This window comes from Ammodytes marinus (genome assembly GCF_949987685.1).
Source record: "Ammodytes marinus genome assembly, chromosome: 5".
NCBI classification, from domain to species: Eukaryota; Metazoa; Chordata; class Actinopteri; order Uranoscopiformes; family Ammodytidae; genus Ammodytes; species Ammodytes marinus.
Window position 1 is genome coordinate 14,657,525 of NC_137234.1, and position 121,896 is coordinate 14,779,420.

A 121,896-nucleotide genomic window follows, 5' to 3' on the forward strand; every position below is an offset into this window, starting at 1 on the left:
GGATTTTTCGAATTTCCACTGAGCTTGAGTCACTGGTCTCAGTTGAGGGGGTTACACATACGTGAAATGTATGAGGAGGATACATGTTTTTTCCACCTGCAGTATCAAGAAACTGCATACAAAAAACACAGTTGTGAAAATCAAATGAGTTCGAACTTGTATCAGGGTGTTTAAATGGGCATAGTTCTGCCATGTTCCACAAATTGACCATACAAAATCTCTTCAGGACCAAAATATGACCAGGCTTGGATCTGAATGTACTGGAAAAGTGCAGCAGTAGTGTTCAGATGGATCTTCATATTAAAGTTGCCTTTAATTTGCTGTTGTAGTATAGCCCATTTAGGATAACATAGGCTGTTTAAACAAGGATGGAGATGTCAGGCTGCATTAACATCCAGACAGACTAAGCACTCAGAGGAATCAGCAGTGCCGGGAAAATCAGTCATTAAATTTGCAGGCGCTCTGCAGAGCTCCACCGTCTGCTTATGGGATGAGGGACAGCGTTTTATGGCTGCAGGATGCATTTACCACAGCACTGGTTCATATTTCTGATTCAACCCAAAGATAAGGAGTAGCCTATAACATGTCACACAAAGGTCTAGGATGCTTTTCCTTACGTTTATAGTACACAACAAGCAGCTTTAGATTATTATTTCTGGATTTCGAAAGAGATAGCGAGCCGTTGTCGTACAGTTGGGTCTTGAAAGGGCCCATTCAATATTTAAAGAATACTAAGAACACACCAGCTACTTAAAGGGGCTGTGCTAAAAATACACATTCGTCTGTAGTAAGTCCTTTCTTGTGTTTGTTTTTGCTTGGGGGAGGAAGGGGGAGGCATCATTTATGATTTAGCCTATTGTATTTTTGTATTAATTATAGCAACATTTGATTATGTGCAATGTAATACTACATTTAAAAAAGCTGTTCAGTGTTCATACTATAAACACCATTAAAAATAAGATGACTGCAATTATTGAATCTTTTCAAGTTTATGGTTGTGGCAGCAGTTCTAAGAGATTTTCAGTTGATGCCATTATCTTTTCGATTGCTGTTGTGATATCTGCCACTCTGCTGGCATTTTTTTTGCTTTGAAGACTAAATATCGACTTTGTTTAGTGCTCTTTGTTCATCTAATGTAAACAAAAGGACTTTTGTTGTTTTTTTCATTTGGAGTGCCCTCCCCCTCGTCTACCTTTTGTCTCTGGAAACCCTGGTTTGTTGTTAGAAGCCTTCAATTGGAGCCCGGCTGGCCTGCCCCCTCTCCCGCCTCAAAGCTGGTTGCAGATGAAATATGTATGACTGTATGCCTTGAAAACCTCACATTCCATTTGAAGTGCTGCTGTTCCTCTGATGCTGCCTCCACTGATGGCGACTGCGTCTGCCGTCTTCACTCGTCCAGCTCTTTTCCTCACAGTGGGAGTGCAAATCAGGGAGAGAGGCTGGGACGGGGTCCATGGCTTTAAACTCCTTACTGGTATTCACTAATTAACAATTTTTTTTTTGCCCATGTGCAATAATAAGGCATTGATTAGCAGCCTTTAGACTTGCCCCCACACAGTCTCTCACAGTAAGCAGCAGAGTGTCCCCGTCGAGGTCTATATGTTGGGCTTGTTTTAACATAATGTCGTAAAAGATAAATGGTTCATTACTATTGTCTTAAAGACAATTAATGGTCTCAGTGCAACATCAGAGGTGTTGCACTGAGACCATTTATTTTCTCCTTTTCCACATGCTTGGTTGAATGTGCTCATTGAGTTAAGTGCCTGCATGTTTATAAGCAGTGAATTCACATCATTACAGAATGGCTATTTTAGAATGAACAGATTATATTTTTTTGCATGTGGAAGCCCACTCATTATTGAAGGAAGGGTGTACTCTAATTAGGTAAATCCGAATTTTTTCCCCAAAAATAAATCTTCAAATATATTTATTGTTTGACGCTTGAGACAGGGCACACATGGACAGCTGGATGGCTCAGTGGGTATGTAACTACACTGACTTTGGTACAGGAGACCAGGGTTTGATTTGGTCCAGTGTGGGCCCTTAGGCAAGACCCTTAATGCTATCTGCCTATAGCTCAGGTAAAATTGTCAGCTAAATGAAATGTAATGTAACACTCACACAGTTGTGAACCACATCTTTCATTCAGCAGGGGGTGATTTAATCACCATAGTGACAATGACCACCCCGTTCCAGAGCGGAAAATGTGGGCGTTGTTTCCCAACGCCTCTCCATCTCCAAGTAAGCGGAAAAAATATGTTTTCACACATCTTTGTTGACGGTTGTAAAATGTGCAAATGTAGGAAATAATTAAAACAATATGCTAAGGAGTGAATGAGTAACACTAACACCTATCATGCTGATTATGACATTATCACTCAGTCACAACCATGTTCATATGTGCAAAACAAAAGAGTTGAATTGCACAAAGGCAGTCTCAGAATTTAGACATCATTGTTAGTTAGCTTCTTTTTTTTTTATTCAAGCCACATAGTAACACATACAGTAAAAAGAGAATAGCAGTCATTTTGATTTTACCTAACAGGAGATTTTGAAATAATTCTTGTGTTCAGAGACCTTGACAAAGCCTACTCTCACGCATCAAGTCACACCGGTTCCTAAGCAACAGGTAATTTCACAACACATTCTGCTGTACGTGCAGCAGCAGCTTTTCATTGCGGGGGTTTGAAGCCAATCTAAAGTCACATCATATGGAAACCTTGAGCCACTCAATACTGTTCAAACCTCTGTTCAAAGCTAGGGGTGATGTCACACTTGTCACTGGAATAATTAGTTCAGGACAATGGAGCAGCATTCATCTTTAGCAGCAAGGTCTCCTCCAGAGCCACATGCTTCAACATTCCCCCGCACAACCTGCGGTCTCCAGGCACAAGCTCAGCTTGCCGAGTTGAAACAGTTATGATGAAAACAAATCCATCACAAGATCACATTAGAAAAAACATTATCAAAGTATTAAGGCTCAGGTCTGTATGATTCAGCATGTGCCTGTGACAACATTGTGCCGCTTGTGTAACTTGATAGTTCAAGAGGTTTTTCAATATAATTAAAACTCTAGAGTCAACTGGGGAACCAATAATGTAATTTTTCAATACATATGCAATAATTATGAACTAGCCATTACGTTTTGAATGTGTACACTGTCTACATTGATTGCAAATACAGCCAGACATACTTTAAAAAAAAAGCAGTTTACATCAAATGCACAAGTTAACTGTTTGAAAAACATTTGCTTAAAACTGCAGTCTAGTTGTTTTAAGAAAATGACTGAGCCCTTACAAAAAAAGAAAAAAAAGAAAACTACATTTTTGACCCACTTTGACAAGCTCGTTTGTGTTAAATAGGGACAAATGGGCAGACAGGGAAGGGAAGATGGAAATGACGAGAGATAGACTATAACCCATTGTTCTTGTTCATCTTTTCATGGCATTTTCATGAGAAAGAAAACATCCCAGCCTTGTTGCTTAAGTGTTTTCTAGACTAATCAGTGTGGAAGGCAGATAGTGTGTCTTATTTCTCAGTATTTTATCCACAGACCTTACTGATACTCTGAAAGAATCTATTCCCTGCATTGGATTGACTTTGACAAATTTTTAGACACAAACAATTCAATCAATACATGCAAGAATCAGACAAAAATGACTCAATTTAGCAAAGCTTTCAGTAAATGTTGAAAACTTAAGGAAAAAGAGATTTGTAATGTTATTTGTAAAGAGATACATAAATCATTTTATGGGTGCATTTCACATGTGTGCAGCACATAGGTTTCATTCCCATAAAGCAGTTCAATTTACACACTAAAAATGCATTTATTCATACACTATTTACTGCATGTCAGTGCAGTATGTGGCTGTTATTACGCGGTGAAATGCTATCCTTAGCCTCACCTCAGACTCTGAGCATGATAAAGCCCACCATGTTTCTATTTTGATTTTAGGATTCAACAACAACAACAAAAAATGCTGTGCGCTGCAGCTGATAGACAACTACACACCGTTAGCTCAGTCTCACGGGACTCCAGACTAGTCAATAATTCAGAGCAGGCGAAGAAAGGTATAAGTAGCAGAAAGATAGTGGACAGTGAAAAAAAAACATTGAGGAAGAGTAGATACGGGGGAAGTAGGTAGGCTTACTCCTGTTTGCCAGTTTCTGACCCAGAGCAATAAGATGTAAGCAGAGGCTTTCAGGGATTCCAGCTGTCAATCAACATGATACTCAGGGCAATACAGTACAGGGCAATGGTCAATATGGAGCTTATAACCAATTTTTCCTCCATTTTCTGTACCTATACATGTTGTAGGAGGGAATATTTGAGGGAATCAGGTGCACTAGGCAAAACGAGATAATAGACGAGCATTGATCAGCGTCAGCAGAGCAAATGCAAATCACTGCAGAGAACATTTGCATGAGTTGGGTTGAGTAAGCACCTTAATAACAGTGTGAGTGATGGTGGGAGTTATTAAACTGGCCCTGTAGCATGTGAACAACTGACAACCAGCATGACAAATGATACAGATAATGAAGAAGATGACACAAGTTACGGATAAATGTTTTGGTATAACAGATGATTTGCCTTATGGAGGGCGAAAACCTAATGAAACTGAAATATTGAACAATAACAAAGTAAATCCTCAGGAGAAGAGAAATGGGTTCTGGTAAACTAAGGATAAAAAAAACGTTTTTAATTATATTTATTGCAGGCAGTAAAATAACATTTATTGAACCACAGGTGGAACCAACCTAGTCAAAAGATCCCTCAAAGCTGGTGTTTGTTTGTTTTTTCCAGCTTGAAGTCAAAGCCTACATGTAAGGAGAAATACTTTTACCGTGTGTTCAGTCTCAATGATTCAATATTCAGTGGAAACATGAAAATAATTTGAAATTCCCATCCCGATACCACAGAAGAGGTGTTATATAAATGTTAGAACAAAGCTTTTTCAGACAAAGCTTTTTTGCTTTAAAGCAAAGAGCCCAAAGGCATGCACCGTCTGAGTGTGGCTGCCTATACTAAATAAAAGGAGGACTCTCACAGTGTTGCACGGCTCTGTTCTCCAGAGGCAGAAATTCCCAGCAGGGGTGAGGCGGATCTTTTGTCAGGATCAGGGTACGCTTAGAAAAATAATGACGCTTTGTAGAGTTTCTGTGTCTGTTTCTCAAACGACACAGGCTGGTCGCGACCAGGGCGAGGAAGACTATCTCTAATCAAATACGAAGATTTGGTCTGAGAATTGGTCATAAAATATAGATTGTCTCTCGAATTTAGTCTACAATTAACCATAATGAAGTCGGTTTTTCTGCCAAATTTGACACAAATGATGTCCAACACAACTAAACCAAGTACTGTCAACACACTACACTATTATAATCAGCTCCTACAACAACACTTCTGAATTGACGGCACCTTTGGGGTCTGTTAAGCAAACTGGCCCTGAAGTGCTACTATCCTTTCCCCATATGCACGCCACCTCCCATCTACTCACTGGGGCACGTACATGCAAATGACAATCTGTTGCCTGACTAATTAAGGGCTGGGTCACGTGAAAGAGAGCTGTGTGTGGCTCCTCCAGCTCAAAGAGGCATATGTATGATCCCATCACACTGTGAACGGCCTATTGAGAAATGATGTTATGAAAAGGTTGTCAGAAATTATCTTTGAAGTAGCATTTCAGAACCTTGCATACAAAGACAAGGGAACAATGAAATAAGAGGCAGCATGATGTATTCTTCCCTGCCCATGCCATGATGCCCACAGGGGGTTTTCCTTACTGGCTTATCGTCAAACCTCTCCGGGAAACATGACTCAGTTCTCCATGGCATTCATCTGGGGAATCAATACCATGATGTCACTGTGGAAGCAGGTGGATATCAAAACCAATACTGATAATACATCAGGGAAACCGTTATCACAAATGCAGAAACATAATACTGCACAGATGTTCCCCAATAAAAGTGGATTAAAAAGAAAACGTGTTTCTTTCTTCCATGTGGATAATTGAACAGTGCACTCAGGGTTGAGCTGCAGAAATGACATCATAGTCTGTGACACAAAAACACACGGTAGGTTTTCCTTGAAAAGCAGCACAAGCAATCTGTAACTACAAACAGCAGCAGGCGATCTGACCATCGACTCATGTCTTCTATAATAAACGCTTTCTTTAATCATCTGATCCAAACTCTGAGACACATTCTCATTCCAATTCACTTTAGATCTGTTTCAATTCAATCCAGTATTACAGCGAATACTCCGTCCGGTTCAAACTACATGTGGCTCAAACTACACACCTTTGCGTTTTATAAATGACTATTCTAGTGTCAGACTGTGTTTACCAAAACCATTATTTATGACTGCTGGCATTCCTCCACCAGTGCGATGTGAATTCCCGTGTCTTTGTTCAGGCGGTGACATGTGGAAAGCAGCCTTTTGCTAATGGACTCTGGCATGAGTGATCTTTGCAGGAGACCTACGGGGTGTGACAGCACCTCTGTCTCAATGGGATTTACCGTCAGCTTCAAAGAACACCCAGATTCCCAGGTCCTCTGGCCATTTGTACTGAATTGACTTTTACAAATCATCATGCTGACCACTTCCCCGTCTTCAAAGCAGTAACTCCAATCCATTATCGATGGCGGGCTGTGATTGACCAAACGCCAAATGATCTTCACTGTGCAGATAAATGTATAATCTGTACCTTTATTTATTATATAGCTACTGTATTTAGAAAGGATACAAGGATGCCACCTCGTAAATCACACCGGCGTCCACTTATCTCTTTTAAGTCATAATTTTTCCTACTTGTTCAGAAGTAGCCGAGCGTTTATCTCAGCTTCAGTAAAAACACGCTGAAATAGGATTGTTTTGAAATAGGAATCCTTCCGCTGACAGAAGGCCAAACTAATACCAAGGAAGGAAAATCGTCTCTCCTATTCTACAATATTTTTTTTTGTTAAGAAAGGAAAACAGATCTAATTGCTTTTGCGCCCAAAGGATGCAATGGGATCCTTGATATTGACCCAGTTCAGTTCAGCTACAATGCAGTAGTCTCAGACCGTTGTAGAAATAAGGACACGTACTGTGAATACAAAAGCTCTGAAGTCAAGGGGATGCATAGAATGTCATCATTGCACATCAACTTATAGCCTGAGTAAGGAATAATATTACGATTAATACTGTAACTAATACTCATGATATTTTTGTTCTCAGAATTAAGACCCATGCATATCCACTAGTATATTTCATTGCATTGTATGATACACATGACTAATTTTAGTCAATCCCCTTAAATGTCATTCTACTCACCACGTCAAAGCGAATTCATGTTATATTTTTAATAGAAAGAAAAAAAGGCTTATCAGCCCAGAGTTACACCTCGTGTGTGGCCATACGTGGGCATTCAAGCAATCATTATAACAGAGCCTGATGGAGCCTTAGAAACATCCTAACATCACAGAAATGTTCTTTTTCTGCCTTTATTTCCTTGCAGGATATTCCCCACAGCTGTTAATAACTGAAACCAGCTCTTGATTTAGCCTCATTCCAGCAGAGACATGTGAAAGTCAAGCATCTCTGAACACACAGTGAGACACGTCTGCAGCCTCAGACTATGAATACATTATTCATCAGATAAAAATCTAGGTATCCTCTCTTATGAAAAACTGGTCAAACGTAGGCCCTGTGGCGTAGGCCCTGTGGCGCAAATGATGCTGTGGATATTCTGTCTGGCAAAATAACCAGACCTTGGGTTTACAAACTCCAATGTATAAGTCACTTAATGATTCTAGGAATGTTAAATACACAAAACCTTTAATACTTTGCATTTTCTTATCAAACATTAAGGGTTATAACATATGAATGATCAGATCAACCAGGATGCTGGGGTTGGATGGTTTCCAATATATACTGCACACATTTAGTCGGACATAAAGTACACAAAGTCACACACAAAATACAAATCGTGTGTGCTTAGAGAAACAAAGCTCAAACATTAATCAGTATTTCTCTACCCTCAATTAGCTCTTATGGGACGATTTGGCAAATCTCTCATTTGAGATGCAATTATGTTAGGCCTGCTGGAGTGAAATTTCATTTCATAATGAACAACTTCGAGATGCGAAAAATGCAAATCCACCATCAGCCCAAGAAAGGACATGTTGCTATGACGGGATAAATCCATATTCATAGCACATTTTCTGGGATGTGTGGGCATACCTTTTGTGCAAACTGATGACAGTGCTTTTCATTTGTTCTTTTTGATATAGGTGTAGTCAATAAGCCTTTTCCTAACACCTAAGTGGAGAAAAATAATTCCAGCAAAACAACAAAGCACACCATGAAAAATAAACAAACCCAGTCCTGATGAAGGTCATGAGAACCTATCAACATGATTGAACTCTTTTCTATCCTCCAGTTTTACAGGAAATAAGATAAGACGGCCACATCCAAATTTCCACCACAAACCAATCATCACAACGCACGCATGACCCACATCCCCAGAGCTTTTCAATATATGCTCACACAGACCACCCAAACACACACACACACTCACACAGAATGACAAAATAGAGGCCAGGGCAAGGACATCATCTATCACGCTGACATGTACAACAACCAATCAGACATCAACACACACATACACCATCTGAAAGAGCAATAAAAGCCCCTTAGCAATAAGAGAGAGACTACTCCCGCTGTTTGCTTTACAAAATCTAAATTCTTAAGATTGAGATTAAGACTAAATTCTGTGTTTCACTTCTTTATCTCACTGGGTCAGCGCACTACAACACAACATGGAGTAAAACAACAGTGTATTAGATACTCTTCTACAATATAATCCAATGAGCCATCCTACCTTTGTGAGTTTAGGGGTTAAACTACCAGAGAAATATTGGTTATTTAAAAGCTTTGTTGCAGTATATTATATCATATGGTAATATTTTGTCCCCTGTTTATGCGAATGAGGTGGACATAAGTTTGTAAAGGCTTACCTAAACTGGTTAGTCAGTTCAACTATTTCTATATAGGCCTATATCATATAGGCCTATACTATACATATTTTTTTTTTTCTTCAGTAAAACGTTAAGCGTAAACGGTCTTTTAAGATAAACACATCATGAAGATCTAATTAAATTCTTGAGAGTGTGTGGTGTGTTTGCCAAGGTGTTCTCCAAACGGTTATATAAAGAGGATTATTACACAGCAACTCAGACACGACCCTGCCACACGGCCATAAATTCAATGCGCTTGTCAAGCCATCGCAGCAGGAACGTGACACACTGAGCGCTGCACACCGACGTGTCTGCAGAACAGTGATCATGTGCACTTTGATAACTATCAGGAAGATTTGTACTTGTCACAGGCTCCTTAGATAAAACATCCCAACCTCAGCGCTCATAAGCAGATAAATATATATTTCACTCCATGCCCTACCACAATAGCAGCAATATATCAAAACATAAACGACCAGCAGGACTGAAATTGATTTTTTTTTCACAGGCCGTTTAGGTTCAATCAACTGAAGATGTCCTAGTACAATATAAAAGACAAAATCAGTAGGCCCATAAACTGCTATTATTATTATTATTAGGTTATTATTATTATTATTATTATTATTATTATTATTATTATTATTATTATTATTATTATTATTATTAGGTTATTATTATTAGGTTATTATTATTATTATTATTATTATTATTATTATTATTATTATTATTATTACTTGTGTACCTATTTTGCCAAACTTGTTATTATTAACAAACAGCCACAATTTAAACGATTTGTATGTTCATGCCATGACAGCTCCTCATACATAGATGTTCTCCATGGATTGTGAATATTTGGTTCAAACTGAGATGTTGGTATAGGCATCTCTTGATTGGTTTACAGGTGACAGGGCTGCCAATTGCTATGAGTTTCAACAGTCTGGTTATTTGCCATCACCTTCACTGAACCCAAAAAGACAAACAGCTAATCGTAAGTAGCTAACTAACTCATGAAGGTGTTGAAATATCATGGACATCAATGCAACATCTGGTGGAGATTGGCAAGATTGGCTAACCAGCTTCAAACTTTCTAAGTGGATTGGAGAACTTCAACGCAAAACAAAAAGGCCCAAATGTTGTCTGCTGAAATTAACAATTGAAGACGTTTTGAATCTGTATCAATGAATTATGCGAGTGCTAAGTGAGTTTAAAGGGGGACAAATGTCTTGTACAAATGTTTAGTCTATTCAGTCATCAGCGCACCACAGAAGTTGACAGCGTGTCACCTAGCAACTAGCTGGCACTCGGATGTCAATCAATGGCTGACATAGAAACGTTCACCTAAAGGTTTGACGCTTAGACCCTACTGCGAAAAACATGTCCAAAACAAACTGCTTTATTCTCTTTTGTAAAATAACGCCGACATAGTTTTTGTCTCCCAACACAAAATGTTAGAATTCAAATTTCACAGCACAATTAGGTGTAATTTACACCTAATTGTGCAAACCAATTATCTTATTTTTCTCACATTATTTAATCTCAACCAGACTACAGTACACAAAAATGTGAACAGTACATATGGACATATTATATTTAGCTAGAGCTACAAGCCCGAGGGTAAAGTATTAATTAAACATTAAAATGTAAATCCAAGCTGTTTTTAAGCCAGCCAAATGTGAGGCACCTGGGTGTGGAGTGGAGGGGGGGGGGGGGGGGTGGAGGGGGGGGGGTGTCATCTGTTGGAATGTGTTTACACTGACTGAATTTTTCTGAAATTTACAATTGGCCGACCCAATTCAACTTCATTGCAGCTGTCAACAGAGATAAGCAGTTCTTTCATGTCCGCTCAAATGTGCATGTTTTTCCACCTCGAACACACACAAATCCAATTATGTTCTAATTGACTATTACAAGGCTCATTGATTATGACAGAAGCAGTGCAACGGACTGCGCCGGAGAAAAATATCCCCAGTAATTAGCCCTCCTACACCTAAGAGGCATGATTTAATATCCAGGCAATATATATCTCAGCATTACTCAATTTCAATCGACTTTGCCAACTATGAAATGTTAATATTTATGGAGCACAACATACAGTATAAAAGAATAACCAATTTCGATATTTCAAGGCAGTTAAATTGGATTTGATTTATTAATTTTGTTAACTCAAAATTAGATGGGCTGAGAAAAACTGTTACAATCTCAAAAGTATTGTGCTAGCTCAAACTTAATGACTGATACGAATAATGTCTATTGCCAAAATGATTCTCAGTAAGGACAGCTGTGTAAACAGATTGCAAACTGCTGCATGTTTTTCAGAGGAAAAGCTGGAGTCAGCTAGTTAATAATAATCATGGTGTTTTCCTTAATGGTGCGATTGCTTTCCTCAAGAGTTATGTCAAGACAATGTTACAATTTAAACAAATGACTCTGAATTTCTTGGAGGGGGTGGGGTGGCAGTCAGGGGAGGGTGTACTTACTTATGTTTATGGAAAGGTCAGAAGAAGGTCGTAGTTGCCTGGTGTATGAAGGAACAGGTCTTGATGGATAAAAAGAACTCACTTGAGATTTCCACTTCAATGTCCGTGCCAGGAAGCTAGTCAAGAGGAGAATAGGGAAAATGTTCTTGAATTCAAAGTAAAGGACATGTATTTGCCTACTGCTGTGGGCCTTAGAGGCAAAATCCCAAAATACAAATGAATGAATGTTGTTCCTCAGGTCACTATAAAAAGGACAGAATCTTATTAATGCACTACAGTCACTAATGAATCAGTTGACAGTGCACTGAAAGACAGTGGCGTCTTGTGCCTAAAATGCTTTTTTGTAAGTGGCACACTATCCTGATATAACCATGCCAAAAAGTACGAGAAGTTATCATTTAGATAGTGACATTGTGTATAGCAACTGCTACAGCAATATGTCCAGCTAGATTTGAGATTCCTTAGTTTGGTCAACTGCAGAAAAACCAGATGCGTAGATGCATGTCTTACTTCCTCTCCTTCAGGACTTACTGAGCACTCTGCACCATAAAGAGGAATTACGGTAATGATGTTATTCGCTAAGGGACACAGTGACCAACAGCCACCCTCACTGCATCGACATAGAGTCGCAGCAAGGACATAATGTCATTGTGTTGATAGAAATCTTCTCCTACTCAACAAAGTAGAAAGTATAAGACACTCACCAGCTTCGACCTCTGGCCTCTGTGTTCAGGTGAACATCATGGTTTTTGTTCTACTCACTGCATTGTTACTGCTGTAAAATCAGATATGTGTCAAACTATACAGTATGTGAATGCAACTATCTCCACTTTGGCCTGACATATCAACAGAGATTAAATAATTCCAGCAGGTTGTCACAAAGGGCGTTGAGTTTACATAACTTGAACAACTATAACAAGACAGTTATAACACAAACCTTGTGACAAAGGCTTTAGCATTGTTTTTTTTTTGCTATATTTATCAATGCATATATTGCAAAATATCCACAATCTCAGTCTGGACTTTAAGTTGACCTATGTTTCACAACAACTTTACCTCTGTCTGCATGTAGCTGCACTTTTATGATGTTCTCATAACAACAAGATAGAGTTAGGTCAAAGTCCCAAACAAGACACTGCATGTGAGGTTTCCATAAAACATGAATAAGTTGCTCTCGAGATTGTTGTTTTGTTTATGATAGTATTGATCCAAGGCGGGTGTAAGTGAGGAAAGTGATGAAAAGACAGACATTTGAAGTTCTCCAAACCAAGAGAGACATTGACAAGGTAAGATCCTTATTTTGAAATTTGGTATTTTGTTAGGTAGGCTGCACCTTGTAGGCTACGTTTGGGGAAATAAATCAAAGTGCCAAATGAATGATGGCACTTTAATAGATTAATAACAACATTAATGATTACTAAACAAAAGCAGGCTGATTAAATATGCATTTTGTGGCATTGACACCGGTCCACCGTCCACGCCTGCAGGCGGTCGGTGAGTAGCCTGGCATCACAAAGCTTAGAAAACTGATTAGTCAGTTTAGCAGTGTAGCGTAGCGACAATAGGAATCATAACAAAATAATCTTGTGTTACGAAAATCTGCCAGTCAGTGACTCTTGAGTACTTGTTTCCCCCTTGAAGCGCACGTGGGTCGAGTAACGCACGCGCATAAAATAAACATTTAATTCCTCGCGCCGCAGCCTCGCCTACATGAGGTGCTGAGGCGACGGTGACTAAAGTTACCTGTTGCGGCTTCTAGGCTGAAAGTATCTTTTGTTGTCAGGAGATCAAACTCAACTTCAAAGGCATGAAATGTGTCCACGATATCTGTGAGAAACCGAATCCAGAGAGGGCCTGGCTGCGGCTGCCCCTCCTCAGAAAACGAGACAAGCGTCCGTAGCACGTCTATAGTGCTCAGCTGTGGGAACGCAGGACATCAATGATCTGCCTGCTTCGTTGCTGAGATTTCTTTCACACTTGTGCTTAAAACAATAATAAAGTGTCATTTAATCAGATCGTTAAACTCGGGAAATGAATCTCTCCTGTGTTGTTTAATCTGCTTTATGGTTACACACTGGATACATTTGGGGTATCAGAGTGCCTGAGTGATGATATAGGCCTATTGCATTTAAAAGTCAACTTATTTTTTTATATTCAAGCATTATTTTTGTTGTCTTGTTTAGGATTTTCTAAAACACTTTGGTTAAGCACTGGAGGTATTTCTTAACTCTGAGCCCATATCACATTGAATTAGTTTGTGGATGCTTGACTTGCCACCATTGATGATGCATGTTTAGATTGGCGAAAATGGATTAGCAAATCAGTAATTCTCCCTGTTTATACAAGGCTTATGCTTAATATAAATATTTCCTATCAAAGGGCTTTTGAGACGGCGTCCTAAATCTGATACAAGTGAACTGTCTGGCTCAATAATACTACCTCTCTGTGATGTAATTATAACTGTTCAAAGCATTCTTTGTTCAGTGACCCCTTTATTTTCTTGCCTGCTTTTTCTTCGGTAGCCCATCTGATGTGATGGCTCAAGGTGCTTGAGAAAGCCTGTTTTCTCAGGAGTGTTAGGGGGGAAATGTGTCGCTTTTAGAGAAGTGTGACTGTAATTCCGGCATAATGAGTGTATGCTGACATGGAGGCAGTGTCGCAAAACGGGCTTAATCTCCGCCAGCTGCAGCTGAATGTAGGAATGCTTATATGTTGCTCAAGATAAGACCATTTTGTTTACATAGTGGTGCACATACGTGTAAAAAACGTGAGCGATTTTGCTGCTGGTTTATTAAAGTTGATGCAGAAAGAAGGTAATTAGCGCTAAGGTGTTGGCTTGACCCTTGACCTTAGCCTGTCTTTGCAGCACTCACATGCCCTTGCTTTACTTACGTTAGAGGCTCTGAGTGATCAATTTGCCTCTTTATACAATGTTGCTGCTGTTGTTCATTGATGCTCTGTCAACTAAGAAATAATAAGTCCTGTTTTGAGTTCTCCTTACTCTTTCCAGCAGAAATAAACAGCAACCAAAAACACAAAGGCTTAAAAGAAGAGGAGAAGCAGGATATAGTCAAATTTAATGTAGCAGAAATTATCCCGAAGATGTGTCTGATGGATACATTTTTTGTAAGCCACCTGTGCAGTTAGATTTTTCATTATGGAGTAAAGACCCACCCTGGTGTCATGACATGAGCCAGGTCACACAGCCATATGAAATATAAGACCTTATAAACATATTTAATGTTTATCATTTTTACAGACAACAATTATTGTAATCAACGATTAATCTGTACATTTCTTTAAATTAATCGATCAACTGTTCTATAAAATTGCATAAAACAGTGCAAATTGCCCATTTTGCTCAGTAAATTATATTAAATGTACTGTTGCTGAAACAAAACATTTGTTCATTCATCAACTGTGCAAATAGATTTTCTTTTTCTTTTAGATAGCTGTGATAACTTTAACAAATAGGCAGTGGTAAATATTCTCTAAGGCAAATTTCCGATATGCTGAAATCTGCTTTCCTTTGTAACTCCACACAATGGACAGGTGTCCATGTTTCTTGTTGGATATTATGCGTGCCTCATTAGATGCTAAACTATATTATTGTTAAATAAAAGCGTTGATGAAATTCCCTTCCTCCAGGCATTGTGGCTGTACTGTTACGTCCATCTCATTCACATATACATTTTGGAAACATAAGATTTACCCTTCTCTCATTACATAAGTAAGATCTTTATCTGTTGTTTACGGAATTACTTTTGTTATCTGTTGGAAATTACCTATTTTCGCATTTCCAGTAAATCAAGTTTTCTTAAGAATTTCTTTTAAACAATATATTGAAATAACTTGATACCATTAAGCCTGGTTTAGAACACTATTTCCACACAAATTTGCCCTTGAACATCTTTATTGTAATTTAGTAATTTATCTGCCGAAGACCAAGTACTGGGTTGAACAAACCCTTCCTTGATCCTTATCAGGCGGGGGGGTGAAGAGTTTTGCAGTGTGGTGTGTAGTCCGACTGTCTGTCTTGAATACATGCAATTTCCTCCATCCTGCTCTATCTGGTTCCATGCGTTCTTAGTGGTGACTTGTGGATTTCATTTTGGTAACCTTTCACGTATGTAACTGAACCATTGACATGAGAATTTCCCTGTTATCAAAGAGGAACTCCACTGTCATAGGAAAGGCTCGTCACTCCCAGCTACCCACACACAGTCCTAGCTAGAGTTTTATAACTCGCCACACACCTGACCCTTTCCAACATCGGCAACAGGTCCAATAACACAACCCCAAAAGTAGATGTAATCCCAGTAAGCCGCAGGTGGCCTTCCAGATTGGCTGCCGACATCTCCACATTTTTCCCTCCTTTCACACACTGCCCCCTCTCACTCTCTCCCCAGGCTCCCAGTGTGTTGGTAACCCTCAGCTGAAATAGGGCCTTTGCAGGGTGGAGGCAGCACGCTGCAGCCAGGACCTGTCACATTACTCTCAGCTCCACAGTGGTACGAGGGCACCTGAATACAGCCTGTGAGGGAGAGTAACAGAGTGCCAGCGAGACTAGACCAAACACAGGGGAACCGGGACGCCTCTGCAGCAGCGAACAGAGTCAGAAAAGTTGGGTCTTTGGAAGAAAACTTTTCCCTATCGAGTAAAGGGGATCGCAGCCGTTTGTCGCCAGACAGTGTGGTTCAAAGTGCTCCAGAACCTTTTTGTTAGACTTTGGATCTTTTGGAAAAAGAGACAGCACAATGGATAAGGATGCTCTACTGGACTATGAGTACCCAGACCTGGATCCTCTGCCAACCCTAAATGAAGCAGAGTGAGTACATTTCCATCATCTTGCTGAGAACTTTTAAGATTAGTGATTTTAGGCTTAAATGTAATCCAATAATTTAATTTTTGTGTGCTGTTATTGTTTGTTTAAAGAAAAGAAATCACGCCATAAAGAAATATCCATCTGTAGACTTTTTCATGTGTTTTAGTAGTTCTCCAAACTTTTTTAAGTCTGAACAATTTTGCAGTTAGATACTGCTCTCATTGAGATATTAGGTTACTCTTGGCACACTGACACATTTGTCATGTTTCGGTAGAGGCTCATTTTCATGCCCTGAGGATGCAGGGTGTGTAGAAAGCTGGTAGGTTCTACCCATCAACGTTGTCAGAAAAGGTATGAAATAATGAACAAAAAATAAGTGCGTTCGACCTAAAATACCCCATTGTGTAAACAATTTACTGTGAATTTTCTTCAGCCACAAAAGTTGAAGATGTAGCACATGGTACCACGCCAAGTTGGGCGTGACATCCGACACTGATACTGACAGTCCTGTAACACCATTCTATGCTCCCACAATGCAACAGAGGTTCAAATGCAGGATTTCAATAATAATCATAATAATAAGATGAATTTCAACATTGCCTTCCATTTACAAAATGGTCTGCTCTCTTAGTGTACCACATTACGGTAATGCACATGTTCTCTATGCTCACCAGCCATAAAGTATACACAGTATTTAGTACTTTCCTAAATACAGTTAAGTCTCCCAACCTTAGACTAGTCCATGTCGAAGGCCTTCTTTGCATAACACAGGTCTAATTACCAACCCATGACCAGGCGTTCCTGCCCTTACAGTGTACAGGAACGTGAACATAGGCATTTGTTGTTTTCCTGTGTCACGCTGATACCAATCCGGTTTAATGCAAATCTCTGCCCTGGGATTTCAGCTGCAAAGTTTCCAGCCACAAGTGGTCCTGACAGTGACGTGTGAAAGGTTTAGTGGGGTGTCGCCCTGCTCAGTGACTCAAAATCCCACAGTCTTAACTTTTAAGTTTGATTGTTTTTACTCATGTGAATGTTTTGTTCCTTTTTTCTTCATTTTTAGAATAATCCCTCCATGTGACCCTACTGCTGACGACAGGCTCTACCACATATGCATCACTGCAATATCTGTGAGTCTGCTTTCCTGATGGAGTTAAAGTGACACAACATTACACTGTCCTGTAATCACACTGGATGTGTAATCTAACACCTCGTTTTCAGACAAAAATCATGCGTATAATGGTTTTCTTAACCACGATAAAGTCATATAAGGTTTGACTGTCAAAGTCAACCCTGTCCGATGTTTTCTTAGTCTGTTAGCAAACAGGATATCTTAAAAAAGTTAATTTGATTTGAGGGAATTTTGCCCTATAGATAAATCTTGTCAATCAACTGATATGAGAGCAATGTTTACTATCATTACCGTTCTTCTGATTATTGCACATAGTATTGTTATATGTCCTGCCATGTTAACATAATGATGTAGCTTGGTTTTCACTCTCCCTTCTTTTCTTTTAATGTCTTTAAAGCTTGTTTTGTTAGTTGGCACAGGCTGGCCTAATTCAAAAGCAAGGCAGTTTGGTCCCAGCCTTGTGTTTCCTAAAAGTGTCACAGGTCATGACAGGTCATTGAACTCTCATTGGTCAGTGATCCTGACTGATGACAATTCATTCAGACCACATCCATGGGGAGCACTAATGAGACACCACATTTTGGCCTTTTGTGGCATCAACTCTAAAGCTGCGTGAGGCCTGAGCCCCGGGGAATCCACAGCTGCACATTGCTCTACAGATGAAGCTGACTGATGTTTATTCTCTTTCCTAGCTGGTCGTCATGCTGATCCTAGCAATCTTAGCCAGGCGCATGAAGGTGGGCGACAGACAGAAAGGACTCCCAGGTTTACTAAGGTGAGGCTGTAGACTAAATATTGATTTTGATCATTCATTTTTGAAATTACATAAACATCATGGTTAATTGTGACATCAAATTGCTGCTAGGACCACACTGGTGGTTTTGCATGCTCTAGAGTATAGACCATTGAATTGCATGTAGTTCACAAGGTTCATTTTCCCAATGCATGCAGCACATTTATAAGTTGACTTTCTATTAACCCGGAATCTATTGGCTTCCATTTATTTCAGTGTGGTGTGTTCTATAATGATGTAATCATTTTGGTTGAGAAAATCTGTTACATCAACATTAAGCAAAAGTGATGAATGCAGGAAGCCATTGCATATACATGTTCCGTTTTCATAACATAAACAATGTATACACATTAATGTACCGATAAGGACCTTGTCTATGTGGTAGTTTTTAGTTTTTCAAAGGCAACTTTAAGCTACTTTTCTAAAATCAGCAAGCAATTGCACATAGGGAAAGGTATTTTTGAAAGCAGTGCTTATACTTGAAACTTGATAACAATACCAGAAATGTCACCTGGATTCATTTAATGTTTTGACTTGCTGACGAACCCTTGAGCAATAAACCCCACACATCTCCTCCAGAGGAGCTGCTCAGTGGCCAACAGATACAGTGTAGTCATACGGGGTACCGTCTAGGTGTGAATGTATGCGTTTCTGGAACTGCTCAGGGAACCTTCCCTAGATTAATATAGGTTGAAAAATTGAGATGGACTCTCAATATTTTTATACAACCGTCATGAATGGAAGCCAAGTGCAGCCAAGAAAAAAAGTGAAAAAAATGTCTGCCATACTTAGATAGTGAACATTTTTTTTTAGTTTTTGGGCAGAACGTTTGAATTGTGTCATTTCCGCTCAATAACTGTTTCATCCAAATGTGAGGCTGATAACATGTGGGCTCTAAATACCAACTGCTTGATTTCACAGTCCGGTCAACTTCCTGGACCATACACAGCACAAGGGCCTTGCAGTGGCCGTGTTTGGAGTGCTCTTATGCAAACTGTGGGGCATGCTCATCTCGCCAAACCCCCTCCCCTTCACAACAGACACAGAGAATAAACGTGAGGAATTCTGCTTGGTTCTTCCTGTACTCACATCATCTGCATTCCTCTTTTTAGCACACATTGTATCTCTTCTTTAGCATTTTCAATCTTGAGTAGTTAAGATGAGTTACTGTTCCTCTCTCTGTTGATAAGACAGCATCAATTGGATATACATGTCTCCGTCATTATTATTTCTTTGCTAAATATCTGTTATGTAATTGGATTATTTTGTTTCCAAGTGTTATTTTCCACTTAGGAATTCGATGGTAAGCTTTACGGGAAGCTTTTTACCCCTGAAATTAAATCACATCGAATTGACTGTAAGGAGTCGGTTCCCTGCTATTTTTACAAAATCCCCAAACAGTACAAGGTTCAGCAGAGTGGACAAATATAGTGTTTGATCTTAAATCTCTTATAGTTTCCACACATGTTGGGGGATTAAAAGTGTACTAGAGATGCAACATTAGATGTCAATGTTACAATCCTGTATCACATGGTTCAGTCAGTCACGAATCAGTGTATTTCCCTTTTGACGCTCTGGGTCTTCACACACTTTTGTTGTATTTGCAGAGAACTGGGTGATTCTGGGAGTCTTCTACTACCCCGCACTATACTACCCTCTCCTGGCATGTGGCACTTTACATAATAAAGTTGGCTATGTACTTGGTAGCCTCTTGTCATGGACTCACTTCAGTGTTCTGGTCTGGCAGAAGGCTGATTGTCCCAAAACACCTCTGGTAAGCAAAATGTGTGTTTTTATACCACTGTGAGTTCCAGTGCAATCTATTACATGCTTCTATGAGACAGCAATTCATGCATAGATATAACATATATAGATATATTTTCTAGATTGTCACAGGATTAATCGTCACTCTCTTTGTATCCCGTGTCATCTGTCTGAGTTGAAGGCATTGAAGACAAAGATGATTTGTTCCGGTCTGAAAATCCATTGATTAATCAACAAAGCTGTTATTTGTTAGAGACGTGATTTGAAAAGATAAATATTGGGCTTTTCAGGCTGGTTTCACAGACACTCTGTAGGAGCTTGAAAACGTCCCCAATCTCACATTTTGTGCCATCTCCATGTTGTTTGGGCTTTCTGTGCATGATGAATGGCTACAACTCAAAACAATTAGTTCCCCTGTCTGTTGGTCTTAATCAAGAGGCTTTGTCACAGTTAATCAGTTTAGTGTGTGTGAAAGAAACATCCAAGCTTTGGATGGTTTGTGGTCTTTTCTAAAAATAGGGGCTTTCCTTTTTTTTATTATCCCACCATGAATGCACACGCAACACTGCAGGGAGCATTTGAGCTGATCTGAAAGACTGTGCTTAATCAAATAACGACAATAGCATACATTTAATCAAATATTATATATAGTATTTCTTAATACTAAAATAACTATTTAGACCCTGTGTTGTATGTATACCTTGAGCAGAACAACTTAAAAAATGTTAACATTTACTTTGGTACTAAATCATAAAACTTGGAGGTCTAAATATGTTTGGGTTGTGTTTGGGATCCCATTTTAGCCAAATATGCAGACTGCCACCACATCACACAAAGCCATGTGTGTCCCCTTTCTGTGTCAATCCAATGAAGTCTGAACATGTGTTTCTTGTGTTACTTCAAAACTCCCGAAAACAAGTTGTTTTGTGATTTAAAGTCTTCTTTTTTCCTTTGCAGATACACAAACACTACTCCCTGTTCTCCAGCCTGCCACAGATAGCTTGCTTGGCATTCCTTAGTTTCCAGTATCCCCTTCTTCTGTTCAAGGGTTTACAAGACACTGAAAATAACAATGCTACAGAGGTAAGTGTTGATTTGAGCACAGTTCCCCTTTTGCAGATCTTGCCGCTGATGGGATGTTTCTACACCCTTATACACAACCGAGTTTGACCTTCTTACGTAACAAACTGGATAACAGTCCCTATGTTGCTTAATAGTCTATGTTCACGTAGGTCTGAGCTATTAAAAAATCTAAATCTCACTAAGAAGCACATTTCTTCAGAGTCGGAGCACGTGAGGAACATTTATAATCCACCTGCTAAGCAAGTGGCTTATTGTGCTCATACAGTCCAGGCTGAGGGGAAAATGTGAAGTCCAACGAAGCTTGCCCGTTGCCTAATCATTTTAAGTAGATTTGACGCAATTGGTTTACATTGTCAATCTTGATCAGATTATGAAAAGGTTGCCTTGTTTCTTTCACGGAGACACACGGAAACACAATGCTGTGTTTATTTGATGCTAATCTCGGCATGGGTGTTACACAGCGTGGTTGAGGCGATTGCAACCCCCACCCTATTTCACCATAATTCTGCACAGATACAGAAACTTAACATAATAAACTGAAGCATTTATGACCCCCCCCCCCCAAATCTATAAATGAATTCAGCATTGGCTGTTCACAATCTATTGTTATCAATTTATTCCTCACGTGTTTCCTTTCCATTTTTTGTCTTATCAGGATCTCACTAGCAGCTACTATAAAGACTATGTGAAGAAAATTCTCAAGCAGAAAAAGTCCACAAAAATCAGGTGAGAGCTGTTGTCTGTTATGAGTAAAACATCTGGTTTGCTGCATTTATACACGTCATGTTTTTCTTTTGTTTTCTCTTCAGACAAAATGTATTGCAACGTTGAAAAATGACACAACTGGAGCCTTGTTTAAAAGTGTTGTGCAATTCCGTTGTGCAAACACAGCTCAAGGGGGAGCTCTCATCCCAATATAAAATACTTGATTTACTTAAGTTCCTTTAGGTTGGATGTTTTCATATTATGAGGAATCTTTTGGGCATTTTGTTTATTAGACTGTAGCTAGCTGACGGGAAACGAGGGAGTGCAAGATACAAGGAAGGCTCACACTCAAATGGACTTTGCCATTCATGTTCAGTGCCCTTACAGTACCACCGGATGTTGTACTTTTGAGCCCAAACTGACATACGGGAAGAGGATGTTTTGTGAGCATCAGTGAGGGTAGGAAATTCCCAGCATGGAATACAACTACCTCTGATGACAGATACATTATATTCAAATGATTATTCGTAACAGTATATGATAAAACTGCGAGTATAAATCCTTAATTCATGTCAGAATATTATGCCAAATTGTTGTGTGTTCTTTGGGCATCATTTACACCGGCCCTCAAAGCAGTTTTTGACATGATTTTACATTATTTAGGCTCTGCCACTTATGTAAAATAGGGCTGGCTGCTAAGATAACATCTGTTACTGTTGGCCCAAACTCTGCTATAGTAAGCCCTGGTAGCATGAGAGATTGATGCCCCAAAGAGACACACTTGTGGAGAATCTGGTAGAGTTTGTTTCAGTCACTCTTTCAGTTTGTGTGAAATAATAAAAGGAAAATTTCAACGGTATTACAGTTGAAAGGGTCCTTTACACTAAGTAATATTTAAAGAGGAACCCCTCTGGTCAAACAATTGTAAATATTTCCTCAATGCAAATGACCAACATGTCATACTGAGGTTTTTTTTCATCGTGGCCAATGAGCACTAGGAAATATGCATAATCATTCTTTCCATTTGTAACGAAAACATAACACATTTTCTTTGATGTGATGTATACAAGGATGATGGCAAAAGTTTCACATTCACAAATGTGGACAAATTTCGTGAATTCATTGTCGTATAAAATGCAGTGCTAAACATGTGTCCCTCTGCTTACCTTTCACCCCAGCACATCGAGCACAGAGACGCCAAAGCTCCCTCAAAGAATCATTGACGCTGTGAAGTCGTACATTTATACGCCAGAGGAAGGTAAATATGTCATCTTGGTCTTACGTAAAGTACGATACGATATACTTTATTGTCCTGTTAGGGACATTTGTCTTGGACTCGAAAGCTGCATTCACAATTAAATGCCTTAACAGTTAAAATAATTAAAACAAAAACATATGGAAAACAATACATCAGAAACTGTACCAATCACAACAATAAATAGGCTAGCACATGAAGTATTGCACACATCCAGTGGCAAAAACATATTGCACGTTACGCATATTCCCACACCCCACAGTAGAACACCAAGATCTCTACAGCCTTAATGTTTTGACAGAGAAATATGAAAGATTTTAAAACGGTTGAGTTTACAATGATGGACTCTGTATCGTCTGCCAGAGGGTTGCATATTCAGTGTGGAGGATATGTGATGGGTCAGTCACTATCATCATCTGAGCTTGCCTAAGAACAGACTTCATAAATGGACTGGGGGGGCTGGTATTCACTCTTTTCCATTACCTTCATGGCGGTGTGCACCAGACGAGCAAGTTTAGTTTTAACACTGAGGTTGCCGTAACATGCTGACATCCCGGATCTGATCAAGCTTTCAAGTACTGCCTGATAAAATAAAAACATGATCATCTTGTCTACACCGTACACTACACTGGACTACAATCTTTGTACAGTAGGCAGAGGATGGCGGTGTCAGCAGAAATTTTTAAAACAAAATTCCCGGGGTGGCTGTTTTTACATTCATTTGTGTACAGTGTAAAAATGACTGGGGAGCTGACACAACCCTGCGGGCCACTGGGGCGGATGCATCTGCATTCTGAAAGTTTGCTATTGACTCTACGTGCTGACTTTGATTGGTTAAAAAGGAAAAATACCATTTAATTGATTAGGGTCCAGCTGCAGCCCCGGAGACAATTACCCTGGCGTGACAACAACACCCAGGCGTGACGGAAGTAACTGTGGTGTGACGGACGTGATATTTGACTATTTAGCTTCCATGACATGTCTGCTATGTCACTCATTTGCCCTAAGCCTAACCACCCAGCTATGATGCCTGAACCTAATCCTCAAAACAATATAGGCCTAAATAACCGAAATTTTGTAGCCTATCGGTCTGCGGTCTTTTTTATTGTTTGACGTGACGTAGGCTACTCAAGATGGCCGTCGCCGTATTCCGTCAATGTTCTATCTATATTCTAACCTCTCCCTGTCCCCTTGCCCTAACCCTAACCACCCAACTGTGATGCCTGAACCTAATCGCCAAAACAATATAAATAACACAAACTTAGTATCGGTCTGCTGTCTTGTTATTGTTTGACGTTGTTTACAATTTAGAAGCAGGTAACGTCCGTCACACCACAGTTACTTCCGTCACGCCTGGGTGTCGTTGTCACGCCAGGGTGCTTGTCTCCGGGGCTGCAGCTGGATACTATTGATTTAATTAGAAAAGGGTTGACACACATCTGCTTCAGTTTTGAGATAAGTTTTGAGAAGCGCAGAAATGCCATCAGGGCCAGAGGATTTGTTTGTGCATATAGGCTATGTTTAAAAATGGACTGAATCCTATGCGGGTCAACTACAATAATGCAACTTCTGTCAGTTAAAATTGAAATGTTTAAAATTTTTCAAGTTTTATTTCCTGTTTCCATAACACTTTCCTTTTTCTTTTCTTTTTCTTCCCAAACAGTTTTCCGTTTTCCACTAAAGTTGGCCATCTCTGGTGTTGTGTCATTTATAACCCTGTATCAGGTAATTATCATATATGCTATTCAACTTTATAATCTGTATAACAAGGTGATAATCCCATCTGATTTGATTTAGATACAATTTAAAATGTGTAGTGGGAAATTAGAATGCATCTTATTATCCTGACCTTTTTGTGACTTTTGTAATTTTGCAAGTCGTTCACTTCCTGTGTCTAACCGCAGAACTGGTTGGAACTAGCTCAACTCAGACATGTTCCAATTTAGTAGAGATCCATTAACCACAACTTCTCAGTTATGTGCTAGAGACTCTCTGTTCCAAACTGTCTTTTTCACAATCATACAGACGGCTTGACATGCACTCTGTTTGATTGTCACCATTCTTTGCAAAGAATAAACTGCAGAACGACAATTTGCTTCTAAGTTCTTATTTCGGATTCCATCGATTGAAAATTCCACAACAATTGCAAAGCACAGTATCATAACTCAACTGTCTATAATAGATTATTTATTTAGCCTTTACTGACTAGTTACAATCTTGATCCTGTTTTGTAGTCCAGACTCTAAACATTTGTAAAATACAGTAATGAATTAATTTCCTGTTTTTTATTTGATCTTTTTTATTTATTTTTTTATTATTATTCTTCCGGACAATTACACATAATACATAATTTTCTCATTGCATATTCATACATATTACTTTGTGTTATCTTAAGGTGGGTCTTCTACTGATCTTAGCAGTAGTACCGACCCTCCAGACTGCTCGTATGGGAGTGGATGAAGACATTGCCAACCTTTTAGCTGGCTTCAAGATTATGCTGTCCCCAGACAAACATGAAGTGGTCCGAATAGTGGTTCACTACATGTGGTGCGTAGAAGGTGAGTGAAACCAGTAAGCAGAAGCAGCCAGCGAATCAGATCCTCTTGCGGTTAATAAACCTGAATGTGCTGTCCTCTTTATGTCCTGCAGTGTGCTATATCTCTGCGATGACTCTGTCTGGCTTGGTCAACCTGGCTATGCTCATGCGGTCCATGGTTCTTCACCGGTAGGTGTGAGAAAAAGAACGGTGTAATTGCTTTTAGTTGTTATTTTTTTATTCTCTTCCCAAAGTCTACGAGAATGAAGAGTGTGTCTTGAATTCTGCTTCCTTCATTATTGTAACATAATGGAGTACTAATCACCCACACAGAAAGAGAAGCATTCACTCAGCGTTAAACTGCTGCTGGAATTGAAAACGGCTATTAAGATAAGAAATTAAATACTGTGCCATTACCATAAATTACGTAGTATTAAAAGAAATGGGTTTCTGTGTCGATTATTGAATTGCATATCTTGGTCATCCGCATGCGCAATTAGCTCCTCAATTTACTATGCAATTTGTGCATTTGCTGGTGATTCGGTTCGTGGATTGCATAGTGCTGCGTTGTCTTGATTGTGTTCTTTGCTTCTGTAGGTCAAACCTGAAGGGGCTCTACAGAGGAGATATCTATAATGTTTACAATTGCCAGAGAAGTATCAGGGCTTCCCGGCCAGCGCTGGTCTGCTGGATGGGCTACACCGGCTTCACGGCTGCTCACATCTGCATCGGTACAGCTATGTCATTATTGCTAAAGGGGGAAAAATATAGATATATCCTGATTTCTTTTAAACCATCTAGTATGCTTACCTTATTAGAGCTGCTTTGTTTTTTGTTTTGTTTATTTATCCCATAATAAATTCTGCTATATGGTGCTATACTTCAAAGTAGAGGGATATACATGCTCATCAGATAGTAGCAGATTAAAAAAGAACCTCACTGAGGCCAAATATCCTCAGACAACCCTTCCATTTTAACATTTCAAGCCATATTAATAGTATTCTGTCTGGTCACACTCCTTCTATGTGTGGGTGGTGTACATTTGTTGAATGCTGGACCAGTTATAAACTGTGAGTCCCTGACCCTCTGATCTCTCCCCCTGCAGGCATGTTGGTCCAGACTATGGTGTTCTTCCTCTGCCTTCTGGTCGCTGTCTTCCTCATCCTCATGCCTGTCCTGCACGGAGAGAATCTCATCCTCTTTCAGATCCTGTTGAGCATGTGGTGAGGCCGGTCGTCACATCTTTCATTAATTAAAAACCTTTGCAGTTTGCATGACTAAGGCATAATTCCCTGCTGTACCATCAGTGTTGGCAAATGGGAAAACCTTTGTTGTGTTTCAATGTTTTGACTTTGAAAACATCTTTTAAAAATAACACTAGGTTTTGATCGATGTCAAAATTGAGGCGTCTTTGTTGTTGTTGTTGTTCCTGAAAAATTGACACCGGGAAACATTTTTTAATCAACAGCTACAACATGGTCTATGTCAGTTGTCTGGTGATTGCTACAAGGTTATATATTCTTCTGTCAGTTACACAATGTCTTTCTATGGAGATGTTTGATTGTTGAGCTTTGTCCTTTCAGGCCCTTCTGGCTGATGATTGTGTTGGCCGTGGTAATTCAACACATCACTGGCAGGTTCTGCTTCATCAAAAAAACAGCAGGCACTCGAGACCTCGACAACAGGTTAGTCAATGTACTGTATGTGTTGCACTGTATTGTCTCTTATGTTCAATAATTTTTTTGTCAGATATCTGCAGCATCATCCCGTACATTTGATGCATTCCATCCTCTCTTTTTACAGGGGTAATCTGTTCCTGCTGACGTACCTGCTGTTCCCGGTCAATGTTCTGATCGGGGTGCTGCTGGCAGTGTGGCGCATGATCATCACGGCCCTGTTCAACATTGTCCACATGGGACGCATGGATATCAGTCTGCTTAATCGCAATGTGGAGGCGTTTGACCCAGGTGAGCCAGATGTTCTGATCAAGACAGCCATATTGTCAATATCTGGTAAGCTGACAGGGCCAAAGCTGCATTAGGTCAAGTTCAATGCCATCTGCATTAAAAACAAACAATATTAAACATATCTTCATATGATAGGATAGGATAGCATGTAGCTAGGCTGCCTCACCTGCAAAATTAGTTCCGGGTCCATTATATCATTATGAATGTTTTCAATTATCTAACAACAACAAGGCATAACTATCAGTGCCATAGACTGCATTGCTCATGAAGGTGGTGATTATATTTTACATTTGATACAGTTTTTTATATACTGTACTCTCATAACACAATGTTAACATTTTCATTGTTTTCAACATGCTTTTACCTTTGTAGATGCTAGTGTGTGCCCCCCCCCCCCCCCACACACACACACACACACACACACACTCACTGTAGAGGCCATTTTCTATGAGCAAACGCACTTAAACTGATCCCACTTAAAGGACAGAAATGCGTACATCCTACATCCTGCTGATGGCAGCTCGCATGATATCTGTATTCTTTGCAGGGCGCGAGGACTGTAATTGCACACGATATATGAAAGGGCTGCAGATTTAAGACATCTGTTGTCAGGAAAAGCAGGTGGTTTAAAAAAAAAAGAAAAAAAAAAGGGTAAAAAAAAAAGAAGTGTGATTGTAAGGCCATTATGTGTGATTGCCTCAAAAGCCAATATGGGGTGTAGTCCTATGTGTTTATTGCTTTTGCCCAGTCAGAGTGATCCCCCCTCCGTGTTTCTGTCTGCAGCCTACCGCTGCTATGCTCATTATCTGAAGATTGAGGTGAGCCAATCTCACCCCGTGATGAAGGCCTTCTGCGGGATACTGCTGCAGTCTGTGGGCCAGGAGACCAATGCTTCACAGAGGTCAAAGGATGCTGAAGAGGGTCTGTATCTAAAAAAAACTCATATCCTAGTCTACATAATTAATTGGTTCTCTTCCATTCATACTTTTAAAGACATGTCTTTTCATGTTGTCAAAGAAAAGACAGAGTCAAACAATATCTTCTCCTTTTCCTAACACTTCCTGACTACCCTGTCTGTGGCGCCTTTATTCCCACTGAAACAGAAAACTTTTAGCAACACAGGTCAGAAATGTATGTTTTATTTATTAGGAGTCAACAGTCGGTTCGTTGGGATCTGTAGTTTTTAGCAAATGGCACTCAAAAATAAGTTAATTGAGAACAATTCATAACGCAGATAAATACACATTTTGTGCTCCACTGATGTGGTTTGATTGAAAACTAACCAGTGCCCATGTTATGGTAATGAAAAAGCATGTCATTCAGTGCAACAGGCTCGTTAGTTTTGATAATAATCTGACAACAATGGAGTTCTATGGCAAAGATAAATATATTAGGCTTACACCTATACTTATTAGTAGGATGAATTGATTGTTGGTGTTGGTCTTTTCTTAGCAATAAGACAGATATAGAATATAGCCTCGTCCTTTAATATAAACAGTAGATTCATATCCACATTAAAGTGTGACATCTTTAATTTCTCCAGAGAGGTTTCAAATTCAGTAGCGGGTCACTGTAACACATAATCAGATCATAACACTGCCTTGCACGCTCCGGAGAAATGAAAGTGTAGCAGTTCTGATTTAATATGTCGAGAACAAATTGAGTCACACAGTGGAATAATTTACAGTCCTGCTGCTGGTCTCAATCATATAAACTAATCAGCTGTCCTTATGGCTCGCCCACACTCGCCTGAGCCGTCAGCCTCTGTCACCAAGAGACAATGTTTTTCTATAGGTTGACATTTTTCTCATAATTTAACTAATACAAATTAAACCAATGTATCATTTATGTCAGAAAAAGCCAATATGAACAGCAATTTTAAGGCTAGTTGCTAATCTGCAGGCGAGTGACAGTTGCCTACACGTTCGGTGACAAGAGGACATACATTATAGTGAGGAATTAGCAGGAATATGTATCATGCTTCATCGGTTGTTGTGGAATCTCTCTCTGTGTCGGTATCTTGTCACAGCTTAGTCCAATTACAAATGTGCAGTGGAGATGTTGCTGGTTTGCATCTAGAGAACAATGCATCATCAGGAATAGTCTAGTATTGTCTAACAAAGATTAGTGCTCGAGTAGCTGATTACACAGATGAGCTATTGACTAATTGCCTGTTTCATATTCATGTTGCCCAAGGGGCTAAAGCTTTCAGTGCATTAATGGCAACCCCAATATGCTCCTACCACGCTCAGAGGATTAAAATATGATTGCTTTCTATTATTACTCTCTGTAGTATCTAGCTGGTCCAGGGTGGCCTTCAAGAGAGCTGTTTCCCCTTCCAGTTAAGATGAATAAAAGAAGTTTATCTATTCATGTGACGATAGGGAGTTGTGTATACTTGACATACCGTGGGTGCTATCATGATGTTCTGAATGTCCTCAGGGATCCAGCTGGTCCATCAGGAGAAGAAACAGCACAAAGTGTCCAGTGCCAAGAGGGCCCGCAGGCACTGGCAGCTCCTGTACACCCTGGTCAACAACCCCTCTCTGGTGGGCACCAGGAAGCACTTCAAGCGTCAGGCCACAGAGAGCTTTCGGAATGGCAGCATCAAGGGGGGCAGCAAAAAAGAGGCAGCAGCCAAGGTGACAGAGGCGGCCGCAGCCAGCAACTGAACTTGAATGTGACCCTCGTTAAGGATTGGCTGCAGATTCTCTTTTGGTTTTGTGAAAAGTCACGTTAAAGTCATATAATGTGTCCGTGCCTTCACTGTAAATGTTTGTCTGCATCTGGTGAAACAATTGCACTTATAGATCAGTGCCTCGTGTACATATCCTCACTAAGCCTTTCCTAACCGCAGACTGTGTCCACTTTGTACTTTCTCTCTTGTGTTCTGCTTGTTGCTCATATGTGTGAGCCGCAGTATCCAGTCTGATGGGAAAGCTTGTGTGGAACTGATCTTCCAACAATACACATGTGTAATGTGTAATTTTCAACAAGTTGTGCTTATTTTGGGATAGCACTAATTTGCTTTATGTTTTAATTTTATAGGTTGATCGCATATGTTTTCCAATATGTTGTTGTTATCACATAGGACATATAAAGCACATTAGTAGTTACCCAAACTAAACACTTGGATGTGCAATCCACTGAAACATCCTTTTAAAGAGGCTATTATTATGTAGATCACTCACTATTTATGAATTTACAGAATAATAATACATTTCTTTTTTTCAAATGTACACATTCCGTGTAATTAATAATATAACCTGTGGAATATAGGAAGTACCAGACGAATGAAAGTGTTTGTATTTTCTGTTGTATTTGTAGATCTTTAGGTCCAAAACCACTTGCTGCTACCAGCGTTTACTTATCGTTGTCAAAACTCTTTTCTGGTTTCTGATGTTCACCAACATTACATTGTTTTTCTCCACATTTGCATTTAAAATACAGACTTTCAAGTGAAATACATGAAAACCCAAATTTTCTTTGTGATTGTTGTGAAAATAAAACTGAAACAAACGTTTTCTATTTTTTTCTTCTTCAATTATTTAGATTATTATCGGAATTTAAGATTTTTAGAATAAACTATGTTGATTTTAAGCATCATTGTGTTATGCTGCTGTGTTGAGGGAAATTAACTAAACTGGACCAAAACAATAAGAAAAATGAAAATTAAGACAAAGGGACGCTTCGTGTTGATCAGCGCCTTCAAACGCAACAGTTTTTTCTTCTGCATACACACACTTTTCCCCGAAATCCCATCGTCCGTCGGTTTTATCCCAATTTGAAAGAAAATATGACAAGAACATCGGACCAAGCAAACAAGTAAAAGGCATTAACAGAAGATAAATGTCACATAAATAAGTGGCTGATATTTTTAAATCCCGCCCTGAAACGATTTGAGTGTACCAAAGTTTACCAATCTAATTACAAATAGGCCTATGTTTTGTTAACATTTCAGATACATTTATAAAATAATTAGGCTATTTTTATCCCCCTGGAACGTCTGAATCGACAAGCTCAATGACAAATCCAGAAAATCGTCTTTATGGTTTCATGTTTTATTAATTCCACTTACATAAAATGATATCAAAAAATCTCGAAAGGTCAATGGTTTTTCGTTTCGTTTTACAACAGTTCACAAAAAAACTCACTATACGCATCAAAATACAGGACAGTGAAGCAGCCGGACACTCACATGCGCCCTTTGTGTTGATGCCTCATGAATTTACTTACCATCGTAAAAAAAAGAGAATCATTTAAAATTCACATGGCTTTACAACAATGTTGACAGTAACATCTAAAGTCATCTAGACTACACTAATACAAACCACACAAGGAAATACGTGTGACATGCGATGGACACGATCATTGTAAAAAGCGAGAGTAAAGCAAGCACCCGTTGATAAAGAGGTTAAAGTCGCATGTTTTTAAAGCCTTAACATTACGTCAAACACCATGTTTGTTGGTAAAAGCAGAACACAGTTCGAAGTGACATGTCGCCTTGTTTTTTGGACACACAGGACAGAGGAAAGGTCAGGCGCAAAAACTCCTAAAGTAAATATGTGCATCTTGTAATATTTCATCCGTGGACGAGTCGAGTGGAGGCGCAGTGCCGACACCTTAGAAGATGGGCTTGGACTCATCCACGGACACAAAAAGCGTAAAAAGGCCAATTGGTCCCTGATGAACACAGCACCATTTTATTGTTTTTTTCCTTTTCGTTTTTGTTGTGCTCTCCAAAATGGTTAAAAATGTTGACAAATTTTGTTTTTGTCCCCCCCCCTTCAATTACGAAAAAAAAACTCGCGCTTCGCTTTGCACAATTTACGCACATGCCTATCCGTGCCTGTCCTACAGAAAGGGATTTATTGTTTGCTGTTTTTCCTGTCACTTTGTGATATCGTACAAACTGTAGAAAGCTGTGCTTGCATTGTAAACGCATGTTACTTATCTTAACCTTACAGTAGCCTATACGACAAATGTCACACGAATCAAGTCACAACCTCAAGTGATTGACGGAGTACTTTTTGAGGTAAGAAAATTAATAGATCCACCTTTTTTTGACCATCGTTCTTCACGTGTATAGCAGACAGTGTTGGGTGAGTTACCTGCTTGAATGTCGGCTACCTAAAAGTAAAAAAATTTACAGTAGATATAGGCCTACTCGCAGACGTCCGCGGAGCTCAGCGGCTTGGCTGCTTGTAGTTGCCGTTGATCTCCTCCGAGATGTTGACTGCCTCGGCTCCCAGCGGTAACCTGTCACTGTACTCTGAGCCCACTTCAAACTCCTCAGGGTTGGTTTTGGATGAGGATCCCGGGATGGACTCAGTCACCACGCTCCCCTCGGCCTCCCCCTCCCCCTCCTCTCCCTCTCCCTCCCCCTCTCCTAACTCGCTGGGGTTAAAGGTTTTCTCTGACTCCACAAACGACGCCCTGCGATCAAAATCTCCTGGCATTTGCTTCTCCATCTGATCAGGGTTCTGAGCCTTCATGATCAGTCTGTAGGTCTTCCCTTGGTACTTGTACAGCAAGTGGCAGCAGGTGGCGCCCAGTAAGGGAACAGTGGCCAGACCCAGTAGGAAAATGCTGACAACCACGATGATAAGCAGGGAGGGGATCTTCTTCCTAGTCGTGAAGACCACTTGGACTTGGCAGTCCTGCCCCCCATAGGTGAGACATAGAGTGTAATTGGTGCCAGGCTGTAAACCATGAAAGCGGTAGGCATTAACCCCTTCCTCTATTTTGGACCACTGGACCATGGAGTGTCCACTACCTGTATTAATGCAGAGGTAGAGCATGTCCAGGGTGTTTTTACCGGGTGATGACTGGTACAGGAGCTCTTTGTTCACCGTTTCCTGGTTTCCAGTTTGACTGAGATGAAGGTTTGATTTGCCACTAGGGAGGTTCAGTGGATTCAGCTGCACTTTGGCCTCCGTCTCTGACACTTCTAACGCAATGACACCGAAATCAAAAGTGTACTGCTTCAGGTCATCCAAGCTCAGGTTGAAGGCGTGGTTGGAGATGTATTCGCTGCCATCTCTCACGCCACACTTGCTTGCAAACGTTGGGTCCTTTGAAACGCCACCAGCATGCCCGGTGCCGTCACTTTTGTCCGATGAACTCTCTGAACCGCCTTTAGTTTTCTCGTTCCAGGTGATCTCGTTGTTTTTGGAGATCTTGGTGTCTATAGGCTTTTTATTAGAGGGGCGGATCTTGTCCACTGTATCAGTCATTGAGTCGGTGCCATGTTTCTGGGTGCTTGTCATAGCCACTCTGACGCTGCTCTGTGCCCTACCTAAATCATTCACCGCAGAGCAGCTGTAATTTCCATCTTCCTTTTTACTCATAAGAGGGATGATGAGAGTGCCGTTCCTAAAGACGAGGAATCGATTGTTGGTGGTTTTATCATTAATTGGCACATCATTTATTTCTCCAGCCGAGGGCAAGGGGAACAGGTAATTTTGATTTCCTGCAATCACCTCCCAGCTGACCTGTGGTTGGGGGCTCCCAGTTGCCTCACAGTTTAAGATGACCATGGTGCCCTCATAGACCTCCATGTTCTCAATGTTGGGCTGGTAGGTTATTGTGACGGCAGGGGCCTTGCAGTCCAGTTTGGGAATCTTTGAAACCATGGTGCCCTTCAGGTGTTCGGGGGCCTCACATAGAATTGTATTTGGCTCGGGGACAGAAATCTTAGTTGTTTCGATCCAATCCCTTAGCCATTCCAGGCTGCAGGAGCATGTGAAGGGGTTGTTAAAAATCTGAAGGTGGGACATGGCGGAGAGAGCAGTGAAGGTACCTTGCACAATGACAGTGAACTTGTTGTTGTTGATGCGCAGCGACCTCAGGTCTTTGAGAGTGGAGAAGGCATCCTTCGGGAGGTTCACCATTTCATTGTTGTTCATTTTCAGGAGCTGCAGGGCCGTGAGGTTGTGCAGATCCTCCCACGGAAAGTTCACAATTTTGTTGTGGCTGATGTCCAGGTTGCGGAGCTGAATAAGGGGGGCCAAGGTGTCCGTCTCTATGGTAACTATCTCATTGTGGGCCAGCCAGAGAGAGGTGACCTGAGTGATGTTGATGAAGCTTTTGCTTTTCAAAAATTGTATCTTATTGGCAGAAAGGCTCACTGTGGTAACATTGGACGGGAGACCCAAAGGTACCGCCAGGAGTTCTTTGTAAGCACAGTCGGCAAACTGGTGGGCAAATTTATCCGTGCAGCTGCAGAGCTCTGGACAGCACTGCACAATGCCAATCACAGTAGTCCACAGGCAAAGGAGCTGCAGGAGCCGTCCCGCCATTTTCTGCACCTGCAAGAATCAACAAGCAGACATTAACAAAGGGAATCTTGTATTACTTTTTTTTATCAGACAGTCACTTAACATCCATTATGCTCATTACACCAGCAGAAATGTGCAGTGAGAGCTTTTACATCCCTTATCAATTCAAACAGGGTTTAACTAAGTGGGTTCTGCTTTCTAAATTGGGCATCTAAGCTCTTAATCACAAATCATAATTGCATTTCAAGCTCATAAAAACAAAGACACTGAAAACAAAAACAACATTCAGTGAATACTGCTGCTGTCACTCATACAATCTAGATTAAATCACTATAGTCAAAGTTGCCTATTATAATGTGTTTTGAACGGGACTATTGCACTACACAAAATAAAAGATGTATTTCTCCAGGAGTTTTGGACGCCCGTGCACTTTACTAAAGCACGCTGTGTATTTCAGCAGCAGTTTCAGGTTCACTTGGTCTCTCCTGCTCTGAGCGCGTCTCCACAATCCCGTGCGGACAAACAAACGCTGTCTATATTTATTTAACCTTCGAGTTTGGAAGTACAACAAAAGCATTTGACATTCAGGCAGAGATAAATTGCAATATTCCCATTACCAGTTTACACAAAGGTAGGCTATTGTTTTTGCAATTATGAACATATGCCCTTGAGATTCATCAGAGTTGAAATTGACCTATGGCGATGCTTTCCGCCTAAACTCTGATCTGGATTCTGCTCAATGTCTGTTTTTTTTTAATTTCTAACTTACAATAACTGCCTCATTGACTACTAAATTGTCTTACCTGTCAAATTGTTAACTTCAATCCCTGGCTCCTGTTATTCACCTTCGGAGTTTACAATCCTCTGAAACAAGTTTAATACTCGAAAAAACTCGAGTCCTCGTCCGTTGTGAATCCCTTCATGTGACTTTTGCAAACATCGACGGCGTTGATGAAGGGCGGTGGATGGATCATTTTCTTCTCAGGCGAGGCGCTCGAACAGTCCGACGGCGCTTTTTTCCTCTCCAGCGAGTGTGGGCTCCAGTGCGCGTTCCCGCTGCTGCGGAGCGAGAGAGGGGAACTGTGAACGCGCAGCCTCTCCCATCTCTCTCATCACCATTAAAGATACAGAAGCTCCGGGTCCTCCAGCCTCAAAGAAAATTCATAATTTAGGATCCGATGTTTTATTTATTATCCCGACCCGAGCATAATCTTTGACCTCATTCGGTTTGGGCTGCAGCCTATTGTTTTTAATTAAAGGACTCAGCCGAGAGTTTCAAAACGCACAGACAGATTTTAAGTTTAGATGTGTTGCCAGTAGCCTAACAGGGTGTAGATACTATTTCCAGCACTTTTGCATTATATGAATTACTCTTTAATAATTAAAAAAACGACATAGAAAATAAAATACACAGAGAAGAAAGACACAGACTGACTGACAAGAGGAGTCCACTCAGAGAAAATACCCTAAAATCAGATGCAGATCATTTTGATGACATTTCACTGCAACAGCGTTATGTGACGTCTGAACTGGTTTAGAGGTTTTATTGAACATGTTCTAATCGGATGTGGCATATGAAGCTAATAGAAACCCCCTTAAAGTAAATGAGAAATGTGTTATTCCTATAAACATTTCAGCCAGAAATATTCTCAATCGCTCATGTTATGTATGCACGTTTTTTTGGGTAAGTATTCCACCTTTTTTAAATGTATTTGATCACCTATAAATCTAACCTATCAACAATTTTAGTCATTATAGTTCCCTAAACAATTAAATTGTATGCTTCTGTGTTATTATTGTGGGGATTCTGTTCCCTGCTCAAATACTGCCACCTTCTGGTGTAGCCTGTGGTACACCAGAAGGTGTACCACAGGCCATACAACAAGGTTATACGTACAAGCCGTTACAGTGCATACAAATGCAAAGTAGGCCTACACTATGAAATTGGTAGAACTCACTTTTCAAAGTAGGTAGTTTTATTTTCCCTACCTGTCCTGTGCCTTTAAATCACCCACAGTCCTCGTCCTTGAAAAGGCAATCTGAAAATGTAGTCAAATATTAACTTGGCTTCTCCAGACTCTGCTTCTTCAGAAAATCAAGTTGTTATCTGCCTAAGAGTTTTGGACAGATTTTACCCTTTGTATTACTGTTCCGCCACCACAGCTCAGCATGGATGCACCATTTAAGGAAACACAAAGAGGAAATTTGAGTACAAAATGCAGCATAATTAGTTGAGAAAGTAGCAGCCTTCCTCAAGTACACTGTAGTTCATTGGACAGTACGAGCATGGCAGGAGCCAAACAACTCCTTTAAGTGGTAAATTGTGTGTTTACTCTGACTTTTATAGTGCACTTTGGAAAGTTGCTTAGATGCTTAGGATATAAAGTTGGCCGTCTGGCTGTATCAAGGTTATGTGTATCAATGAGGTCTGCTTTATGCTGTGCCTCACTTAGGATATGTAACTGTTCTTTGTGTTGATACGTATATCTTTTACAAAACTATATTTGGTATAATATATAATATATAATTGAGCTGCTATTTATCAAAGTTAAAACACATGAGTTGTGTGAATTGTAACTGGCCTTTAATATATATTTTTTGGTCAGTTAGTTTGGTTATTTGATACAGTTTTTGAATCTAATGAGTTAACTACAAGCAACAAATAGCTTTCTAATGTCAAAGTTTGGCTGCTCACTTGAAATGTATTCTATTGGTATATGATGTTGTACTGACACCCTGTGGACAAGTGTTTTAGGACTTGCAGTCAGTTTTAATTGAATGTGTATTGAGTGTTGTATTTTAGTTTATTACTGTGATATTATTTTCTCACTTGATTTGATCAACTCGGACTGCTGAAGCCTCAAATTGACTTGATAAACGTGGGGATTTATTTTGCACTGAACCCTAATGTGGGTCTTGCCCCCATTCACTTACATTTGAGGCATGTTGGGAATGCATCTTTACAGCAAGTAAAAAACAATTTTGATGTTGAAAGGGCATGTGAGTGATATAAGACAGACTTAAAAAAATTGATCCTATCCTTTAAGACTTTTAGGTTTCAAAGTTAGACTTAAAGGGTAAGTCAGCAATTCTGGAAAATGCTTGTTGTCAAAATCACTTTTTGTCAAAATCAGTGATTATCTTTCACAAACTGCTACCAGTAGGTACTATGTGTGTGCTAAAAAAAATCCCAGTGTTAGCCTGTAGGCACTGCAAACGGGCATGTAGCTATTGTTGGCCCTCTTTTTTTTACATACCAGTTTAAAGAGCCTAGGCTTTGTATTATTGTATTTTTACAGTGCACACACAGTACATACAGGTAGCAGATCACAGTGATTTTGATAACAAGTATTCTATAGAATTGCTGACTCCACCTTTAAGTTTAGGGGAAGTATTGGGGGTTGTGAACATGTAAAACAGGACTGACAAACAGTGACCTCTGCTGTCAAAATACTTGTATTACAGAGATCATCTGTATAATTTTTATCTTAATAACAAATCTGTTGGTATACAATAAGTTATACAGGGTTTTCATATAAATATTAAACATATTTTGGATAAGGTTTATTTTTGTTTTCTAGCTGTTTTTTTTAATCCAAAGGGTGGTGTTCCAGCCACACCCAATGCATTTGGTTTCCTTTCTTAGGAAAAAAAGTGTTTATTTTTGTTTGTTTTTGTTCCAGGAATTCCTGCAGCCTACTCTGGCTTGCTTCCAGGAGACTTTCCTGTTTAAGAGGCTCAACAGGAAAACGGGGAACTGTAAATTGTGTTCCAAGTCCTCTGGGGATCAAGGTCTACTTGCGCTCATATCAGAGCACAGAGGAACTCATAGTGACCGTCATCTGGACTCTGTGCAGCCAATAGTAAAGAGATAGGGATACTCAAAGTGCTTCTCAGAGTATAGTCCAACAACAATTCCTATCAGAGATGCATAGTTATAAAGCATGAAGCCAAATACAACAACATAGCCTTCACATTTTTGTATCTTATCCTACAGCTTTGGCAAAAGAGGGTCTGGGTTTAATTAAACAGGGTGTCTCCGGCAATGACTCATATAAGCACCACAGACAGCTCATGTTAACCACAAATGCATGAAAACACATTTTACCGCTTCATCTATAAGCAATGAAAAACCTTCAAAGAAGATAACAGTTTGCAGGCCTGGTGGAAACTTAACTGCACAAGGCACTTAGCAGCCAGGGTCAGGTCATCTACAGCTTAATCCGGAGAATCCATGATCTTCATTAAAGTGCCCTGACAACATGACACACGTACAGTCGTTGGCTCATGCTAAGCCCTACACTGCATAGAAAACAAAACAAAACAAAACATTTAAACAACATAGAGTCCACCCTTCCTCATCCGTCAAAAAGTCTGTATTGTAACCTAGGAAGAAAACAACGGACACAACATGACGCGTCAGATATACCACTTGAAATCATTGGTTTGTTGAGAAGGAAAATATTGTCCTAAACCGAGGATGACATGCACGCCACACCAACCAACATAGTAACAGCAGGGTTTGGTCACAAACAGAACAAGATGACTGTGCTCCCTTCATATTTTACCCTGTGCACAAGAACAATCACAGAACTTTATATTTTTGTCAGATGGAAGAGTTTAGAAGTATTGAATATATGAAAATGGTGGAAGTCCGATTTGACTGCTCAGCACAAATCAGTGCTCTAGATATTAATCTTGGAGATCAGAGGAGGAACATAAACAGCAGAGAAAGTGAGAGAGAGAAAGAGAAAGAGAGAGCAATCACAGAAAAGACAGAGTTGTAACTTCTTGGCAACAATAACTTGATCTGAAAAGAAATCTGATGAGAATCTAGGATTACCATCTGGGTGGCGATTTCCTTGTGTGAACAAGATGTACTCACTTGGCCTACCTTAGAAGGATTGAGACTTTAGATCCAGGAATAAAACAGATTAAACCAAAGATCCTTACTGTGTTGCCTGGGCTCTGGTCAGACTACACACAGTTTACTGAAAGCCATGACTGCTAAAGGCAAGACCTATTGAGAGAGGAATTAAAGAGACGTATGACCATGACTTCGTGTGAACACTGTTACTGAACTGTTACTGTTCAGCTTCAGTTACAATTCAAATGTAATTTAATAGAAGATCAAATATTGTACACTTACAGTCTTCATGTTTTAATATCTAATCCTACATCCAAGCAATCATTTAAATATACATATTTATATACACGCAGAAATATATACATTTTGAAATTACTCTCCAGTATGAAAGGCTAAATATTTAGCAATAAAATAAATGTTTCTTGTACCAAAATAAAATTTACATAATAAATATATTAAGCTTTATTAGTAATCTCATAAGAAATAAAACTCAAGGCTTCAGTACAACATTTCTTGGTCTGATATGTGCTTTTGGAAGCTTTGGTTGCTAAATGTAAGCAACGTTTGGCCATATATTTATCTATTATGGACATGACTCACATTATCGTTAGCACTAAGACAACTGCGGTTACCATTCAACAGCATTACTAGTCTCCCTTTAAAATACAGAACTGGCTAGTAGCTCATAGAACATTACATCTTAAACAGGTTCACACTGTGAAGATGCAATCCCAACCATCACCTCCAACAACCATCTCAAATCAGTTCTATGCTAAGTTTAATGTTGGACTTACAGTAGGCTATATCCATTGCTCCCTGCAGCTATGAGTGATACATGTTTCTGTTTGTATATGCAGTATACAAAGAAATGTATTACCTTTTTTTGGTCAAAATATATGTATAAATTAAATAAGGTGCTTGTTATTTTACGTCAGTAGTTGCTCTTTGACTGTTAGGAAAGTTAGCGAAAGTTGAACAAAACAGGAAAATTCGATGAGGGTCCCTGCCCTGGCCAACTCCACCCTTCCTCAATGCTCTTGATAGAAATTATCTGTCATCAGCGCTCTGTGGACACAGAGGAAATTCAACACAAGAACATTACATTTGCCTGACCTCTAATGGGCCTCAACATGTAGACGCCCTACTACTACACCACTGCGACTACACCACACATACTTACTGTGCACTGTGCTGTCTGTGGCTCTCTGACCAGAAGCGTTTTCACTCACACCTTAAATTTTTCTACCCTTGTCTTCAACAGAAGAGAAGTGCTCACCCAATGCAACATTGTAGCAATTCCTGCAGGATGCTGAATTCATTGACTGCTGTTGCTGATCCAAAAAAACAGCATTAGGCACCCCCACTGCTGACAGATTGTTATGCTTTCTTTCTTCCTTCCTCCCTCCCTCCATCCAACCAACTTCTTCTTGTCCTTCTGGAAACTTGAAAACCTGACTTTTCTGCCAAACACAACCAAGTGACCACTCGCACAAATACCGTTTTATGTTCGCGGTGGGAGAGTTCTTGCTTGGACTGTTGAGTTGCCAGCTTCATTTGTGTTACAATGGACTTCCTTTAATGCGGCCCACTTTCTAGCCAGATTAACAATGGCACAATCAAACACGAGTTATGGACCAACAGAACAACGTTTTCAAAGAGTAGGGAATGTGATGTTAAAAAAGCAATGGTCAATAAACAAGTAAAGATTATTTGTCCATGGATTAGGACCAATTAGAACATCCTTAACGCTGCTACAGCCTGTCCAATGGTGATCCATACTATCGGTGGCACAATTGTTGATGCATCATTTTTTCTGGAACGGGTCTTGTCCCTCTCAGTTGGTGTCTTTGGAGCTGGGATATTGTGTTCTGTACGCTGATGATGCTCTGTAAGTTGATAATTTATCACCCTTTTGGTGTAGCCTTTCTCTTTGGAAAGACACTCGTAGCTGCCATAGTTCTCTTGCGCCATGGCAGGGATGAGGTGCAGGCAGTTTGATTGCATTTGCAGGCAAGGGCTGCTCAGGCTTCCATGCTCCCAGGTGTAGACAGCGTGGTAAGAGTCTATAGGACAGGACAGGTAGAAAGGGACGCCCTGGGGAACAGTGTGAACTGTCCTAGAATCCACTGGTAATGATGACAGTGACTCTCGTTTGGTCCGGTTGACTGGATTTTGGTCTAAAACAAAAGTGTATTTGAACATTATTTATTTTGAGAACTTATCAAGTTTGTGGTATGTATAACAGTCTCATCATTAGCTACCTCTTAATAATGAAGGGCACATGCTTATATTCCCATCCATCAGATTTTGAATTCCTCCGCTGTGAACAGAAATGTTGGGATGAAGTTAGTTTTGTTAGAGTGACCTCGATGTTGCCTTCAAAATCTACAGTATTTTCATTGCGGAATACATTTCTGAAAATACTTTTAAATCTTTTGCATCAACATTGAACTCCTTCTTCAGCAGGAATGTGATATTCCAAAGAGCAAGCAGAGAGCAGCTGTCTAAACATTTTTGAACAAAAAATGCTGTTCCTTCCTGAAGCCACACCCTCACAGTCAGAATTCAATAATACCTTCAGGCTTTCCCTCTAGACTTCCTCATTCTCCTGCTCACCTGTTTCCATTCACCACACACATACTCTACCAGCCCTGCTCCTCTGTCAGTTCCTTGTGTGGGTTTAATGTGTAGTTGTGTAGTGTTATAATTCCAAGTGTTTTCCAAGATATTTTTTTTTCCAAACTTCTGTCTACCTGCCTGCCGTACCCACCTTCCAATACCTTCCTGTAAGCGGTTATCTTCGTAACATTTTAAACACTTTCTCTGTCTGCCTGTTGTGTCTGCACTCAGTTAATTCTCCTGCTGCCTGAACTTCAGATAACAGCAAAAAAGGCTTTGTGCAGCAGATCAAAATTCTGCAAAAGAGTCTCGGTATGAACCCTGTCCACACTTACAGGTCAGTCGGACGGCATCCAGAATTCATCCAGGCACAGTACGGGTCCCGGGCCAGAACACAGTCTTCACAGGAGTGGTACATCTGACACTTCTGGAGATCCATGGTGGATATTTTCTCAGAAAAGCCCACCACTAACTTTTTCTAAGGAAAGGGACACAGACACATAGTCTCACTTTACACATGCATAATGGATTTTTTGGTTCCAGTGCAACAAGCTGTAAACACAACACTGTCCACAGCATTTGGAGTCTCGTTTCTGGCCCTGTGATGTATCTAAGCCCCATATCCCATTGATCCAGTTCAAATGGAAAATATTGATTAGTGAAGCTTAACAATATAAAATTACATGTGAAAAATTATTTTCCAGCTAAGAGCAAAGGTTGACCAGAACACTGCAATGCAAAATGTACGACATCTGAAATGGAATCCAAAGTGAGCTTTACCCTTTTGGAGTCAAGCTTCATTGATTGTATGAATGAGTGGCTGACGAGTTGTGTTTCAGAGATGATGAAAGGTTCTGACCCAGCCTCTAACACTTTATGGATCTTACCGGAATCTGTTTGGAACAGAAAACAAACAGCGATTTGAAACAATGTTATATGATACTGTAGGCTGTATTTTTAGCTCATTGTTTCAGGCAGAGTTTATAGACAATGCATGAATGAACAAGCCACAAGCAACAACAGGGGAACACACATCCTACAACGTACTGAAGACCGTCTATGTGAAACAATGTTATTTTTTCCGCAAACAGAACTTACCAGTGGCTAGAAACAGAATGTTGTATGTGTGCTGGTCAGCTGCCTTGACCTGGTCAACAGCTATTTTGGTGTAGTTGTAGCTGCTTACATAAAATGGAGCTGTATTATGCACGGAGTGAACCCAGTCGCTCATTTCTGGGTAATATTTCACCATATTGACAGTGGCCAATGGCAGGCTCCTGCTGTTTTTTACACACTGGAAAGCACAGGGGGCACAAAGTGTACAATAAGTCAGTACAATGCAGTGCATACTGTAGGAAATTGGAATATAAACAAAGCAATTAATACGTCATCAGGTATACAAAACGTAAAGCATCTGAAGTTGTTTAAAAATATCTAAGAGACAAACATTTACTCAAGCTAAATAGATGAAGGCAGGGGATGGATTTCTTTACAGGACGTAGCAACAAGACCACTTCCTTCAAATGAAAACAATCATTTCTCCCTGGGTCAATAAACTGTTAAATACAACGGCATGTTATCTAAATGGGTGGAGACGTGGAAAATGTGTGTCTGCATTACTTATCCCCGGAATTAGTTATATTATTATTATTATATATTTTTTTTTACATGAGGTCTGTTTGAGTTCTACCCTGTAGATGAGGAACTAAAGGGGACCACAAACGTAGATCTGCACAATTTGTTCCTGTTTCTTATTTTATACTTCCATTCCAGCTCAGGGACATGTGATAGACAGGAGATCAGCCACAATCAATGCATAATAGTGTTGGAAACCAAAATAAAACCACGGGAGGAAGTATTGTGTCTCTGAATAGCAACATAACTAAACAAGTCCTTACCATTCCTGGCCTTGGTATGGGAATTTCTTTGTCATAGCCCTTGAAAGTTGAGTTCTCGAATATTTCTTCTATCATTCCTATTGAATAGATGCACACTGCTGTGGCGTTCCTAGGACAAAAGATAAGTGAAGTTAGCATAGCATTTTTTATATATACTCAACCTTGATAGTGATTATGACTTTGTCCAACTGTGTCACTCTTGTTTATCAGATATGACAGCAGAATATCTTGAAAGTAATGATTGGATATTCACAAAACTTCTTTGCATAGCGGACCAGAGATTCGAGTAACTTGTAACAGATTGGCCATATGGGGTGCGGTAAATGACACATTTGCGTGACCTACGCCTAGCCTAACACTTATTTATTTGCACACTCTGTTTTGTCACATACCAACTCTCCCTGTCATTATGGATCCAGACACTTCCTCTGGACCCCTCCCTGCCATTCCCTTCACCTGACGACCTCCACCCACTAACTCACCTGCTTTCCATTTCCCTGATCAGTTTAGCAGTAAAAATGTATATACCAGTCCATCTCCACTCGCTCTCTCTCTATGTCAGATTGTGTAGTGTGTCTCTGTCAAGTTCTCCAGTCTTCATTCTATGAACCTGCCCCTTAGGTCAATGATTCTCGGCCTATCCTTTTATTGGATTTGTCCGCCTGATCCGTGTACCTGGTTTTCATCCTTGCCTTCCTCCATACAAAGATAAGCTTTGACTTTATTTCCGAGCTGTTACAGTTAAATGGCAAACTCATCACTTACACTTAAGACAATTCAATTTCCACCTGAGACATAATAGCCCATAGCAATTTCACAGAGGCCCGGTGGAGTGGTAGAAGGGCATTGGCCGACCCATTCACCATGGAGTGTGTTATTTGTAAATAAAATCCTATTCTGCAACATATTATGATAGGTCAAAACCAAAACCTACAGGCCAGGGTTAATTGTGTCTCCATGGGGCAAGAGACACTTCAGAATGCTGAGCTAAGCGATTGCTATTCTTTGTCACCCTGTCAGCGTGTTACTCTTCTTGTTGCTTAGTTGCTGATAATAAAGGAAGGGAAAGTGTCTCCTACCAGCTGCTAGTGAAGAGGGCATAGACTCTGGTGTCCTGCCACTTCTCAGCGTGCATCACGTAAATATCTTGGAGGCGGCTGAAATAAAGCGATTCCTCTGGAAACCCGCAGACAAGCCGGGCCTTGAGGAAGGACGTCCACATGTTCTGGAAGAAACTCTTTGATCCGCCACCATCCACCTGCAAAATGACACCAGGGAGAGGCTTCTTTCACTTTTCTTGCAAGCTTAAATTAATCCACTAAGGGTTATTTTATAGCTTTGTCATTACATGGACCATGATGAATGAAACAACACACCAAACCGCTTTTGGGGCAAGTCTTGTTTTGTACAGAAGTCAAATAACAAGGTGTCAAAAAGACTATCGTTTAGCGGCACTGCAGCAGATGGTTGCACAACTACATTAATCTGGATAAATACTTCTATCTGTGTGCCGTGGACAAAGCATGGCATTTTATCCACAATTGCATTTGAATAATTCATTTCCTGTATGAGATTATCATATCACCCATGACAACAGCCTGAGCACGAGAACTGTAAATAGAGGGTGACTGTAGGCATTTTTCCAGGATGAAAAACAATATTAAAGTCAACATCAAACAAAGCAGGCTAGACCGGTGGTGGCGTTTCATCTCATTTGTCTGTCAAGTACAGGTGGAGACACAGCAGACGCGCTCTCACAGAACAGTAACATTAAACTCTGCGGAGGTGTCCCACAATCTGTTTATTGTAATACAAACTAGAAGAAGAAGAAAGTAATTATGTGAGCATTATGTAGTATATTCTATTAATTTATATACTACATTATAAATACAATTAAAGTGTGCATTATATACTTTGGTCTGAGATGGTTGATCATTCTCCATCTTGCTTAACTGGTATACTGCTGTCTTTCAGAATTATTATATTGTTTTCTCAGTTGTAAAGCCCAGCTAGCCCCCCCATATAAGCTATATAGCTATCCCTGTCATCCTGCCAGACCAAAGTATATTGGTATATTGATTGGTTTATACATAATATTGATACTATCAACAGTAAGTTTTGTTTTCAGTAATAAGACTAGCAGAAAGGGCTGACTCCAACAAATGAATGTGTCTCACATTAGATGAGCACTGTTTGCGAATGCACTCTGCTTCTCTGCTTAGTTGTGTTCAGACACACACACATGTGCAGCAAGATCTTGTAATTGCAGAGAGATGTAAAAATGTCTTTCTACGAATAAGAAACCATATTCAGAACGTATTAACAAGTCCTTCACACATAACTCTCCCTACATTTTATACTTGGCGTAGTATTAGTTCATATCGGATCACATCCAAATTGTGTTCCATAGCCCACCCTAAGTGATTCACATAGGTGACTCATACTGTCAAACTGGCCTCTCCCTCTAAACGCTGAGATGTGTATTTTAAAACAATATGACATCATACTTTAAAATGACTGAAAAATATATTTTTTCAAATAATTTACCTACTACAGTCAATAAGATTGGATCAGTCCATGTTATCTTAACAAGATTTGGAAGGCCATTAGTTGGATTACTGAAGCTGAGCTGAAGAGGTTTGGAGGAATTCACGGTAACAGCAAAGTAAGTTGAGAATTTACTGATGCATGCCAAAGTCTACTCCAGTGTCCAGCGTACCTTACAGACTCGTGCAACCCTAGATATCCAGGGATCGGCCTCTGGACTGTGATCAGTGTTCTTTTCCCGGAAAAATATGTAAATTTTCTCGTTGTCTGGGTCTTCCTTCTGCTTCACCCAGGATGCAGCGATGAACGTTGGCTCTGTAAGAGGAGGACATGTTTACTAAGCTCTTTCACTGTTTTCTAGAACAGTGCAGTGTCAGCACAGACCAAAGAGACCTTGGCAAAACAAAATGTGGACAGCACAATGTGAGATGAGGGTTAACGATGACATGACAGACAGCCCGTTCTCAGGTAAAAGGATGCAAAACCGGTGCATCACCTTTATGCAGGATGAACAGTTAAATACATGATCTTTTTATATTTAATCGCATTACAACACTAATGGACTTACAGTGTCATTTGTAATCCTACATTCTACATTGACTTCATTCATTTACCCACCTGAGACCCAGTTGTCATACATCCAGACATTAGTTCTGCCGCCAGCTTTCCTTCTAAATTGTAATGAACTTCCTTTAGCATCCAAAGGTGCTGCTGAATATAGATCCCCCTCTTAAAATAGCACAGAGACGTCACATGAAAAAAAGATGGGGATAAAAAGATGGTCAATTATTGAGAATACTAATGGGAGAAAATGCACTGGCTTGTCAACTCTGCTATCACAAATGACTTGATGCGGTTATATAACTCTGCAGCCCTGACGCACATTTTTAGACTTGCAAAAGGGTACTTTGTTGTTATACTAGAAGCTGTACTTAACATACCTACTGTAAGAGACACAGAGTTCTGGGTGTAGACGAACGGAGATATGCCAGTCCCCTCATAACTCTCCACTATCTCATGAGACTGATTGTTCACTGAAGAAAACTGTAAAAAAAAACAGAAGGTCAATGGGACGTTGCGATTGCTCCTAGAAGATTGTAATGGAAGAATACCAACACCGAAAACCACATCCACCACCCTACTGAAATGACAGACATCGTTCTAATCAAACTTTAATGTGAGCTAAAGCCACTTCACAAAAGAGCTGCGTGCTTTAATCAGCTTTGCCCTGTTGTTTGCCAGTCCAATTAACTATAGCCACGAACACATATGCAGTAATGTATGCAAACACTCACAAGTTTCCAACACTGCGGTTTGTGTCCATTTGTTCCACAGACAAACAGGCTGTCCTGAAACTTCTCCATGACAGTAGTGACATATTCACAGGGGCCCTGCAACAAAGAGGCTGTTATTAAGAAGCTGTCACAGAACCAATTCTATATTTCAATCTTACTTGTTGCGCAATTATTTCTAATCAAATAAAAGCTCAATTCTCTAGTCACTGACCTCTTTGCACTGTTGCTGTCCTCTTGCTTTCAGAGGGAATTTCTGCAGGGGGAATCAATTGGTAGACAAATTAACAAAGTTTTCACTTGAGGATGGTTTTAAATGAGACATTATATATCAAAAAAGCAAATTCTTATCACATACTAAGTTAACCAATAGAAAAGTTGCACTTTAAACAACATAGCCCAGAAACCTGGCATTCTTGGCCCGAAACCTGATGTTTTTTTGGCCAATACAACATGTTTGAAATAGCAGGATGAGAGATAAAAGGGAAAATTCTGAAACCAATATTTTTTTTTCTTTCTCAGGTTTGCCTTGGTAGGGAAAACCTACATCGCTCAAGATGTCTTATACTGAAATGGCTTCGGCTGCTTTTCTGCAGACTATTAGCCATTAGTGGAATGAAGATCAATGACTTTCTTATGGTCAGAGCTGAGGCCACATTTGTCTTAATTTCAACATTCAAAACATTCAATAATTACTAGACTATATTTAATTTTCTCTTAAGCTGTCTGACTGAGGGCTATTATAATTTGCTTAGTTGTTATTCTGCATAATACTTTTGGATGTCAACAGGATCGGTATGTGTTCACCATCCAGCAGCTCCTTTTGACTGTAAACTACATGTTAGCTGGCGTTGAAAGGCCATATCTTTCAGACAGACTCATTGTGAAAAACAGGGATCCGTGACAGACATCTGCTTAAGTGTAGCATCTAATTATAAAGCCAGCTGCATCAAACTCCACTGAGATGTTCATTGCAAGAACAATACAACTTAATATAAGAGTGTAAGGGCAAGTTTCACATATCAAATAAAATACCACATAAATAAAAACATCAACACAGTGTTAGTAGTTCAGAAACACCCACCTCTATGATGTGATAGTCATCCACATCAAGTTTTAACACAGAATTGGTCCCTCCAACATACATCTCCTCAAAGTCTTCATTATAGAAGAGCACACTGTGGCTGTGATTGACTTGGTATTCAAGTCCACCACTTATAAAATCTGAAAAATAAAATAGAAAATCCCATGGGTACGCATTATCATATTCTACACCTGGAAGTACCGACAATGAACGCACTGCGCAAACACATCAAAAGTTGTAGATCCAAAGGCTCGTCCACTCCACACTGAACTAGATAGCGGTCTAAAAAGGATTTAAAGACAGGATTAACTCTCTGCTCTCTGATTTCCTACACTGATTTGAGGCATTTATTACATCTGATACATTTGCAGAATAATTCTAACTAAATCATCATGGTGAAGAAGCGACATATGAAGGTTACCTTTGCTCAGAAGTCTGGGATTATTATTTTTAGATCCAAGAATCGGTGTGTCAATAAATCCAACACTGAGGACTAGTTGAAAATCCCCAGCAAGCCAAATATAAATGAAATCAAGTCGCCTCATTTTGCAACGTAGATGGTGAACATTTCTGTTAATTTGGTGAACGGACTGTTCTCACAGCCGCTATAGAGTATCTCTTCAGTCAGCCTCCTATCGGACTCCTCCCCCCGGGAGGATGGCGCTTCAGAATAAATAAATAAAAATCGTAAACCTTATCTATAGATGAACTACAAACAACTAAAATTAAATTTAAAAAAAGTTCTAACAAGTTCTTACACATGTTGGTCATAAAAGAACGATCGTCCACCTGTCAAAATCTGAAGCACTGTTTTGCATAAAGGCCTACAGAATAGCCTAATACCTACGTAACGTAACCCAGTGTTGCTCGCTCCCATTTATCAACTTGTTAAATAAAGACTAACGAAGTGAGTTGTGTAACGCACAACAAATAAGTAGGCCAATAAAGAGAGTAGACTAGCCTATATGGGGGACTTTTTAATTGCAATAGGTTATAAAACAACATGAAATAAAATGTAATTAGGCCTATACAGGGAGTTCATGGGGGCGGGACCTGATAAGCCTTTGGCTTCTTCCGTCACCCTTCGGACAACACAAAGTAAGATGTATGAAGTAAAATTGTGTATTGGTGGAATTGTCCGAAAGAATAATAATAATAAAATGTATAAGTAGTTGTGAACCACAGTGAACTTGTCTGTAAAGCAATAAGTAATTTAATTGAATAGAAAAGAAAAATAATGCTGGAGACTATATGGAAGGAAAAACTAAAGTGACAGATCCATATTTAAAAATGTGTATGACAGTCAAAGAAAAATGCAATTTAAATACAAATTGACAAATGACAAAAATAACTGCAGCAAGAAGATACAATGTGATAATCATTAATATAAATGAAATCTCATCTTATTTTCCACACCAAGGACATTAGCTCTGATCTATACAGTAACAGAGCCTGAAGTAGCCTACTTATTTATTGATATAAAGTAGGCTACCGCCAGGTCATCCTGCCTTGGAAACCAATCCCTGTCTAATGGATCTGCTGACTTAGGCTATCTGATCTTTACAGACTGACTGATATATTTCCCCTTCCACTCTTTAGCCTGGCACCGCCTGCCTACTTAGTTCCGCTCAATTTTAATTTCCCTTCAGTAGTCTTCTGTACAAATGAAATGAAGTAGCCTACGATGGTCTGGTAGGACCAGGCTACTAAACATTAATCCCTGAAGGAATATGTATTATTTAACCATTAGCACAACGTTGCAGGTATATAGGCCTTCGTGCTAATTTGGTTTTTAGCTTTTTATTGTATAATGAGAAATTGTTTTGAGTCCAGTCTAAATATAAACTCCTCGGTCTCTTTGCATTTAGCAAAGGATCTTCTAATATATTGATTGAAAATCTTACATGCTCAGATAAACCAACATATTTTCAGTGACTGGGAGATGATGTTCTATGCAGACACGATCAAGTTGATCTTCATCTCTAGTGGAGTAAACTTACTTCTGAACGGGTGCGTACTTTTTATTATGTTGCCGTGTTTTAAGGTAACATAACACTGAAGAGCAGCACCCTAACCAACCCTTTCCACCTTTTAACACATTTTTTCATAACTTCAATAAAAAGAGGTGCACAATTTTAAGAAGGCTGCAAAATACAGCTAGCAAGAATAGGCCTACTTTACACCAAATAAGAAAAAAAAATTCATATGCATGAACAATTACCTATTTAGCTGAAAAGGCATTTACAAACATGAAATGTGAATTGATGTGTTATTTAACATAGCCCAGGTAGGCTACTACTGTCTGACATATGATGCAATAAGATCAATCCAAATAGACAAATGTGAAATATGAGAGAGATTGTGTTGTGTTGCTATTTTGTTTAAAGAATCTCTACAATGCAAAAAGATGTCTTATGGAAATTTTGATTAATTTGAGTATGTGGCTCTCCAGTTAAATTCAGCCTCTAGAGCTATTTTCATCAATATCTACCGGCCACCACAATAAAATACAAGCTTTTTAGATGACCTTTCTGAGCTGCTGTCTGTAATCTGTATTGAGTTTCACTGTGTATTAATTGTTGGAGACTTAAATATTCATATCGACAAACCCGAGGACAGATGTGCGAAAGAACTGTGCTGTGTCCTTGACAACTTTGGACTAAATCAGCATGTTGACAAACCAACTCATAACAAAGGGCACACTCTGGACCTTATCATTTCCAGAGGAATGAACATTTCAGACGTAACAGTGGCAGATATAGGTCCCCTCTCAGACCATTCCTGTTTATTTTTTGAGAGTAAAATGTCTGTGCACACAACTGATCAATCAAAAGTAATCAAAAAACGGTATATTACAGAAAATACCAGTGAAACATTTATTCAAGCATTTTCTTTAATACCACCCCTCCCCTGTAACTCAGTTAATGAGCTTTTAGACAACTTTAATGGCAAAATTACAAGTGTTATAGATGCTATTGCGCCCACTAAGATGAAGGTTGTCTCTGGTAAGAAAAGATCTCCCTGGAGAAATGCCCCGCAGGTCAGAATAGAAAAAAGAGAGTGCCGTAAAGCAGAACGCAGGTGGCGAAAAACAAATCTCCAGGTTCATTATGACATCTTCAAAGAGAAACTTTGCACTTTTAACTCAGAGATGAAAAGTGCAAGGCAGTCTTTCTTTTCTGACATCATCACCAAAAACAACAACAATGCACGTGCCCTGTTTGCTACTGTCGACAGATTAACAAACCCTCCTGTGTCAGTAGCGTCTGAACATCTCTCCACGAGGGCCTGCAATGAATTTGCCTCCTTCTTTACTGAGAAAATTCACAAAATTAGACAAGCTGTCACTGCATCAATACAAAGTTCAACATATGTGTCATCGCTATGCCCACTTAAAATCAATCCAAATGCAATGACACAATTTTATCTGATAAACCACAAAAACCTGGAGGACATTATACAACACCTGAACTCCTCCTCCTGTTGCCTTGACATTCTTCCCACAGGCTTCTTTAAAACTGTTTTTAGCTGTATGGCCTCAGATGTTCTACAAATTGTCAACATGTCCCTTCGGACAGGTGTATTCCCACAGGCCCTGAAAACAGCAGTCCTCAAGCCACTCCTAAAAAAGAACAATCTATACATCGCTCATGAACAATTATAGGCCCATATCTAACCTACCATTTTTAAGCAAAATCATTGAAAAAGCTGTTTATCAACAGCTAAATAACTACTTAGCAATGAACAACTGCTTTGATGTTTTCCAGTCAGGATTTCGACAACACCACAGCACTGAGACTGCTCTGGTTAAGGTCCTCAATGACATCCACTTAAACACAGACAGTGGCAAAAGTTCTGTTTTAGTTTTACTGGATCTCAGTGCCGCTTTTGACACAGTTGACCACAGCATATTACTAGATCGACTAGCAAACTGGGTTGGACTCTCTGGAACTGTACTAAACTGGTTTGAATCCTACTTAAAGGACAGAGACTATGTGTCAATAGGCAATTTCACATCTGAGCGGACACATATTGAATGCGGGGTCCCCCAAGGTTCCATTCTTGGGCCTCTTCTGTTTAACATCTACATGCTCCCACTAGCTCAGATTATGAATAAGAACAAATTATGCTACCATAATTATGCAGACGACACACAAATTTACATAACCATATCAACAGGAGACTACAGCCCGATACAAGCACTGAGTAAGTGCATTGAACAAATCAATGATTGGATGTGCCAAAATTTCCTTCAATTGAACAGCGACAAAACTGAGGTAATTGTCTTTGGTGCCAAAGATGAACAATTAAAAGTCAGCGCACAGCTTACATCTGTTATGCTGGAAACCACACACCAAGCCAGAAATCTTGGTGTTGCCATAGACTCCGACTTGAATTTCAGGAAACACATTAAATCAATTAATAAGTCAGCATACTACCACCTTAAAAACATATCAAGAATTAAAGGACTTATGTCTCAGCAAGATTTAGAAAAACTTGTCCATGCATTTATCTTTAGTAGACTTGACTACTGTAACAGTGTCCTTGCAGGCCTTCCAAAAAAATCTATCAGACAGCTTCAGCTAATTCAGAACGCTGCTGCTCGAGTCCTCACTAGAACCAAAAAAGTGGATCACATTACCCCAGTTCTGAGGTCTTTACACTGGCTTCCTGTCACTCAAAGAATTGATTTCAAAATACTGATGTTGGTTTATAAAGCACTAAATGGTTTAGCGCCAAAATACATTACTGATCTGCTGATACGTTATGAACCGTCCAGAGCCCTTAGGTCGTCTGGGACAGGTTTACTTACAGTCCCAAGAGTTAGGACTAAACGAGGAGAAGCAGCTTTTAGTTTTTATGCACCAAATATCTGGAACAAACTCCCAGAAAACTTGAGGTCTGCTGCAACCCTCAGTTCTTTTAAATCGAGTCAAGACTTTTCTGTTTCCATTTTAACCTGTACTTTTTATTTAATTTAAATGTTTTACTTCTTTTCATTCGCTTTTAAATGTCTTCTAATGTGTTTTATGTATTTTAATCTTGCCCCTGTAAAGCACTTTGAGTGGCCTTGTGTTTGAATTGTGCTATATAGATAAACTTGCCTTGCCTTGCCTTGTAGCGTACATATTAAAATAGGCTATTGTTAACACCAATCAATCACAGATGGAGAATATCTAAGGTTGTATTTCACCAAGTTGTAGGCTATACTGGGATCTCTAAAGACCCAAGCAACTCTGACAAACGTAGGACAAGTACAACAGTATTAAGATAATAAGACAATCAATGTTAAGTATGCTTTTAAACAATTAACGATGATTTTATAGGACAGTATTGCAAATAAAGAAATATGTGTTTAACAGGAGTTGTCAACATAAGCGTGACCATCAGCTGCGCGTGCTGAGAAACGGTCTTTCCCTCGTCCAATCAGATGTGAGGAAGCCGAGTACTTCCTGTTCACGCGCTCCTCCTGTTACTGCTCAGCTGACTGACAGCCATGGTAAACACTTTTCATTGTCGTATTATTTCACACTCGTTAACTTATTAAGACGCACGCTTTACTATAGGACATGTCAAGTTCATGATTTATTAATGTCTTGGGTATTCATTTAACTAAACGTTGTTGCTTTTCAGTCCGTATTTTGGCTAGCTAACAGGCTAAGCTATAGTAGCTTTTAAAAGATGGGTAGCCTATAATAAGCGCTAGCTGTACAGTGTTTAATGACTATTGCTTAAGTACTCACAAAAACAACATATGTGATGTCTTGTCGGTTGTAGCGGTTCCGTTTCTGTGGAGATTTGGACTGCCCAGACTGGGTACTTGCCGAAATTAGCACATTAGCGAAGATTGTGAGTATTTCTAAAGGTCCAACACTTAAATAAGAATGCATTTATGTGTTTTTCAATGTGAGTCTATAGTTGTTGCTTTTGATACTATGTAATACATGTGTCTTCTGCCTCTTTAATGTATCAGTCAAGCGTTAAAGTGAAACTCCTCTGTGCCCAAGTGCTGAAGGATTTGCTCGGGGAGGGCATTGATGTAAGATTGAAAAGTAGTTTCCCATAGATTTACTTCTAGTTACATAGGGTTTTCGCTCACACTGATCAGTGCTGTCTTTTCTTTGTATTAGTATGACAAGGTTGGAAAGCTTACTGCAGATGCCAAGTTTGGTAAGTCCCCCTAATGCTGTTACTTTTACAAAAGTAGCAAAACCACAGTATAGATATAGGCTACTCCATTACAAATAAAGGGCCTGCTTAATATGACTCTACCTCTACCAAACATTTAATGATTTTTCATTTGTTTGGAAGATTAAGGCTCTCTGATAATGTATCAATGTTCAAAATTGTTTGTCATTGTCCATCATGGTATGTATAGCTGAGTAACATCTTCTGGTTTATTTTTAACCTGAGGTTGTTTTTAATTTCTTCATATTTTAATTTGGCGGATCATCGCACTTTTCTTATTTTCTTCTACTCCTTACTTCCAACTTACACTTGGTTCCAATATTCTGTTTAAAATTAATTTGTATATCAGTTATTCTATTTACGAGTTATTCCAGGAGTAATACATTGGCTGTAGACTAGTATTGTATTGCTGAATGAGTCAAACCTGGGATAGATTCGTCCTTGCTGTCACTTCCCTAAAACTTAATTTCCTCACTATCAGAGGGTATGATCCTAACTGTTCGATAAGGCTTCTTCAATTTCCTTGAGCACAAAACTGTTATGAAAGTCAGCCTAACTGCAAAACAGAAAACATATATTTATATTCCACTACTGTTGGTACTGCATTTACATCTAACTCATATACTACACACACACACACACACACACACACACACACACACACACACACACACACACACACACACACACACACACACACACACACACACACACACACACACACACACTTTTAATTTCACTTGCATCCTTTATTATATGAAATGTATTCATAATTGACGGAATAATATGAATTCCATTCTATTCATCTTGCAGAGAGCGGAGACATCAAAGCTAGCGTGGCAGTGCTCAGCTTCATTTTCTCTAGTGCAGCAAAGCATGATGTCGACAGTGAATCTCTGTCCAGTGAGCTGCAGCAGTTGGGTCTGCCTAAAGGTTAGTCCACTGGGGATTCAACTGTTTGGTATTAAAATTATGATCATGTTGCGCTGTAATAACACATGTGCCAAGACTAAGGACAAACTGCTTGTAATAAGGCAATGCGTACATTAACTACAGCATGTGGGGCAGATACACATGGCTTTCAGACAACCAAAGGCTCTTCAATACAGAGGTTTGCACTTTTTTAAATATTAAACTTTTACTTATTTTTTGATTAGAATCGGAAGAGGATTTCAAGAAGGTAAAATCTAAATACAAAAGGAAACACAGGTCATGACCATATATAGTATAATATAAGGTCATGACGCATACAATTGCCTCATGTTCAGAAATACATTTCCCAAATCACAGCCTATTGTGTTATTTTTGGAGGTTACCGCATCATATACTTGTCTATTGTTTATTGTGAGCACAATGAAAACCTGCACTTAGCTGGCTCTTAAAGGGGACACATAACATTGACAAAGTACAGGGCGGACAGCGCTGATTGGTGGTGTGTGTGTGGTTTGAGATGCATTAGTAATACTTAACAATCACAGCTGAATCCCTGCCATTTAAAGTAATAAAATGCACCTTTTCATTGTTTTTCAACATTAATATGGGTCCTGTGTGTGACTAGAGACCTTATATTATACTATCTATGCTAGAGACCCCTAAAGTATGGTAATAAGGCACTGTGAGAAATATAAAGGTTTGTTTGCAACCTACATCATGAAGACAGTTTCTAGTAAAACATAAATTATGATTTTTAACCTGAAAATGAGCATCATTTGTGACCTTCAAATGCTGTGACGAAAGAAATTGATTTTATTTGATAGAAGGTAACTACTTATCAATTACCAAGTGGCTATTCTTTTCTCTCTCTAATGATTTGGCTAATGTACTGTCATGGCACTTCTACTAACAGTGTGTTGAATGCTATAATGTGATTTTGCACTTAATTACCGACACACATATTCTTTCAGAACACACAACAGGGCTCTGCAAATCGTATGAAGACAAGCACTCTGCACTGCAAGACAAGCTGAGAGAGACGAGCCTGAGATGTGAGTATTTTAGGTCTGTCTTGCCCTTTTTTAAGAGGAAGGAAAATGTAACTGATGATGAGAGCTGTCTTCTGCAAGGACGCTGACTGAGGGCTGCCATCAATTCTGCTGTGTTATGACTTTCAGTGGGGCGACTGGAGGCCGTGTCGTGGCGCATTGATTACACTTTGAGCTCCAGTGAACTGAGGGAGGTGAATGCACCAATGATTCAGCTTAAGCTGCAGACACAAGGAGCGGAGTCAGACTCCACAGAGACCACTGTTGTTTCTGTTTCTGCAGACAAGTTCAGAGTCCTCCTGGCAGGTTAGTTGTGCATCAAGTCAAATAGCAGTTTGTTACTCTTAGTTCTCGCATTTTAATATTTGTTATCATAATTACTTTCCCTTTGTGTGCTCCTACAGAGCTCAAACAGGCCCAGGCCAGGATGAATGCACTGCAGTGAAGAGTGGACCATGCAATGATGAAGCTGAGAGGCTGCCAAAAGTGCCATACTTACACATTGTACAGTTACATTTTTGTATGAATTTAGTCATATCAAATGTCATGTGTATGGCTCATTCCTTATTTGAATTGACTGATATTTAGTTGTACTTTTCTACCACATTACAGTAATAATTGCTCAAAATGATTTCCAGACTGGGTGATTTGTCACTAAACAAGTAAACAAGAATTGTGAATGGACTTTTTCGGGAAATGCTGTATATTTATTCACACATTTTTATTATAATTTGTGTTTAACATTCATGTGCTTAAATATAACAAAATAAAATATGTTCACGACGCCATGAAGTCCTTGGCTAATACTTACCCTAATAGGAAGTGTGTTCGTGACTGGGGGGGGGGTTGCATTCAGTGAAGTTGGATTCATTAGTACACTTCAATTTCGCATAAGAAAATTTAAAAAAGCATGGAATTGTTTAATTTTGTCATTTTAGTATTTTTTTTTCGTCAACTATTTTGCAAGGCAACATATGACTTTAATATATTGAAATAAATAGGCGTACTACTTATTTTCCTGTTGTCGAACTTTGCATGCAATATCGCCTACATATCCCAACCACTGTATTGACATCTGTAAATGCACTGGGAGGGCCTCGACGCTCCTGTTATTTCTACAGTTCGTCTGTTGAAAGGGTAAAAAACCGCGCTGGATTTTCACTGTTATCAAAATATTGTTAGAAAACATGACAAAATAATCTGCGTGTATCAAGAAGTATGAGAAAGGAAAGTGCCATACCTGATATAATAGATACGAGCGTGGGAAGCGTGGAGATCTCGCGACATTTGCGAATAAACGAATGGTCCCACGTTGAGCCGTAGTAGCGATTACACAACACACAGTTGTTTGGTAACACGATTTCATGTTGTGCAAGCCTGTAGGTAAGTGGCGTGCATGCTCAAAGCAGCAGCCCTGCAGAGAGGAGTGAGACCACTTTTATTTATGTTAAAGTGACTCGTTTATCAACGGTGAGGTCCATTTCCTGGTTTCGGTAAGTTGTTTATCCTCTTGATGCACCTCGAAAAACAATGTAAACACCAAGTCTGACTCCAGTCCAGAGTGTGCTAAGCAGTTTACCTTTCCCCCTTACCTGTGCAATTCACAAAATCCTTGTTAAGACTGAGTCAAATTGTTGACAATATACACTTAGCACAAGGAGGATGTTGAAGGTTTTAAAACTGTCTTATTGTGTGTCCTTGGCAGGGTGTGTGGTGTGATAAGACCACTGTCTGGGTAGGAAGTGGATGATGGTTTGAGGCTGCATGCATAATGGGATTTTTGTGTCTTTTTTTTTAAAGATTATTTAAATACTGTGTTAACCCAAGTCCACCCAACACACAACCTACCACCCTTTGATTAACATGAAACATAAGCAATGGACTACAAGTAGTCAAATGTCAAATCTGACACATATTACTCAGTGACTTTAAAGGTAGCAGGAACGAACAGCCCTGAATCTTTTCCTCTGCCACTTTGTTTCAGCACAGCTTCCAATTTGTTCCAACAAGATGCCAGAGGGACCAGAGCTCCACCTCGCCAGCCTTTTCGTGAACAGGAAGTGTGATGGAGTGGTGTTCACTGGACCGGTTAGAAAATCCGAGGTCAGCAAGAGTCCCGATGTGCCCTTCACCTGCGAGGCCTATCGCATCACAGCCACTTCCAGGGGGAAGGAAGTGAAGCTCACGCTGACCCCAATGAAGAGTGACGATCCGAAACGGAGAGCGAAGTCAGGAGAGGCGGACCAACCCATTGACGTCGTCTTTCGCTTCGGGATGTCAGGTTTTTTCCGCTTCACCACAGAGGATGAGCTGCCCAAACATGCCCACCTGCGTTTCTATTCCACCGAGAAGCCCTGCAGAGTGCTGAGCTTTGTGGATGCACGCAGGTTTGGCAAGTGGGTGCCCAGTGGGACGTGGCAGGCAGACCGAGGGCCCTGCATCATGTTTGAGTACCAAAGATTTAGGTCTGTGACGACAACACTGGCAGTTTAATTTGTGTCCCCCTGCCCAACCAAATCATCATAATCATCACTGACCACTTCATCATTTTGCAGGGAGAACGTTGTGTCCCACCTGTCCGAACGGGCCTTCGACAGGCCCATTTGTGAGGTTCTGCTCAATCAGAAGTACTTCAACGGTATCGGGAATTACCTGAGGGCTGAAATCCTTTTCAGGTGATACACATGCACAAACACTCCGATGTATCCATATAACAATTTATGCAGGCCATGTATTAGGGATGCACTGGAACTAAAACGATATGTTTTGTTTGGCAAAGAGTCTAACACCAAGACGATATCAAATTTACTATAAAAAAATGACATACAAAACAGCATATCTTCAAGTTTGAGAACTAGTGAATATGTGGCCTTTTAGTTTTGAGGAAAACCTCAAATATGTATTATTAAAATGCTATAATTGTGGTTTTAGTTTGACTAATCCCATTAGAGAATATTTTGTGTAACTAGTTATGACCCCAAAGCAGTGAGGTACACTTATCTCAAGTTTTGGGGTAAAGAAAGCTCTGGTATTGGATTGGTATTGGGTTACGGCAGATAGCCTGAGGTGAGGAATCAGTATGGGAAGAGAAAATTATACATCACTAGTTCATCCCTGATCAGTTTTAAATGTTAACACTTAACAGCAAGACAACAAACATTTATATGCCTAGTTTGCATTTGCATTGTTTTCTGGATGCAACTTGTGGTTACAAAGAACAAAAGGTTAGGGAACAACAGGCAACAAATAAAAGTTTTGCAAAAAAGACCTATGATAATTCATGAATTAAGGACAGACAAGGAAGACTATTCAAACTCCGTTATCTCCTGGAAAGTTTATCCTTCGAGGTTTAAGTTTTTTTTCAAAGACCAACGTGTTGCATTGTCGAAAATGTTGTGACTGAAACACAGCACAATAGAAGACCTCATAAGTTTCAAGGTTTGTTTTTTCTCAGATATGAAATGAATGGCTTTCTTTCATTCCTAGGTTTGTTTTGCTTCTCTCACTTCCCGTGAGGAGGCATGCTATTCTGATTCACACGCACACTGAATACAAAAGAGCCGTCTTGTTATACAAAAGAATTGTCCTTTATCGTTTTCAGGTTGAACATTCCGCCCTTTGTGGCTGCCAGGAGCGTACTGGAAGGCCTTGAGTCAGAAGATTTCTGCGAAGATGAGAAGGCTGTGAAAAACGGGATCACAAACGCAAAGGTGTGGGAGAACTATTTTCAGACCAGCACATGCTCGACCCTGACCGCTTTGCATTATCTAACAGTGCCTTTCTCTTCTAGACCTCTGACAGAACTCAAAAAGAGAGAGTGAAAGAGGAGGCGGGTGACCTGCTCAGACTGTGCCACACAGTTCCTCTGGAGGTGGTGAATCAAGGTGGGTTATCAAGTGTGTAATCCAACTTTAAACTCAACTCAAAGATTTTTTTTTATCTTACTCTAGAGGTAACTCAATACTGTTATGTTTTCTTGTTTTGGACACATTTTGTGACTCAGGTGGAAAGGGTTACGACCCAGAGAAAGCTGACTACACTGACTTTCGGGCATGGCTGCAGTGTTACTATGTGGATGGAATGAAATCTATCCGGGACCACAATGGCAGAACAATGTGGTTTACTGTGAGTTTGAGGAAAATTCCCCATGCGTTTATTACTGGCATGGAATTTAATATATCACTGGTAATAATGCTCCACTTCTCTCATTTCAGGGAGATCCAGGACCCATGGCCCCGAAAGGTATGTCAGACTTTGAATCCATGAAACTGAGAACTTCAGCTAAAATGTAATCTGACAAGAGTGGATGAATCAGCCTAAACCAGATGTTTGATATTTTGTCACGCAACAGATTCAAAGTCACCCAAGGCAAAGAAGAGAGCAAAGAAAGAAGTTGACCATGATTACACGGCCAAGAAAAAGGTAGGAACATGTTTGTTTGTTTTTTTGCTGGGGAAACTATGTATCTCCATATAGCTCTTAACACCAGCTTGATTCCATTAGGGGGCCAGAAGTCGCTCCCAAAGCAAAACAAAGGGAAAAAAGGTGATCAAGCAGGAAACCAAAACGCCAAAGAAAGAAAAGGTTGCACGACCGAAGGAAGCCGGATCCAAGTTGAGAACAAAGACCGAAACAAACACACCTCAGCATGAAAAGAGATCAACCGGACGTGGCAAGAAGGGCAGTAGTGCACAGCCAACAACTGCAGGTGAGCTCATGATGATCTCTCAAAGGGAAACGGGTATTTTAAAAAGGATTCTTAATCTCATTGTCATCCTTGTTTGCAGGTGCACAGAGACGGAGTGCGAGAGTGACCAGACAGAACAGCAAATAGGGAGGAACCACTATATGAGACGGGCTTGTTTTAATACCTTTGTTTCTATTTTTATAAATAAAACATTTTTCATAAGAGGTTTTCCAACTGTTTATTGAATTGATGTAGGGTAATCACATTATCATCAACCATCTATGAGTTGCTCAAAAAAAGATGCAGAATATATAACCTTTTTATAACCAAAGTGTTGTATTAATATTCAATTTGGGAATAACCAGATGCTTGGTTAACAAAAACAGAATGCCATATGAATCACAGGACGAGGAGAAGTGAAACGATTTGAAAGGGTTTGAAGTTCAGAGTGATTCCCTCTGACGTGATGTGTGCCGGCTGGGTGGGGTCGGGTCTCTCCAAGAGATCGCAACTGAAAATTGGGAGGGAAGTTTTGTTCTTAGAATAAAATGCAAACAATAACAAATACACATAACAATTAAAAAGAAAATTACTCACTGCCTGGCTTCCCTGATCGGAAGGGTGGTGCACAGAGTTGCGGTCACGCTGCTCCCATGTGACTCATACAGCCGCACTACAATTGCCCCCTTCCTATCTTCGGCCTGTTATGTTAAATACAGTAAACAGTTATTAACATGGCTGAGTGGGTCAAGCAAGTCAAGCTATGCAAAGCTAAGTAGTTAATGGGATACCTGTTTAATGGTCTCAAGGATGACTGCTGCACTGCTGACGGAAAAAGCACTCCAGGGCACGGTGTCGGGAGAGCACCGGATTGACCTCAGAGGGCAGTTGAGGTTGTAGGCACTCTGGATGACCGAGGCATCTTGGAAGGATCCTTTATTCCAACATAGCAAATATATAAAAAATTCCATGGTCAGAGTTTTAAAGTTTATTATAAACAATCTATTTAAAAAAAAAAAAAATGAAATCCTACCTGCGTGTGGCATGATTGCGTAGGCGAAATGATGAGTCCCCATGTCTGCATTGGCATCTGGGGCCTTAGGTGCTCTCAACCTAAAACAGAGAAACATATACTGTTAGATACTACCGATTTTTTATTTATTTAGTTTAACTGAATTGTACTGTTTATTTTTGTCAGTTATATGTGAACAGCGGGGAACCTCACAGGGAGAGTGTCATAGTGTTCTCGTGGACTGAATAGCCGTATTTGCAGTCATTCAGCAGCGCAACTCCAAAGTTGTGCTCGGACAAATCAGCCCATTTGTGACCCCAAACCTGAGAAAGAGACCGTGATATAAAAAAAAAGTGTCTTAGACAATGAAAAGCATTTTTCCAGTAGTTATGACATTTTTCGGCAAACAGGGCCAAAAAAAAGTACACTAATGGGCTTTGTCCAAAAACTTGTTGAGATCAGCGTATGTTAGGACGAACAATTCCTGCAAAGTTGTCGTAAAGTGTGGTACCTCAAATCTGGCCCAGTCCCATGAAGTGTTCCTGTGTGTGGGTCTCTGCAGATGGCCAAACTGGATCTCATAGGTGGCATTGGGGCTGCGTACTCGCACTGGGAATTCCACCTTAAGAAACTTATGTGACTCTGCCCACTTCACCTGGAATTGGAGGATGCAATGTTGGGTATTGAAGACTGTGATTATATACTCAGTGATTCTCAAGCTTTCTTCAAATATAACTGTTATTAAGTACTTCTGTGTTGAACTTGATGTAGGGACACATGGCGTCCATGACAATCTCCTGGGTGATGGTGCTCTTATCACTGATCCTGAGGGTGAAGCTGACACTGCCTCTGAGCCCTCCAGAGGACACCACCCGGATAGGCTGCACCACCTCCAGCACCGGCTTCCTATAGGGTCAATTGGGCAGTTCAGATTTATTTATATTGATAAACATTTACATGTAAACATGCGAGATATGGAGCCAGTAGAGCCATCTCTAGTCCCTAGTTAGGTTATGGTATATCTACACCTGCGATGTGTATCAAGGTGGCAAAATATTGATGTAACAACAAATGATCTGAGACCTTGTCTGCAGGTGGTAGTCCATTACATCCCAAGCATCCCAGTACAGAGGGACATCATCAAACATGACAAACTGGTTCCCATTACAGCCGTCGGAGATGGCTTCTCTGAAACCAACAGAGCGGTGAGACAGATGTTAATTCATTGATGTCTATGCTGTAGTAGAAAACACTCAGACGGACACGTGATTGCACAGCACCTGTTAGCGTTGATCAAGTTCAGCGAGGCCAAAGTGCCATCTTTGTTTACGACCGCCCGTAAAATCCCGTTCTCCATGAGGACAGTGCCGTCGGCCTGTAGCGTCACATAGCGTCTCGGTTGGCCAAGTTACATTACAATAAAACTACATGAATTAAGTGATCTCTCCGTTTGTGGAACTTACTTGAGAAGTGACAGAAACCGAAGCCGCGGGCTGTGTGTCTTTTACAGGAGACAAGCCGATGCTGGGAGCTCTCACCAAAGCTGCAAGAATGACGGATACCACAGGGCATCAGAAATGCTGTTGTCATTTTTGAAAGGCAACAGCATAGATATTGTAAATATGTAACATACCCAGACCAGGTTTACCAGCGCCATCTTGGATCTGGATGACTTCGTGGCGCTCCCATGGCAGAGAGTTGAACACAGCAGACGAGTTGCCCTTCGAACCCAGGGCTTCACAGGCATCATGCAGCAATGTAGTACCATCTCTTCGGATATCTGAAAACCCAGTGTTATTTTATTTTGGTAAACAACACATCGATAGGGCTCTGATTTTATTAAACAGCTAGTGTAAACTTTACCTTCATAATACCGGAGGGCATCCTCCACGACCATCTCTATACAGCTGCCCGGAATAACGTCATGGAACTGGTTCAGAAGAAGCAGCCTGTAAGGTAAAAAATCAAAGAAACCAATTTTAACAACAAAGAGCATTCCTCTAGTCATCCTCATCATTACAATGTTAACATGTGCTTCTGGACCTCCACAACTCCTGCAGCTTTTCCACAGGATACTGAAAAGTCCCGTCACGACACAGCGCCAAGCTGCTGACGATCTCGATGTCATGAAGCAGCGTCTCGCACTGGCGGTTCCCTCGCTTAATCTGGACACAACAGAGAGGGATATAAAGGACTGCATTTGATTAAACAGTACAAACATTTTAAATGATTTGAACACATTGCTGGTTAGGTGCATTTTATGTTCCGTTCAATTGGGCTGGTTTTAATACTTCTAACATATACTTTATGCACAAGTAAGACCCCTTTTCCCTCATTTGTAGTGTTGTGTGAGACTATTAGTTTCTATTGGATGTTACTGGTAATCATGCACACTCTCTGCATATGTGCTTGTGTATAAACAATATAGTTATTGATTTAGATCTAAAAAACAAACAAAAGTTAGTGTTAGTAAGATTGGTAAAAGCAGGTCTGTTAATAAACTGTACTATATTTCCCAACCCAAAATAATACATAAATTATGTATGGAGATATTTTAATTTGCATATATACTGTTCTTGTTATTTCTTCTTTTGAATACTATTTGTGTTCTTGGATTTTTTTCTCTTTTCTCAGAAAAATCCTATTGGTTTTGTCATTACAAAATGTAATCTCCTCTTAATAATGAGGATTTTTTGTTATTTATTATTCTACCTGAGCCTGTGTGGTGTAGGTGCCGTTGTGCAGCTCCAGGAAGAGCTCTCCGGTCCACGTACAGAGCAGAGCTGAGTCAGCCCGAAGCTGAGAGAAAAACTTGTCTGGACTGGATGCCTGGACCCTGAGAAACACACAAGATCTTGATATGGAAGTGTGCAATGACTTCTCTGGTTACACATCTCTCTGTTATTCATTCTTGACTCAAGATGTGACTGCGTGGACTAGTATTGTAAAAAACACTACTGAATGACCTCAGTAGACATCACTCATATCCTATTGCATTTAACTAGCTTTGAAGAGTCTACTGCCTACGTGATGCTGACACACCTTTTTGAATTCCCACACAGTGCAGGAAACATATAACTTGTCATGATTGGTTTATGCGTGGGAAACGTTTCCGGACCAGTTTGGTTTTAGGTCACTGTAACTGCTGGTGAGTTTAGGTGTGGAACAGGAACTGACCTGGGAAGTCCATCTGTATCCTGGACCAGGTGCAGTCGGTCTATCATCAGCTGGGTGGGCCCCCCGCCCCCATCACCAAAACCATACAGCGCAGCACTGTGGTTGGCTCTGCCTTTGTCTTTGTTGTTCTTCACTGTTTTCACCAGCTGTGGGCAGAAGAAACCACACCAGATGAGTGGGAATGCTTTGTGAGGAATATAAATATGCTGATCACAGACTCAACATATCCATTGTTGGTATCATAAACCAAACTCACGTCTTCGATCTTGCCTTTCATTTCGTAGGAGTTGCCTGGCGGGAAGTGAGTTAAAACCTTGGAGCCATCCAGGCCTTCCCAGAAAAAGGTGTTGTGCTTATGAGAAACAAATTGAAATTTAAAGTAAAAACTAAAAACTTTTTGACTCAAGTTTTCTTTTCACTTCGTCCCCGGGTGCCTCACTTACAGGGAAGGTGTTCACCAGGTTCCAGCTGAGCTTCTGGGTCAAGAAATTAGAAATGCCGCAGCCCTGCATTATTTGAGGAAGTTGGGCCGAGTAGCCAAACGTGTCTGGAAGCCAGAACTAACAGAGCAGAGAAAATATCTTTATATTGTGCATTTTGATTGGAAAGTGGAAAAAGGTTTAAAATACATTACATACAGAGAGGTCAACTCAGGTTAAATAGTCGATTATTTACGAATCCCTACCTCATTGCAATGGATCCCAAACTCGCGGTTAAAGAAGCGCTGTCCCTCCAGGAACTGCCGGACCATGGACTCACCTGAAGGCAGATTGCCATCCTGACAGGCAAATGTAATTAGTGTCATCTCAACATAGGACAATAATGGATATACTATTCGGTTTAGTTAACAAGACAAGTGAGTCATTTGTTTCTATGTCTGCAGCCTGGGGTTGGTGGTATTGTTCTTTTTCTTCAGTTTACCATTTCCACCCACGTTCCTCCAACTGGTATGAACCGGCCTTTCTTGACGTAGTGCTGAATCTGGGAGTAGAGCCCAGGGTACCAGCTCTTTACCCACTGGAACTGCTGGGCCTGGACAAGAGCAAAATAAAGGTCAAAACTGAAGACGACTGTTCAGATATGTAGAAAAAACCTTTTCTAGCTCATATGAAACTCTTATTAGCTGGGAATTACCTGAGAGCAAGTGAAAACAAACTCCGGGTTCTTCTCCATTAAACGGATCACTGTCACCCAGCTTCGGCCACACTTGCGAATTGTCTCTTCGTACGGCCACAGCCAGGCTGCAGATACATAAATAATAACTAACTTGACTAAATAGTAATACTGAAATTTTTGATTTGCATTTTCTTTAGTTTCAAATAAATTTTTCTACTTTAGAAATAGACCAGATTATCTTCTTTGTTTCAGTACTGCTACCAAAACTATTTCCACACAGCAACCCCCATTTCGCCTTTAACAAAATAAGCTAAACATTGGCAAGATCCTTATTTAAATAAATAAAAAAACAGAGTAATGAATAACTTAATAAGACTGCAAATCTGACAAGGAAGTTGACACCTTCTGTTTTACACACTCTCCAATACCCATAAAAGTGTTGTGGATTGACCCTCAACCCAATTCACCAACACAAATCAAACAGACCTGAGTCTATGTGGCAGTGACCCATGGCATGGACAGTGTGCTGGCTGTCTCCATTCCGCTGGCTGAAGAACTTGTGAGCCAGCTGGTGTGCTTTGGAGAAGGAGCTGGGGTCGCGGGGGTCGCAGAGGTTCACCATCTCGTTGACAGTGAAGAGGGCCTGGTAGCCTCGCTGCTCTCCCTCTCCGAGTTCCTGTGAGAGTTCAAGTTTGCTTTCGTTTTAACTTCAAACGAAAGCAACTAACTAAGGCATTGTATGTAGCAGCATGTAGCGTTTTCGTGTGACTGCACCTTTACGATGTCGACCAGCATCTCAAACTCTGTCATCAGTTCTCGTACATCCCGGTTAAATACCACCAGCTCAGCCTTCTGTACGGAAAACTTCCTGTTTGGATCTGGGGCTGCGATCATGGAACCTTGGCCGGCACCGAAAAGCCCATTGCAGGCCATCTCTATGTAAAGTGTGAGACTAAAAAAAGAACAGGAGAAAATATGATATGAATATTTTAGTTGAGAACTTCCCAAAAAGCTCAGTAAAGGTTACAGAAATAGCAATGACGTGTGCTAGTTATAGTTAACTGACCTATGTGGCTCCTCATCTTTCAGACGGTCAGACAGAATGTAGCTGGTCTTTTCTCCGTCTTTGGTCAGGCCCTACAAATCCAAATGTCGATATGAAATCCAGTCATGGGTTAAGGGTAGTGTTTTTTACACTATAATCTGCTCCTCCGATTCAAATAAAAGTGCTGCTACGTCACCTGTACTGGCTGCCCGTCTCTCCACACCATCGCCTCTCCATCACTCTCCCACAGAAGGTGAACCTCTTTCCCTCTCCAGGAATTAGGGATCTTCAGGGTCACTTTAAACCAGCAAGTCCACCACCTGTCAATCAAGCTTGGGGTTAATGCCAAGATCTTAAAAAGGGCCACAAAAGATTCCGCAGGGGATACAATAAATCTGATGGTATCACTTACGTCGGTCCAAAGGTATCACCCACTTTATGAGGTGCAAAGTTCTGCTCCGCGGCTTCCGTGAATGGGATCCGCTTGGAGGACATAAAGGAGGAGATGGACTCGAGCGGGCAAGAGTCTCCATAGAGCCTGCAGAGAAGAAACCATTCTTATTTACATAGAACCCAAAATAAAAAGCAAAACTTTTTCCTCAAAGGGGATTTCTAATAGCATTTAATCTTAGACCCTGAATTCAGGGGGAAATCTCAAACCCACAAAAACTAATACACATTGTTCATGATGTTCTGACTAGATCTGACTGCAGTTTGCAATCAAATAGCCTACTGACTGTAGCGCATGTGGGCTGATGAATATATGGACTGCTTTTATGCATACATTAATTTTAACGATATGATAGGGCAGTGTGAATTTAATATCAGAGAGAAAACTGTAGGCCTATGATATGTTAGCAATTTATAGTTTTCTTGTGTGTTTGAACTGGTGATAATCTACACACAAACAAAACTGTGAGCAGCATCATGTGCCATCACTGTGATTTACGTGCATGGTTGCCTTTGCTGTTGTAGTTCAACGTTCAGTTCACAAAGCAGCCTTACCGTCCTCTCAGATTGCAGTCAGTGAAGTAGATGTCAGAGATGAATTTCTCTGCTCTCTCGAGGAGAGTGCGCCTGTTCTTCAGCACAGGCTGCCCATACATCACGAAAACGACAAGTATAACACCTGCAAGTTTGGACTGCAGCGAGCACTCAAACCCCACGTAAGACAAACTCAAATATAAAAGACCCGGAAGTAAAACGTACTGTTGTTGATGTACTTCAAGTAGGCAGCCACAAGATGGCGGTAGCCTACTGTCCAACGGTCAAAGTGCAAACAAGAATATGGTCGTAGCCAGCATGCGTTGAGTCTCGGGGGTCAGTTGAAGTGTGCAAACTGTGTCATAATAGGCCTATGTAAAACCGAATTGCACTTTTTTTTAATAATTTTTTTGTTTATGGACTGTCATAATAGGTATTTTTGGTTAAGGCTAAGGATCCACCACAAGACTTTGGATTTGCCATTAAGAATTATAAAATACAATGAAAACTTTTTTACGAGAAAGAGAAAAAAAAACATTACTATTTTTGTTTTTTATTATGAGACAGCAATTATTTACACATATAATACACTACACAATGTAACAACACTTTCATAAATGCAATGTATCTAATAAATATAGCCTAACAATTACAGTTGAAACACATAGTGACACATTTAAAAAATAAAGAATTTGGCAACAGTAGGCCTATACCAACAGTGTAACGAGGACATGAGTTGCAATGAATTAGTACTTTGATATGATAGCTAGCCTATGCAGAATGGCATCTACTGCCATAACACTTTATTGGGAAGAAACCTATGCTTCTGTTATCATTTAATTTCCTCCTTTTACTTCTTAATTCATCTAACAGTATCTAAAGTCTGGTCCTACAGGCAAATGTGTCGCCTTCTAAGCCGTGAGAATGCAAATACTGAACCCTGATCATGAACTTATGTAGCAGCTAATACGATCCCTATGAAACATCTGACTGGAATAAAGGCAGAGGAGAGGATAATGAAATGGACGAGGGAAACCCTGTGAGGATGAGGTGATGATATCATTGCAGTCCTGTGGTTACAGTAACTGTGCGGTCTACAGTCTAACTGAGAAGCTCTCAGGAGTGCCGGGGAGTTTGTCTTGTGATCAGGCTGGCGCACAAGGGTCAGGGGTCAGCCCACGTTCAGCCTGAAAAGACAAAAGCCTTTCTTTACCCCCCTACTCAGCATTATTCACAGGGACGGAACTGTGTGTTTCTGTGTTTGTACGGAGCAAAGCGCCCTTTTATTATGAAATCCATAGAGCAGATCTAAGTACAGGGTTGGTGGAAATGTGGTATCGCCCATCCTTTTCAGGCTACCCTACCATCAGGGATGCCTGTCGACTCCTACCCCCCTATTGTTTGGACTGTGGTCGGTCTCTCCGCCATGCCAGGGCAGCTGAAGGGAACGGTGGCCATGATCTGTCTTGACCCAGGATTCTGACCAGTTCAGCTCTCTGGCCTGACTGTGTTTGCCTGGAAGTGTTTTTTTTTTGTTGTCGAGCTCTTCTTAAGACACTCACCACATCACGTCGGATAAATAAAGGGGAATTAGAGAGGACAGCTGTTCCTCTTGCCCTAAGGAAGAAGTCAAAGGCTACAGCATAAAACACCATTTCAAAAGTCCAGCGCAGAGGCCCACCATGCCTGCATGCCACAGCACAGCAAAGGACATCCAGACTGTGGCCTGAGAACCATAACAAAAAACAAGAGTGCTTCACAAAACCCCAGAGCTGCATGCAAACTCAATCGTGTGATCTACTTAAACAAATGTCAAAACTGACCCCAATTTTACACACAACACAGGACGGGCTATGCAGAAGGACAATGTCACATGGTCTTGTTTAAGTTTCAGTGGATGACTTGGAAGTGAGGTGCAGGATGATGAGCTATACTCTGGAGCCGTATTCGTCTCTTTCTCCAATGTTGTATTCCACACTTTTGCTTTTGTCCTGTTCAACACAAGCTCTGATGAAAAAAGAAAAAAAAGAACATTAGATTATACCTCTATATAAGCCTACATGTGATGAGCAGAGTTAAGTGAAATGTTCAACTTTAATGTGTAAATGTATTTCCTGCCCATAGAGTATAACTTACTGAGGTGTATTTTGCCATCACAACAATTGTTTGTTATTTAGTTCCATGACATATTTGGCCAAATTTTAAAGTGTTGTATGCAATTAAAAGCTATAGGGAAGTTATTTTTTTAATGTATCCACACTTCCCACTACAGATACACATCTCCCTTCACTCAAGAGGTTGGCCATGAACAAACAGAGAATTGCAGCTGGTGTAAGGAAAAATGTATTAATTATGGTATAAGCTGGAAAAAAGAGATGCAGAAGGAGCATTTGAAGATAAGAGGAACGTTTGACAACAACCCATCTGTGACAAGACTGTCACTTAGCTTTTCACTTCCAAAAGCAAAAATTGTGCAAGACATGAAATTAAACAAAGTGATACCAGCAGATGAGAGAGCTTCAAAGCACATTTTACCTGTGGAGTGCCTTTCATTTACATATTACATAATCCTGATCTTTACATATTTTGAAAGCAGAACGTCTTGTTGAATTTAGAGATTTATGGTGTCTGTTTTCACACGGTAGTGTCTAAAGATGCATGTATGTTGTATGACATTGGGACAAGTCATTATTGTTATTCCCAAAGAGAATCTGTAATGTTTTAATGCTGGATACCTTTTTTATTTGTTTGTTTTTTAAAGAAGAAAATGCCCCTGTTTTATTTCTGAATGGGCCAGTCTCCTTAAAACATTTGATTATTTCTATATTTTGTAAAGTCAGCCGTGTCTTTCTTTAATGTCATTTTCTAAACCTTTCATTCTATACTACTTTCAAATCAGCAGTTAAGCCAACGAAGTTACATAACACATTGATGTACATTTTCACCCTCTCAACACATGTTTTACACTGTGCGTAGAAGTTATTACAGGTTATACCAAAGCACTAACACTGAAGGTTCCTCTATGGATTCAGTTTCTCGCATACTAAAACCTGAGCAGATGAGCAGGTGTATCATCTTGCTTGTTCAGTTGTTAACGGTCAAAGCAAACACTCATTCATCCAATGTAGGCCTATGCCGCTATATTAACAGCTTCATAAAAAACAAAAATGCTATGAGTAAGTGTGACTTTTACACTTTCTACTGTAGCCGGTTTTCTACATTGTAAAATGGAATTCTCAAATGCTTTCTCAACTATGTACAACAAAAAGAAAAACATAATGCAAACCCAGGAAAATATACTCCTGGGCACAACTTTTATAGGAAACCACAGTTATACAAAAGGGCTCGTAATTTATGCAAAGCTACACTGTCGTGGGTGAAGAGAGGGATAAGTGAGTAAATGTTCCCAGAAACCCCTATAAAGTCTTTGATTATTCTTTTTAAAAACTTTAACCCCAGTTGTGAGGGTCAATTAAGGTTAACCATTCTCTTGAAATAACCTCCATATGACTCCTCATCTTGTCTTGTTTGCTTTTGTTTTGCCCTTTGCTTACCTTTTTTGCCTGAATAAACAGCACAGTAAAGAGACAATAAGAACAAGTCCCACTGCAGAGCCCACTAGTACAGGAACCAGTAAACCTGCAAGGCATGGAGCAAAAGAAGCAGTAAAGGATTGTGTGATAGAGAATTTTACCCTTTTTCTCTATGTTTTCAATTGGTGTTAGGGCAAGCACACTGCATACTGTATGTGTGTGTGTGTGTGTGTGTGTGTGTGTGTGTGTGTGTGTGTGTGTGTGTGTGTGTGTGTGTGTGTGTGTGTGTGTGTGTGTGTGTGTGTAAAAAACTCACTTGTTTTAGTAAAGGTACTGTTAAGGTGGTATGAGAAATATTTGTTATGTGAACATTCCGTTAGTTCAGTTTGGTCTTCTAGTATTAGCTATACATTTGAAGCAATGCTTTCTGATGTTGGAAAAACTACTATTTTCTGTTATTAATTCAGACATACAGAATGCCATTTTAACTCTAGTGTTGCAAATTTGTTCAAACCTCACATGAGATGTTAGAGGGCTAAAAATGGAGCATCCTCCAATGCTGTTACGGTATTGAAGAGGAAATACAAAAAAGTCAGAAAATATGCAGAAGGAACATACCAGTCTCTATCCAAGATAGTTCAGCTGAGTGACAGGGAAAAAGAGAGAGTGAAAGGTGAAAATGAAAGTCATAGAGAAACAGACACTTCAGATATGATGCCATTCAGGGGGAAAAAGAATCAAAGTGTTAAAGTGGGTTTCTATGAAACACAACACAAAGAAAATAATTTTTTCATGTTTGTTGAACAAATTAAGTCTTTTCATGACACAAGCTGACAGTATAGAATTATTCTCTCCCTCTCACACCCACACAATCCCCGTTGGTCCCTTATTGAGTCTTCATTGAAATATTCTAACTTGAGGAATGACTACTGACTTTTAATATGAAAAAGATGTAGCAAATAAAATTTTATATGTCAACCTATTGTGAATTCGATCTACCAGGTTCTTGGACTGCTGACATATAAGAAAAACAGCACAGTACAAAATGTTCCCCTTTTCCTCCGCCTGGTTACATAAAACAGGAACTGTGGACATCCGATGTTTAAAACCTTTAAATCACATACAATCCCTTTCTCTGATGTCTGGCTTTCGCATACCTCAGAAGCTTATTGTCTTAACATGTCTAACTGAACATGTATGAAGAGAGTCTATATTATGATGCTAATTTTATTTCTGGGTTATTTTGCTCACTCTGTGCAGGAAGAGACTTCAGCCCAATGCGTTACTGAAAAATAATACATTTTTAACAGTAATATCAGTCGTGCAAGTTCACAGAGAAATGTGCCAGTGCAATAGGGGAGACATTTTAAAATGCTTTTATTGAAAATAGTTTTCTCTGTACAGCCGCTGTGTCTTTACTTAGAGTAAATGGCATTTGGAACAGAGGAACAAATTGGAAGATGAGACAGGATAGTGACTTAAAGCGCTTGAGCTCTTGCAAATTCTTTTGGTTTATGCTGCATCTCTATATTGTGCAAGACAATAATTACTAGCATAGCTCCACAATTACTATAGAACCGCACTTGGCATACAGTATAACACTATAAATATTCTTTGTCTGACATTGTGTGTACTGCATTAAACGTATATATGATGCATATACATGTGCATGCACAAAACATTGTCTCAATCTGAAGCATTGTATGGCAGGGCAACATTATGCAAGCACGCCTAAAGCCCATTGGAAAATGAATGCGCAAAAGTTTTGCAGATTTTACAGAAATCTACATAATGAGTTTGGCTTTATCTCTCAGAATCTTACAGTACTGAGCACAGGTGATGGTGATGCATAGGCATATGTTTGCAAAATCAATAACTACAGTTAAATAAATCATACTTCAGTCTTTTCTCAGACATCATATCATTATTATGTGCACGCAATGGAGAAATAATTTAATATTAAATACAATACGTTGAAGGAATGCAGGGCTTGGCTTGAAAACTACTCTTTCATCTGATGTATGCCACAGAAAGTGACATAATGTGAGTCTCAGCTATGTCTGGAATCTCTCTCTACTAGTCTTCCCACTCCATTGGCAAAAGCCAAGGATGTGGATAACTCTGGCTTTGTGGTTCCCTGGGAACAGTGGCAGGGGAGAGACTGCCATGGTGTGTCATTGGCAATATGTGCTTGAGTGCTGTGGACATATTCCCCTGATTCATCAAGGCTTTTGTCAGAGAGCGATCTAACTCCAACGCCTCATCCGTTGGCCGTCCTCGGAGGATATGTCTGATGGCGGGGAGGGCCAAGTCTGATTTACAGTCCAGGTAGCTCTTGAGGTTGAGCTCGGGGAAAACTGCATCTCTGAGAGCCTGGACCAGCTGGTGCTCTCTGTGGGACAGTTTGAGCTGATGGAAAACTCTGTGCTCCAGTGAGACGTAGCTCAGTTCATCTTCAGCCAGCCCGGACTTTCCCACGGAGCGGTTGGTCTGGCCCTTCTTTCTCAGGGACGGATTCAGCGTTTGTTGTTTGGATTTGGCGCGGTTCTCACTCTGCAGGTCCTTGAGGTCTTCCTTCATGCCGACACGGAGCTTCTCTGAGCCACTGGGTAGGAGCCGGTAGAGCCCTTCGTCAGCCAGGTCTGCTAGGTCGCCCACCAGCAGCTGCTTCACAATTTGCCTCCTCGTGAGTGGAGATGTGACTGTGTGAATACCGCGCAGTCCTCGGCCTGCGTCAGACACAGAGCCAATGACAGCTTGTTGAATATATCACAGCCCGTGGGGTGTTCCTCAGTTCGGCTATGGGCCCTTCACGCCCAGCATGCAAAAGCACTGCCTGAAGTGATAAACTAAAAGCACAAGCCGTCGCCTGCCAAATGCCGCTCAGTGGATTCCACACTGCCATGTCAAAACACATGCGCCATTAGAAAAGCGTAGCGAGCGTTGAAAGTGAAGAAAACATGCACATTCATACCCAACTATATGGATTTAAATACCATACAGTGCAGTAGACAAGTAGACCACATTTAAGTAGGCATTTAAAGACAAATTAAAAGCTGCAGACTGAGCATGTTGTCAGCAGGTACGGTACATTTGTTGTGTCTTGAACGATGGCCTACTTTCCAACAAGCTCATTGAAGTCAATCAACTTTAAAGGCATACTAGGTAATCTCCAGCGAACACTTGGCAAACGTTTGTTTGTGTTTATACTAACCGCGTCAATAGTTGAAGCTCAGTGCACGGCCCGGCTTTTCCCCCGTAACGTCAACATAAACATAACAGCTGCTGGTTCTGAGCCCGGCTTTTTAGATCGCCGTTAGCGGACGACAAAAAATGTTCCAGATTAGATTACCAGGTATGCCTTTAAAGATGATTATGAAACACATTAACATGAAAGCTCAACCAGCCAGCAGGTGATGCCATACAAGAGCGACAGCCCTTGGCTTATCAGCAGAAAAAGATGCCCATACTTCACTCAAAGCTGTCCTTTTGTCCTGTTTGTAGCTGCGCGATGGCCATGCAATTCAAGTTACCTTTGCCCTCGTGCTCCAACAATAAAGCAAGCCCATTTTGAAGACCATACTTACCCTCCTTAAAAGATACAAGCACAACTCGGCTGTCAGCGAGCTGCGGTTTCCTGTAGTTGCCTTTTAGAGGCACAGCGGCTGAGTCCTGGGCATGGGACGAGTAGAGGGTTGTTGCCAAAGCCTGAAACTAAAAAGGCAACACAACAAAACAAAGAGATTTTTCCACACCAATTAAAGTTAAATGTAAGGTACAGACCATATTAAAATGTCTGGAAACTTAAAGGACAGTTCAACAATGGCTTATTTGTTCTAATAACTAATCGGCTTAAGAGTACAACAGTGTCCGAGCACCTGTTGGCGAGATATTGTCACGTGATTCCTGAACACAGTCCACAGGACACTGGGATAGCACGGAGGGGTCGTCAGTGACCCGTCATAGCGATAATACTCGTCCAAACGTGCAGGAAGCAGCGCTCTGATGTTGAAACCAGGCATCTGTATTCTCTGGTCTGCCAGTTGAAATAAAAAAATTGTCATTTGTAGATTTTGACCCGAAACACATAACATATTGAAGAAAAAACTCTCAATCGCCACAGTTTACAGGTCAGGTGCCTGTTTGTCACCAAGGTAGCTGATGCCGTTACCTACACAAGAAATTCTGTTCACAAGGAAAATCCTCCATTTAACACTCACCCTTGTATTTGATACCATTGATGAACCTCAGAAACTGTTCAAAAGCCTGATTGAACTCTCCAACCTGTATGACAAACGCAGTCAGATGATTCTGCTCCACAGAAATTCACACCTCACTGTTCCCCAGCAACAACGTCTCACCTCGATCAGGACACCCAGCACAGCCAAGCCGTCAGATTTGTCTACAGCCATGGACATATTGTGATACTTGTCTGAATTGAAGTGCACTACATGCATCTGTGGGAGAAAAGAAAAATAACAGTCAAGACCCTGTGGTACAACCCAAAAAAGGTTTGTGCAGTTGCAAGTAGTCCAAACCTTAAGATGATTGATTAAGTCTGTCTTTATTGGCTAGTACTTGTTGACGAAATGGTCTCAACGGAAAGAGCGCTGCATATGTTGAGATAACAAGAACATTGGAAACATCTATATCATTCTCAAATCCTCAAAACAACTGCATGAATAAAAACAATTTAAATGCATCAATTTGTTATATGATAGGTTAAAACTGTTATACTGTATATACTTCGTATGAACGCCAGGCAGTATAGTTTTAGGGAGCATGTAAAGAATTACGTTCATATCATCTCTAGTACAGTTTGATTGCCACCCATGAGAAACTCTGGAGATGTTTTACAGTAGGGGGTCTATATTATGGGCCATAAATATCTACCAGACTGTCAGTTGTTTTGCTGACGGTATTGTGTTGTGTATTCCGTGCAACCCAAAGGCATGTTCTGTGAAAATATGCTTAACATTGTAATTACGGACTTTGTTCTGTCTGGCCATTAAGGTAGACATTTGCACTATTTCTGGGAATTGTTCAATTTCCCATCATTCCATCCCTCCAAGACAACCTGTCATCAAGGAACTGTGGTTGTGGGAGCCTGGAGAGACTTGAAAAGATGCAAGTTCTCAACGTGTCCACTCAGAAAGCCAGGTCAAACCGCAGCACCTTACATGTGGCTGTGCTGCAGCCGGTCACATGGTCGCATAAGTGCACACAGGTTTCAAACCATTTCAGCTTCCTCCAACTGTAATTCAAATGATATCAAATTATATTTAAAAAGTTTCCCACTTTTGTTTACGTCATAAAAAGGGAATCTTACTTTTAGAATGTACTGTCTGCTTTACTAAAGTGGCAGAGTATATAAAGTGTGTGAAAACTGCTTACAAGGCTCGACACATTAAATAGCACAGACAGCCACTCCTCTTTTCAAAAGTGGATGAAAACCAAAGCACATAATAGTCGGGTACTCTAATCCCTTCAAACCCTGCAGAAATAAGACACGCTGTCATACTGTAAATACTCAAGCTGACTCAACTGATGTCTTGTGTCTATGTCTATGTGATCAGATATGCTAAATTGATCAGAGATATTTGGAAAAAATTAAAACTTCAAATGTCCTCTCTTTATAAGCCCAGTAGTCAAGATTTTAAAGGCTCACAAGTTGTTTATAGCTAAAAACTTCCACTTCTCTTTAATTAGAACGTGGTTTGTACGAGCATTTAATTGTACTTTACAGTCAAGCAGACAATAAAGTGGAAGATGCACAACAAGCTGATGGCCGAGTAGATGTCAAATGAATAACTGCCGCAGGGCCAAGAAACTGGAACAGTAAAATGCAGACGCCGAGCTTTTGAGACTTTCTGCAGCTTGAGCAGCGTCTGTTACTTTGAGGGTGTCGGGGCATCCAGATTCCTCTGCCAGTCAAATGTTGTTAAGTCTTACTTAGTATTACATTATTTGACTGGTGCCAGAGGTGCTGTTGCCTTATACTGCACATGAGTAAAAGACTAAATTAATAGCTTGTTTGCTGATAACTAGCCACTCATTGACCCTTTACCAGTCTACCTAAGTAAGAGTAGAAAAACCCCTCTAAAATCACACACTGTAGAAAGTATAGTAAGTATTGACACCAACATGTCCTGAAAGTATACAAAGGTAAAAGTACTTATGCAAAATAGCACCATTCAGAGTGTCTGTCTATCATACTGCGTATATTTTTATAGATATTTTATAAATGCATTACGTTGGTGGAGCTGATTTTATCAACTGTATATACTGTTAAGGTAATATAACAATGCATCATATTGTAAAAAAAGAATGTTTGATACAACATTTTCAATCTGCAAAGTATCTATGGATATTCATCAGATAAATGTAGTGCACTTAAACTGTGTGGGAGCAAAAATGGAAATACTCAAGTAGAGTACAAATACTAAGGTTTAAACCATCGAAAGTGAGGGGGAACAAAGCGCTGTTAGCGTTGTTTACCTCTGCTGCATACTGCCTACTGTTCACTGTGTGCTCTGAGCCGGCAGCTCGGCCATAGGAGCCCCAGTGGAAATGGAGTTGAGCTGCGGTGTAGCGATGAGGCAGGCTGGAGATGTACATCTTGGAAGGCAGTGATATTTGTACTGCGGATTGAGAGACACACCACACGTTACTTTAGGGGATCAAGAGACATCAACTTTATCTTAAATGAGGAAATCAGCTTGACCCTTTTCAGTCCTTTTGCGGAACATGGGTAGCTATATTTGAGATATCTTGGATTATCTATGGTTGGAGTGACGCAGAGCTCGTTCCACATGTCCGTCAATCTACGACCAATGAGGAAAAACCTCTGTCAGCTCATTTTAAACACACGTCACGCTCATGAGGTTACTCACACTTGTGGCGTTGAGGCTCATCAGGCATGAACACATAAGCATTGGTCTGGTCTTTGAACTGAGACTGTGGCTTACAGTTTACTTACATACAAATTACAGAAAATGAATGGCCATCAACAAAGGGCAGACACTACGTACATGTTTGGCTGTACAGAGTGTGTCACTGAAGTTTCTCATCTAAAGTAATATGCTTAAATGTTAGAAAAACAAACAAACAAATATAAACTCTAGTCTAGTTGCAAGCTCTTTACTGCCACAGTTCAGCTGATTTTCTCTGAAACCATTTCTTACCTTCAAAGAAGGAAAAGTAATTCATCAAAACTGTAATTTTGTGGGAATAATCATATTCCTCCTCCTTACAGATTGTTGGTTTTCTATGTACTGATTGCTATATTTAACAAAGAAATTTAAGACTGTGTTATACCTAGATATTGGACAGTAAACTGAAGCTGTTTTTTTTGTTACCACGCATCAGAGCCAGAGGAGGTGGAGCAGATGACTAATCTGTTCTCATACTTTCCCAGACTAAACGTGGAGCTCTGGGTGAAAGGAGAGTTAAGATAATAAGAGAGTTATTTTTGAAAATTGCTCAGGATCCACGTTTCATTTTCATAAGTTGACCCAGAATGTACGTCATTTCGGCGTCAAAAAGAGAAAACAAAACACAGCGTAAAATGTATCTGTTCTTAAATATTTGCTTAGTTTGTAACATAGATGAAATGAGTAGAAAATAGGCATTTAATTGTAAGCACTGTACTTTCTTTATATTATTTTTATTCAGTTTTCAACATATTAACAGTAAATACACCACAAGACAAAACATCACAATGAACAACCGAATAACGACAGACCCGGGCACAAGATTATCAGCAGGAACAAAACATATACAGGTGTAATATGCAACATATAGCACTGTATCTTTTTGACGATATCGCTGATGATATACTCACCAGAATGCCCATTATTTCCCAGAGTAAGTTGCTCATTGGGCGACAGGTTGTAGTTTTGAACCTCGATTGGAAGCAGGGTTGGGTCGAACCTCAGCAGCTTTGACTGGATGTCTATTGGAGACTGGAAAGCTCCACCACAGTATGGATAATGCTTGGACCAGTGGTGCTCCCCCTCCGGCCCTGCAACAGCATCAATGTAAATTGTTACCTATAAAACAGCTTTAGGAGATGTCTGCACCACAATGTGGCCCACACCTTATTCTCAATGCTTTCTTATGCTACAGTGATACTACATACAGTATATGCCAAGGCAAAAAAGCATATTTCACCTGAGAACACTACAGGGATATACTGCATTTATTTTCAAAAGTGTTAATGAGCAGAGTGTGTCCCAGTATGAAGTTGAATAGGCTCCAAAGAAACATTCTATAGGTAATCGAAGTGAAATATTATTATCTATACTCAAGGCGGCATGGGAGAGGTCCCTGGCTCAGCTCTTGGCCCTTGGCTTGGCTAGTGGAGAAATGAGAACCGGGCTGCTGTTTGCGGGGAGAGCCAGTGAGAATGCTGTCTTTCTCCAAATGAGAGGTTTCAATACAGCACAGGACACCGAAAATTGCCACATTTACAGATCAGGCAGGCAGTTTTCAGTGACCACAGCTGTATAAGGGGTGCCTCTCTAGAGTGTCTGCAGAGACAATGAGGCACAATGGCCATGCAAATAGCCTAAAATGAAATAAATCTTAATGAAAAATTGTGCAAAAATTGATATCTGATTTTTTAAACTCATTGGATTGACTGAAGTGTAAGGATCCATGCTGAGTTTTTTTTAACATGATGCATCTCAGTATCATCAGTATTGTGTCCAATCAAATCGGGAGCAACCATAGAAAATGCCATGATAGGACCTGAATGCAGCAAAGCACTCATCTAATAATTATTTGTCCAGAATGAATCTAAAAAATCCACCATTCACCATATGCCAGATGACTGTGGTTAAATATGAATGAAGCAGCAGGAGGCCTGCCCCAGACTCAACTGTCAGCTCCCAAACAAATGTGGATTGATTGGACAAATCAAGCCAAAGGGCATCCAGTGAAGCCGTGAACTCACTGAATACATGTTTAAAGCAAAACTCAATGTTCAATCTAGGCAACGCCCCGCTATAATAAGAAATTAAAGTTACTCTTATGGCAATAATTACCCAGTGTCCACTTAATTTGCTGTTTTAATTAGACCCAGCCTATCCTTCAACAACGGCATTCAGTGGCCTTGGCAGTTCTTGGTCAAATATGCATGACAGTCAATTGTTTACCATAACATCATTGGTAGAGCACAGTGAGAAAACTTCAACAGTCATCATTATTCCTTCTATTCCCATGTTATGTTCACTGTTCGGCCCCCGCCTCAGGGTGGAGTGTCAAGGTGGAGATAAATTGTATGACTCAGCTGTGACCCTGTCAAGAGGAAGTTCTACCAGCCCTCTGGAATAATGGACTTACTATGACAAGCTTCATGAGGGTTCCACTGTAACTGAGGATGAAGTCCACCATGATGCCTGAGGTTTTCTTTTAGATTGCATCCTTGATCGGAAGTCATCACCACACTTTCCACTTTGGGAACAGGTTTCCTATTGTATTCATTATTACAGGATAATGCACTTCATCAGCACAGGGTGTATAATGATTTACATTTCCACATTTTTGAAGGTATTTTCTAACTTGCACATATTAGCAATAAGCAATTTTCCTGGTATAATTGGTCATTGTTTGTTTAGGTGTTGTTTTTATTTTTCCACACGCAGACAAACAGAATAAACAGAATCCATGAACAGCTATTTGCAATTAATGCAAATTTAGCGCTTAGGTTTAAATAGATGGAACACCCTCCCTCAGAGGTCCAAATTAAGCAAGTATATTTTCCTCTTGCTATAATTATTTGGACATAAATTACTGCTCTTATTCCTTCCTGCTGATGTGCCTGTGTGAAAGAATGAGCAAACTATGAAGTTAACTTTAAAAGAGCACACAACATTTTAGCAATGATTCTAGTGGTCAAAACTGTTCAATAGTTGAAAATGCTTTTGTCAAGAAGTTGTTATTATACTGAACTGCTTCACCAGCCATATTAGTTTTAACATTTAGTCCCTGAATGCAACATCCCTTTGAGAAGCAGTGACAAGAGGTCATGCTCTGAGCAAAGTTTATGTAAGAGACAGTCATGGTTGAAGAAGTGCTTGCCCGTAGTCCTTAAGGCATGGTGGGTGGGGGTCACGTCTTGATCAAAACACTCAACTGGTTAATGCTTGTTGAAGAGAACACCACAGTGAGTGACCAAGACAAGTGCACATGGACTTGGACAGCCAATTCCAACACAAGATAACATTTTAGCAGTAATATATATATATATATATATATATATATTGCTTTTCTGATCTATCATTGGCAAACTGTGAGCAAAATATTATCAGACTTACCATTGTAGGTCCATTTGGCACCTGAAACAGACAGAAACATGTGTTTTGTTCCACTACATAAAAACATATATAAACCTACATGACATACAATTACATGGTACATGAAAAAGCATCATAGTCATAATTTCTATAAATAAGTGGCCACATTCCATGTCACCCTTATTCCTCCTTAGAGAGTGCATGTGCAGGTGGATGGAGACCTGAAGCATTCTTTCTGCTCGAGACCTATTTTGCAAATAGCATCAAATGTCTAGATAAACTATGTTTCTTCTTGTTCTTTCCACTTGCCACACTCTGTCTAAACGTGCATCTGAAGTATTTACATCCTAACAGGCAACTCTGTGCACTTTTCAAAGTTCTTACCATGCAGCACAGCGAGGAAAGTCAGCTCTAGCAGCGCAATGGGTGTGAAGCTCCAGAAGTGCATGTTGGTCCCCCTGTGCCCTCCCTCGTGCGGTAGCCTGTTGTTAACCCGGTGCAGAGCAAGAGCGTGGAGCGTCAGCTTTCAAACCGGCTTTTATACCCATGTTGCCGGGCTCCATTGAAGCTTTCAACTGACGTCAGAGCAACAACATAACCAGCCTCCGGACGGAATCATCTGGCCGGAGAGTGACAGCTCTACAGCGGCGGCCGCATCCACGCTTCGGTCACTCATTTGGGGCTTGATCTGCCGGCGGACCGATGCGGGTAGTGTGGTGCACGTGCGCCACGGTGGTACATATTCTATATGGGTGTTACACAAAACAAAAGTATCCTGCCTCTTTAGATTATGCGATGCCAAAGGTTCGGGAAACAGACGAGCGGATCACATGTAGACAGGTGAGGTGGGGTGGCAATAGAACAGTCTCCCAAGCCCAACAAAGCTTATAACCAACGATGAATTTCAAACTTTCTCCCGTCTGACAAAACTTTGGTTACTCACACAGTAATCCTGCACACACTTATGAGTGCGAGTTGAATAGGGACATTTTTAAAAAATATGCAATTTTCCTTAGATTTTTTAAAGTCGCACTGTGCAGTTTCAGAGGGGTTTTTGTTTACATTTGCAGAGCCAGCAGTTAGTTTACAAAATATATTTTCTCGTCATTTAATTCTTAGTATTAAATAATTATTTTACATTTATCAAAACAAAAATATTTTTGAGGGTCCTGGACATTTTTAAATGCAACTGCGGCCCAGCCGCTGTAAATAACAACAGTGAAACGGTAACTTTTCAGGAAGCTGTTTTTGTATTCTTCCCATTTATATATTATTGTATATTTTTGTAGTATTTTATTATTCTACTTACCTGCCCAAGGACTACATGCAAGCAATTTGCTAAAACCTGGTATAATACATTTCTCCTTGCCCTAAACAAGGTTAATGTTTATTTTGTACTTTGTCCATGTTCAAATAAAATTACATTACATTACAACACTAAACTACTTGTCAATTCAATTTCAATAGCTTTATCGGCATGAATGTTATGGGAACAATATTGCCAAAGGATTGATAGCATGCTAGTAAAAATCAGGTGGAAAGCCCAAATAGAAAAAGAATGCCCCAACAGGGTATACATCCATACACAAACAATTCAAAAATAATAAAGTTTATCTTGTAGTCTAATAATACGTTTAAAATCCTGAGTGAAATTGATTTTAAATGCACTCTTGTGCTTTGCTTATTTGACCTATCTATCTAGCCATCCATCCAACCATCCATCTATCTATTCTGCCAAAATGACAAAATAAGAGAGAGCATCTCCCTCAGGGCTTTTTGAACTTGATAGAAAATACATCTCAAACAAGAACTGTGCAAAAGATTAGGTAGCTTTTACACAGTTCTTGCTTGAGATGTATTTTCAAATTGACTCCGATTATCTCAGTTTTGATGCATGAGGCCTGGACGTGCTATGAGAAAAACAACCACTGACAGTTCCAGTTCCTCAGACCGATTACTGTAAGACCAACAGTTACAGTAATCTTACAGTAATCAGTATGCCGACCTATGTGTGTCTTAGTGGACCAGTGTATGTGGCGGCTGTGTGGATGGAAGTGGTTTAACTGTAGCCTGAATGTTCCCAGAATGAGGCTGGGAAAACTGTGAACTTTGTTGAATTTACACTTATATTAACATAAATAAACCGCTTACTTCACCTTTAAATAATATTCTGTAGACCAACTAATCCTCAAAAATGGAGGTGTTTCAAAACATGACACCTAACAACAGCAACATTATCACGTGCTAATGCGTATGGATCTATGGAGCTGATTATATGAAAATTAAAAGAGGAAGATGTCTGTCCTCGCCGTTAACTTCTGTTTCGATTGAAGGTGTCACCATTAGTAACTGTCGGTCCAAAGGTCAGCGCTGACAACCCACTCCCACTGTAGTTTACAACCTTCACTCCAGGAAAGACTGCACAAAGACAAGCAGCAAGATGAAGCACCTGCTGCTTTTGGGGATTGCTTTTGCTGCATTCCACTTCGGCCATTCGAATCCAGGTAAGTCAAACTTTTTTCTTCTTAATCTAAAACTGTAACCAGAGATCGGTTAATAGATCTTAGAGAGGTACTTTTTCTTTCTTTTGTTTGACTCTTCAAAAAGGCACGGCTATGGACAAATGGGCTTGTCTTTTGATGAAAAATCCCGTGTTAGCCTTGTGTATTACTGCTTTCTTTTTCTAAACATAAGTGCAAAAATATTGTCACAATTTACATATATTTTACGTAATGGTGAGGAGATAAAGCTTCACCTTTAGTCCTTTCAAAGCAACATGGCGGTGACATTGGCGGGGCACTAAATTAATTGTAGGCTGAATACAGTTTAAGAGTGACACCTCTTGTGTAGTGAGGGGGGCAACAATCATTCAGTTGAATAAGAAATCAATATACTTAAATGTTTGAGCCCATTTGAGTCAAACACTCCATCTCTCAGCATCTTTTAATGATATGTTGTAACTTACGAGTGAGTGCTAAGTGACTGGACGTTTCCTTCCTCTATAATTCCAAACATTTAAAACCCTGAGATCATTTCTGTCTGAGCCTGAGCACATCACATCATCACAACCATGCAAATTATAAGGGAGGCCTATGTTTTAGAGCATAGCCAGTTTGTTAGTTTCCCTCCAAAAACCAAGTGCATTTTGGTTCAAAAGTTTTAATTTTAAAAGAATGGTTTGAAGCCACTTCCTCGCTGTGAAATCTGTGGAGGGCGGGACGACTGAATATGTATCATAAATGACACTTTTTATGGCTGTCATAAAAAGAGGGAGTGGGTGATGAGGTTAGTTAAACATTAGTAATGTGCTCACAAGTATCTGTTGAGGATTTCTACTGAAACTATCATACAGTCAGCTTACCGGCTTACTCTGTGTCGCACCTCCGACCCAAATACTGTCTTGAAAACCAGAGCATAACTTTTTGCAAATTAAACTAAATATGTTTTAATTGTCCCACAGCTTTCTGCCAATTGCCCGAAGATGAAGGCACAGGCCCGAGCTTTACCTTTGCTCTGTTTTATGATGCCACCAAAGACCAGTGCACTCCTTTCCTATTCAGAGGCGAAGGAGGAAACGCCAACCGTTTTGCAAATGAAAGAGAGTGCATAAGAAACTGTTCCACCAATGCAGAGAACCTCTACCCCATGATTGGTAAGATCATTTAAAACCAACCTAGTGTTAAATATACAACAAATGTAACTTCAGAGACCACCTAAAAGTTAATGAACCGTCTTTCAAAAATAAATACTCTCCTTCTCCCTGGCCATTTTCTGCGAACTTTGGACCAAGAGCTGCCCGATGAACTAGAGGTTTTATGGCCTAGAGGACCATGAAAGGAAACACTATATTATCATCAAACCTCTTCAATCCCAACAGCTAGAGAGGGAGAGAAAGAGACCCTCTTGAGATCAGGAATACCTGTGTTATGTACAGTATCAAGAGGAGCGTGTTAGTGATATTTCCATAATACACGTCATCAATGCTGCTGTTATTTTATAAGACCGTTTTATTTTTATATTTAATTACTGTATTTCTCCATAGGCTACAGGAAAGACACAAGTCAGCATTGAGTATTAGCAATATGCCACCAAGTGGTGGAAGAGCAGGACTACTCATGACAGAAGAAAGTGGCAATGAATACGACTGAGGCTTTTACAAACTGCTTGAGTTTTAATCATCTAATTATCCGCTGTATAATTTTTGCCGTTGGTGTATTTCTAATATTAGTATCATTAATAAACTGCAACCTACTGATGTGACAACTTCTAATATGAATAATGTTTTTTCCTCTCAGCCTCCAATGCCTGCCACTTTAAAAAGGCCTTAGGAGAATGCAGTGGCAGTTATTTGAGATACTACTACGATTCTGTTCATGACAAGTGCAAGAAATTCCTTTGGACTGGATGCATTGGGAATGGAAACAGATTTGTCAACTATGAAAGCTGCAACTCGACCTGTGATGGCATCCACGGTGAGCATATAGATCCATCCCTTTTATGCATGGTTGCTGATATTCATCTGTCGTTATAATGTCAATGCATGTTTTAATGTTGCATGGTTTTTCTAATGAGTCAGTAAAGATAATAAATATATTATATCATGTTTTTTAACACGTTGATGTAACTTGTTTTGGTTCCAAGATGATGGTGATGAACAGGAGGAGGACGAGCCGGACACTCCCATTGGTCAGTTAACAGTAAAATGACCCTATGTTGAAATACCCAGACCTCCATACTATTTACTAGCATGCCAGAGAAAGATTAAGGATGTCTCAATACACGCATGTCAAATGCAGTTTGCCAAAAATATCAGGATGCTCTAATACATCCAATAGCATTTTGTAGCATGGAAACTAGCATGCTTTATGTAGTAAAGTAGATGGAAAAAGTATAGGATTTGGAAAGCATGTTGAGTGTAATATTTAGCAGAAAGCCATGACTTACTTAACACCATGTTAATTTATGATATACTTTGAATTCTTTCCTATTTTAAAAGTGACAAAATATGCAGGATAGAACCCTGTTTTGGATGGGCTTGTTTTATTCCAAATCATTTCTATGTTTATTATTTATCAAGTTGTAAAAAATAGTTATTCATGTTTTTAAATATTTTTCAAATTTTTTAAATGTTAGCATTTACATCCTACTCATCTGTTACACTGTTGTCCTTTTCTAACAGCGATCATTTGTGGAGTTTTGCTTTCTGCCATCATTGCCTCCATCTTCATCACTGTGATTGTCTTGACTGTTCAGTCAAAGTAAGACAGTTTTTCTTTGTGTTTGGTTCTCCATAAAGAATTATAACAGTCTACATCTCAAAAGCAAAATGTACCCTGCGTTCCGAATCGCATACTTTCTACTATTTAGTATGGTAGGAAAACAGATTTAGGATGGATAGAAAGACCCGGATGTCTACTACATCCGGCCGAGATTTTTAGTGTTGAAAACAGCATCCATTTGGGCGATTCTGACCCATAATCCAGTGCGAACCTGAAGTGACGTCACATCAACGGAGCCTCCATATGAAAACAAACAGGGATGCGACGGATATAAAAGCAAGGAGCAATGTTATGATGAAATTAATAAGTAAAAGTATGTCCCAATTGTATGCCTACTGCATCCTAACTAGATTATTTTTATCATTAGATGTAGTATGTAGAATAGAAAAAAGACAGAGTAAACTATTCGGAACGCAGGGACAGTTTCATAAGTACAGTTAATGACTATGCTCATCTAAAACATTTCTTTATACTTCTTTAGGAAAAAGGAGGCCGCAAAGAAAGCACCAGGGAAAAGTAAGGAAACCAGGTCTGACTCACCTCTTCAGGAGAGGGACATTGAAATGACATAGGAAAATCATGCCTCCTTGATGACATGTGGAGTTTTTACCAGCTTGGTTTTGTACTGTAACTCAAACAGACATATCATCTGATGGTAACAATGAGGCACATTGTTTTATTGACATGTGAAATAGCCATTACATTTTTCTTTTCTATTTTGTCTCACCAACAACATGTGCAACTATGTGAAGTTTTGTCGGTTGTAATTGTTTTCCTTGAAGCTTTATCCTTTATAATTCAGCAGTCCAAATTGAATTGTAAATAATTTAGGAAAGTGTTATCAAAACAAAACTAGAAAATAATTACTCAATGAATGAATCTGCAACCTTATTAAGCTTAAGCTTATAAATAGTTTTTACAAGAAAATGCAAAAAGTTCTGTTTATTGCATACCTTCCTTCTCTTAAGTGACATTATATTGAATATATTTGGATTTTGGATTGTAAGCTTGAAATGTCAAGCAATTTTGAATCGAGGAAAATCTTAATGTCTATTTGTCACTTTCTGAATTTTTTTCTCAATCAAGTTATAAATCGAGAAAAAAAACGGTGGGACATTGTTTATTAATGGATTGAATTGTAAACTGCACAATAAAGAAACATGTACATTCAAAATTTGTCAGGGTTTTGGACAAACATTCTGGCATAAAAAAAGAGCAGAACTAGCCTACATGATTCCAATGGTCAGATACTCTTCTGCTTGCAAACAAATTACCTGAAATGTTTTCAACATTGGACTCATCATTATTTTGTTGTTTCCAAAACCACATCATCACCTGGCTCCATAATTTGCAAAAAAAATGTCTGAGGACCTTATGTAGGCACTTGACAATTTAAAACCCACACATATATTTAGAGTTGTTTTTGTAAAGTGATGCCATACTGCACACTCTCTGTTGTTATGTTTTCCTTTTCAGCATTTGTGATTTTTTTTACGCTGTAAACATTTCAACATTAAAATGTCAAAAAACACCTTTTACACTGTTTCTCACATTTATCTACGAATGCATGGCTGTAATACCATGATAATCTTTTCTATTTAGGATATACAATAATTCATAATAAAGCAGTTTTTTTGTTTTGTTCAACGTAGAGGGCCTATAAAAAGATTTTGATTGATTTGTTTCAGTGCTGAAAATGCAAACATGTCAGATTGCATGCAGTGTTGTTTGATTAGGTCTATAGACTAGGGTAGGCCAATGCTGATAGCGTACATCTTGATTTAGCCTTTTAGTTTCCCACATAGATAGTATATAAATATATACCATACCCACCATTGCTGATGAAATTTACATTTACAGTCATATGAAAAAGTTTGGGAACCCCTCTCAGCCGGCATTATAATTGACTCTGCTTTCACAAAAAAAAGATAAAAGTGGTATGTCTTTAATTTACCAGGAACAGCTAACTACTGGGATGTTTTCCAAACAAAGATTTTTTGAAAAGCAGTATTTGGTTGTGTGAAATAAAATAAAATGTGAAAAACTGGCTGTGCAAAAATATGGGTACCCTTGTGGTTTTGTTGATTTTAATGCCTGTAACAGCATGTAAAACTGATGACTTTAAACACAAAGTTGGTTGGATTATGTTGTTAAGCCTTGAACCTCATAGAAATGTCTGTTTAATCATGAGAAAATGTATTTTAGGTGCCTAAATGCAAGTTGCACTTCTCTTTGACTCTCTGCTGAAGTGAGACAGAATGGGACCATCAAAACTGCTCCCAAAATATCTTAAAAACAAAGATTATTCATTATCATGGTTTAGGGGAAGGCTACAAGAAGCTTTCCCAAAGGTTTCAATTGTCAATTTCTACTGTAAGGAACGTTGTCAGTTGCAGTTAAACCCAGGTCTAGCAGACCAAGAAAAGTACAAGAGCGGCATATGCGGCGGATTGTGAGAATGGTTGCACACAACCCAAAGATCACCTCCAAAGACCTGCAAGAACATCTGGCTGCAGATTGTGTATCTGTACATGGTTCAACAAATCAGTGCAATGTTGCCGGCTGAGAGGGGTTCCCAAACTTTTTCATATGACTGTATTACACAACCCATTTCTGAAGACCTAATGGAGAAACTTTAAATAACTGGAAAACCTATTTCATAGGCGTATAAGCCTATTGTAGTTGGCAAAATGATGAGCTGATTAAAATAATGTCCAGGAAATAAAGGTTGTTGTTTCACTAGCCTAAAAGCTGCTGTAAATTATTCTTAAAGTCGATGTGTATGAAGATGGGATTAAATATAGTTATATAGGCCTGCTTATAAAATCAAAATCAATGTGTGGAGAAAATAAAGGTTTCAGAGCATCCAACTTATCAAATTTGTTTATGTGTGTCTTGTGCCAGGGTAGCCTTATAACCTAGCTATAGCCTACATAAAATTAATTGATGAATGTAAATTCTAATTTTGGTAATTGTGGCCCGACTAATATAGGCTATTTATTTATTAAAACATGACATTTAATTCAAATTGTTGCCCTTTGCAGGGAAAATAAACGTGGTTATTTCACTTTGATAATTAATTAATAAGACAATTCCCTGCCTCTAGACCTATACGTCGGAAGCGAAGTAGCTCCCTACTACGCATGCGTGCCACGGTGACACCTAAAAGCAAGTACAGTCTCCTAACATGGTTTAATTAGGTTAATAATAGAGCTTCTACTTGTCAAAAGGTTAATGTACAATACAAAAGATTGCCGACAAAATATGAGGCAACTGCTGTAACCCTAACCGTGAGGTTAACCGAAGAAGGAAGTACTCCAACTTACACTCAGAAGCTTTTCGTCTTTGTTTTAGTTGGCAAACGGCCAAGCCGGCAGACACTGCGTCACTTCCTCAAGTTATTGTCATTTGTTTGTGGCAAACGCCAGCAGTTATCTTCTATCTTATACACCAAATATAACATTACTATTTTAACTAACAGTATGTCAGGGTGGAAACAGCATTACCTTTATTTCCAGTGAACTGGTGTACCCTGAAAGTATGCATGAAATGCAGTAGCTACTAAACGTTTTCGCGTTAGCAAAGACAGGAAAACGTGTGCTCGCGAACAGAAGTAGTTGTTCCGCTAACGTTAGCTTGCTAGTTTGGGTTAATTGGCTAACTATTGTTAGCTGCCTTGTACCTGGTACCGGTAGCGTTGGCTAATGTTAGCCGACTTTGTCCCGATTTAAACTGATGGAGTGCCCTCATTTGAACTCAAACGTGAGCTGTCCGGTCGATTCCTCTCGGTTCCCTAACGGTACTCCGTCATCCTGGTGTTGCAACGGTAAGAAAAGTGTCCGTTACCCTTTCATTTAACGCTATGAAAGTCAACGTGTATGAGTACATTACAGACAACTGAGCAGAAGTTTTGATCCCTGCCGCTGCTGGCACTGATACTACCACACATATTGTGTCAGATCATTTTGCTATTTGTCAATACAAGGGAGGATCATAATTCAAAAGATATGTCCGTGTGAGTGACACATGTAAGTGGTCCATTCAGCAGGAAATCACAGAAATACATTGTGTCATTAAATTGTACTCTTCTCAATTATGATTGCTTCATTCTTTATCTCCTAGTTTGCAGATCCAATAAAAGCCCATGGATTTGCCTTACCTGTCAGATGGTGCATTGTGGAAGGTAAACTGGTGCCTGTTGTTGCTGTGTCTTAAGCCTTTTGCTTTTTGCCACCATTCTGACCCACATGTCAGTTATACAACCATGTAAGGTCTGCGTAATATAAGTTAAGGTTTTACATTTGCATTACTCTGACAGTGCTCCCTGATATAGTTCTTAATAAATACAGCTCTGGAAACGAGAAAGAGACAAAGAGACCACTCCACGTATTCTCTCATTTTACTGTTTACAGGCATATGTTTGAGTAAAATGAAAATTTTGGTTTTATTCTTTCCATTAAGTAACGTAGAGATGAATATTTAAGAAAAATCTAGACTGGTCTCTTATTTTTTTCCAGAGCTGTATGTCCCTTAAAACCTGAAGTTAACAAAATAACACTTGAAGTTAATTTTGCTTCAGCTGTCTCTCACAGGTGATATTGTAATAGGATAGGGCTGTCATGATTCCATTTAAATGGCAGAGTTAAACATTTGTTTATTTTCTGTGTACATTTTTTAAAAAGAACAAATTCTTTAATGCTGAACACAGTGTTATGTGGTATTGTTTGGAATACAACACAGACACATGTTATTATGTGTATTTTATTTTGGTCAATCAAAAAAAGTTTTGCTTTGGTCTTTTGGGTAGATTAATACATGTTACTGTTTGTATCAGATTATTTTCAGGTAGTTCTAGATGTCATGTGTTCTAACGTAATCTCTTTCTGTAAAGGTATGTCAATGGACACGCAAAGAAACACTTTGAAGAGAGCCAAGTTGTTGGCATTGGTCAAAAGAAGGGGGAGAAACAAGAGAAAGAGAAATCCCATCATTCTGTCTGCATGGACTGCAGCAACTACAGTGTATTCTGGTGAGTGTCTCTCATGACCAACCTATCTACAGTGTATGCCTGCAATCAGTGACTCGCTGTAGGTGGCTATCCTAACAAAAAAATTAAGAGTCAAAGGATTGGTATGGTCTTTTAATGGGAACCAGATTTTGTTTTTCACAAGGAATTTATTGAAGCTAATCAGTTACTTTGCAAGTGATCCAAGATTCTTCAGGTCACATGTCACAAGTTTTAAGTGCGAGGAGTAAGAGGAACCCTGTGATGTGAATATACACTTAATTCAGAAGTATGTGATGAAAATCACTCCTGCCACATTAAAACCTGTGGTTAAAAAGGTGAGGGGGAAAAAAGCAATACAATTACGATTACCAGGTTTCCAATGCAAAGTTTTAATTGGTCCAAATCCCCAGTTAAAAGTGTTTTTAAATATTAATGTATCTTGACTGATGTGGATTTTATAGTTACAGATGTGATGACTTTGTTGTCAATGACAACAAACTCGGGCATGTGCAGAAGGTGAGGGAACATCTTCAGAGTTTGGAAAAGTAAGTACACTCAAGAATAGAATCTCTTAATGTTGTTTTTGTCTCCTTGTCTCAAGATGTTTCACAACATGCTGAATACAAGGCCAGTGTCTGGATGGAATCTGTTTTTCCCCCTTTTACAGCTCGGCAATGATGGGTGACAGACAGAGGAAAAGAAAACTTCAGGAAAGCCCCGCTCCAGACAGCAAGTTGTTAAAAGACAATGTAAGCAGAAGCAAAGTTGCTGCCTTTCCACAACTGTGTCCTAGTGCAAACAATTGTACTACCACTCAATCTTTGTTCAGATTTCCCTTTTTTCAACTTCATATACAGTATTCATACTATGGGACTGGGCTCCAGTTAAATGGGTCAGAGCAGCAACAAACTGACTATCACAATATCTTTAAATTTGAGCTAGAGGTCTACGCAGGCCTAATTTATTCAACCCACTGCCTGATTTATTCAACCTACTGCCACAACCCGGCACACTCCCAAGCAAGCAGGCAGGCAGGCAGGCAGGCAGGCAGGCAGGCAGGCAGGCAGGCAGGCAGGCAGGCAGGCAGGCAGGCAGGCAGTCAGTCAGGCAGGCAGGCAGTCAGGCAGGCAGTCAGGCAGGCAGGCAGGCAGTCAGTCACACACACTCACTCACCACACTTGCTGATTGTCCCTTAAATTGCAGGTAGAAGTTTCTATCGCCAATCTGCACAACTATAATACCCTCGGTTTATTAACCTGACCGCCTGCAATAATACAAAAACCACCTGCTCAGCAAACGACTGTAAGGGGACCCGAGGTCCCGCGGGCATGCCGCAACATGCAGACCTCTAATTTGAGCTTAAAACTTGATGAGCCATGATTTTTCCAAAATAAATGTTTAAAATCAATAATAAAGAATATTTAGTAAATACACGTTGCATGCATTTTCCTTCTCTCTGTCAGGATGGGTTGGCTTTAGGTGCTACAGGCTTGCGGAACTTGGGCAACACATGTTTCATGAATGCCATTCTACAGTCCCTCAGGTAAGGCTCTGCAAGGAATATGAGGTATGTGGGTGGTAAACTGGGTTTGCTGCATGGTTCAGCAGCTCTGCCCCTGTAGACCCGGGGCCCCACGACCAGTCATCCTTTATTAATACAGTCTGGGGCACAGGCAGGGGAATTATTTAGGCTGCTTGCAAACAAGACAGTAACAAGCCAGCTTTCCCAGCTAACATGCATTCAGCCTGTTTCCTTAAAAATTATATTAGTGTGTTTTCACAGATACTCAATACATTCTAAATTACTGCTGACCTTTGACCAAATAATGCCATATGTCTTTGATGTTATTTGTAATCTGTGTTTCTACTTTCTATTGGTTTCCATTAATTTCAGTATGGATTTAAAATCAATATCCATAAGAGGAAAAAAATTATGATTCTTTAAAAATAAAATAAAATGTAAACCTTTTTTCTCAAACATCCACTATTGGATGCACTCTGAGCATCCTAACAACATCCATATAAATGTGAAATATAAACCTTGTTATCAAGAAATTGCTTTTCATGTGACAACAGTTAACATGGCAAACCACTTCAAATTGGTATCTATTATTAATTTCTGCTATCGCAATCGCCATCTGCTATTGATTGGCAAACAGACATCTAATAAGGACAGGTGGACAAGCGTGTCAAATACACAATGCAGGGCAGCTGGTCCATTAGTAACCGGAATCCATGAATAATATAGTATTTTTAGTAATTTAGTGTACTGGACAAAAAGTCTTGTCACTTGTCCATTTTGTAGAAACAACAGCTTATAACCTGACTTTTAATTAATCCATTGGTTTTAGAAATTGCTCATATGAAAGCTAAAACCCTCCCAAATTATGTTTAATAAACTAAAATAATTTTGCTTCACTGAAGAAATATTGATCATTTAATGAACACAGAAAGGTCAGATGTTGGCAGGACAAAAGTCTTGTCGCCTACAGAGAGTAATGTTAAAATTTAACAAATAATTTACTTCAAATACAAAAATATGTTTCATAACATCAGTGAATTAAGTAGTGGTGCTGTGAGATCCATATTTAATATCTTGTATGACTTCCATGAGCTTGAAGGACTGCATCCATGCGGTTTGACAATGATTCATACAATATATTGATGAAGTCATCAGGAATAGCAAAGAAAGCAGTCTTACATGCCTCCCAGAGTTCATCAAGATTCTTTGGTTTGGTCTTCCATGCTTCCTCTTTCATTCTACCCCAGACATGCTCAATGATGTTCATGTCTGGTGACTGGGCTGGCTAGTCCTGGAGCACCTTGATCTTCTTCGCCTTGAGGAACTTTGATGTAGAGATGGAAGTATGCAAGACTTTTGTCCTGCCAACATCTGACCTTTCTGTGTTCATTAAATGATCAATATTTCTTCAGTGAAGCAAATTAATTTTAGTTTATTAAACATAATTTGGGATGGTTTTAGTTTTCATATCAGCCATTTCTAAAACCAATGGATTAATTAAAAGTCAGGTTATAAGCTGTTGTTTCTACAAAACGGATAAGTGACAAGACTTTTGTCCGGGACTGTACAATGTAAGTATAAAAGTGCTTTAAAGGTGCTCCGAGGAACTTTCAGTTTTGCGCATTCTTGTACCCCCTTTGGACAATAGCGGTAGTGTTTTTACTACGCCAGCTGCTGTTCCTGGGTGAGCGTACCCATGACAAAGGCATTAAGAAAAACTATATAGAAATAGCATTCTTTGCACTGATGGTCTCGTTTGCTCTAATTTATGATCATCAGAGGAAAAATGACTGTTTCAGTAATATTTAAAGTTTCTCGTAGCACCTTTTTACCTTGATTTTTAGATTAAATATGTATAAATAATGCAGGAACCAGTAGCTCATACAGTGGCTTTCAAAAGTATTCATACCCCTTGAACCTTTCCACATTTTGTCACGTAACAACCACACACGTACATTTATTTTATTGGGATTTAATGTGATAGACCAACACAGAGTAGATAATATTTGTGAAGAGGAATGAAAAAGATACGTGGTTTTCAATTTTTTTTATAAATAAAAAACTGAAAAGTGTGGCGTGCATAAGTATTCAGCCCCCTGAGTCAATGCTTTGTAGAAACACCTATCGCTGCAATAACAGCTGCAAGTCTATTGGGGTATGTCTTTACCACTTTTGCACATCTACAGACTGACATTTTTGCCCATTCGTCTTTGAAAAATAGCTCAACGTTCAGATTCGGCATCATATTGGATGGAGAGTGTCTGTGAACAGCAATATTCAAGTCTTCTCTTTCAAGGCATTCTGAATTGTATTGAGGTCTGGACTTTGACTGGTATAAAATAAATGTGTTCGGTTGTAACGTGACAAAATGTGGAAAATCTCAAGGGGTATGAATACTTTCGCAAGCCACTGTACATACAGCAAGCATGAGTGGTATAACTGAACTGCTGAAAAAGATTCAAGGTTTGCTCTTTGAAATCTTGTGTTGACTAAGGCTAATGATGATACAAAGTTGGAACTGCAGTGATTTGAAAATGCTTTGTGTATTTCTTAGTAAGATCTTGTATTGTCCAACACATCTCTGTTGTCAGAACATCTAATCCAGAGAGGACCGTAGTCATAACAAGAATGATAAACTTGGCTAGCTTTGTTCATTGAAATACTCGTTGTTTGTCAAATGAATCTGCACTTTCTACTGCCTTACCACATAACAAAGAAGTAAGTGAACTGTAACAAATAAGACATTCAAAATCTAAAACACTGGCATTATTTTTGAGAAGGTCAGCAGTCATTTTACATATACTTTATTGAGCTCAAATAAAATGCAAAGATGTCTATATAGTAATTTTTTTTTTAAAGTAGTCAGTTCCTTCCTAACACAAAATGCTTAGACAACTCGCATAATTGATTATGGTGCTCCTGCCGGTTACATTGTTTGAAAATCTCAGGTGTTCTAACATGTCATCACTAAATATGCTTTTCTTTTACAGCAACGTCAAGCAGTTCAGCTGTTTTTTCAAGGAGTTGCCTGCAGTGGCTCTGCGCAGCGGTAAGACGGCAGGAAGGAGGATGTACCACACCCGCAGCCAAGGGGACACCAGTGTGTAAGGTCCTCTTCTGGGGGGGGAGGGGTTATGTGCTGAGTGCATTGTTCTGAAATGAATTTCGGCAAGTTTTTTAAATTGACAAAATTATCACTTAAGTGATTATGTTAGACTCATAAATATTTTCTTTTTGCTCCTAACAGCAGCAATTATACTTATTCAGCTGCTGAGCAAGAATCAAATTAAACACTAAGTAATATAGAACATGTACATCATAAGGCAGTCTGTGTGTGTGTGTGTGTGTGTGTGTGTGTGTGTGTGTGTGTGTGTGTGTGTGTGTGTGTGTGTGTGTGTGTGTGTGTGTGTGTGTGTGTGTGTGTGTGTGTGTGTGTGTGTGTGTGTGTGTGTGTGTGTGTGTGTGTGTGTGTGTGTGTGTGTGTGTGTGTGTGTGTGTGTGTGTGTGTGTGTGAACTTGTTTTTTTGACCCAGAGGAGTATTATAAAGGCTTAAATGCTGATTGACTCAGGCTGTGCAGCGCAGTAACAGGATTGTTTTATGTTTAACAGGTCTTTAGTGGAGGAGTTCAGGAAAACCCTTTGTTCCCTGTGGCAAGGCAACCAGACCGCCTTCAGTCCAGACTCCTTGTTTTATGCGATATGGAAAATCATGCCAAGTTTCAGGTACGCCAACATTGTCTAAAGAATTTTAAGCAGTTTGAATTGTAATTAAGCCCCTAATGCTGAGCAGCAAACAGATTCCGTTTCACTTCTCTGTCAATGTGCTTAAAGGTGGAGTCAGCAGCCCCTTTTACACAGAGATTGCGTCATATTGACGGAACGAAAGAGTGGTAATTTGCCGGCTCTGCTTGGTTAGGTGTTATTTACACAGAACCAAGCAACGCCGGCCTGCTGGCGCATCAGTAGCCCCTTTTACACAGCGTTCCGGAATGAAAGAGGTGCTTGTAAGCAGCGTCAGGTGTGACGTAAACATTAAGCGCCGCGTCGGTCAGCTGCTTTACAACAACAACACTGGCTGGTGAATTGAGAGCCGGAGTGCTGGGGCTTGCACTAAGAGGGCCGTATTTTACTGTCCCCGTGATGTGCCGGTTGATCTCGCTACGCGCCGAGTCCAACATCTCTGGGACAACATCACTCCGCTCACTGCGTCACCTGTGTGTGTGTGTGTGTGACAGGTTGGCTGTGAGCGAGTCTCTTTGAGAGCAGTGCTCTGTCATTCAGACATACACATACACACAGTGTGTGAAGTCACGTTACTGTAGACAGAAATAAAGTGTGGATATACGCTCAGATTTAGGATAATAATAGCGGCGGCGATCCGGATGCAGCCTAGCTTAGCCTAGCCTAGCTTTCCTACTTCATTGTACAACTTCCCCCGTACAGAAATAGACTCATAAACTCTGCAAAATGAAGCGTGGGGGTTTGGATTGAGCAGCGGACCTTATGATCAACTAGATTATACGCCGTTCCTTTTATTTGGTGATTTTTACTGGACATCAGGCCGCCGTGGTAATGTTAAACACACGTCCTTCAACTGCTAACATGGTCGCATGTTTAGAACGTAGGCTATGGAACGTCAAACGCCCCCCTGTTCCGCATCAACAAGCTGGAGCATGTATACAGAGAGGCGGAACTGATTGTGTCGGCAATCTTACTACCCCCCGAGGTAGTAAAATTCCCGGAACAATTTCTCGCACCTTTCTTCCCCCGTTCCGCAACGGGGCTAGCGATAGAGAAAGAAAGCTGGATGTCAAATTCACTTTTTTTCTAAATCAGTTAATTTCTCCTCACAATCCGCTACCTGTCTGAAATACACAGCCTCAGCCCCCTGTGTTGACATGTTCCTTTACAGAGCCTAGGCTGTATATTAAAGTGGCTATGAGGAACTTTGGCGGCTGGCGGCCCCTTTGGACAAAAGCGGTAGTATTTTTAAGACGCCAGCTGTCGTAAAGCTGTTTTCTAGCACGTGCTGGCCGGTGCGAGTGTCAAATGATTAGGACGCAATATAGTGCATGTCCATGTTGAAAGTGGGAGGTCACGGGATCTGGTGGTTAGTGACACTGCATTAACCCAATGGCAGTCAGTGCCACACACACCTGATTGCAATGAGTTGATGCAGTGTCACTAACCACTCTCACGGAGCTGAAAGATTCTGTGCCCTCACAGAAAGCGAATGAACGAGAGACGGCAGTATGGATCACAATGAGGTTATGTGTTTATGTTGTTGTGAATAATGACTATTTCAGATGAATAATGGTCATCTTATGATGATGATGATGATGATGATGAAGCAAAGTAACCTTTGTCTTAGTAGCGTTCATTCACCTAGGCGTAAACACTGCAGGACTAGTTCACTCCCGTTAAATTGTTTACACATTGCTTGGCAATGCCCTCCTCCCGCCCGTCAATCACTCTACGTTTTAGCTTTTTATTGTTCTTCATTGAATTTTCTTTTTTTCTTTGTTTCTGCCCCGTTATCAGCCATTATGACGACAAATTACTGTCTCAAACAAGGCTCCCCTTCCCTTACCTGGAGGGAAAGGCTACTCAAATCGCGTTGCTGTGCTACACTGAAATCTGTGATCAATACGAATATTTGACCACAGGGCCTGCATGTGCAAGCCGAAAATCGGACTGGGTGTGCGACCAGACCAAAGGTTTTAATAAAAACTATATAAAACTGCTTTCTTTGCACTTTGCTGTTTTAAATATATTTAAAAGTTCCTCGTAGCCACTTTAAAACCAGATTTTTTTATTCTTTTGCAGCACACACAATACGGATAGGTATCAGATTGTGAGGAGATATTCACTGTTTTTGACAAAGTGATTCTGACAACAATCATTACAACAACCAGAATCACTGACTCCACCTTAAGTGTAGCACATTATAGTGTATTTTTTGTCAAAAGATGTAGACTGGAACGTTCTATAGAGAGATATTCTAATAATATAATGCAAAACAACTGTGTGTATGTGTCCAGGGGCTATCAGCAGCAGGATGCCCACGAGTTCATGCGTTACCTGCTGGACCACCTCCACAGGGAGCTCCAGTACAGTCGCAACGGGGCGTCTCACCTTGTTTCCCCACAGGATGAGGTCAGGCTCTCCACCGCAGAGGGCAAATGCTGCATGTAAGCCCCTCCAAACTGAACTATCATTATGTAGTAATAATATTATTAATATTATTATGTACCTGCTTTAGTATTGTAGACTTTCTGTCAGCCATCCATGACACGACTACACAGGTGTATTTTCTTTCTTTTGTTCCAATAGCCCATTTTACTATGGCATTCTCATTGAAAGCAGTCCATTGTTTAGTTTGTAATCTTGGTTGTAATGTCACATCCAGCAATGAGTTACTTTTAATTTAGTTTCCATTAAAAATGCTAATTCGTAACATTTACTGGTCAGTAAACATTTCCTGAGCCACACAGGATATGAAGCTTACATATTATTTTTTACGTTGATTTGAAAAGCCGAAAATGTGCATTTGCTGATTAAAACTAAATTAAAATAAAAGCTTTTTATGTTTCCCATTTTCTTTACAGAAATGGGACGGCCAGTGTTGTCACATCCATTTTTGGTGGCATCCTTCAGAATGAAGTCAACTGCCTGATTTGTGGGACAGAATCCAGGAAGTTTGATCCATTTCTTGGTAAGAGGAGATGCGGATGAAAATTTGGGTTTGCAGTAATTACCAGGACAATGCGAAAGTTTACTTTGTTGCTCTTTATCTCAAATGAATGAAATTGTGCAAAGAGAATAGCTTCTATTCAAAGCCGGATACAGCCTCATGATGTATGACATCAGATAATGTATTTCCTCTCTTTCTCACTCAGATCTGTCTTTGGACATTCCCAGCCAGTTCAGACAAAAGAGAAGTAAGGACCAGGAGCCAGGGCCAGTGTGCACCTTACGTGGTAAGTTTCCTCCTGTCAAAGACAATGTCTCCTAACACTTTTTTTATGGCAGTATGTGTCTGATTGTGTACTGATGCGATTAATGTTAGCATTCTTTGTTTGTTTTAGATTGTTTACGTAGCTTCACTGATCTGGAAGAACTTGATGAGACAGAGCTGTACTATTGCCATAAGTGTAAAAAGCGACAGAAATCCACAAAGAAGTTCTGGATCCGGAAGCTGCCAAAGGTAAGACACTGAAATAGTATTTTATGTCTTTTTACCACAATTTATTATTTTATTTGTTTTTATTTATTATTTTATTAACCATGTATTCTGTTTAAGTAAAGTAGTGGCCAAAATAGCCTGTTTTGGTATAACTGGAGGTTTTATTTCCAACTGTAGGTTTTGTGTCTGCACCTGAAAAGGTTCCACTGGACAGCCTTTTTAAGAAACAAGGTGGATACCTATGTTGATTTTCCACTGAAAGGCCTGGACATGAGGGGTTACTTACTTGAGGTGAGCTCAAGCGGAAAAAATGGTGATCACAGAAATATTGTAAATCAGTGGTAATTCCATGGACTTTTGCATAATTTAAAACCAGCCTGAATATGAAGAAACCAGAAAAAAATATCTATCTATCTCTCTATCTCTATCCCCGTCTCTCTCGCTCTCTCTCGCCATAGTGAGATTCAAGAGTTCAGTTCATCCAGTTTGGTCCTCAGAAAACTAGCTGGCTGTACCCATTAGAACATAAACAAACATCCTTCTCTCTGTGTCTACGGTGGAAGATTGCCAAAGTTCTTGCAGGGAACATCACAACCACAGGGACATAGTGTACGTGTGCCAAATTTAAACCTTTGTAATGACGGGGTAGAATTTAGAAAATGTAAAAAGGAGTCAAGACACAAGTCACTCCATGTGAAGGTCTGAAGCAAAATGACAGCTCACTTGGTAAAGCATGTGAAATATGCTGCATCGTAGGATAGGAACAAACGGAGCAGCCGCAGACATGAAGAACAGACTTTTGGAAATGTAGATGTAGGAGCTCTTATTATATGCAACATTTAGGATAGCTTCTTTGCTAAACTGGTAATTTAGTCAAACTGAATTCTCCTGATGGACTGTCAGCTGATGGTGCATTTACTATATCCACAGGGTAAACACATGTTCGGCACTTTTGGCCTCTGCTGGCTGAGCAGAGATACACTATAACTACAGAAAGATAGGGTAGGATAGATTATCTTAAAATTGTGCACACAATAATAGAACTGAAATGATAAATCCATTAGTTGAATCAATATGTGTTCATCCCCCTGGGCTTTGGGAAATTGTGGTGGGCATAACTCACTATTTTCATACATTTTTAACATGTTATAGAAAAAAATTGTCAGAAAGAATGAAAGACATATGCATGTGAAATGAAGGATGAACTGTGTTAAAAAAGTTTAGTGTTTTTATTATTTTTTGTTTGGATTACTGTGCGATCCACTTTTTTCACCAACCTGGAGTGGGCTGCTAGCTAGTATAAACAACTTTTATGTTGTTGAAAATTCATCATTTAAAACACATGATGTGAGTCATCTATCATGCCCACTCTTTAGCCATTAAGGTTTTCTTGTGGACCTGAGATCACTGGCTTTTATAAATGTCCAGATGCTAAGTGGCATGTCTCTTTTAAGTTGTAAATCATAGGGTGGAATTGAGGGCCCAGAAATAAAATTCTTCTTATCTTGTTTTTTTTTTATGTTCGCAGCCAGAGAATTCATTACCAGAACGCTGCCTGTATGACCTTGTTGCTGTCGTCGTGCATCATGGATCTGGGTGAGTAGAGGAAGATTAAACACAAATGGAGAAGTTGAAATTGATTTTCGAGTTTCATCTGTTTAACCCATTGATGACGGCTGCTGCGCGACGCCACATTGTATCTCCTGCCTGATGCTGCGTAGCGCAGCATTGTTACTTTTTCTAATTTTCATGGTGTGTGCAGCATAGAATGTACCGTCATTGGTTCTAATACACATGAGGTGAGTTTTGTTGATTTTTTTAAGACCACGTGACCACCCAAAAGTTGTGTGGTTTGCCAAAAATCACGTAAATTAAATAAATAAATAAAAAATATTAATACAAAAAATAAATACGCCGGCTGTGACGGCGATAGTGTATTACAGAACAGTTTGTGGCGTTCAGAGCACAGAATCTAGGTCTACTATAGGCTACTAAAGAAAATCACTCAACACATTGCATCTATTTATTAACAATATTTATGAATTTAGGCTATATTTTGCTGCTCCAACTCAAATTCAGCCCAGCCAGGCGATAGTTAAGTTTCAGTTTCGTTTTCATCTCCGTGGTATACAGCCGTTTGGACCAGCTGATCGGCTCCCGACAGCGGGAGTCAGTCTGCATTCAAGTTGTACTGGGAAGTTGGATTTATGGTGCCAGTGATAACTGAACTAAATTATAAAATAAAGCTATCTCCTCCTTCCTATATCTGTCCCTCCACTGACTGCACACACAGTCACTACTATCCATGCTAAAAGGAAGCAGGATTATAACCTCATTTAGCACGTTATTTTTAAATATTTTATATTATTCTTATTTATTTCTCCCCCATCTAATTTTGACGATTTTTAGAAAAATGTGTTGGTTTGTAAGCGCTAAGGGAGCATGTTTAAATAAAACCTGTGAACCTTAACTTTTAAATGCATTTTATTTCATGTTTCTATGTGCTACACAGGCTTAGATATTAAGGTTTTGGTAGACTTGACAATTCGTACTATTTTTTCAGAAAACCCTCAGGCATTAAGGACATGCATCCTAGATTGCCGTAGTCATCAATGGGTTAATTTTAATTGCAGGATCTTGTATATCTTGTATCAGTCTTGTTTCAGGTCCATATATTTTTTTTTCCCTCCTGCTGACAGATGATCACTATTAAGATACATGCAAGGTGTGCCTTTGTCACCATGGTAGCAAAATTAACAGCTGGATATACAGTCCCCTCCATAAGTATCGGAACAGTGAGGCCAATTCCCTTATTTTTGCTGTAGACTGGAAACATTTGGGTTTGACACCAAAAGATGAATATGAGACAATAGCTCAACATTTCAGCTTTCATTTCCAGGTATTCACATCTGGATCTGATACACAACTGAGAAGATATCATTATTTGTAAAGGAACACCACATTTTTAGGCAAGCAAAAGTATTGGAACAGCTAGACTTTAAATAAATTAAAGTAAATAAAACTTACTATTTTGTCGCAAAACCTTTGCTTGCAATAACTGCATCAAGCCTGTGACCCATTGACATCACCAAACTTTTGCATTCTTCTTTTGTGATGCTTTTACAGGCTTTCACCGCAGCCTCATTCAGTTGCTGTTTGTGTTAGGGGGTTACTCTCTTAAGTCTCCTCTTTAGCAGGTAAAATGCATGCCCTATAGCGTTTAAGTCTGGAGATTGACTTGGCCAGTCTAAAACCTTCCACTTCTTGCCCCTGATGAACTCCTTTGTTGTGTTTTGGGTCATTATCTTGCTGCATGATGAAGGATCTTCCAATCAGTTTGGTTGCATCTTTCCTTAAATTGTCAGACAAAATGTTTCTGTAAACTTCTGAGTTCATTTTGCTGTTGCCATCATGTGTTACATCATCAATGAAGAATAATGAGCCCGTCCCAGAAGAAGCCATGCAAGCCCAAGCCATGACATTGCCTCCACCGTGTTTCACAGATGAGCTTGTATGTTTGGGATCATGAGTAGATCCTTTCTTTCTCCAAACTTTAGCCTTTCCATCACTTTGGTAAAGGTTCATCTTGACAACAACACAGTAACACATGATGGCAACAGCAAAATGAACTTAGAAGTCTACAGAAACATTCGGTCTGCCAATTTAAAGAAAGATGCAACCAAACTGATTGGAAGATGCTCCATTATGCAGCAATATAAGGATCCAAAAAAACTGCAAAAACAACAAAGGAGTTCATCAGGGGAAAGAAGTGGAAGGTGTTAGACTGGCCAAGTCAATCTCCAGACTTAAACGCTATAGAGCATGCATTTTACCTGCTAAAGAGGAGACCGAAGGGAGTAACCCCCCAAAACAAACAGCAACTGAATGAGGCTGTGGTGAAAGCCTGGAAAAGCACCACAAAAGAAGAATGCAAACGTTGTGTGATGTCATTGGGTCACAGGCTTGATGCAGTTATTGCAAGCAAAGTATTTGCGACAAAATATTACGGTTTATTCACTTTAATTTATTTAAAGTCTATCTGTTCCAATACTTTTGCTTGCCTAAAAATGTTGTGTTCTTTTTCCAAAAAATATATCTTCTCAGTTGTGTATCAGATCCAGATGTGAATACCTGGAAATGAAAGCTGAAATGTTGAGCTATTGTCTCATATTCATCTTTTGGTGTCAAACCCAAATGTTTCCAGTCTACAGCAAAAATAAAGGAATTGGCCTCACTGTTCCGTTACTTATGGAGGGGACTGTATATATAAAAATAATAACCATAAATCTATGCATTAACATCTTCCATCATGCTCAGCCTACAGCTGCTAGCTGTCACTTGTCTGCTGTTTAAAACAATTCAAATGCAATTTTGTTGGAAAAAGCCTTGTGGACAGCTGCATTTTAAAAATTCATTTAGCCACTAAATGCTGAAAGGCATTAGCCTGAGAGTCCTTGGAAATGCATTAATAGGCCTTTCACACCGCCGCAAAATCGGAGCTAGTTCTGGGCTTGTTCGGAGTTAGAGCCAGTGTTTTGGTTTCACACCGCCAGAGAGCCTGCTCCGGGCCGTAAAAACCGGGGGAACTCATACCCCAGGATTGAGCAGGGTTTGATAAGAACTGCTTGCGCGAACGGTTGGGGGAGGGATTATCCTGACCAACCAGAGCAACTCAAACCTCATGCCCGCCATATTTAAAAACACCGCTACTACGAGACGTAAACATAACATAATTACCGAACGTAGCGATCAAATTGACCGGCGAGAATACGCTGTATGGGTCCTGTTTGCTTAAGAAAGCAAAGCGAGAGCCAACAAGTGTAAAAATAAGACGTATTCGCCGCTGTTGTTGTGCTTAAAGCTAGCGGTAGCTTTAGCGTTAGCCACAAGAGCAGCGGCGTCGGGTGACGTACACACACGTTTACAGTGACGTCATGACGTTGCTCTCTTGCCGGCTCCATGGCTGTCTCCGGTCGATGTGAAACCAACCGGTTCATAACTGGGATAAGGCTGTAACCAGTTTTGAACTGACCCCAACACCAGCCTGGAACTGACTCTTGGTTCATTTTGGTGTGAAAGGCCTATTAGAGATGCCAAGAACTGCCCATCAAGTGCTGCTGTTTTATCTTTGGCCTCTAAGTGGCAATGTTGCACAGCTGCTAGGCTGCCGAGCGGAACGTGTCCTTCCAAGTTCAGCAGTGATAAATGAAGTCTTGAATGAGGTTAGACAGCAGAACGTGATATATGTTACTGTGTTCACAGGGTTGGATCAGGGCATTACACAGCATATGGCAGCCATGAGGGCCGCTGGTACCATTTCAATGACAGCACGGTGACTCTGACCAATGAGGACACAGTGAAGAAAGCCAAGGCCTACATCCTCTTCTATGTGCTGAGGACTGACCAGGTGGTCTCAGACAAGACTGCCACCAACAGCACAGCCACTAACACACCTGCTGTGGACACTGACGCCGGGGACAGTGTTTCTTCAGAAGTAGCTGCTCAGGACAAAGTTGCAGCAGACCCAGTTGCCACAGACATGGTTTTGATGGATGTGGCCGCCCCCGATGGTGCTGCATTCGAAAGTGTGGGTGAAGGCATGGCTGAACTGCATGAAGCCGACACAGCTTCAATGGAGGCTGCAACAGATAGGGATACCTCAGTGGCGGTAACAGAGGAAGCCAGCTAAGCTATACAAGCCGTTACACAATGATTCTGTCAGACTGCCTCAGACCAGCTCCTCACACCGTTTTGGCATCACCTCAATCACATTTCTCACAGTGCTTGATTTTAATAGTTGATTTTCACATTCAATGTATGTGCAACTATTTTGTTTGAATGACCTGCGTGACAGCATCATGTATACGTTGCTGCTTGAGTTTTGTTTAGTATGACATTTTGCATTTATTTCCTTGATGTTGTGTCCCTCGGTTGAGGTAGACTTCTCCATATAGATTCCAAAGGTAAAGTTATGAAGTAAAGCTGTAGTCTTGGATAACCTTACTTGGTCCAATGTTTAGCGTAAGCTGTTCAGATTGATTGTGTCAATACACTGTGTCATTGTAATTATTTGGAGTTTTTATTATATTGTTTTTAAAGTTTCAAATTTTGTAATTTCCAACTCCTTAATGAGAACATTGTAATTCTGTTTCCAGGTATTAGGGAAGATTTTAGGATATACAGTAGAATGCAATGCATTTATTGACTGACAAGCGCTCATTGGGCTTTAGAAAGTTTGTTTTAAATTCTTGACCAGAACCAATGTGAAAGAAATGATCATTCTCAAATAGTTTTATCTGTATCGACGCTGAAGTATAATTAAATGCTTTATGTTGATCTCAAAGGGGCTTCGAAAAAAAGGTCTTGTTAATCCTTTGAAAATGTGTAATCAAACAAAGATCAAGCCAAGTAAACAAGACACGCATGACGATTCAATGAAACATCTTAATTTTTTTTTAAACCCTCATCCTACCGACTGGGGTCATTTTGACCCCGGAGGTAAACTTTTTTTCATATCTCAGGTTCTTTTTTTGCTCACACTTGACTTTGTCAGTCAATTTATCCCAAGTGACCTCATATAATTGTTTTTCTGATTCCCCTTTTACATAGTGATTTTTAAAAATACAAATGTTTTTTGGTCAATTTGAGCCCAGTCAAAATTGCCCAATTCCTATGCAGTTTAAATAGATGGAACTATTTATTGAGGTCATGTTGTCAATGGGTCCTAATTTAAAGTATCACACACCATCAGGGCGGTTAGGGGAACTCTGTTGCTGTATCCCATTACAGAGACCGCATCCTTGGAAGGACGCGGTCTATGAAGGCTATAGCCTGTGAACGCCGATTCGAAGGCCGAACGAGAGTTGTTAAACGAAACGGTCTCTGCAGGTCTCTACGAGCATTTCCGGTTTGCGTAACAAGCCGCTACCTTGCGTGACGACTCACCGCTCCTGTGCTGCCTAGCAACCCTGATTGCTGCCAACGGAAACAGCCTTGTCAACGGAGGAAAAAATAAAAAGAAGTTGCCTACCAGACGAAAAGAAAGGAAGATAAAGGTTAAGAAGACGGAGCAACACGTTGCTGTTTTGTTTTTTTTTATTTTATTTTATGCCATCTCTGGAAAAAAACGCAATGAATCTTGGGATATGTTGGGCCGCGAAGGATCCATCTGTTGCAGCCTTCAAAACCGTGAAACGAAGGCTGCATTTCTCGGCCCATATGAAGGAGCCTTGCAAATTGTTGCAAATGGAACAAGCCTTTGCGCGCCGCTATGACGCAATCGGTCTTCAAATGCAGCCTACGTAGGCTGTAACCCCTGAATTGAGATCCAGCTTGTAATAATAATAATAATTGATAGGTTTTATATAGCGCTTTATTGCCTAGGCACTCAAAGACGCTTTACAGGGTTCCTGGTTCAATTCGTTCACACACAGTCATACCGGTGGTGGTAAACTACGAGAGTAGCCACAGCTGCCCTGGGGCAGACTGACGGAAGCGTGGCTGCCATTCAGCGCCAACGGCCCCTCCGACCACCACCTCAAACATACAGCAATCATACAAGGCAAGGTGGGTGAAGTGTCTTGCCCAAGGACACAACAACCATGACACAGGTGGCCGGGCGGGGATTGAACCGCCAACCCTTGGATCGTTGGCCAACCCGCTTAACCACCTGAGCCACAGTCGCCTCAAACTGTGGTCAGTCATTCTCAAGGATACAAACACAAATCAGCAGACAGTGCGATGTTTGCTCCCCCTGTCACATGCCAGTGTGAACTCAGCATAGCATGAACCACATGTCAACATCATTAATTTTACATTCTGAACGAACTACTCAACTAAACTAGTCTAGAGGGTTAAACAAATGTTTGTTTTTTTTCCGTAGGGGTCTCTCACCCTGCTATGAACCCCTCTCCTTTTTGAGACCGCAAAATCCAAAGCGAGACAAGATGGATCACTGATATACAGACTGAAGAAGGGGCTTTCACCTTTTATTAGTAGTAAAACCCACATCTTATCTTTTGAGCTTATAACCTGAACACATGCAGAGCAAAAGGTAAAAGGTGTTAATATGCTCAATATAATTCTTCCAACACCTGTTATGGCTTGTATTAGAAAACATTCTTTGATATGTCCAAGTCCAACCTAGGAGAGAGATCTTTTAAGCATGCCGTTTTTGTCTCTCACTCTCTCTCCTTGTTTTTCTTTTCCCTCCAGCATCTTCGCCCACACAAACACACACACACACACTCATACACTCTGACGTAAGAGCTCTCCACAGGGACACGTGCCAGCCAGTCAGCCTTCTCTCTCATGCAGGAACAAGCACTCCTGTATGATGATGAACAGCTGCTCTAACTCGCCCTCTCACAGGTGGCCGTGGGCTCGCTACTCTGTCCCCCATTGACGACACAAGTGGCCTTTTTTTCTTCCCCGCACCCCCCTCCCTCCCCCCATTCCTTTTTTCTCTCCAAGGCTAGGTCACTACTGCGAGCTCACATTGCATTGTGTTTGTTAGATCAGCGGTCTGGTTAAGGACATCATGACACTGAGTCACAGTACTATTTGCTATCATCAGCCTCCCAACTGGCATTTCCCAATGTGTGTTTTTTTGTGATATAAAATAGCATTTATCCTTTTTCCATTACAGTACGTCCTCAACAGTCCAATTGAGCAACTTCAAATACTGAGTAATGGTTCACTGTGTTCTTTGAGGCAAAGTCCTGTTCCTTTCGCTCATGTAAAAGGTTCTGAAAAGATTTGGCGTGGATATTGAACAGGAACGCTCCTAAAAGGTCATTAAAGTTCTATTGTCAGGCCTTCATTTAATCCCATACAACAGGTGACATGCTCAGTCTAAGTAATATATTTGTCTAAACCTGTGTTAATTATTGATACTTATTCAGTGATGCTGTTGTGGATTGCCTTCTATTTTAAGTTGATACTTTCCTGTTTGTTGCACCACCTCTATCTTATCTAAAAAAATATCATAGAATGGACCTAACATAGAATCAAGAACATAAATATCCCTTCTGGACATTTAAAACGTAAAGGTGTTCCAAGGAACTTTAAGTATGTGTTATTTCTGGCAACCCCTTTGGACAGCGGAAGTGTTTTTCTACGCCAGCTGTAGATTCTGGGTGAAAGTACCCATGACAAAGGCATTAAGAAAAACTATACAAGAATAGCATTCTTTGCGCTGATAGTCTCGTTTGCTGTTACATGTCATTTATGATCATCAGAGGAAAAATTAGACCCTTTCAGAAATATTTAAAAGTTTCTCATAGCACCTTTAATATATACTTAATATGTATTATTTCTAAAAAATGTTATATGGTTTCTGCACGACTGCTTTATTGGAGTACATTGTGGAGGTGTTTCTCTCTCTCTCTCTCTCTCTCTCTTTGTTTGTCTTTAGTTCTGCTCCACTCAGTGTATATCTGTATCTTGAGAACTAGGCCAGGGCATTGCAAACATCTGTCTCAGTCCAGCCAATTGCTGCCTGTTGAGAGCCATGACAGATGGTAAAGGGAGCGTATGGCCCAAACACTTCCATCTTTGACCGTGCCGGCAGTTGTCTTCCCAAAATAGCCTGCACTCCACGGCCTTATATGTGCAGGCCTCGAGCCTGTGCCTGTGTGGAGGCATCATGTATCCAGGACACACAATACGGGCTGCAGGCTCATTGTTGCCTCTCACCAGCAGCAGGCCTACTACCACCACCACCACCACCTTAGGGAACTAGGCCTCTCTCTCTTTTTCTGTCTTGGGACGACTGACCATGCACCTCACACAGCTCAACCGCGAATGCCTCCTCCACCTTTTCTCCTTCTTGGACAAGGACAGCCGGAAGAGCTTGTCCCTAACCTGTCAGCGACTGCGCGAGGTCTTCCTGGACCCCCGCCTCTGGAACCTACTCCACTTCAGCTCCCCGTGTCAGCTAAGGAGGGACAACTTTGTGCTGGGACCCTCGCTGCGCCACTTGACCGTCTGCTGGCACTCCAGCAGGGTGCTGCAGGTGTGCAACATCGAGGACTGGTTGAAAACCTCGTTTCAGAAGGACATCTGCAGTAAACACGAAAACCTGGTCAGCACTTTCCTCGCCCATGTCTGCCACATGTGAGTGTTATTGTGTGGTGTGGTGTTCTCACCTGCCTTGTTGTGTTTACGTACTATTATTTCATGTGCATTTCTTTAAACAAAAAATATAATTTAATAAAAAAAAACATGGCAAAACGTGTTGGTAAAGCATGGCCTTTCCTGCTTAACTATTATTACCCTTCTCGACCCCTCTGATTTTATCTTGTGACCTGCTGTTGGGGTCCCGACCCCTAGGTTGATAAAGGTACAAACCAAAACCCTCAGATAGGACCGAAGCGCTGAATTAACACCATTGTGTCTATTCACGCGCCGGCGCATGTGCGCGCATATCTTTATTAATATCTTCCTGAAGATATGGCTGAAAAATAAAATGAAAACATCATCTCAAACTAGAGGTCCTCCTGTTTCCAGGGAATGTTCTTGTGATACTGTCAGTCCCTTAGAGGCTTAGAAAACACTGTGAGAAGCAAGACCCAGAAGCTCCTCAACTACCACTTAGCTTGTAAATAGTGCATAGAGTATATACATAGTGTGAAAGTAGTTTGTTATTATTGTTTTCATATTTACTTAATGGTTTGTTTGAAAAATGTTTTGTGATGCTTCCTCTTTTATTAGTGTACATCCCATGAATCATCATATGTGGTTCAAAGTCTTCATTCAGTCTAATTTCCTAATGTTTTTTGAAAGTAGAGACAACATTTCTACCAAAAAGCGTCTGGACCAAATTTTATATTAGTCATGTTTTGTGCACTCCCCTACTGTGTTTTGGAAAATTTCCACTGCATTTTTGAAGCTAAGGCTTAGGAGAAGCAATTTCAAGAGCCAAAACAACTCAACAGGATGACTAAAGGTTCTTCTTTCACACAAATGTCCAGGTTTTTCAAAAATCGCAATACATTTTTCAGCATTTAAGCCAATTATTTACACAATGGTCTAGGACATAAGTAGACCTCAGAAAACAAAGGTCTAATGTGTTCTGAACATTTCCATATAAAACACTTTGGTATAATTTATCTTCTTGCACATTTGAAATAGGTATTTATAGAAGTATGTAAAATCGGAGAAAATACCCCTAGACTTAAAAGAGAGTAGCTCATTTGTGTCGGATGCGCTGTATTTTAAGGTTTTGTAGTTATTTTGTCCATCCCTGTGGCTGCTTTACACCTGTGATGCTAAAAGTGTTATGAGAGCCATATGATACAAACAAACCTTTAAACTTTTGTCTTAAAAATGCTGTTGTCTTTAGGATAATCATGCGGTATCCGACTTTTTCGAGGGTCGTTCACAGCAACCACAGAAACAAAACAGTTTTCATTTAGATTCACATGGCTCAATGAAAGTGCCATGTTTAGCTGTAGGCAGCAGGGACCAAAATCATTAGAAACAGATGTTGTATGCTGAGCCGCCTATTGAGACAGAAAAGGGACACATGGGACATCAGATTCTATTAACTAACATAACTGTGGTCAGATATATCAAATTATATTTATTGAGTGATGTGACAGGTCCCTGAAACGCAGCTCTGTTGGCTTTCGGCCTTGTGTGTGTGCGTGCGTGCGTGCATGTGTGCCTGGCTGGCTGCATCCAGGAATCAGCCTGGATAGGGGTAATGAGGTCTCTGGATGAATTCTTCAAGGCAGTCAGTAATAACGGTTGATGCAAGGGAGCCATTGCCACCGAAGCTGGCCCGGAACAAGAGGAGAGGGAGAGGGGCTGGCTCATTGGATCACTGTATGACCCTTTGAGGATTTCCTGTATTGTGAAATTTGAGACACGAGACACGCAAAGCCACGAGACCGGTCAAGGCACCACCTACTTTGTCTGGGTCCTGTATATCAACGGCCTCAAGGCACGCTCATTGCATACTGATAAACCTTTCCAAATAGTCTCGGTGAAAGAAGAAAGCAAGTGCACGTGACAAAGTGGGAGGGGATGCAGGGAGGCTGTGGGGTTGATAAAGAGCGATTTGGCTCCAGACCCTCCCAGTCAGCTGCAGACTGGGGAGATTTAGGCGGGCAGGTGGAGCCTACAATTGGCTCTTTGTTGCTGTCAGAGGAGTGAACATGTGCGTCTGTGTCTATATGCCTGCCTCTTCCTGGATAGGACTCTACTACGTAAACTCTGACGCCAAGAACATGTTTCTTTTTTTTATCTCCTTGGAGAAAAAAACAAACATAAAACAAAGCTTGTGTTTGGGCCTGTCCATAGTGTATATCAATGTAATGATCCTTTAATGCCAGATGATTACAAAAAATCAATAATCCAGCAGTTAGTTATGTGATTAGCTTGAGGTGTTACAGTTATACAACCTGAATTAATAGGTTCATGTGTGGATTGCACAGTGGGTGACATAAAAAGCTTTGGAATAAAGCTTTTTAATACATGTAAAAACATTGTTCAATACTTTATAAGCACCATGTGTATAAATTGATGATTCCTCTCACCAAACGAGTGCAAAGATGTTTTTAGTTGCCATTTAAGTTGGAAGTTAAGACTCATACTCACAAAGTACACTTTTTCAAAAGAAATATTCACTGCTAAAGAAGTTCAAAATCTGTGTTGCATGTTTTGAAAACAAACCCTTCCACTTGAAAGACCGAAGCAGCTGAATGTTAAATGTAGGTCTTAGTTCCTTTCAGAGTTCAAAGGATAATTTGACCAAGCAAAATAACTGTTAGGGAAACAAACAGGTCATTACATCGGAGATGATTACTGGTTAGCGGCATGGTGTTCTGCTTCTGCTCAGCTCAGCCTCTCCATGCTGTTTTGAATGACTCAAACCTTAAATGGGGAAAAGGGAATTCTAGATACAGTGCCTTGCAAAAGTATTCATACCCCTTGGAATTTTCCACATTTTGTCACATTAAAACCACACACATACATTTATTTTACTGGGATTTCATGTGATAGACCAACACAAAGTGGTGGTCATTGTGAAGTGGAATGAAAATGAAATATGGTTTTAATTGTTTTTTAGGAATAAAAAACTGAAAAGCGTTGCGTGCACAAGTATTCAGCCCCCCTGAGTCAATACGTTGTAGAACCACCTATCGCTGCAATTACAGCTGCAAGTCTATTGGGGTATGTCTCCGCCAGCTTTGCCCACCTAGAGACTGATATTTTTGCCCATTCTTCATTGCAAAATAGCTCAAGCTTCAGATTCAGCATCAGATTGGATGGAGAGCGTCTGGCAACAGCAATTTTCAAGTCTTTCCAGATATTCTCAATTGTATTGAGGTCTGGACTTTGACTGGGCCATTCTAACACATGACTATGCTTTGATTTGAACCATTCCATAGTAGATCTGGCTGTATGTTTAGGGTATTTAACCTTCTGGAAGGTGAACCTCCACCCAGTCTCAAGTCTTTTGCAGACTCTAACAGGTTTTTCTGCCCTGTATTTGACTCCATCCATCTTCCCATCAACTCTGACCAGCTTCCCTGTACCTGCTGAAGAAAAGAATCCCCAACGCATGATGCTGCCACCACCATGTTTCACAGTGGGGATGGTGTGTATAGGGTGCTAGTTTTCCACCACACATTGCACTTTGCGTTAAGGCCAAACATTTCCTTTTTTGTCTCATCTGACCAGAGCACCTTCCTCCAACCCTTGCCACAAGCCATGCGGGGGACACAGCATATTCAGATGAGACCGAACTTGACGTTATTGGCCTAATGCTAAATGCAATGTGTGGCGGAAACTAATAGCCTACTGCACATCACCCTATACACACCATCCTCACTGTGAAACATGGTGGTGGCAGCATCATGCTTTGGGGGTCCTGTTCTTCAGCAGGGACAGGGAAGCTGGTTAGAGTTGATGGGAAGATGGATGGATCCAAATACAGGACAGAAAACCTGTTAGAGTCTGCAAAAGACTTGAGACTGGGGTGGAGGTTCACCTTCCAGAGGGACAACTAGCCTAAAAATACAGCCAGATCTACTATGGAATGCTTTAAACAACATGTGTCAAACTCAAGGCCCTGGCCCGCGACACGTTTTGATCTGGCCGGAATCAATTCGGCCGATTTGAATCAATTCTGGGGAAAAAATAAAGACATTTTTTTTTTTTCATTCTTCATGGAGCCTGTGCCATATCCGCACGTCGCATACGCTCCCAACTGTTAGGAAACTGACATGGCTTACAGCTAGGAGTCTGCTGAAAGTTCCAATAAGCCATGAATTGATGAACTTGCATCTAAGAAGAGCTGTCAGTTTTCTGAGGGCTGTAAATAGGCCAATATATGTGGCTAAATAGCATGCTAATATTGATGATTGATTGTGTCAAGTGTCTAAGGATTAATGCCAAAATTATCTGGTTTCTAACTTTTGCTTTACAATATAGCCAACTAGCTAACGTTAGCTAACTGCTTATAGCCCACCCCTTTCGTTTCCAATGGTAAGCAAGTGTCATAAATAGCTAACACTGGTGCTGCGTCATGATTCCTAAAAAAACAAAACATGTGATATGTTTTGAATGTGCAGAAAGTTTTGAAAAATCCAGGAGAATAAATATTGTGGCTCAATCCAGAATGCCTGAGAGCCCTAGGCTACTGCATAGTCCTTTATAATTGTTTCACCAGGAACCTGAATGATGTCTTTTCCTTTACAAAAATTAAGACCATAAATTGATGCCGAAAAGGCACAGATTGGTGGATAAAAATCCACCAGAATGCAGGAAATTAAGTGTTTGACATTCAAAAATGTCGGGGGGAGCACCCCCATACCTCCCTCCTATGATTTGTCCCCCGAAAATGTTGAAGCAAAAACTAGCCATTGTACGCAGTTTATATACGTTCTTTTTATTTTTCGATTAAAAAGAAGGTATGTCAGTCTGGCCCCTAGTGTGATTATCATATCGTAGAGTGTCCCTTTGTGAAAATGAGTTTGACACCCCTGGTTTAAATCAAAGCATAGTCATGTGTTAGAATGGTCCAGTCAAAGTCCAGACATACCCAAATAGATTTGCAGCTGTAATTGCAGCGATAGGTGGTTCTACAAAGCATTGACTCAGGGGGCTGAATACTTTTGCACGCCACACTTTTCAGTTTTTTATTTATATATTTTTTTTAAAACCACGTTTCATTTTCATTCCACTTCACAATTATGCACCACTGTGTTGGTCTATAAAATCCCAATAAAATAAATGGAGCCGTGTGGTTATAACGTGACTAAATGTCAAACATTTCAAGGGGTATGAATACTTTTGCAAGGCACTGTAGATAGATAAAAAAAGATCCTTCATGTGTTGCAAATGCCACATTATGATTTGCTACATTTGTTTACCAAAGAGCTGCAACTGAACGAGAGACAAAAAGGGCATCAGTGGAATAAACTCACTGCTGCGGGGCAAAAAACAATAAACACGGCAGCACACAAACAAAAACAGGCAAGATGAGAAATTATCTTCATACCGTAGCTGTTTTTGTCTTACAGTGGCTGCATTCTCTGATTTGCAAGGTACATTTCAATGATCATGATGATTAAATTGCACTGTTTGTTAAAGAAACGTAATTAATTTAATGCTTGAATAGTTATTGTTTTTTAAATATATTTTTTTCAATGTTGTGCATTTCTGCAGTGGGTGAAAGTTAGGAAATGAAAGGGCAAGTTTAGAAAGCCATTACCAAGTCATACTTTTGGTGGCTTTGACCTTTACCACCACAAGAGGTGCTATAAGCCAGTTCCCTTATGTGCATTTATGAAGTGTTATGAAATGTGTGATCATGTGGGCATTTGTGTGTGACAAAGTCAGAAGAATGTTTTATGCAGATGGCATGCAGATAAGTTATATGCTTTGACAGACAAAACCACAAAAGACACACACACATACAAATATTTGACATAAGAGGCTGGATTACATAACGGAGGATAATGAAGTTTTCATTCCAGTCAGGTTTACCTCCATTCAGTTTTGTACGGTGCCTTATTTGCCGAAACACACTCACTGTAGACATTAAAGACTAGTAATCTCTAAATGCCACTGGTTATGAGCTCTCGTCGTTGCACCGCCCGCCTGCCCTTTTATTTGTTGGTTAATGTCAATACCGTGCAATCACATCTGCTGATAAAGCCCCACATTGGGCCCCGTGCAGCAATGCAGCGGGGCACGTGCTATAGGCCTACCCCCATGTCCAGAGGTTAGTGGGGCAGCACCCACAACACTCACAGGCAACTGGAATATGTTTGGATCCCATGTGGCAAAGTGGTAAGATTATGTAAATCTTTACGTAATCCGCATCAGTGGACGTGAATGACACCCTGGATCCACACTGCCTTCAGCTCAGCTTCAGCTGTCTGCCAGCTCGATACTGCCGGCCTGCCAGTAGGTTGCAGTGCACTCCTTCACTCTGGGTTTGATACATGCAGTAAACAATTCACATTCATTTATAGAAGTCATTCCCACAAAATGTTGCAAGAGAAAAATGCTTTTTTCCCCTTTCATGCTATTATTCATCAAACATCCTGTAATTGTTCAGTGCAATAGCACCATGCTCCATTTGTTCATAAATGCCTTTTTTAGAGGTCGGAAACACATAGGGCCCAGTGGGACAGTGTGTGAAGAAGAATTAGCTTGGTCTAGGTATTAAACAGCTATATTGTTCAACAGATCATGTTGTTGCTTCTTAGTGTTGTTTAGATCTCTCGGTCACAAACGGCTCAGATCGGGCTTGAAAATCTACGTGCTCTCTCCTCTGTTATCTGATTCTATTCAAGAGACCTGCAGGAGTATTCATCTGAAATCAAGCACACAAACCAAACCGCATTGCTTACTTAAAGCTAATCCGTCTCATAACAAACTAATCCCTTTCGTACTACACAATATGTCCTGAGGCCTGATGTTGTAAGATACATACACAGGACAGATCTTGAATCATTTGTACTCCACTAAGCCTGTGACTGGTTATAGGTGTTACTGACTTAACCCTTTGTGTATCACAGGTGTCCCAACCTCCTCTCGTTAACCCTGTCGGGCTGTGGGCACATCACAGACCAGGATGTTGTTTCCACGCTGCACAGCTGCAGGAAGCTGCTTCGCCTCAACCTGGAGAACTGCGTCCGCATCAGCGACCGCACACTGGAGGCAGTGGCGGCTAACGGAGGTGGGCGTCTGGAGGAGCTCAAGGTGGACTTCTGCAGGAACATCACCCAGGCAGGGCTGCAGGCTGTCAGGGACAAGAGGCAGAGCATCCAGCTGAGTGCAGAGAGGAGCGGCGATATGATCCCAGACAGCAAGCCAGAGGAGAGGGTTCCGCTCAGGAGAACATTGCAGAAAGTCCTGCTGTTCTCCTGATGGCAATTGGCTTTTCACAGTCATCCTCTCACATGGACCGCACCGCAAGAATGCATTGCTGAACCGTCAAGGACTTGGCTTCGGTGTTTCTGTTAAGATTTTTCATTTTTTTTTTAAATCCCTTTTTATACAATACATCTTGAAAATAAGTATTCCTTGAAAAGGCATGCATGTTTAAAAGCTGTCTATTCCACATTATCGTAAACCTCCTACGAGGAACTTTTAAATGTTAATGAAGCAGTCTGATGCTTCCTCTGATCACAAATGACCTGCAACAGCAGACCAAACCATCAGCGTAAACAACACTGAACGGTACTATATCAAAGTTTTCAGCTTCACCATTGTCATGTTTTCATTATTAATCTTACAAACACACATAGAAATACATTACCTCATCGCGACTCATCTGCAGTCTCTCTTCATGGACATATTCACTCGCTTCATAAACAATTGCAAGTGCCGCCAATATGCACTCTGGCGCTGATGTCGTAAAAACACTACCACTTTTATCTAAAAATGCAGCTAGAAACAACATAAACTCAAAGTTTCTCGTAGCTACTTAACTAGAGACAATTCCAGACGCACTCAATATAGTCTTATAATGTGCACACGTGTGGCCTGATAAATATTGAAATGCTGCAAGTATGTGATTCAATTCTAAATAGGCTAGTGATGGCTTTATTCACTTTCTTGCCAAGAATTAGATGAGACAGTCAATACCATTATATCGTGCTGGCTATAATAAGTGGGTTAATTCCGGGTGGATGGATTTTGTTACCTTTGTACAGACTAACTGTCTCTGTCTCTGTTTCCATTCTTCATGCCAAGCTATGCTAACCAGAGGCTGGCTCCAGCTATATGGAGTCTTTAAACGTAAAAGATGTAAATGACACACACACACACAAACACCTGTATGGAACAAAAGAACAAAAGGCTTGAGGTTGCACTGTGTACTCTGTCTCTGTTGTGGTAAGACATGTCAGAGCTGGGAGGAGGGGATTCAATGAGGGCAAAGTGTGCCCGGGCTGGGATTGGAATGAGGTTATATAAGATATATGAAAGTAGGTTGATTAGGGGAGTGTGTCTGTCTGTAGATGCCATGTGACAAATGTGTTGCAGACTGCTACTGCAGGGTGCTCCCTGTCCTTTGATTGCAAATTACCATATCAATTCTCACAAGGCCAGCGTCATGAAGAACACGCCTTTTATAATCCTGCTGTACCAGGACCAGCCCTATTCAATTGATTTTTTCTTAATCTCCCCTTTTCTTTTATATTTTCAGCTGGTGTGTTTTTGTCTTTATGGTGTTACTTTTTGTGTTTTTTTTATTTGTACTTATTTATTAAATGTGTGTTTTATATCTCTTTATAAAGGACAATAAAGTTTTTCTGAATAAGTGTATGAGAATCTTTATAATGATGGCTCCTTTTAAATTAATATATATTCAGGTTTATATACAGTATGGGGGCGCCCTTAGCTCAGTTGGTAGGGCGTCCCCCCCTGGGCTTTGCCCAGCAGCAGACCTGGGTTCGATTCCCACCCGCGGTTGTTCTCTGCATGTCACTCCCCTCTCTGCCCCATTTCACCTCTGTCTCTTCAAACTATCAATAAAGCATGAAAGATGCCAAAAAACATCTTAAAAAAAATAATATATAGGGGAGAACGGGGTAATCTGAGCCACTTTTTACATTTGCTCCCCTCTAAGGGAGCTAAAATGATTTATCACTCAAATTTACACATTTCCCATTAATTCAGGATGTTTCCTAGAAATAGGCATTAGCAGAATTTTTTCAAGACAAAGGGCAGTGAAAATATGATTGTTTAAAAAAAAGTTGTCATGTGGCTCACTTTACCCCAGCTGTGGGGTAAACTGATCCACTTACTTTTTCCACTCTGAAACTACCATAACAGCACATATTGTAACAGTAAGAATCCTGAAAGCTAGCCACACATTCAAGAACTAATGTCGGACTAGTAAAAGAATGATGGGGTTTGGTCAATTAAGCAAAGCAAATTTTCTAAACACTTGAAAGTAACTCTGAACAAAATCTAATACAACATATTATAATTCAAAAGGTTTTAATAAGATTCAAATGAAAGATAGAACCAATTAGATTAGAACACAGTCTGGGGGTCAGAACACAGGACCCTTAGAGCCAGCTAGTGTCTGGGGGTCAAAGCATAGGAAAATCAGAACCGGGCAGCGAGAACTGCCTGGGACTCAGAACACAGGAGAAGACCCAACTGGATTATAACATCAGCCTGTCATACTCTACAACTAGGCCTACTCTACATTCCAGCCCTGAAGGTTACAGGGAAAGATGAGAAGGTGCTCTTTCTGTGTGGTTGCCCCAGGTCGTCT

General features: G+C 40.2%; 10 protein-coding genes across 12 annotated transcripts; 6 read left to right on the top strand and 4 right to left on the bottom strand.

Annotated features, from left to right (window-relative positions):
* Positions 1-16,234: 16,234 nt before the first annotated feature.
* On the top strand, positions 16,235-30,266 carry stra6 (signaling receptor and transporter of retinol STRA6; the record flags this gene model as incomplete). Its single annotated transcript, XM_080027112.1, has 17 exons — positions 16,235-16,305; positions 17,366-17,432; positions 18,127-18,209; positions 19,149-19,282; positions 19,835-20,001; positions 20,949-21,074; positions 21,730-21,800; positions 22,958-23,037; positions 24,698-24,759; positions 25,430-25,592; positions 25,684-25,759; positions 26,168-26,301; positions 26,676-26,793; positions 27,154-27,255; positions 27,374-27,537; positions 28,321-28,458; positions 29,980-30,266. 17 exons carry the CDS (start codon positions 16,235-16,237, stop codon positions 30,207-30,209), a joined length of 1,986 nt encoding a protein of 661 aa, XP_079883238.1. The 3' UTR covers positions 30,210-30,266.
* A 2,457-nt stretch (positions 30,267-32,723) lies between these two features.
* islr2 (immunoglobulin superfamily containing leucine-rich repeat 2) lies at positions 32,724-34,838 on the bottom strand (the record flags this gene model as incomplete). The annotated part of the gene is made up of 1 exon (XM_080027294.1): positions 32,724-34,838. One exon carries the CDS (start codon positions 34,836-34,838, stop codon positions 32,724-32,726), a length of 2,115 nt encoding a protein of 704 aa, XP_079883420.1.
* A 5,129-nt stretch (positions 34,839-39,967) lies between these two features.
* Positions 39,968-49,689, bottom strand: sema7a (semaphorin 7A (JohnMiltonHagen blood group)). Its single transcript, XM_080027353.1, has 14 exons — positions 49,546-49,689; positions 49,125-49,264; positions 48,255-48,296; positions 48,044-48,139; positions 47,690-47,792; positions 47,367-47,477; positions 46,921-47,063; positions 45,281-45,459; positions 44,202-44,310; positions 43,402-43,597; positions 43,084-43,196; positions 42,639-42,781; positions 41,946-42,004; positions 39,968-41,861 (listed from the first exon to the last, which is right to left on the bottom strand). Exons 1-14 carry the CDS (start codon positions 49,667-49,669, stop codon positions 41,416-41,418), a joined length of 2,004 nt encoding a protein of 667 aa, XP_079883479.1. The 5' UTR covers positions 49,670-49,689; the 3' UTR covers positions 39,968-41,415.
* A 4,889-nt stretch (positions 49,690-54,578) lies between these two features.
* Positions 54,579-58,083, top strand: commd4 (COMM domain containing 4). The gene is made up of 8 exons (XM_080028343.1): positions 54,579-54,624; positions 54,903-54,974; positions 55,099-55,164; positions 55,256-55,295; positions 56,127-56,246; positions 57,218-57,298; positions 57,425-57,601; positions 57,700-58,083. Exons 1-8 carry the CDS (start codon positions 54,622-54,624, stop codon positions 57,738-57,740), a joined length of 600 nt encoding a protein of 199 aa, XP_079884469.1. The 5' UTR covers positions 54,579-54,621; the 3' UTR covers positions 57,741-58,083.
* A 574-nt stretch (positions 58,084-58,657) lies between these two features.
* neil1 (nei-like DNA glycosylase 1) lies at positions 58,658-62,201 on the top strand. 2 transcript variants are annotated; one of them, XM_080027305.1, is made up of 10 exons: positions 58,658-58,788; positions 59,280-59,760; positions 59,851-59,970; positions 60,897-61,005; positions 61,086-61,191; positions 61,299-61,420; positions 61,510-61,537; positions 61,647-61,717; positions 61,799-62,003; positions 62,083-62,201. In XM_080027305.1, exons 2-10 carry the CDS (start codon positions 59,306-59,308, stop codon positions 62,127-62,129), a joined length of 1,263 nt encoding a protein of 420 aa, XP_079883431.1. In that variant the 5' UTR covers positions 58,658-58,788; positions 59,280-59,305; the 3' UTR covers positions 62,130-62,201. The 2 variants fall into 2 exon arrangements, with proteins under 2 accessions (XP_079883431.1, XP_079883432.1); XM_080027306.1 differs by having other exon boundaries at positions 61,086-61,179.
* Positions 62,202-62,242: 41 nt separating this feature from the next.
* Positions 62,243-69,491, bottom strand: man2c1 (mannosidase, alpha, class 2C, member 1). Its single transcript, XM_080027584.1, has 26 exons — positions 69,338-69,491; positions 68,745-68,870; positions 68,529-68,652; positions 68,354-68,424; positions 68,062-68,239; positions 67,774-67,963; positions 67,306-67,412; positions 67,093-67,203; positions 66,857-66,949; positions 66,615-66,731; positions 66,428-66,523; positions 66,172-66,317; positions 65,707-65,830; positions 65,038-65,159; positions 64,858-64,943; positions 64,628-64,774; positions 64,458-64,537; positions 64,275-64,369; positions 64,078-64,182; positions 63,744-63,900; positions 63,506-63,649; positions 63,208-63,317; positions 63,016-63,095; positions 62,774-62,916; positions 62,580-62,683; positions 62,243-62,493 (listed from the first exon to the last, which is right to left on the bottom strand). The coding sequence occupies exons 1-26, from the start codon at positions 69,436-69,438 to the stop codon at positions 62,382-62,384; spliced, it is 3,069 nt and encodes a 1,022-aa protein (XP_079883710.1). The 5' UTR covers positions 69,439-69,491; the 3' UTR covers positions 62,243-62,381.
* A 4,758-nt stretch (positions 69,492-74,249) lies between these two features.
* Positions 74,250-92,625, bottom strand: ca12 (carbonic anhydrase XII). Of its 2 annotated transcripts, XM_080028380.1 has the most exons (9): positions 83,532-83,640; positions 83,169-83,189; positions 80,693-80,872; positions 79,348-79,490; positions 77,211-77,306; positions 77,070-77,133; positions 76,728-76,885; positions 76,437-76,563; positions 74,250-75,578 (listed from the first exon to the last, which is right to left on the bottom strand). In XM_080028380.1, the coding sequence occupies exons 1-9, from the start codon at positions 83,593-83,595 to the stop codon at positions 74,926-74,928; spliced, it is 1,506 nt and encodes a 501-aa protein (XP_079884506.1). In that variant the 5' UTR covers positions 83,596-83,640; the 3' UTR covers positions 74,250-74,925. The 2 variants fall into 2 exon arrangements, with proteins under 2 accessions (XP_079884506.1, XP_079884507.1); XM_080028381.1 differs by lacking the exons at positions 80,693-80,872; positions 83,169-83,189; positions 83,532-83,640 and adding an exon at positions 92,586-92,625.
* On the top strand, positions 85,588-88,998 carry LOC307251105 (inter-alpha-trypsin inhibitor; the record flags this gene model as incomplete). The annotated part of the gene is made up of 6 exons (XM_080028426.1): positions 85,588-85,651; positions 86,608-86,799; positions 87,443-87,619; positions 87,789-87,833; positions 88,327-88,405; positions 88,908-88,998. 6 exons carry the CDS (start codon positions 85,588-85,590, stop codon positions 88,996-88,998), a joined length of 648 nt encoding a protein of 215 aa, XP_079884552.1.
* On the top strand, positions 91,850-108,444 carry usp3 (ubiquitin specific peptidase 3). The gene is made up of 15 exons (XM_080028379.1): positions 91,850-92,252; positions 92,549-92,609; positions 93,318-93,455; positions 93,896-93,979; positions 94,102-94,183; positions 94,898-94,977; positions 97,947-98,060; positions 98,567-98,680; positions 100,999-101,148; positions 101,566-101,672; positions 101,857-101,937; positions 102,046-102,164; positions 102,321-102,434; positions 103,672-103,739; positions 107,406-108,444. The coding sequence occupies exons 1-15, from the start codon at positions 92,162-92,164 to the stop codon at positions 107,830-107,832; spliced, it is 1,830 nt and encodes a 609-aa protein (XP_079884505.1). The 5' UTR covers positions 91,850-92,161; the 3' UTR covers positions 107,833-108,444.
* A 3,477-nt stretch (positions 108,445-111,921) lies between these two features.
* On the top strand, positions 111,922-119,534 carry fbxl22 (F-box and leucine-rich repeat protein 22; the record flags this gene model as incomplete). Its single annotated transcript, XM_080028181.1, has 2 exons — positions 111,922-112,259; positions 119,183-119,534. The coding sequence occupies 2 exons, from the start codon at positions 111,922-111,924 to the stop codon at positions 119,532-119,534; spliced, it is 690 nt and encodes a 229-aa protein (XP_079884307.1).
* Between the last annotated feature and the right edge of the window lie 2,362 nt (positions 119,535-121,896).

Coding starts and splice junctions, on each gene's coding strand:
- sema7a (XM_080027353.1), bottom strand. CDS start 49,669: ATGAGGCGACTTGATTTCATTTATATTTGGCTTGCTGGGGATTTTCAA. Junction 48,140..48,254: donor GACAGCAACAGTGCAAAGAG/GTCAGTGACTAG, acceptor TCTTTGTTGCAG/GGCCCCTGTGAATATGTCAC. Junction 47,793..48,043: donor AACCGCAGTGTTGGAAACTT/GTGAGTGTTTGC, acceptor TTTTTTTTACAG/TTTTCTTCAGTGAACAATCA.
- commd4 (XM_080028343.1), top strand. Junction 55,296..56,126: donor TACTGCAGATGCCAAGTTTG/GTAAGTCCCCCT, acceptor TTCATCTTGCAG/AGAGCGGAGACATCAAAGCT. Junction 57,299..57,424: donor GAGAGAGACGAGCCTGAGAT/GTGAGTATTTTA, acceptor TATGACTTTCAG/TGGGGCGACTGGAGGCCGTG.
- neil1 (XM_080027305.1), top strand. CDS start 59,306: ATGCCAGAGGGACCAGAGCTCCACCTCGCCAGCCTTTTCGTGAACAGG. Junction 61,006..61,085: donor ACGGGATCACAAACGCAAAG/GTGTGGGAGAAC, acceptor TTTCTCTTCTAG/ACCTCTGACAGAACTCAAAA. Junction 61,718..61,798: donor ATTACACGGCCAAGAAAAAG/GTAGGAACATGT, acceptor TGATTCCATTAG/GGGGCCAGAAGTCGCTCCCA.
- man2c1 (XM_080027584.1), bottom strand. CDS start 69,438: ATGTATGGGCAGCCTGTGCTGAAGAACAGGCGCACTCTCCTCGAGAGA. Junction 67,204..67,305: donor TTGTTTTCACTTGCTCTCAG/GTAATTCCCAGC, acceptor GCTCTTGTCCAG/GCCCAGCAGTTCCAGTGGGT. Junction 63,901..64,077: donor GACTACCACCTGCAGACAAG/GTCTCAGATCAT, acceptor TTGACCCTATAG/GAAGCCGGTGCTGGAGGTGG.
- ca12 (XM_080028380.1), bottom strand. CDS start 83,595: ATGCACTTCTGGAGCTTCACACCCATTGCGCTGCTAGAGCTGACTTTC. Junction 79,491..80,692: donor GGGAAATAATGGGCATTCTG/GTGAGTATATCA, acceptor CTCAATCCGCAG/TACAAATATCACTGCCTTCC. Junction 77,134..77,210: donor TGCTGGGTGTCCTGATCGAG/GTGAGACGTTGT, acceptor TTTGTCATACAG/GTTGGAGAGTTCAATCAGGC.
- usp3 (XM_080028379.1), top strand. CDS start 92,162: ATGGAGTGCCCTCATTTGAACTCAAACGTGAGCTGTCCGGTCGATTCC. Junction 98,061..98,566: donor AGCCAAGGGGACACCAGTGT/GTAAGGTCCTCT, acceptor TATGTTTAACAG/GTCTTTAGTGGAGGAGTTCA. Junction 102,165..102,320: donor GGATCCGGAAGCTGCCAAAG/GTAAGACACTGA, acceptor TTCCAACTGTAG/GTTTTGTGTCTGCACCTGAA.